Source organism: Nicotiana tabacum, chromosome 7 (genome assembly GCF_000715075.1).
Source record: "Nicotiana tabacum cultivar K326 chromosome 7, ASM71507v2, whole genome shotgun sequence".
NCBI lineage: Eukaryota > Viridiplantae > Streptophyta > Magnoliopsida > Solanales > Solanaceae > Nicotiana > Nicotiana tabacum.
In genome coordinates this window covers 56395917-56540095 of record NC_134086.1, presented here as the reverse complement: position 1 = coordinate 56540095, position 144179 = coordinate 56395917, and the positions used below count along the sequence as shown (strand labels likewise).

The 144179-nt window shown below is 39.1% G+C and overlaps 3 protein-coding genes across 3 annotated transcripts; 1 reads left to right on the top strand and 2 right to left on the bottom strand.

Moving 5' to 3' along the window:
* The first annotated feature begins 68012 nt into the window (after positions 1 to 68012).
* LOC107810753 (UPF0613 protein PB24D3.06c-like) lies at positions 68013 to 81373 on the top strand. The gene is made up of 9 exons (XM_075257238.1): positions 68013 to 68366; positions 75667 to 75743; positions 76785 to 76890; positions 78658 to 78750; positions 78877 to 78942; positions 79607 to 79752; positions 80415 to 80523; positions 80738 to 80802; positions 80934 to 81373. The coding sequence occupies exons 1-9, from the start codon at positions 68154 to 68156 to the stop codon at positions 81079 to 81081; spliced, it is 1023 nt and encodes a 340-aa protein (XP_075113339.1). The 5' UTR covers positions 68013 to 68153; the 3' UTR covers positions 81082 to 81373.
* Positions 81374 to 83823: 2450 nt separating this feature from the next.
* Positions 83824 to 86969, bottom strand: LOC107810752 (uncharacterized). Its single transcript, XM_016635572.2, has one exon. It carries the CDS (start codon positions 85980 to 85982, stop codon positions 84111 to 84113), a length of 1872 nt encoding a protein of 623 aa, XP_016491058.2. The 5' UTR covers positions 85983 to 86969; the 3' UTR covers positions 83824 to 84110.
* An 18182-nt stretch (positions 86970 to 105151) lies between these two features.
* LOC107810134 (uncharacterized) lies at positions 105152 to 127936 on the bottom strand. The gene is given in 13 exon segments (XM_075257237.1): positions 105152 to 105827; positions 105981 to 106029; positions 115061 to 115123; positions 115210 to 115272; positions 115386 to 115474; positions 115571 to 117070; positions 117182 to 117456; positions 123792 to 124157; positions 124924 to 124980; positions 125104 to 125188; positions 125809 to 125877; positions 125879 to 126152; positions 126251 to 127936. Coding segments are annotated over 13 exon segments (4074 nt in total). The 5' UTR covers positions 127137 to 127936; the 3' UTR covers positions 105152 to 105529.
* Between the last annotated feature and the right edge of the window lie 16243 nt (positions 127937 to 144179).

Here is a 144179-nt window from a genome sequence, read left to right as displayed (position 1 = left end):
TTCAGATTCAACAACAACAATCAAAAAAGTATATTTAGATTTCCAAATTCAATAATATTGAACTTAAAATCAACTCTAACAACATTACAACAAACAATTCTTATATTAAACTTTAAATAAGATCATGAGACAAATTCAAGAAATAATCATAAGTGATAAACAAGAAATCAAACTATACAAATTTCGGATTCAAGATTAACCCAACAAAGTATGAACATGAATGAATCTATTTTTAAAACAACAAACATGACGGATTCACATGATTTAAACAATGTTAACAATTTCTGAAAATATAAAACACATGAAACAAATCGAAGAAATAATTAATTTAAACTTCAATTTGAATCTAACAAACATTAAACTAACAATCCCTTTTTTACAAAAATGAATAAAATTAACATGAAAAAACAACTAATTAATTTCCCATTTGAATCTGAAAATTAAATTAACAAAACACATGAACAAACTAAAAAATTAATTCAAACGATAGACATGATCAAAACAAACATTTGCCGATTTTAGATTCGAGAAATATCAAAACAAAATACGGACAAAATAAAACTCAAAAACTACTAACCGTATTGAAACGAAATATGTACGGACTGTTTCGACATACCTCGACCAAAGCTCGACCAAACGACGACGAACACGAACCTAAGAAACAAATGAAGCCGCGCCGAAGCAGCAGCAGTAGTTGACGCGGCAGAAGCGCTGCTCGAGCAGCAACAACCTTCATGGACGACGACGGGGAAGGGTCAGCCATGAAGTCAGCAGTGACGAGCTGCTGTGTCAACGAAACACGAAGAAGAAAGTAGTGTTTGGACTGTTGTTCATTGGACGAAGAAGATGAAGCAGAAATGACATACCAAACATGGCATCCATGGGGTTTCAGAAACAGGAGTAGCAGCGAGAAACAAGAGCAGTAGCGCGAGCTGAAGAAGATGAAGTGACGACGCAGAACCGCTGCGTGAACAGTAGCAACAACGGTTGGATGCGAGGAGGAGGAAGGCAGCCATGTTGGCTCAGGTTCGAGCTCGACAAAACAGCGGCAGCTATGGTTCTTGGGGTCGTTTGGATGTGAAGAATTGGAACAGCAATGGTGGACTGCTTGTGGTCGTTCGGGCTGTGTGTGGATCTGATGAGCTGTTTGTTAATGGCGTTTGGACGTGAGGGAGTGGGGTCAAGGGCATCCATGGTTGTGTGCTTGGAGTTTGGAGGAGAAAAAGCAAAAGGGGGGGGGATGGTTTCTTAGTTTTTTAGGGTTTTTGTTTTTTTTGTTTTTTTTGTTTTGTTTTGTGTTTTGAAAAATGAAGAAGGGTGTTAGGTATTTGAGTTAATGGGGCGGACCGGGTCGACCCGGTTTGAAGTGGACCGGGTCATGGGGAAGATTGGGCAATTATTTGGGCCTGAGGTTGAAATTTGAAGAAGTGGTCCAATCTGATTTTTCTTTGTATTTTTGCTCTCTTTTATTCTTTTATTTTTTCTAAAACTAAATTATAAAAATACTTAAACTATTATTTAAGAACTAAATTAAGTTATAAAAGCACAGATTAACTCTCAATAACAATTAACGCACAATTAAGTAATAATTAAGCATAAAATTGTATATTTGGACATTAAATGCTAAAAATACAAACGATGCCTATTTTTGTAATTTTTATTTTTTGTAAAACAAACTTAATTACTAACAATTGTATAATTAAATTCTACATGCAAAATGCGACATATTTTTTGTATTTTTAATAATTTAACAAATAAACATGTATAGACAAACATATAAATAGTTACACAAAATATCTCAAAATATCACAAAAATTGCACACCAAGAAAAATTATTTTATTTTTGAATTTTTTTGGGAGTAATTCTCATATAGGGCAAAAATCACGTGCTTACAGCTGCCCCTCTTTGCCCGAAGACACGAAGGGTTTTCGTGCAAAGATAAAGCGAGCGATTTTTGCCCATCCGAGTACTCCGTGTGAAGCATTTTTTTTTTTAAAAGATTTGACCGAACCTTTGCTTCAAAGGTTTCCTACATATCCTGGGCTAAACAGGAATCAGGTCAATGTAGTTCGGAAAATTTTGGTAGCTGGGACTACCGTGAGACTGCAATGTTACTGTTGTTGCATGCTATTACCACTGCTTACCGATCTCATTGTTACACCGTGTTTAAAAGAAAACAAGAAGCTAGGCTAGACTGCAATTTTTCTTGTTGCCTTGCTTTCTTGTCTGCTTGCATTTTTTCCGGTGTTTTTCTTCTTTTTGACACATGCACTTGAGTTTGTGTTGGGACCTCTTGTTGCAACCTTCTGCTTCCCGGTGTCGGGGAATTTTATTGTTTCCTGCTGGGGATTCCTATTGTAACCCTCTGTTTTATTGTCCTCTAACTTGATCTTGAAATGTATGCCTCTGTTGTATGGGCGGGCTCCCAACTTCAATACTTTAAAATTAAAGACTAAAATGTATGCCTATGTTATCTGGGCGGGTTCCCAACTTCAACGCTTGAAATGTAAAGACTGAAATGTATGCCTCTGTTATCTGTGCGGGCTCCCAACTTCAATGCTCGAAATATAAAGACTGAAATGTATGCCTCTGTTATCTGGGCGGGCTCCCAACTTCAATGCTTGAAATGTAAAGACTGAAATGTATGCCTCTGTTATCTGGGCGGGCTCCCAACTTCAATGCTTGAAATGTAAAGACTGAAATGTATGCCTCTGTTCTATGGGCGGGCTCCCAACTTCAACACTTGAAATGAAAAGACTGAATGTATGCCTCTGTTCTATGGGCGGGCTCCCAACTTCAACAACTGAAATGTAAAGACTGAAATGTATGCCTCTGTTCTATGGGCGGGCTCCCAACTTCAACAACTGAAATGTAAAGACCGAATGTATGCCTCTGTTCTATGGGCGGGCTCCCAACTTCAACACCTGAAATGAAAAGACTGAAATGTATGCCTCTGTTCTATGGGCGGGCTCCCAACTTCAACACCTGAAATGTAAAGACTGAATGTATGCCTCTGTTCTATGGGCGGGCTCCCAACTTCAACAACTGAAATGTAAAGACTGAAATGTATGCCTCTGTTCTATGGGCGGGCTCCCAACTTCAACAACTGAAATGTAAAGACCGAATGTATGCCTCTGTTCTATGGGCGGGCTCCCAACTTCAACACCTGAAATGAAAAGACTGAAATGTATGCCTCTGTTCTATGGGCGGGCTCCCAACTTCAACAACAACTTTAAAAATAAACGGCATTCCTCTCTTCAGGCGGGCTCCTGATTTCAACAACAACTTTAAAAATGAACGTCATTCCTCTCTTCAGGCGGGCTCCTGACTTCATCAACAACTTTTAAAATAAAACGCCTTTCCTCTCTTCAGGCGGGCTCCTGACTTCAATAAACAACTTTGAAAATAAACGCCATTCTGTTCTTCAGGGGGGCTCCTGACTTCAACAACAACTTTAAAAATTCCATTCCTTTCTTTAGGTTGGCGAGATTTCAATAACTTTTAAAAATAAAACGTCTTTCCTTTCTTCAGGCGGGCTCCTGACTTCAACCAATAAATCGTCATTCTGTTCTTTAGGGGGGCTCCTGACTTCAACCAATACATCGCCATTCTATTCTTCAGGGGGCTCCTGACTTCAACCAATAAATCGCCATTCTGTTCTTCAGGGGGCTCCTGACTTCAACAACAACTTTAAAAATGCCATTCCTTTCTTTAGGTTGGCGACATTTCAACAACTTTTAAAAATAAAATGCCTTTCCTTTCTTCAGGCGGGCTCCTGACTTCAACCAATAAATCGCCATTCTGTTCTTCAGGGGGCTCCTGACTTCAACCAATACATCGTCATTCTGTTCTTCAGGGGGGCTCCTGACTTCAACCAATAAATCGCCATTCTGTTCTTCAGGGGGGCTCCTGACTTCAACAACAACTTTAAAAATGTCATTCCTTTCTTTAGGTTGGCGAGATTTCAACAACTTTTAAAAATAAAACGTCTTTCCTTTCTTCAGGCGGGTTCCTGACTTCTTAAAATTTGAATTGTATTCCCTTATTCTCCAGGTGGGCTCCTGATTGGCGATACTTCAACTGTATTCTTCAGGGGGCTCCTGACTTGAACCAATACATCGCCATTCTGTTCTTCATGGGGGCTCCTGACTTCAACCGATAAATCGCCATTCTGTTCTTCAGGGGGGGCTTCTGACTTCAACAACTTTTCAAAGAAATGCCATTCCTTTCTTTGGATGGCGAGATTTCAACAACCCTTTTTTAAAAACGTCTTTCCTTTCTTCAGGCGGGCTCCTGATTTCAACCAATAAATCGCCATTCTATTCTTCAGGGGGGCTCCTGATTTCAACAACAACTTTAAAAATAAAATGCCATTCCTTTCTTTAGGTTGGCGAACCTTTTTTTTAATTTCAAATTCAAACTTTTTCTTTTTTTCAAATTATCCTAGGAGAAAATTCATCAGACTAGATTTTGATCCTAGGAGAAGATTCATCCAATTAAGATTTTATTATATTATCTTCGGAGAAAGATTCCATCGGACCAAAATTTTGACTTTAGGAGATAAATCGTCAAACTAGGTCCATTTTGTTGTGATCTTAGGAGAATGATTCATCGGACTAAGATTTGATATTTTAGGAGAAAATTTCATCGGACTAAGATTTGGTATCTTAGGAGAAAATTTCATCGGACTAAGATTTGATATCTTATCTTGGGAGAAAAAATTTCCATCTGACCAAGACTGTGACTCTAGGAGATAAATCGTCAAACTAGGTCCATTTTGTTGTGATCTTAGGAGAAAGATTCATCGGACTAAGATTTGATATCTTATCTTGGGAGAAAAAAATTCCATCGGACCAAGATTGTGACTCTAGGAGATAAATCGTCAAACTAGGACTAAGATTTCTATCTTAGGAGAAAGATTCATCGGACTAAGATTTGATATCTTAGGAGAAAAATTCATCGGACTAAGATTTGATATCTTATCTTGGGAGAAAAAATTTCATCGGACCAAGATTTCTATCTTAGGAGAAAGATTCATCGGACTAAGATTTGATATCTTATCTTGGGAGAAAAATTTCATCGGACCAAGATTGTATCGGGAGGGATATTCATCAGATTAGGACTTTTATCCTAGGAGGAAAATATAAAGATCAATGATTTGAGAAACTTACCTTCGTAATTTCTTCTTTTCTTTTCTTTTTCCTTTGCGCTGCTTTGTTCTTGCTTGCTGGGGATAATACCACTGTGGGAGTCTCCTTTCTTCCCCTCCTTTAAAATTTTTTTTTCTTTTTTTTATTTTATTTTCTCTCAACACTGGTGGGGATAAAAGTGTTATCTTCTTGGGATAACGTTGTTGAGGATAACGCTGCTGAGGAATTTTATCCCTTCAAATTGATGCTTCATTCTTCTGGAAGCTGCTGGGGATGATAATGGCTTTTGCTTTTTCTAAACACCATTTTCATCTCTTTGGTTCTGTCTGCTGGGGATACAACCCCTTTTATTAAAACTTGTTGTGCTGGGGGTAAAACTGGTTCAAAGACCACTTCCCTTGAGACTGGTGCTATCTTCATTCTACCCCGAATGGGTATCTGACTTCCAGAAAATTTTCTAAATGAAAGGAAAATTTTCTACCCCAGTTTGACAATCTCCCTTGTGGCATGCATTTCTGTTATAAATGCCATTTCTTTTACCTGTTACAAATCAAACAAAATTTGTTAGTTTAAAATGCGGTAGTTGGTTGTGATACGCCTACTGGGATGGCTTTTCCCTTTCTCATTCCCTGCTCTGCGTTCCAAAACTTGTTGGGGATGATATTATTTGCTGGGGATAATCCTTTTCCGCTGGGGATATCCCTCTTCTTTCGTGACATGGCTCGAAAACTTGCATTTTCCCGACCTTTTAGTCTCACATGAATTTCCCAAATCATGCTCATTGCTCTCCTTGTTTGTCCACTGGCCTTGGCCTTGAGGTTTAATAACCTTTGATTTTGGCAAGGATATCCCTCTTGACACTCGTTGATCCTTTTGTCAATTCCCTTTTGCTGGAGATATCTTTCTTGACACTGGCCTCGCGCTTGTTCCTTGCTGACTATACCACTTGGATGTATTAGTCAGATCTTATCTTGGAAAGCTGATGGCCTATTTTGAAGTCATTTCCCACTGGTTCTGACCAAACAGACTCTACTGGGGAAATTTCTATGAAAGGAAAAGATAAAAGGGAACAGAATAAAAGACAACGGAAAAAGATGACTCTTTAACAAAAGAAACTATAAATAAAAACCTATCAAACGCAAATACCGACTCTAATGGTCATGACAGGCACATGTGGCCTATCCTCTGCCGTCAATCGTCTTTCAAGACCTTCAATTGGCAATTCACCATCTGATTCCCAATTTTATTCGACTTGTAGTGCCCGAAGGGTTTTCACTATCAAGCCTCTCTCATTTTGGTTTTTCTCTCAGCTTTCATCGCCTTATGGTGTCCGTGAAGATTTTCACCGATAAGACTCTCTCATTTGTATCACTTTCCAGCTATGGATTTGGAGTGTTGCCGGTATGACTCTCTCTGCTAGAGATTAGAGTCCTTTCTGTTGTGGAACAGAGTGTTATGTTCACCGGTAAGACTCTCATTTGTCTGACTTGGCATCTTTTGTAGACTGGTCAGAAGGTCTTTCTTTCGACCGTAATTTGGGTTTTTGGATAGGCTAGAAAGAAAGGGTATTAAAGGCTCAAAAACAAAATAAATTTGGGGTTAAAAATTACAACATTCGGAACCAATTTTTTGCTTACCTCAAGCGCAACCCTTGCCCCAGTTTCTTGCTTGGGGATTATTTATTTATAATTTTTTTTTAATTTTTTTTATTATACCATGCGCACTGTGACCATTGTGGCCATTATGCACCCTATGGACGAGCCGTGAATCGCCTACGTATCCTCTTTGAGGAATCAGGTCAAACGTAGTTCCCAATTCCTCTGTTTTCATTTGACTTTCTTTTGTTTTTTTTTTTGTTATCATTTTTCTCTTCTTCTTTTTTTTCGTTTTTTGTTGATTTTTTTTTTCTTTACCTTTCAGGCTCGTATTTCCTAGTCGTTGCTATTGATTCTGAACGAGGGGTATGAATGAAAATAAATAAGGCTCAAAAAGGGGTAATGAAGGATAAAGTGTTTAGGTAGCAGAACAAAATGCCTTCGTCGTTCCAGTCTTCAAAACATGCCAAGTGCAGACAACACAATTGAACATAGATTTATAGTCTCTTCCGATGGTGCTGGACTTGACAATTATGTTAAACATTTGCTTTTTCATTTGTCATTTCTAAAGCACTGTTGGGCGACACTCTCACTCTCATGAACGACCCTTATGCCAATTTGGCGAATCTTGCATTTAACGGTTTTCTTTATGTTTTACTTGCCCCAGTTCCACATGACTCGGGCTCCAAATAATCTCAAACCGTTCTTATTTCCTTTAAATGCTTTGATCACCTTCCCAGGGTTTTATGATTAACTTTTAGGGTTAGGCCCAAACTGTGTGCGCATGTCATGTCACTAGAATCAGCGCTGACCAAAAATGATAAAAGCACTAAACAAAAGATGACTGGAAACAATAAAAGACCGGCTTTTGTATTAGACTACCGGCGAAATGGTTTGAATAATAAAACAAACAAAACAACCAGAATAAAATCCTAACACAGCCTTGACAAAACTTAAACAAACTGATATGACAAACTGGAAAGATAAGAAGGTTTGACACAAGACAATATTCAGATTACAACCCTAAGAATAATCCGGACAACAGAAATGACAACAAAATAAGCCACCAAAAACTTCTCTCCTGCTAACCAAGGAACGGAGCGTCCTCCCATTTTATCAAAACTAGCATCTCAGTCACTGAGCTTCGCATCAATATTGTCGAGACCATTGCCAACTTCAATATCATCAACCTTAGTCAACAAGTCCCAATAGGATTCGAGTGCTTCTGTTATCAAGCCTGATCCCCGCAAAGTGTGCTTATGGGTCTTGTATTTCCGGCTTACCACAAACCAACCACCTAACTTTCTTTGCGATTCAAAACAATACAGGTTAGAATGGACTCAGTCGGTCCTCATTATTAACAACATATTTTTTTTCTTTTTTTTCATTTTCTTTTTTTCATTTTTTTCTTTCTTTTTTTCATTTTTTTTATTGTGGTCGAATCTTGTGGAGATTGCCTACGTATCATGACCCCGCATGAATCAGACCTTGCGTAGTTCGAACCAAATGAAAGGTAACAACAATGAGACATTATTTTTCTTTCTCAATTTTCATAATAAAACAAACTGGTTTCAAAGGTTGAAAGATGACCAACAAACTCAAAAATCAAATAACCCACATATTCTAGCCAAAAGATTTATACTCTCAAAACAAAAAGGCCAGCTTCCTTTCCCCGTTTGACAAATGCAACCAAACGGCTATTTTTGCAAATGTGGCCCCTTCCAAATCTCACATGAATTTTGAGGCCGGGGAGGATTATTTGACACTTTACAAACTTGACCGTTCTTTTACGAAAATAGCCTTTCGACAACTGAAAGATACTCTAAGTCTATTTCGGCAAGAACGGTTTAAGACGCGGCCGAAGCTGGCTCGGCTTATTTTGACCAAAAAATTCAAATGGTATTCACCGGACCGCTGACTCTTTGTTTTTTTTTCAAATTACTATGAAATCGTGGTGTTGCAAACACGGCCCTTCAGTGCCTCGGGGACGAAGATTTTTAAGGCTGTGTGGGTCAACTAGACCAAAAATCCTAAACATGACCCAAAAGATGGCTGTTTATGCAAAGTCAGCCTTCCGGCGTCCCTTTCGGGAACATTCGGCTATGTCTTGATAAAACAACGTCACCCGACTTCTTTATGACTCTTTTTATCATTTTTCAAATTAGAAAACTCAATATTGCAAACACGGCCTTTCAACGCCTCGGGGACAAAGATTTTTAAGGCTGTGTGGGTCAACCGGACCAAATTTTAAAAAATGACCCAAATGTGGCTGTTTATGCAAAGTCAGCCTTCCGGCGTCCCTTTCGGGAACATTAGGCTATGTCTTGATAAAACAGCGTCACCCGACTTCTTTATGACAAAATTAAAATTTGACATATTTTTTTGGCTATTTTTTTAGCAAAAGGGGAGGTTGGACACCGCCTGACTTATTTATGACAATTAAAATTTTGACACGTTTTTTATTTATTTATTTATTGGTTTTTGGCTATTTTAGCAAAAAAGGGGGTTGGACCCGATGAGGGTTGCCTACGTATCTCACATCCGGTGAGAATCAAACCCGCGTAGTTCGGGCAAAATAACCGAACTATTTTAAAACAGAATTTTTTTTTCTTTTTCAGCAACAAATAACAAAAACACTTTCCAAGCATGACTCTTTCATTTTCTTTTTGGCATTTTTGGAAGAAAAAAAAACTATTTGAAAAATAAGACCTTTTTTTTTTCATCGTCATTTTTCAGAGGAAGACAAACTATTTTCCTTTTTTTATTATTTTTTTTTTTTTGAAAAATAAGACATAACAACGACTTTTTTTCTTTCTATTTTTTCTTTGCTTTTAAAAAAACAAACTAATAAGACACATTTTTTCAAAATTTTGGCAGAGTTTTGACAGTATTTGGGCATTGTTTTATTAAAAAAAATAAACAATCAATTCCCTAACTGCTATTTCCTTTTCTTTTTTTTTCGATTTCAAAATATTATTCCTAATATTCAAAAGTCAGTCAACACACAAATCCGGATCAAATAAATGCGCAAGTAGCAGCAAGTAAGATGCATCAAGATGGTCATTTTCATTTATTTATTTTTTGGGTACACCTGTCCTAGACAGACTCAACCCCTGTGTTGAGCCTCCAAAGTCAAATGCACGTGATGCAAACAATCGCTCCTACTAGGGATCCGGTATGAAGCTGAGTTATTCTAAGTGAAAAAACCTGAGGCATATTGTTCTAGCCCTGGCTTACCCAAGTGGACAGCTTGAGCTGAAGTGGGGGCAACGGACCGGGAGTACGAAATTCTGCCCGGCCTAGTTACTTGTTCCAACTTCGTTTTATTTGGTATGACTTCTAACAGAAAGGTGGGCCACGCGCACGTGTACACCATAAATTCAGAAGACTCAAAAAGAGGAAGGGTTTCGTAGCAGTTTTATATACACAATTCAAATAATATTAAAGCGGTAAAAGCATCATTTAGCACGTTAAGCATATATCATGTAAAAATCAGATAATAAATAAGGCCAACTATAACAGTTATTTTAAGCTCGAATTCTTGAACCCTGAACCAGTGGTTCTGGGCTTAATTATCCCCAGCAGAGTCGCCAGAGCTGTCACACCTCCTTTTTCCGCCCCTGCGAGAGGTGAAGGAGTTTTTTCCAATTAAAGGACAATCGAAACGGGATTTATTTATTTATTTCAGAGTCGCCACTTGGGAGATTTAGGGTGTCCCAAGTCACCAATTTTAATCCCGAATCGAGGAAAAGAATGACTCTGTATTACAGTCCGCGAACCAAAAATCCGGATAAGGAATTCTGTTAACCCGGGAGAAGGTGTTAGGCATTCCCGAGTTCCGTGGTTCTAGCACGGTCGCTCAACAGTTATATTTGGCTTGATTATCTGATTTTTATACAAATATGAACTCATGTGCAAGTTTTATCTTTTTACCACTTTCATAATTGTTATTATTATTTTTACAAGAATGTGAACATTGTTTAAAACATGTCTTTGGATTACGTCACAGGAAATGCACCCGCAATCCGGAACACATTTTATTCAATGTTTCGGGATTTGGATTTGGGTCGCAAAAATGCGCACCCGCGTTTAAGAATGTATTATTATTAAAATCGTGCCTAAAGCGATTAGCGTATTATTATTTATGGGTAAGACCGTGGAATTTTGCTAAACGGCTCATCCCAAAGTCTAATTAATTTTAATTAAACATTTTATGAGGGCCCCGCAATCTATACATTTTATTAAGCGAGGCTCGTCTCATTTTATTTTTAAAAGGACAGTCCTAAAATACCTACATATTGCTATTGAAATTTGTCTCTACAAAATAAAAGAAAAAATATCTTAATTTATTTACATGCTTGAGTTGTTATAGATGAATTTTGAATATGATTCATAAAATCTGAAAATGATGCAAACATGACAGTCCGTTGTCACTGCAGGCCCAGGCCCAATGTGTATGACATAAAACTAAACTTGGGTCGTCTTATTCACATGTTATTACCTAGTTACATTATACTAGGCATGCTATCAGTTTGTCAAATTAAAAAAAAAACTTAGCAATCTAATTTTAATCTTAGACCATTTACATGCTGAAATTAACCAATATTATTTAACTAAACAATATTTCTACCAAGTTCCTACTAGATGGCCTATTCGTTTGATTTTTACTTGACGGAGTTACTACGCCATTTATTTATTTTTTGGCAATATATAGATAGTTCAATCGCTAAGCTATCGTCGGATGTTCCACTATATGTATTAAATAGCTACACGATTCTGATTTTTTTGCAAACTAAATAAATTATACATACAAATAAAATTCAGAATATAATTAAAGCAATTCAGAATTTCAACTCTTCATTTTTCGTATTCATGCTTCATATTCGGATTACAATAACCAGCGTGTCAGATGTGTACCTGATATTGAAAGCAAAAGAAAATGAAGATGAGAATCAGCAGCAGTAATAACAGTACAACACAGCAACAACAACCCAGCAACAGTAACAACCCAGTAACAGACCGGTGGAGTAGTAATCCCAAAACAAATGCTTCCAACTTTTATGAAACAACAACAATTAATGCTGATTTCAAACAATGAAAGAAAGCAGAAGATTTTTTTTTTTTTAGTTTTTTTTTTATTTGAAAGTTTGAATATTTTTCGGAATTTTTCTCTCTCTTAAATATTCAGCTCTTTTTTTCTCTGTTTGTGTTTTTCTGTTCTGTCTATCTGTTCTTTTTTTTTCAGATTCGTTCTTTTTTTCTTGTTCTTCTCTCTGTCTGTGTGTGTCAAGACCTCTATATATAACACATTCCCAAACTCAATTAAAATCAATCACTTTCCCCTACCAAACCCATTATCTTCCCACTCACCCCCATTACATTAAATAAATATATCACCCCACCCCATTATATTTTGTCCCCCATGCTTTCACTAAACAAATACAAGATTCCTCCCCACTAAATTTTGTCTTGTCCCCCCTTTATATTAAACAACTATATCACAACCCACCCCATTACATTTTGTCCTCCATGCTTCACATAAAAAATTACAAAAATGTACAATTCCTAAACTACCCCTCCGACCTTATTGCAATTACTATTTTACCCCCAAACGTACTGCGATTTACTAAATTACCCCCATCAGCTATAACAAATCAATTAATCAAACTCAACCAAAATATAGTCAATATGACCAATTTCTACATAAATTCAAACAACAAATCTCATGAACATGATTTCTTCAACATTTCAACAACAAATCACATAAACATGATTTCTTCAACATTTCAACAACAAATCACATGAACACAAATTGAACAACAAAGAACAACTAAAATTTGATTGAACAATATTTTTAGCAACAAACAAACCTATTTTCAGATTCAACAACAACAATCAAACAAGTATATTTAGATTTCCAAATTCAATAATATTGAACTTAAAATCAACTCTAACAACATTACAACAAACAATTCCTATATTAAACTTTAAATAAGATCATGAGACAAATTCAAGAAATGATCATAAGTGATAAACAAGAAATCAAACAATACAAATTTCGGATTCAAGATCAATCCAACAAAGTATGAACATGAATGAATCTATTTTTAAAACAACAAACATGACGGATTCACATGATTTAAACAATGTTAACAATTTCTGAAAATATAAAACACATGAAACAAATTGAAGAAATAATTAATTTAAACTTCAATTTGAATCTAACAAACATTAAACTAACAATCCCTTTTTTACAAAAATGAATAAAATTAACATGAAAAAACAACTAATTAATTTCCCATTTGAATCTGAAAATTAAATTAACAAAACACATGAACAAACTAAAAAATTAATTCAAACGATAGACATGATCAAAACAAACATTTGTCGATTTTAGATTCGAGAAATATCAAAACAAAATACGGACAAAATAAAACTCAAAAACTACTAACCGTATTGAAACGAAATATGTACGAACTGTTTCGACAAACCTCGACCAAAGCTCGACCAAACGACGACAAACACGAACCTAAGAAACAAATGAAGCCGCGCCGAAGCAGCAGCAGTAGTTGATGCGGCAGAAGCGCTGCTCGAGCAGCAACAGCCTTCATGGACGACGACGGGGAAGGGTCAGCCATGGAGTCAGCAGCGACGAGCTGCTGTGTTGACGAAACACGAAGAAGAAAGCAGTGTTTGGACTGTTGCTCATTGGACGAAGAAGATGAAGCAGAAACGACATACGAAACATGGCATCCATGGGGTTTCAGAAACAGGAGTAGTGGCGAGAAACAAGAGCAGTAGCGCGAGCTGAAGAAGATGAAGTGACGACGCAGAACCGCTGCGTGAACAGTAGCAACAACGGTTGGATGCGAGGAGGAGGAAGGCAGCCATGTTGGCTCAGGTTCGAGCTCGATGAAACAGCGGCAGCTATGGTTCTTGGGGTCGTTTGGATGTGAAGAATTGGAGCAGCAATGGTGGACTGCTTGTGGTCGTTCGGGCTGTGTGTGGAGCTGACGAGCTGTTTGTTAATGGCGTTTGGATGTGAGGGAGTGGGGTCGAGGGCAGCCATGGTTGTGTGCTTGGAGTTTGGAGGAGAAGAAGCAAAAGTGGGGCGGGTAGTTTTAGTCTAGGGTTTTTTAGGGTTTTTGTTTTTTTTTGTTATTTTTTGTTTTGTTTTGTGTTTTGAAAAATGAAGAAGGGTGTTAGGTATTTAGGTTAATGGGGCGGACCGGGTCGATCCGGTTTGAAGTGGACCGGGTCATGGGGAAGATTGGGCAATTATTTGGGCCTGAGGTTGAAATTTGAAGAGGTGGCCCAATCTGATTTTTCTTTGTATTTTTGCTCTCTTTTCTTCTTTTATTTTTTCTAAAAATAAATTATAAAAATACTTAAACTATTATTTAAGAACTAAATTAAGTTATAAAAGTGCAAATTAACTCCCAATAACAATTAATGCACAATTAAGTAATAATTAAGCATAAAATTGTATATTTGGACATTAAATGCTAAAAATGCAAACGATGCCTATTTTTGTAATTTTTATTTTTTGTAAAACAAACTTAATTACTAACAATTGTATAATTAAATTCTACATGCAAAATGCGATATATTTTTTGTATTTTTAATAATTTAACAAATAAACATGTATAGACAAACATATAAATAGTTACACAAAATATCTCAAAATATCACAAAAATTGCACACCAAGAAAAATTATTTTATTTTTGAATTTTTTGGGAGTAATTCTCATATAGGGAAAAAATCACGTGCTTACAACCGAGAGATCCTCGGGATACCAAGAGATCCCTGGTATATATTGAGGGTACTAACAGATCCTTGGGATACTGAGAGATCCCTGGTTATCATCCTTGTTATGAGTGGTACTTCCTGGTGTTTGCCATTATTTCTGTTGCAGTTATTGTACTCCTTGTTATCCTGTGTAGATTCTTACTATAGATTTTCAACTGTACTGTTTATGTTATACTGTCATGTCTCATATTCTTTACTTTATCTCAATAGGGCCCTGACCTTCCTCGTTACTACCCAACTGAGGTTAGGCTTGGCACTTACTGAGTACTGTTGTGGTGTACTCATGCCTCTTCTGCGCATGTTTTTCATGTGCAGATCCAGGTACTGCTACTCAGGCCTATCATCCTTGAGGAGGCGACTGATCTAGAGACTTCAAGGTACATCTGCCGCGTTTGCTGACTGAGAAGTCCCTTTCTATTCCTGCTTTTAGTATGTTAGCCCTTTTTTATTTTTCTGCTCTTATTAGACATTCCGGAGTTTGAGCCATGTAGTATTGATCTTAGCTTGTGATTCGTGAGTTTCCGGGTCTTGGATTTATGTTTTGGTATTGAGAGTTGAACATGGTGTATGCCGAGTGGCACATTTAAACACTATTATTATTTTATTTCTGTTTTAAATTGTTTTACTTTCGCAAATTTTGGTTTTCTTCTGCAATTTAGGCTTACCTAGTCGTAGAGACTAGGTTCCGTCACGATGGTTCACGGAGGGCGAACCAGGATCGTGACACTAGATAAATGAGATCACCGATTGGTGTGGCTTGATGAGGGTATACATTTCAGAAAGGGCGATGCGTTTGAGTTATGGATGCTTTATTGGTATTGCAACACTATCTTGTCTTATCGACTGTTGATATTCAAGGTTTGCTTGGTGGCACAGAATAAATTTTAGAAGTACCCTTCGTGGGATGATCGAGTAGTAGGGATGTGTTAGATATTCAGGCGGTGGAGTTGGGATCAGATATGGTGTTTCGTGTGCTTTATGGATTTGGAGACTGGGAGTTCTCATAAATAGGTTATTTCGCGGTTGTGGGCTGTAAAGATGTGGGTAAGCTAGTCAGATGATAGTATGTGCTATGATTCAGTCATTGTGAACCTTTGGAGGGTTATTTATCTGTTGTGGGTGACTAGAGTTGATATGTGGTTCTTTGATAGGCCCAACATAGATGTGTATTCTGCACCGGGTCCGAATTGTTGACTCCAAACTATTATTGTTAAGAGATGTGCCATTCGATTGTTGTTCAGATTATCCATGTTCTGGAGTGATCTAAATAAGTTACTCTTCTGTGTTATGAGGAGTTATGATTTGTTGGTTATATCCGCATATGGTGCGATTCCATTTGAGATTTATAACGGAATTTGAGCGAGATGGTTAATTGGGTGTTGCATGATTTGTTGCACATTGGGTATGTTCTTTCTGACTGATATGGCATTGCGTCATTTGCTTCTCTATGGTTATGGTGATTCACTTTTGGGTGCTAGGCATCAAATTGCGCTTGGTTGATGATTTTGAACATAGTGATTTGAGGTGTCTCATGTGAACTAGTGTTTGGATAGGGTCGCGCATTGCAGTGAAGTTATGTCGAGCTATGATCCTTCGGGCTAGGTTCGTGTGTTCTGGTTCTTCGATGTGTGATGGGTTCTTAGCATTGTGTTGTGGTGGTACTAGTGAACCTGTGGTATAGCTCTCTCATTTGATTCACTTCCCATGATTTGAGTACATTCGGACTGTTGCTTATTGGTGCATGGATTGCACGGGTTGTGGCTTTAGATTGTATTGATGTGTCATGTCACCAGAGTAGTCGTGTTGGATGAGATGAGGTCATTGGACCTAGAATGGATACTAACGGATTCGATTTCAGAATATTGGAAGGATAATATCGATGTTCGTCTTAGAAATTTGCTATGGTCCTCGCCAAAGGAGAAGTGGCTTCATAAATAGTTGATCCGAGGAATGGTTATGACTTTCTGCGTGTTTCATTCATCATTGGGATTTATTTGATAAAAGGTTTATTATTGGTATTCGGTTGTTCTGAGCAACTGCTGTGATCAGAAGTTATCGCTACGAGAGTTTGAGCTATGTGGTATATCATGTAATTGCATCTGAGGCTGCAGGTATGGTTTGTTACAACTTGTTCGGGCTTATTCAGAGTATAGATGTGAGGTTCTGATCTTGTAGATGATTTCAAAAGTGGAAATGTGGTTCTAAGGTTTATGGGCTAGGTTGGATTGTGAAATTTCAGTTACATTGTGTTATCAGACCTAAATGAAATAGGGTGACATGGGATCACCCCCGAGTATATGCATGGTAAGGTTACTCAGCGATTGATGGTTTTCGGAACAACTCTGGGCACGTTCAAGGACGAACGTATGTTTAAGTGGGAGAGGTGTAACAACCCGACCGGTCGTTTTGAGCTTTTGCACTTCGCTCGCTAGTTCTTGGGCATGACTAGCCCCGTGTGATGTATTATGACTTATGCAAATCGTCGATTTTAGTTTTCAGGGTAATCGGAATGAATTTGGGAGAACAGTTCTCAGTTTGGAGCTTAAATTTGAAAGGTTTGACCAAGTTTTGACTTGTTAGTATATGATCTCGGATTGGAATTTTTATGATTTGGTTAGCTCCGTTAGGTGATTTGGGACTTAGATCGTGACCACATTGTATTTTGGAGGTCCATGGAAGGTTTAGGCTTGGATTGGCGAAATTGGAATTTTGGCATTTTTCGGTTAATAGGTGATATTTTGATATAGGGGTCGGAATGGAGTTTCAAATGTTGGAGTAGGTCCGTTGTGTCATTTTTTGATGTGTGTGCAAAATTTCATGTCATTCGGACGAGGTTTGATAGACTTTTTGATCGAAAGCAAAATTTGAAAGTTTTTGGAATTCTTAGGCTTGAATCCGATGTCAATATGGTGTTTTGATGTTGTTTTGAGCATTCCGAAGGTTGGTACAAGTTTTAATGATGTTATGGGATATGTTTGCATGTTTGGTTGAGGTTCCGAGGGCCTCGAGTGAGTTTCGGATGCTCGACGGGTCATTTTTTGGACTTAAGGAGTTGCTAGTTTTGCTGGTATTTTTTAGCAGATAGCTTGTTCTTCGCGTTCGCGGTCAGGGACTCGCGTTCGCGAAAGGTGTTCTCTAAGGCGGTGAATCTGTTCTTCGCATTCGTGCTTTGGGTGTCGCATCCGCGATGTATTAATGTTGTGTTCTTCGCGTTCACGCTTTAGATGTCGCATTCACGTAGTTACGTCTCCAGTAGGTATCGTGTTCGCGAGGCTTGTGCCGCGAACGTGTAGAGCACTTTTGGGAGCCGATATTTTTCTTCATCGTGGAAGCGATGGTTGTCCCGCGTTCGCAAAAGAGGAAGCTTGGGCAGCTTTATAAAGTACTCTATTTCGAGAATTTCAGCCATTTTGGAGTTATGGAGCTCGGGAGAAGACGATTTTGGAGGGGATTTTCAGAGGATTGATTGGGGTAAGTGTTCTTCACCCAAATTTGGTTAAATACCATGATTTTGTCTTAATTTTATCATTTAATTTGGGAATTTGGAATGAAAATTGTGAAGAAAAAATGGAGAGTTGAATTGGGGATTTGAGGGGCCATTTGAGGTCCGATTTTTATGTTCTTGATATGTATAGACTCGTGGGAGGATGAGGATTCTATTGATGTGATTCTTATCGGATTCCGAAACATGGGCCCGTTCGGGATTCTTGGTGAAATATGGTTATTTTCGAGTGGGCTTTGTTCCCTTAACATATCTTGATTGTTTGAATCTGTTTTTTGTTAGATTTGGAGCATTCGGAGGCCGAGTCGAGAGTCAAAGGCATTGTGGGCTAGAGTTTAGACTGGATTGAGATAAGTAATGATTGTAAATGTTATCCTGAAGGTATGAAACCCCGAATTTCACATCGTAGTGCTACTTTGAGGTGACGCACACGCTAAATGACGAGCATGGAGTCGTGCACAATTGGTGATTGTGACTTGGTCCATCCCATACGATAGTCAAGTCGCGTATTTGATTGAAATCTGTTTGGAATCATTGTGTTTCGAAAAGTATTGCTATGTTTTTGGCGGAATGCCATATTTGGGCCTCGTGCCAACTATTTTGGACCCTTATGGGGCTTTTTAACTATTGTTCCTCACTATTTTGACTTAATAATTGTACTCAGTCATGCTGTGTTTTATTGATTTCTTAACTCAACCTTATTTACTAAATTTTGATACTATAAATGATATTTTGAGTTGAACGCCATATTTTACTAATAGTCTGAGTGGCTTGTGAGGTTGATGGTTGAGATAGATCCAGGGTCTGATTGTGAGGTTAATGACTGAGAAAGGATTATATATTTATGGATCGGGCTGCACGCCGCAGCAATATGTTGGATTGGGCTACACGTCGCAGTGATATAGCGCTTGGGTTGTAGGAGCCCCTCCGGAGTCTGCACACCCCAAGTGAGCGCAGCGACTATATATATGGATCGGGTTGCACGCCACCGCAGTATATAAGGATCGGGCTGCACGCCGCAGCGGTAATGATAAGGTACCTATTGAGTGTGAGTGTTGAGTGTGAGCACTGATTGCTGAGAGTTGAGTCATGAGTGACTGAGTGGCTTGCCCGAGGGGCTATCTATATACACATATACGAATGATGCTTATCCTGAAGGGCCTGTTTATGAACTTACTATTTTTCACTCCTCCTTAAAGTGAGTTTCTGTTGAATATGTTGATTAAATTACTGCTTTCACTCATCTTTAGACAGAGCCTCTATTGAAAACGTTGAACAAATGTTTTAAACAACTTTCATTTAAACTGAAGTTTTTAAGTTATGAAATGGTTATGAATTTCTGTTTGCCGAGGGGCTGAATACGAACTATGTTTTGCCCGAGGGGCCGATTATGATTTTCATCACTTTCACTATATATATTTCATTAAACCTCTATTGAGAAGGTTAGAAAGATATTTTCTAAAGGATTTTACTGAAGCTGGAAATTTAACGAAATGATTTGAATGGTATCCTATTTTGGGAACATATTGTAACCGATGTGGTGCTATGACGTGGTTTACGTGATTTCTTACTATTCGGTCTTCATTTACTTTTATTACTTACAGAGTTGGCGTACTCACATTACTCCCTGCACCTTGTGTGCAGATTCAGGTATTTCTGAGCTCGGTGGTAGGTTTATCGGAGTTAGCAAGGTAGCTGCCTAGCGATCGCAACCCTGCTTTTTCTCCCTCCTTATTCTTCCTTAATGTATTCTTGTGATTTTCCCGGCCATGGTGGTCTTTATGTTGTTAGACAGTTGTAGTAGATGCTCATGACTAGTGACACCCCGATGTCGGGCTTGTGTATTTATTCTGCACTATTCATTTAGACTTACATCATGAGATTATTGATTAATAGATGGTATAAAAATGTCTTTTATTGAATAATAATTGATTCGGGAATTGTGTCAGTTGGCCTAGTTTCACTATAGGCGCCATCACGACCGGGTCAGTTTTTGGGTCGTGACATTCATCTGGTATTCTTTCGGACTAGTTGAAAGATAATACTATATCGACTGCCTTTGATAGTAATTCTAATTTCTACCATCTTACACATATTTGTATCGGCGGATGTTACTGTAAACCCATACGTTTTTTAGGTAACATATTTTATAGTCTTTTATTTCTCTTCTGAGTACAGCTCAGTAATAGCTCTTAAGTCTTCTCTCGACACAAGCTCATCCCTTGGAGATATTGTCACTATATCTTTTACTTACAATAGTATAGTTCTGTTCATGTTGGGCCCGAGATTTGCCCACTAGTAGTTTAGATGTTAGACTAGAAAAAAAAACTGGCACCCGACCTAAAATATTGCTGAACTTTCAAATAATTTTTTTTAAAGTTCAACCAAATATTATTTAAATACTTAAGTAATATAATTGATTGCAATTGAAATTTGGAACGAGTCCTTTTGAGTTTTGACCTATATGTGTTGAGTAGTGTAGCTTTTTAAGCTTAAACTCTAGAAGTAATATTATTAGTAAGGATTAATATATTAACCCCAACTTATTTGAGATAATGTGTAATATTTTTGTTGTTAAAAGGTGACATGACCCAAAATACCAACCACGGGGCCATGATGACGCCTAGCATCCACTTGCTAGACAAGCCAACATTAGCTAAACAATTAAGCAGTTTAACAATTTAATAACATAATAATGAGAAATTAAGATTGAAATATCCTGAAATGTATAATAACTCCATAAACAATTGTCTATGACTATTCTTAGAGACTAGTGTCACAAGTACATGAGTTACTAGAATACTACAAATAAAGTCTAAAACAAAATTCAAAATTGTCTGATACAAAGTAAACAACAATAAAGATCGGAAGGGGACATCAGGGTCAGTGAACGCCGTGCAACACTACCTGACCATTGTACGCCGCTTGAACCAACATCGGGATCTGCACAAGAAGTGCAGAAGTATAGTATGAGTACAATCAACCCCATGTACTCCGAAAGTGCCGAGCCTAACATCAACGAAGTAGTGATAAGGCTATGACAAGACACCTACTATAACATGTACGAGTAATAGGCAGAGAAACAATAACGAGATAGAGAAATGACTAACTACATAATTAATAGAACAAGAAAGTAAATGACAGAGGGCCCCATAATGTCTTCACTTCACAATCCTTCAACACAACACGGTAATGGAATCTAACAACTAAGAATAACTACAATACATCCTCTCTGTTGCGGTGCACAACCCGATCTACATATCAATATCAATATCATTGTGGCATGCAACTCGATCCACCTATTTACTCCCCCTATCTCAATTTATGTGAACATATTTGACTGGGCATGAAATTTAAGGGAAAAAAAGAAGACTTTTAAACTTGTGCTGTAAAATAAGGCACATATATTTTGTGTGGCTATAAATCATTGCATAAAGGTAAATTGTTTTCAAATATGAAAAGAGGTAATTCTATTTGGCATAGACTAAAAAGGAAATAAGTTCACACAAGTTGAAACGGAGGGAGTATATAATACTCTTGCAATGTGCAACCCGACCCCCGTCCCCCCCCCCCCCACAGACACACACATATATGTGTGTGTGTGTATATATATGCGTGCAACCCAATCCACATATATATAAAATTACTATTGTGGTGTGTAATCCGATCCAATATATATAACTACGACGCATCTCACAACGTAACATAAAAATGGAGCTAGAACGCATAAATTCGCTAAAAATTCTTATATGACATAGTTGAGTGAAATAGGGAGCGAGTTGATAAGTAGGGATTTTGACTACTTATTTGCACTCTTTTACTTTCGTTTTAGCTTAAAATTGCTTAAAGGTATTCTCAAAAACTAATAAAATGTGCTTACTTGCAGGAGTGTTAGAATACAAGCTAAAGAGATGAAAATCAACTCAAGAAGGAGTAATTTTTGATAAGGACAAAGTCAAGACTAGATGAGCACTGTGCGGACCGCACAATATTGAGTGTGGCCGTAGATCATGAAGAATACCTCTGACAAGAAATGACATGCATAGTGCGGACGGTACAATTCTGGTTCGACCGCAGAAGACAAAAATCGGAGAGGTGGATTTTAAGTTCAAGAAAAAATGCGGACCGCGCCATTTTTTTGTGGTCACATAATCAAGAGCGTGACCGCACTCATTTTTATGTGGTCCGTAGAAGTCTCACACAGCCAAAGCCCAAGATCAAGGAGTATGGACCGCACTATAATTGTGTGGTCGCAGAAGAAAGAGTGCGGCCACACTCATAAATGTGCAGTCCATAGAATTTGAAAGAGTGCGGTCGCAGAACTGGAATTTGTCAAGACAAGTCTCATTGTGCGGACCGCACACATAATTTTGCAGACTGCACACATAATTGTGCGGCCCCACAACCTCCGCAGGGGCAATTTTGTTAGATATTTTCACCTTAGTATAAATATATCTTTTTGTCATTTTTAGGTTAAGTTTTGTTTTGGGAGAGCACCTGAGCCGTTTTTCTTTACTGTATTGGATAACATTGTATTAGTTTAGCATTTTAACATTAGATTTTCTTCCCTTAATCTTCTATTATGGATTTTATCTGAATCTCTTCTTTAATTCCTGCAATTTTCATGAGTACCTAAATTTCTATCAAGGGTTATGACCCAACCCTAGTGTGGATACTTAATAGTTGTTTGATTTAGGGCTTGTTTGTGATTGGGTTAGTGATATTTAGCCTAGTTCTCGCTTGAATTCAAGAATTAATGGTTGCAAACGTTAATTCATACCTAATTGACTTAGTCTCTACTTGAGAATGAGAGATTAAGTCTAGGAAAACTTGGCTAACAAGAAATTGGGATGAACTCAAGAAATTGATAGCCCCAATTAAACGGTTGAATCTAAAGATAGTAAGACCCAACTTGAGCATTTATCACTTATTTTGTGCAATACCTATTTAGACTTGAGAAAGCCAAATTGGCCAAAATCACTCAAACTACCGAGAGGAATATAGTGAGTAATCGAGTGTGATTGCTATATTACAACCCCGACTAATCAAACTTGCCCTAGAGTTTACAACCCATTAGATAGCCATCTAGGTGGGAGTCATGAACCTAGACCTTTTATCAACTTGAGAAACAAAAAAAAAACAAAAAAAATATTGTCTCTTAGCTTTTCATTTGGAAACATTAGCATAATCAATAGAAGTAGAAAGAAACAACCAAATATGTGGAAGAGCAATCTTGGGCACATAATACATCTAGTCTAGACATATACCTAATCCCATTCTAACTCCCTGTGGATTCGACACCGACTTGCGTTGGATTTTTATTATTGCTTCGACCGCCTCACAACCTATATTTGTGGTGTGAGTTTAGGTGACATCAATAATAAAGGCAAATAAGAAAGTAAGAGCATGAGGCAGGTTAGAGAATATATCTAATAACATGTAAGAATATATAACCAGTAAAAGCGAATAATAAATAAATACATGAATAAATGGAAGCATGTAGAAAATAGAGACATGTAACAAGTAAAGGCTTGTATTTAACGAGCAAAGACATGTAGCAAGTAAAGCATGTAACAAGTAAAACGTGAGATAAATAAAGACATGCAATTAAGTAGTACACCCCATATGCTTGAACTCATAACAATGCATATATCATGTAGCTTATAGACTAATCAAGTCCCAATTTCCTCAATCAAGGTTAACCACGACGTGCGCTGTCCCCACACATAAATCACAGACTAATCAAGTCTTAATTCCCATAAATCGAGGTTAACCACAACACTTACCTCTTTTAGAAATACAATCAACAATCCAACACAGATTTTCCTTTGGAACAAGCCTCCAAACCACCCAAATATAGTCAATTATTGTTAAAACAAATCAAAATAATCTTTAGAAACTACCGTCGTACGATAAAGGTTCAATCTTTAATATAATGGAAAAAGTCCATCAGGGCCCAATCGAAATTTGGAATTAAGACCAAATTTTGATTACCCATTCACTCCCAAGCCCGAATATGTAATTTATTTTGAACTCCGACCTCAATTTGATGTCTAAATCTCAATTTACAAAATTCTATCAGAAATCCCTAATTTCTACTTTAAAAATCTTAGTTTTGTTGATGAAACTCATGAGAAAGTAACGAAAATTGAATGAAAATAAGTTAAGATTACTAACTTATGAATTTGGGAAGAAATTGCTCACCACAAATTGCCTCTATAGAGTCTAGGGTTCAATAATTATGTAAAATGAGCTAAGTCCCGAAATCCTCATTATCATAATTGTGAATTCTTGTTACAGTTGCGATGTTCGCAAATGTGATCAGTGTTTGAGCTCTACAGAAGTCACAATTACGAAGGTCCCATGCCTCACAAAAGCGAACCAAGCTTTGCATTTGGGAAGCTGCTCAAATACTGCCTAGTATCGCAGATGTGACACCACTATCGCAAATGCGAGGAACCCCAGTCCACAAATGCAACGCGTACTTTGCAAAAGCAAAGTTCCCAACCCCCAACCCATCTTCGCAAATGCAAGCCTGACATCGCAAATGTGAGGCTCACATTTGCGAATATGTCTTCGCAATTGCAAGACCTGCAGATTCACAATATCGAAATTTTTTTAGCAATTCAAAACATGCGCAACCCATCCGAAACTCACCTGAGCCCCTTGGGATCCAATCTCAACGTTCAAAAAAGTGTATTAACATCATAAAAACTCACTCGCTAGCTCAAATTGTCAAAATAACATCAAAATCAAGAATCAATCATTAAAACTCAAGATTTTTAAGTTTAAAACTCAATTTCTAATTTTTTTACATAATGCGCCGAAAAGGCCTTGGGTCATCCGGGACCCCAACCAAATATTCGTACAAGTCCAAAACTATCATACGAACCTACCAGAATGGTTAAAGTTCTGACCCGAGGTCGTTTACCAAAAATGTTGACCATGGTCAACTCCAATTATTTTTAATGCCAAAATCATATTTTCTTTAAAAGTTCGCTAATAAACTTTCCAAAAATCGATACAGACTACACAAACAAGTCATAAATTATCAAATCGAGCTATGAAAAGTCTCGAAAAATGGAAAAGGAAGTTAGTACTCAAAACGATCTATTGGGACCTTTAAAAGAAATGTTCATCCTCGAACAGCAAGATTGGCAAAAAGGTGCGAATATCTACTCCTCATATCAAACTCGGTCTCCTAAGTAGCCTCCTCAGTCGGCTGACCTCTCCAACGCATGTTTATAGAAGAAATATCTTTAGGTCTCAACTTTCGAACTTGAAGGTCTAGAATAACCACCCGCACTTCCTCATAGGTCAAATTTTCATCACAGTTGCACTGTGATGAAGTCTAAACCATATGGCCCTTATATTCATGGTACTTCTGGAGCATAGAAACGTGAAATACCGGATGCACCCCTGCTAGGTTAAGAGGCAATGCAAGCCTATAAGCAACCTCCCCCAACTTTTTTTCAAGATCTCAAACGGGCCAATAAATCTCAAGTGCAACTTGTCCTTCTTCCCAAATCGTATTATGCCCTTCATAGGCGACACATAGTGAAGAATCTTATCACCCTCTATGTCAGCCACATCTTGAACCTTTCGGTCCGCATAACTCTGCCTGAACTGAGCTGTACGAAGCCGCATCTAAATTACTTTCACCTTTTCCAAAGCATCATAAACCAAATCTGTGCCCATCAATCTAGCCTCACCGGGCTCAAAGCAACCAAATCAAAGAACGATATTTCCTCCTATATAAGGCCTTGTACGGAGCCATCTAGTTGCTCGACCGATGGTTGTTGTAGGCAAACTCCGCTAGAGGTAAAAATGGTCCTATTGTTGTAAGGTTAGTAACAAACTCTATAATTCAGAATTTACTGACATACTTGAGGCTCTAGCCTCAGTATCATTTGCGAGTCCCCTTGTTTCCATTTGTCCCAGTTTGGAGCTCGGGGTTTTCATGTTGATGTGCACCCTCGGAGGTGGGTTTAGTGTTGCAGCCATTACACCATTTGTCAGGACCATCAGTCCTCTAATATTTGGGAATTTGTTTTTGTTGCGTCATGAAATCCTTCATCGTATCCTCCAATACTCGTCGCTCATTACCCCTGCTAGTAGATTTTGCAAGAGAGTTTTTCCTCGAGTGAGATAGCAAGGAACCCAATTGTGATAATTTGGGGTTTGTGTTCCTTTAGTTTGCTACTTTTCTCTGCTAGTCGAAATTGATTCCTGACATAATATTTCCTTTGAATAAACAATCAACAAGAGAGCATAACAAAAATCAAAAAGTAGGAGTGCAACTTTGGATGAAGTGCTCAATTATTAGGGTCTCACGATGAACACCAAACTGTTTAACTCAAAAACTTGTTTTTGAATTAAATTTCAAATAGATTAATACAAAGTGCATGTGGTAAATCTAATAATACAAAATGAAGATTAGAAAATAAAAAGGATCTTATGGATAGTTTGGCCTCTAGTGTTGTAGTGTTGAAACGAAGTACAATCTAAGAACTCAATGAATGATTTGTTACTATCTTTACAAATGAATTGAACCAGATATTTATAGGAGGGATGTGGTTGTTCCGAGTTTCCTAGCTAGCATGTAGTGTATGCAGTTAGCAGGGGTGGCTGCATAATAGACGGCTGTCATGATCTCACAAGGATTCGAGTACAAGTAAAGCCTCATTTGTTTGCACTTAATGGAGGTCTGAATCTTAATCATTCAGATTTTGATACATTAAGGGGTCGTTTGATATGAGGTATAAGAAGAGATAAGGGTGGTATAAAAATTTAATACCACCTTAATACTCTGTTTGGTTAGCAAACCAGGTATAAGTTATCTCGGTGTTAATTTTAATAATGGGATAACTTATACCTTATAAAAGGTAGGGTAATTAGCACCGGTATAACTTATACCTTCTTCTTAGAAATTATGCAATTGTCATTCTTAATACAACATACCGAACAATGAATAAATAACAATTCAAGCATAACTAATCTCAGCATAACTTATCCCAATATAACTTATACCGGCATAACTTATATCGGTATAAATCGTATTCCAACCAAACTACCCTTAAGTGAATTTATTTTTAAAGTTTGGATCTTAATCATTCATATTTAATCATTAAGTGAGTTTGTTTTATTTACTTTACAACCACTTAATGGGTTTGAATAGACCTGTATGATTAAAATCCATAATAGAGACTTAATTTTATTAAGATGCTATCATCCACATCCATTACTCCCACCGTCTACTATTATCAACTACCAACAACAAAAACACTATCATTGACCATAGCCGCCACCACTACCACCACCACCACCATCATCCTCAACACCAATCACATACTTACCCACCTCAACTACCACAACCAATCACCGCATCATCATCAATAACCATAGCCGGCATCGCCCACCATTATAAACTACCATAACTCCCATCATCTTCCTCAATCACAATCAAAACTACTATCACGATCCGTCATTATTAACAATCACCACGCACCACCACTATCCTCAACCATAATCGCTATTTCTATCAATCACCACTAGCTACCACCTATAACCACCACCACCAACCACGTTTTTAGTCGGCATTCACAAGTGCCTCTGTTAGCCATCACCACCACCAACTACCATATATATATAATTAATTTTTAAATAAAGATAAATTTTATATATTCAGATGCTAAAAAACAAACAATCTTAATCATTTAGTATTCAGATCTTAATGCATATCTTAATATTTATATGCGTATTCAGATTCAGATGTCTTAATCTTAATATACATTTTGATATTCAGATATATTTTCATATTCAAATATCTTAATCTTAAAAAATGAAGCCTAAATTTGTCTCTGAAAGTACGTGACCTGCTTTGGGCACACACTTCTTTGATTGCTCTTACCTCGGAATTAAGAGATGAGGGCAATCACAACTATTCTACTCCAAGATCTTGATTTCTAATATACTCTTTGTGTTTTAAAAAAATGAACTTATTTCCTTTTGCCAGCCTAAAAAAGAGTGATTCCTTTTTAAATTTGAAAATAATTTAATCTTTAAAATTCCCTCTTTACCTATGGATTATTTTAGAAGTTTATTTGCAAAATTAATTCAAAGTCGGCTAATATAGTGGGCCCCCAAAATAACAAATCTTTACCAGACACAGTTACAAAAATTAAAATTTTCATTCCCGATAGAGAAAGGAGCTTCTCTTCGTTGAACAGCATGGGAATCGAGGGGTTAATGTCACATTTGAGTCATATGATGCTAGTTATCGGAATCCATACTTTAAAGGGTAGCAAGGTAGATATTGATGCGTATCTGTGGATGTACAAGGTTGCGTATACTTGTCCTCGAGAGCTTTGCAAGGGTTTCGCCACATCCAAGTATGAACTTCCGATTTTTTCTGTACCACATGAGGGATTATGGGTCGGAATTATTAACTACACGCGTCATTGATTTTGTACTTCAATGTGATTAAACTAGATAATATTATTGTTGAAAAATGATGGGAGAGGAAAGAAGTATTTATACTCAAACTGGTCAAAGATGAAAAACTTAAAGGTTTTACAAAGTACTGTTGATATCCAATTTTTTCCTATGTATTTCTATACAAAATACTTTCAAAATAGCATGTACATGCATATATAAGCATGCCCCAAGAGTTTTGGTATTTTTCCTAATTCTTAAAGATTTTTAAAATCAATTTATTGTCTATTTTAGCAGTACAAAATCCATCATTATTTCCAAAATCATTAATTTTAGTGAATAATTTATTTTATTCCCATATTTATACCAAAATATAATTAAGGTGATTTTTGCATATTTTTACAAATTTATTTGGTATTTTTTAAGTTAAATTGCATATAATTGCAATTTTAGCCTACTTTAAGATTTAATAGAATTTTATAATTGTAAAATTTGTCCCAATATTTTAAATTGATATTTATATATTATTAATTAGGTCAGTACTTTTAATTTGCTTTTAAAATTATTTTTATTATTTTTATAAAATAAAAAGGAAAAACTGGCTATTTAACATTTAGCCTCATTTCATTTCAATTACAGCCTATTTACATTTCAATTTTAGCCCTCAAATTAACCCAATCTTAGCACCCAATTGGACCGGCCCAATTTTATTTTAACCCGACCCCCTTAACCCATTCACTAACCCGCCTGGCCTTTCTTTTAATCCAGGTCGTTGATCGTTTTGATCAACGGCCATGATCCTCCCTTACCATTTTAATTCACCTAACCCTACCCTAATCCCCCCATTTCATTCTTATAGCCGCCTTTGGATACTCTCATCTCTCAAACTCTCTCGAACCTTCCCCTAACCCTAGCAGCCTCCCATCATCCTCACCTCAAAACCCATCGGAATCCATGGCTTCTCAGGCCATGGAAACCTTATACTCACCTCCATTTGCTCTTACACGCCTGATACCTGAGGAATCGAGGCCAGACTTCGAAGGTTTGCACCCAGATCTCTGCCGATTCAAGGTTCCAGAGTCATCGTCGGCCTTGCTCCGGCATATCATGGTGTTTTGAGCCTGGTTCTGACCTCTCCGACTCAGATCGGTGACCTTTTCAAAGCTTTTTCTAGGGTTCTTCTGAAACCCTAACCCTCCGAGGTTTTCTCCGATTTTCTTTTAGATCTGTTGTGTATCTATGCTCTACTTGAGTGTTCAAACAATTTTCCCAAATTTTCTTTCAAAAATTACTTTCAAAATCACTTCTTTTAGATTTAGGGTTTTCTGAAAATGTTTAAAATGTTTCTCTGACTTTTCTTTTCCTTTTCTTTGTGTGTAGTTGTCTCTACTATGTTCTTAGGTTTTTTTTTTTACCACGCATGTTCTTTTACTGTGTTCTTATGTTTCCCTTTTATCATGCATGTTTTCCTACTGTGTTCTTATGTTTCCATCCTTTCTTCTACTGTGTTTTCTATACCATGGTCTCACATGCTTTTTCAATATGTTCTGCTATATTCTGATATGCTTCGCCTACTGTACCCTTCTACCATGTTCTTAAGTGCTTACTGTTTTCTCTTCTACTTTACCTTGTTTTAAATTTCTTCTGAAAAGACCTGCTTAAGCATGTTTTTCTCTATTGTTTCTTCTACTCTCATTATACTTCGAATTAGTTTCTTCACTCTGTTTTCTTTGAACTTTCTACTATTTTTTCTTGTTTTCTCATGAGTTTCTGAAAGAAATCTCTGAGCCTGCTTCGACTACTTGCCTCCTCATCTATGTATTTGACTCGAGGTGGAAACCCTAGAATTTGGGGGTTCTACCGAGGTTTGATCGTGCGATTGAACTAGGGTTCTATTTGAGAACTTTTAACTCTTTCAGACTAATTTTTGAGTCTTTGAACTGAGTTAGGACCCCTTTGTTTTCATACAATTCTGGACTTTTAAATTCTTCTACACTAGATTCTTTCTACTGATTTCACAAGAGCATGACAATCTTTCTTTCCCGTGTCTGTATGCTTTTATATGTGACGAATCTTTCTTCAAAAGGGTTTTCAAGCTAGTGATTGATTCATAATTCCTGTTAAAAAGGTTTAATTGATTGTTTGCTAATTTTCCTTAAGTTAAAATCTTTCCCCTCTTTCTGACTTGGTTCATTCATACAAAATCTTCGACTTCTGATTTCTTGGCTGTTAATTGATTTTCTTTCCTTAAATGTTACAACCATGTACTGTCAAGACCATGTCCTTAAATAGACCTTATGTATTTATCCCTTTTGTGCTACCTTGAAAAGTTTTTAACCAAAATTCTTTCCTTAATTACCTTCAACCCGTTTGAAATCAAATCCCTTGACTGAAGGGAAATTCTATGTGATTGATTACAAGTTATTTTCTTACCTTTCTTACTTGTTTCTCTGCACTATAAAAGGGACTACCCTTCCGTATTTTTAAGACACTAACAATTCGATACTTTTTCAACATTTCAAATTGCATACTCTAACACACACTACTACTCTCAAAACCTGCATTCCCTCTTGCTCTTTTCTCTACTGCTGTTCTTTGCTCCAGCTTATTATTAGCCAGCTGAAAGTCAAGGCTAATATACTGCTACTACTTTGTCTTTGCTCTGCTCTTGCTTTTTTACTGGTATGTCTTGATTCAGTTCCTAGCAATCATCCTAATGTGTTTACTTAGAACCTTTACATCTATGCATATTACCTGCAAAGTTTGACATGTTCATATGCTACTGTTTGCTTTAATTTCTTGCGAATGCTTGATCCCTATACCTTTACCCTCTATGTGTTTGTAAATGGGGATTCAGGGCATGAAAACATGAGTTGTTGTCCATGAACTAAATTTTAACCCCAAGTAAAGGGTGTCAGTATGTTTTATTGCTGATCATGTCATTTGCCCACTTTTCCTTTGTCTACTGTTTCTGTTATGAATCCCCTACCCTTACTCCCTATGTATGCTGAGTTAAGGCTCACGGTCTGGTAGCCTCTTAAATGGCCGCCCAGGCCTGAGCCTGGCTTTCAATAAGCCTTAACTCCTCAACTTAAAATGACAAGTTGGTCAGGGGTGTGCCAGTACTTCAAGTTGCTTGGCATGACCACCAGCTTATCACTCCCCCTCCCCCTGCACTTGCACCTACTCTTAGATTTTAAGTTTTTCCCCTCTCTTTTGAGCCTTGCTTTGGGACCTTGAGTTCCCTCTGAACTTGGACATCTGAGAGCTGGCATTTCCACACTACATTATAATCTAATTCCGCAATATATTTGGGGTGCAAGCACTGCCCTGAGTCCCTTTGAGGATCTTGGGAACTTTGACACATCCCAAATCAGAGAAAGGCATTGGAATTTGATCTTTGGAGTTGGTTTACTTCATGCTTCAGACAAAGGTCTGAATCAGGCTCTCCTTGGTTGGGATTTTTAGCTTTCAGATGTAACTTTATTTTACTTTTCTTTATTCATTTTGGGCTGTAATAATTTGTAATAACTTATGGGGTTTTAGTGAAAAAGGGGAGGGTCACTCATGTATGCATAAGGGTAGATATCATGCTCATTAGGTCTTTATTTCTGCAAATCATGGCAAGTTCTGCATTTCGAAAATCCTGTTTTAGGTTCTCTGCATTTCATACATAGATATCATGTCTATATCTTCTGCATCTCATATAGAGACCATGCTTATAGGTTTTCTACATTTTTGCCTATCATATAGAGGACATATCTATAGAGCTTCCTGAATTCTGCATATGCATCTATCATTAGGCAAACGTGCATATAGGTTTAAATAACAATCAGTATTTTAGATACCATGTCTATAGGACTTCTGCACTTCTATAAACGTTTAAAATCAATAACACCTAGAAAGCATGCCTATAGGAGCTATCAACTAAATCAGAATCGTTCAACTCGCTTATAAGTCTAAAATCGGTAAATAGCAATGCTTGAACATCTGCAGAACTCATGTTCCTGCAATTAATAAGTCTCCCTCTGTAAAGTTAGTATATTTCTCTCCTGCATTGTTATATATCATGCCTATAGGTTTCACCTAGGCAAGCTTTAGGGTAAAACCATAATTGCATCAGTCTTTGATAATTCCAACCAACAGGCAGGTCTGATTCGGATTTCTTATCTGAAATATGTAATAAATCAGTCTGCCTCATGCATTTTTTTCTAAATTTAATTCAGACCTAATCAGTACATGCAAGACATTCTAAACAATCTGTCTTTAAGTGAGGAAGTTTGTTTGAGCCTTTAACTGCTATTTGTTTTCCCCTAACTACTTATGTGTTTTTTGTTTGTCGCCTTAGACTTTTACCCTTTTTAACTCTGAAAAGTCCCATTTCCCTCCCCTTTAGGATTAGTAGTCTCAATGCCTCCAAGACTGATAGGATTGGGGCGGGTAATAGCATGCAATAAGTAACGATACCATTCCGCGCTTTAATACCTTAATGGGGTGAGAAGGGTAGAATATGGATATGATGACCGGTGTGTTAATATCACGTACGACCCCTCTTCTGAGGAGTGATTGCTGGATATTGCATTGAAGTTATCCATATTAATCATAAACCTAGGACCCCCTTCCCTTTATTTGCTTTCATCTCTTCTTGTAAAACTATTCAAATCCTTTTTCATAAATTTTTGCCCTCTCTACTTGCCTTCAAAAGTTTTCAACCTAATTGCAATGTTATATGTGAGTCCTTATTTGAGCCTTGATTGTTTACTTGTAAAGTCACAATTGTAACATGGTCGGGACCACACTGGTGGATCTTGAGGGATGCCTAACACCTTCCCCTCGAGATAATTTCTAGCCCTTACCCGAACTCTGGTTTTCCAACTCAAACCTTTCTTAAAAGTGTCCTAATGCACTATAATCATTAGGTGGCGACTCTTCAACTTCTAAACCCAATTGTCGAAAGGGAATAGAGTTGTCCTCCCAAATGTCGTATGCCCGATTTCGACGTATAAAAAAAGGGGGCGTCGACAAGTACATGCTTCTCGAGATGTGCATATTGAGAGGTTGTGAATATATGAAGACAAGGAATGGTTTAAACATTAGAGGAAGGTCAATTCATTCATGAATAATAATTCAAGGGCGTGAAGCGAGTAATTCTAGCTACCCATGAACTTATAAAAGAGCTTAAAAGCTAAGACAAAGTGATTATGCATTAGAAAAGTGTTTCAAATTTTAATAAGGGGATTTATTTTTATTTTATTTTTGCCTATATTGTAGTTATCCTACAAAATATAGTGTCTATAGTATAGTTGTCATATAAATATAATATTAATATTCACGTTGGTAAGAAAATTCTAGTTAGTAAGTGTAATGACCGGCCGGTCGTTTCATGAGTTACCGCTCTATTTGCCCCATTTTTGCTTCTTATTGTCTTTTTAAGTTGTATTATGTGTTATCAGGGTTGGTTGGCTCGGGTTCGGAGAAGTTTTGGTAAGGTTTGAGACACTTAGTCTCTTTTGAGTAAGCTCAAATTGGAAAAGTCAATCGAATGTTGACTTATGTGTTAAAGTGATCGGATGTGAATTCCGATAGTTCGGATAGATTCAGGAGGTGATTTGGGACTTAGAAGCGTGATCGAAATGTGTTTTGGAGATACGGGGTAGGTTTAGGCTTGAATTGACGAAATTGGAATTTTGGCGTTTTCCGATTGGTAGGTGAGATTTTGATATAGGGGTTGGAATGGAATTCCGGGAGTTGAAGTAGGTTCGTTGTGTCATTTGGGATGTGTGTGCAAAATTTCATGTCATTCGGACATGGTTTGATAGACTTTTTGATCGAAAGAGGAATTTGGAAGATTTTGAATTCTTAGGCTTGAATCCGATGCAAATTTGGTGTTTTGATGTTGTTTTGAGCGTTTTGAAGATTGAAACAAGTTCGAATGATGTTATGGGATATGTTGGTGTGTTTGGTTGAGGTCCCAAGGGCCTCGGATGAGTTTTGGGTGGTTGAACGGATCATTTCAAGTTGAAAAAGATTGCAGAAAATATGTTGTGAGTGTTGCAGACCTTTGGCCTTTGCGTTCGCGAGTGGGCCCTCGCGTTCCCGAAGGGTTAGGATGAGAGGCTGGAGGTTTGGCCTTCGCGTTCGTGATGGAGGTCCCGCGTTCACAAAGGGTTGGGGCCAGTGAGCTACGCGTTCGTGAGAGGGAAGCCGCATTCGCGATGGGGTTTGAAGCTGAGTCTTCACATTTGCGTAGAGGGTGTCGCGTTCGCGAAGAAAGAATAAGTGGTCAACGCCATGTTGTGCTTCGCGAACGCGAGGCATTGACCGCGTTCGCGATGAAGGATTTTTAAGTGTTGGGCAGAATGTTTAAAAGACCCATTTCCACGATTTTGGGTTTAAGTTCATCCATTTTTAGGCGATTTTGAAGATTTTTGAAGAGGATTGAAGAGGGAATCAAGGGGAAACACTTGGAGGTAAGATTTGTGGACTTAATACTCAATTCTAATGTGATTTCTACCTAATTAATCATAGAATTTGTAGAATTTAAGCCTAAATATTGAAGAACTAGGGCTTGTAATTGGAGACCTAAAAATTAGGGATTTGAGGGATCATTTGTGGTTAGCTTTTGGTGCTCTTGATATGAATGAACTCGAGGAGTGATAAGGAATCTATTGATGTAATTTTTATCAGATTCCGAGACGTGGGCCCAGAGGTCTAGTTTGGCCAATTTTGGGATTTGTGTTGTAATTTGATTTCTATCGAGTGGGCTTAGTTCCCTTAGCATATTTTCATAATTTTGCACTGATTTTGGTTATATTTGGAGCTTCGGAGGCCGATTCGAGAGGCAATGGCATCGCGGGCTAGAGTTTGGGCTAGATAGAGATGAGTAATGACTGTAAATGTTGTCCTGAGGGTATGAAACTCCGGATTTCACATCGTTGTGCTATGTTGAGGTGACGCACATGCTAGATGACAAGCATCGGGTACTGTTGGGGATTGTGACTTAGTCCATCCCGTATGACTGTTTTACTGCGTATTTGATTGAAAATTGTTTGCTATCATCATGCTTTGGGCTGAATGCCATATTTGGGCCTCGTGCCAATTGTTTTGGAACCTTAGGGGATTTTTACTACTATTCCTCACTATTTTGACTTTATACTTGTACTCAGTCATGCTATATTCTACTGTTTTTATAACTCAGTCATGTTTACTTTGTTTTTGACATCTTAAATGATATTTTGAGCTGAGCATTATATTTTACTATGCCCGAGTGGCTTTTAGAGATTTCTGACTTAGTAGGGTCGAGGGCCTGTGTTGTGAGGTTATTATAGGATCGAGCTACGCGCCGCAGCGGTATTGAACTGATTCATGATTATGAGGCTGAGGGCCTGAGTTGTACGCCACAAGGTGGATTGATATAAGGTCGAGAGCCTGTATGATTATGCCACGAGATGGCTTGTTATTGTGCTTGGGCCATAAAGGGCCCCTCCCAGAGTCTGTACACCCTCAGTGAACACGGGTACCTAGTGTGATATGTGATATAGCCTGAGGGGCTGATGTTGTTCCATGTTATTGCCCGAAGGGCTAATTTCTGTTGATATTGTGCCCGAGGGGCTGACTTTATGTGTTTATATTTTCTCACTGCTTTTCATTCACTTGTTTAATTGTTAAAAGATGTTTTTAAGAGGTTTTTACTGAACTAAGGTGTTTTTACAAGTTTTCCCTATTCTGTTGCATTGCAGTGATTTTATACTGCCTCTTTGTAGCATTTTGGTGTGTTTTACATGTTTTCTTATCGCTCAGCTGCATTTACTTTTATTACTCACTGAGTTGGTGTACTCACATTACTCCTTGCACCTTGTGTGCAGATACAGGAGCCTCGGGTCCTACTAGCGAGGGCTGGTTGCTTCTAGTGCACTAGTCGGAGTTCACTAGGTAGCTGCTCGGCGTTCGCTGCCCAGTGTTTCTCCCTCCCATCTTTATTTTCCCTTGTACTAGATTTTGTAATAGACTGTGTAGTCCTTTTCCATACTCTTAGACTTATGTTAGATGCTCATGACTGGTGACACCGCGATGTCTGGCTGTGTTTATTTCCGCACTAGTTCTATTTCACGCTATTTTGGGATTTATTACTTATTAATGACTTAAATTGAATTATTATATATGTTAAAAATGGATTGGGGGTTTTATGGCGGCTGGCCTTATTTCACGATAGGTGCCATCACGACCGGGTCCGGGTTTAGGGTCGTGACAAGTTGGTATCAGAGCCTAGTTACATAGGTCTCACGAGTCATGAGCAGGTTTAGTAGAGTCTCGCGGATTGGTACGGAGACGTCTGTATTTATCCTCGAGAGGCTGCAGAACCTTTAGGAAAAACTTCATATTCTTGAAATTCTTATCATGTGAATTTGTTGATCCAAGTACTAAACTTCTATTGTTCTATTCTCTCATAGATAGGTGAGGACACGTGCTACTGGTCAGGATGGACGACCACCAGTACCACCAGCTATGGCCACTAGAGGTCGAGGACACGGTAGGGGCAGGGGTGTAGCTCGCACAACAGCTAGGGAAGCACCTGCAGATCCACCAGCCGCCCCAGTTCAGGATCAGGTCCCAGTTATGGACGCTCCAGCAGCACCAGCTGTGCCCATTGTGATTCCGGGTCTTCAGGAGGCCTTGGCTCAGATTCTATTAGTATGCACTGGCCTAGCTCAAGCGGTCTCAGTTACTACAGCCCCAGCTACTTCTTAGGTCGGGGGAGGCACCCAGACTCCCGCTGCTCGCACACCTAAGCAAGTCATGTAGGGACTTCAGACACCGGGGGCACATCCAGCCCAGCCGGTTGCAGCTGCTCAGGACTATGTAGCTCCTTCCATGCCAGAGGATGAGCAGCGCAGGTTAGAGAGGTTTGGTAGACTTTAGCCTCCGACTTTTAGTGGTGCAGAGGGCGAGGATGCCCAGGGCTTCTTGGACAAGTGTTAGAGGATTCTTCATACAGCAGGTATTCTGGAGACCAGCGGGGTCGCTTTCACTATTTTTCAGTTTTCTGGAGTTGCCTTCACTTGTTGGGAGGCTTAGGAGAGGCGTAGGCCTGTTGGTGTAGCACCCCTTACCTGGCAGCAATTCTTCATTCTCTTTTTGGAGAAGTATGTGCTACAGTCTCGCAGAGAGGAGCTATGCAGGCAGTTCGAGTGGTTGCGTTAGGTAGATTTGACTGTGACGCAGTATGAGATGAGGTTCTTAGAGTTAGTTCTTCATGTTGTTTGGTTGGTTCCGACAGATAGAGAGAGGATCAGAAGGTTCATTGATGGCCTCACCTATCAGCTTCGTATTCTCATGACCAGGGAGAGGGTGTTTGGTGTTACTTTTGAGGAGGTTGTAGACATTGCTCGTGAGATTGAGTCAGTTCGTCACCAGGAGTGAGATGACAGGGAGGCCAAGAGGTCTCGGGGATCTGGTAGTTATGGTGGTGCTCCTTTGAGGGGTCAGTTTTAGCACGGCAGAGGCCGTCCATTCAGGCATGCTCAGCCAGCTTGCCTAGGTTATCGTGGGGCGTCATCGGATCATGGTTCTCATAGTTCTCATCAGGGCCAGTCATCACTCAGTGTCCTTCCAGCTCAGAGTTTGTCTCGTGCTCCATCAGTTCAGGGCTCTTCTATGCCAGGTGCATCTGTTAGTCATTCCGGTGCTAGGGGTTCCCTTCAGTCCCCGTCTCCAACACCCGGGAGTTGCTATGAGTGTGGAGAGATGGGTCATATGTGGAGGCAGTGTCCTCATCATCTTGGGGGTTCATCTCAATAGAGGAGTCAGCCATCGGCTTCAGCACTAGTTAATTCACCACCACCCACTCACCCAGCTAGGGGTGGAGGCCAGTCAGCTAGGGGTTGCCCTAGAGGGGGAGGTCGATCAGGTGGCGGTCAGGCCCGTTTCTATGCACTTCCAGCTAGACCTGATGCTATTGCTTCAGACGTCGTGATCACAGGTATTGTCTCAGTCTGCCACAAAGATGCATATGTATTATTTGATCCCGGTTCCACTTATTCTTATGTGTCATCATACCTTGCTCGTTATTTGGGTACGCCCCGTGAGTCTCTTGTTTCATCTGTTCGTGTATCTACTTCAGTGGGGCGATACTATTGTTGTGGACCATGTGTACCGGTCATGTGTGGCGACTATTGGGGGTCTGGAGACCCGAATGGACCTTTTGCTACTGTGTATGGTAAACTTTGATGTGATATTGGGAATGGATTGGCTATCTCTGTGTCGTGCTATTTTGGACTGTCATGCTAAGACAATGACATTGGCTATGCCGGGTGTGCCACGAATTGAGTGGCGAGGTTTGACTGATTATGTTCCCAGTAGGGTAATTTCATTCTTGAAGGCCCAGCGTATGGTTGGGAAGGGTTTTCTGTCATATCTAGCCTTTGTGAGGGATGTAGGTGCAGAGACTCCTAGTATTGATTTTGTTCCTATTGTGAGGGAGTTTCCCGATGTGTTTCCTGCAGACCTTCTGGGCATGCCACCGGACAGGGATATTGATTTTGGTGTTGATCTGGTGCCGGGCACTCAGCCCATTTCTATTCCACTGTATCGTATGGCACCAGCGGAGTTGAAGGAGCAGCTTTAGGAACTCCTTGATAAGGGGTTTATTTGGCCTAGTGTGTCACCTTTGGGTGCACCTGTCCTATTTGTGAAGAAGAAGGATGATGCGATGAGAATGTGCATTGATTACAGGCAGTTGAACAAAGTAACAATCAAGAACAAGTATCATTTGCCTCGTATTGATGATTTGTTTGACCAGCTTCAGGGAGCGAGAGTGTTCTCCAAGATTGATCTCCGTTCAGGTTATCACCAGTTGAAGATTAGGGACTCAGATATTCTTAAGACGGCTTTCAGGACCCGATATGGTCATTATGAGTTATTGGTGATGTCTTTTGGGCTGACCAATGCCCCAACAGCGTTCATGCATTTGATGAACAGCGTGTTTCGACCCTATCTCAACTCGTTTGTCATAGTTTTCATTGGTGATATTCTAGTATACTCGCGTAGTTAGGAGGAGCACACAGAGCATTTGAGAGTTGTGTTGTAGATATTGCGGGAGGAGAAGCTTTATGCAAAGTTCTCCAAGTGTGAGTTTTGGCTCAATTCAATGGCTTTCTTCAGGCACGTGGTGTCCAGTGAAGGTATTCAGGTTGATCCAAGAAGATAGAGGCGGTTCAAAGTTGGCCCAGACCGTCCTCAGCCACCGAGATTCGCAGCTTTCTTGGTTTGGCAGGTTATTACCACCGGTTAGTTCAAGGATTCTCATCTATCACATCGCCCTTGACCAAGTTGACTCAAAAGGGTGCTCTATTTAGGTGGTTAGATGAATGTGAGGAGAGCTTTCAGAAGCTCAAGACTGCCTTGACCACAGCTCTAGTGTTAGTTTTGCCATCAGCTTCAGGTTCATATACCGTGTATTGTGATGCTTCAAGAGTTGGTATTGGGTGTGTATTGATGCAGGAGGGTAGAGTTATTGCTTATGCTTCTCGTCAATTGAAGCCACATGAGAAGAACTACCCTATTCATGATTTGGAGTTGGCTGCCATTATTCACGCATTGAAGATTTGGAGGCATTATTTGTATGGTGTGTCTTGTGAGGTGTTTACTGATCATCGTATCCTCCAGTACTTGTTCAAGTAGAAGGATCTCAATTTGAGGCAGCGGAGATGGTTGGAGTTGCTTAAGGATTATGATATTACTATTTTGTACCATTCGGGGAAGGCCAATGTAGTGGCCGATACCTTGAGTAGAAAGGCGGTGAGTATGGGGAGTTTGGCATATATTCCAGTTGGGGAGAGACCTCTTGCAGTTGATGTTCAAGCCTTGGCTAATCGGTTCGTGAGGTTGGATATTTCAGAGCCCAGTTGGGTATTGGCTTGTGTGATTTCTCGGTCTTCCTTATATAATCATATCAGAGAGCGCTAGTATGATGATCCTCATTTGATTGTCCTTAAGGACAGGTTCAGCACGATGATGCCAAAGATGTGACCATTGGTGATGATGGGGTTTTGAGGATACAGGGCCGGATATATGTGCCCAATGTAGATGGGCTTCGGGATTTGATTCTGGAGGAGGCACATAGCTCGCGGTATTACATTCATCTGGGTGCCGCGAAGATGTATCAAGATCTGAGACATCATTATTGGTGGAGGAGAATGGAGAAGGACATTGTGGGATTTGTAGCTCGGTGTCTCAATTGTCAGCAGGTGAAATATAAGCATCAGAGACTGGGTGGCTTACTTCAGCAGATGGATATTCCAGAGTGGAAGTGGGAGCAGATCACCATGGACTTTGTAGTTGGGCTCCCACGGACTTTGAAGAAGTTCGATGCTATTTGGGTGATTGTGGATCAGCTGAGCAAGTTCGCGCACTTCAATCCTATGTATACTACCTATTTTTCAGAGCGGTTGGCAGAGATCTATATCCAGGATATTGTTCGTTTGCATGGTGTCCTAGTTTCCATCATTTCATATAGGGGCACTCAGTTTACTTTGCAGTTTTGGAGGTCTGTGCAGCGAGAGTTGGGTACTTAGGTTGACTTGAGCACAGGTTTTCACCCTCAGATGGACGGGCAGTCCAAGCGCACTATTTAGATATTGGAGGACATGTTGCGTGCTTGTGTCATTGATTTCGGAGGGTCATGGGATCAGTTTCTACCGCTCGCTGAGTTTGCTTATAAAAACAGCTACAACTCGAGTATTCAGATGGCTCCATATGACGCTTTGTATGGGAGGCGGTGTAGATCTCCAATTGGTTGGTTTGAGCTGGGTGAGGCTAGGCTATTGGGTACAGACTTGGTGCAGGATGCTTTAGACAAAGTGAAGGTGATTCAGGAGAGGCTTCGTACAGCGCAGTCGAGACAAAAGAGTTATGCTAATAGGAAGGTTCGGGATGTGTCCTACATGGTTGGTGAGAAGGTTCTGTTGAAGGTTTCACTCATGAAGGGTGTTATGAGATTTGGGAAGAAGGGTGAATTGAGTCATTGGTTCATTGGGCCTTTTGAGGTGCTTCGGAGGATTAGGGAGGTGGCTTATGAGCTTGCTTTGCCACCCAGCTTGTCGAGTGTGCATCCGGTATTTCATGTTCTATGCTCCGGAAGTATATTAGTGATTTGTCTCATGTTTTGGATTTCAGCACGATTCAGTTAGATGATGATTTGACATATGATGTGGAGCCAGTAGCCATCTTGGAGTGTTAGGTTCGAAAGTTGAGGTCAAAGGATATAGCTTTAGTGAAGGTGCAGTGGAGAGGTCGGCCTGTGGAGGAGGCTACCTGGGAGACCGAGCGGGACATGCGGAGCAGATATCCTCACCTATTTGAGACTTCAGGTATGTTTATGACCTATTCAAGGACAAACGTTTGTTTAAGAGGGGGATGATGTAACGACTCGGTCAGTTATTTCATGAGTTACTGCTCTGTTTGGCCCATTTCTGCTTCTTATTGTCTTGTTCAACTGAGTAAGCTCAAGTTGGAAAAGTCAACCGGATGTTGACTTATGTGTTAAAGGGCTCGGATAGCTTCGGGAGGTGATTTGAGATTTAGGAGCATGATCGGAATGTGTTTTGGAGGTACGGAGTAGATTTAGGCTTGAATTGGCGAAATTGGAATTTTGGCATTTTTTGGTTGGTAGGTGAAATTTTGATATAGGGGTCGGAATGGAATTCCGGGAGTTGCAGTAGGTCCTTGTGTCATTTCGGATGTGTGTGCAAAATTTTAGGTCATTCAGACGTGGTTTGATAGACTTTTTGATTGAAAGCGGAATTTGGAAGATTTTGGAATTCTTAGGCTTGAATCCGATGCAAATATGGTGTTTTGATGTTGTTTTGGGTATTCCGAAGGTTGGAACAAATTTGAATGATGTTATGGAATATGTTGGTGTGTTTGTTTGAGGTCCCAAGGGCCTTGGGTGAGTTTCGAGTGGGTGAACAGATCATTTCAAGTTGAAAAAGATTGCAAAACATTTGCTGTGAGTGTTGCAGACCTTTGGCCTTCGCGTTTGCGAAGGATTAGGATGAGAGGCTGGAGGTTTGGCCTTCGCGTTCGCGATGGAGGTACCGCGTTCACAAAGGGTTGGGGCCAGTGAGCTACGCGTTCGTGAGAGGGAAGCCGCATTCGCGATGGGGTGTGAAGCTGAGTCTTTGCGTTCCCGTAGAGGGTGTCGCATTCGCGAAGAAGGAATAAGTGGTCAACGCCATGTTGTGCTTCGCAAACGCGAGGCGTTGACCGCGTTCGCGATGAAGGATTTTTAAGTGCTGGGCAGAGTGTTTAAAAGACCCATTTCCGCGATTTTGGGTCTAAGTTCCTCCATTTTTGGGAGATTTTGAAGCTTTTTGAAGAGGATTGAAGAGGGAATCAAGGGGAAACACTTGGAGGTAAGATTTATGGACTTAATACTCAATCCTAATGTGATTTCTACCTAATTAATCATGAAATTTGTAGAATTTAAGCCTAAATATTAAAGAATTAGGGCTTGAAATTGGAGACCTAAAACTTAGGGATTTGAGGGATCATTTGTGGTTGGATTTCGATGCTCTTGATATGAATAAACTCAGGGAGTGATAAGGAATCTATTGATGTAATTTTTATCTGATTCCAAGATGTGGGCCCGAGGGTCGAATTTGGCCAATTTCGGGATTTGTGCTGTAATTTGATTTCTTTCGAGTGGGCTTTGTTCCCTTAGCATATTTTAATGGGTTTGCACTGATTTTGGTTAGATTTGGAGCATCCGGAGGCCGATTCGAGAGGCAAAGGCATCGCAGGCTGGAGTTTGGACCGGATAGAGATGAGTGATGATTGTAAATGTTGTCTCGAGAGTATGAAACCCCGGATTTCACATCGTTGTACTATGTGGAGGTGACGCACACGCTAGATGACGAGTGTGGGGCCGTGAACTATTGGGGATTGTGACTTAGTCCATCCCGAATGACTGTTTTACGGTGTATTTGATTGAAAACTATTTGCTATCATCATGTTTTGGGCTGAATGTCATATTTGGGCCTCGTGCCAATTGTTTTGGACCCTTAGGGGATTTTTACTACTATTCCTCACTGTTTTGACTTTATATTTGTACTCAGTCATGCTATATTCTACTATTTTTATAACTCAGTCATGTTTACTCTGTTTTTGACATCACAAATGATATTTTGAGTTGAGCATTGTGTTTTACTGTGCTCGAGTGACTTTTAGAGATCTCTGACTGAGTAAGGCCGAGGGCCTATATTGTGAGGTTATTATCGGATCGAGTTGCGCGCTGCAGCGGTATTGAGCTGATTCATGATTATGAGGCCGAGGGCCAGAGTTGTATGCCCCAAGGTGGCTTGATTTGAGGCCGAGAGCCTGTATGATTATGCCACGAGATGGCTTGTTATTGCGTTTGGGCCGTAAGAGGCCCCTCCCGGAGTTTGTACACCCCAGTGAGCATGGGTAACTAGTGTGATATGTGATATAGCCCGAGGTGTTGATGGTGTTCCATGTTATTGCCTGAGGGGCTGATTTCTGTTGATATTATGGCCGAGGGGCTGACTTTATGTGTTTATCTTTTCTCGCTGCTTTTCATTCACTTGTTTAACTGTTAAAAGATGTTTTAAAGAGGTTTTTACTGAACTGAGGTATTTTTACCAGTTTTCACTGTTCTGTTGCATTATAGTGATTTTATACTGCCTCTTTGTAGCATTTTGTTGTGTTTTACGTATTTTCTTATCGCTCTGTTGCCTTTACTTTTATTACTCACTGAGTTGGCATACTCACATTACTTCCTACACCCTGTATGCAAATACAGGAGCCTTGGGTCCTGCTAGCGAGGGTTGATTGCTTCCAGCGGGCTAGTCGAAGTTTACTAGGTAGCTGCTCGGCTTTCGCAGCCCAGTGTTTCTCCCTCCTATCTTTATTTTCCCTTGTACTGGATTCTGTAATAGACTGTGTAGTCCTTTTCCATACTCTTAGACTTATGTTAGATGCTCATGACTGGTGACACCTCGATGTCGGGCTGTGTTTGTTTTCGCACTTGTTCTATTTCGCGCTATTTTGGGATTTATTACTTATTAATGACTTAAATTGAATTATTATATCTGTTAAAATGAATTGGGGGTTTTTTGTCGGCTGACCTTGTTTCACGATAGGCGCCATCACGACCGGGTCCGGGTTTAGGGTCGTGACAATAAAATGTTAGCATGTATTTACAATGTGATATCTTGGATCTTATGTAAAAGACGTTATTTACCAATATGAATATTTGAGTAGCTTAATTCAAAATTCTAAAATATTTCTATTGTTAAAAAATAGATAGCCTTTCTTTTTACTTTTTTAAGGATTTCGTATTTTTTTTCTTTTTTTCTATAAACTTCAATATTATTTAATGCAAAATCCACAACAAAAATATATTTGGGGCTCAAAATTTACGGGGTCTAAAGCAAAGGCTTTACTAGCCATATATCTTTGTAATAAATGCACTTGTACTATGTTGAGATTTCCCCTGGTATATAAAGGGGACCCTTGTCATTTTGTAGAGAGGAGATACTACTCATAACATTCAAAACAAGAACATTCTTTGCTCTCTAACTTAAACATATTCTCTTGGTTTCATTACTTACATTTATTTGCTTATATTCATTGTGTTCTATTTATTGTTATTTATTCATTGCTCAATATTGACCATAAAGAGCATTCATCAGATCTCTTAATACTATTAGCCCTTTATCGGCCATCCATAACTCAGCATCGAGCTCGACCTCGAGGCCTCGTATAGTCAGGCTCGAGGCTCCGATTCTCAGCCGCTCGGTTTGCTTAAACATATTATTTTCAAGTTCTTATATTATTTTCTAGTCTTACACTTAGCATCTATTGCCTAACAACTAGCATAAAATAAATCACGTATTTTTAGAACTACAAAATCAAATCTAATTGTAATTACCATTTTCAAGGTAAACAGTTTGGCGCCCACCGTGGTGCTAAAAATAATAGTGATTATTTTGTTGTTGGTTTACTACATAACGCAAGTTATCTTTCACGATTTTTCTTGTCCAAGAATATTTGATTTCAGGTCAAAATGTCTAACTCAGTAAATGCATATGAAAACAATGGTCTTAAGGACCATGGAGAGAATGGTGTAGTTGTTCCAGGTATTGGCGCACCACCACTAAACCCTGAGGGCACGCCAGAGCCAATCCCCATAGATGTGGTCTCACGCGATGCCCAACACGTCGATATAAGCTCCCACACTAACAGGAGTGTACACCAAGGAGACCAACAAGAAGCTAAAGAAACTCCAGTTAGGGAAGAACGAGAGGTTAGACTTCACATTATTTTTGATATGTTGCAAGCACAACAGCTGCCAATTGCTCAACTACAAAGCCACCAAAAAACCCCAAGTACAGCGGCCCCGGAAATAGCCCCTCGAACTGAACTGGTACCTGAAAAGTCGAGCAACAACGTGTCAGCAACGAACCCCGCTATCATGAAGATGCTCGAAGACCTCACAAAGAGGATTGAGTTAGGCGAAAAGATGATAGAAGCCAACGACAAAAAGGTAGAGACCTACAGCTCGAGGGTCGACTAGATCCCGAGCGCACCCCCGATTCTGAAAGGTGTTGATTCAAAGAAATTTGTACAAAAACCATTCCCATTAGATGCCATTCCAAAGCCTATCCCGAAGAAATTTAGAATGCCTGATCTACCAAAATACAACGGAACCTCGGATCCTAATGAGCACGTCACAACTTACACTTGTGTCGTAAAGGGAAACGACTTGAAGGACGACGAGATCAAATCCGTCCTGTTGAAGAAGTTTGGAGAAACACTTTCAAAAGGGGCCATGATGTGGTATCACAACCTAGCTCCAAATTCAATAGACTTATTTGTCATACTGGCAGATTCTTTCATAAAGGCACATGCCGGTGCCATCAAGGTGGCTACAAGGAAATCTAACGTCTTCAAAATCAAACAAAGGGAAAACGAGATGTTGCGGGAGTTCATATCTCGCTTTCAAATGGAACGAATGGAATTACCACTAGTTTCCAATGGTTGGGCAGTGCAGGCCTTCACCCAAGGCTTGAATGAGCGAAGCTCGATGGCTTCAAAGCAGCTGAAGTAGAATTTTGTTGAATATCCCATCGTGACCTGGTCGAATGTCCATAACCGATACCAATCAAAGATCAGGGTCAAAGACCACCAACTGGGAGCCCTCTCGGGCTCGGTATATCCAAGCAGACTCTTGGTAAAGGAGACAAAGCCAAACAAGGAAAGGTTCCAACCGTACACCGAAGATAGGAGAAATGCCCCAAGGCATAACATACTCGGAAATGATCAAAGAATAGACCGAGGTCAGAACCCTCGGGGACTCGTAAGCAGAGTCGAATTCAATAGGCACACAGGACCGACGGAGGCACCCCACCTGTCGGAATGCAACTTCAACGTTGATGCTTCAGACATCGTATCTGCCATCAGTAAAATCAGAGACACCATGTGGCCAAGACTTGTACTATCAGATCCGTCGCAGATCCCAAAGTTAGTGTGTGAATTTCATGGCACACACGGTCATTGGACCGAAGATTTCAGACAACTCCAAGAAGAAGTAGCCCGGCTACTCAACAAAGGGCACCTCCGGGAGTTCCTTAGCGACTGGGCCAAAAATCAGTTCCGGGAAAAAGAGGCAAACAGGAAAAATGAAGCAGATGAGCCGTAACATGTCATCCACATGATCATGGGAGGAGTCGACATCCCACAGGAACCCACTATCAGAAGAACAAAAATATCCATCACTAGGGAAAAGCAAATTCGAGGTTACATACTCGAGGATGCTCTCACATTCAACGACGAGGACATCGAGACCTTGTCTCAGCCTCATAACGACGCATTGGTAATTTCTTTTCTTGTAAATACATTGCAAATTAAATGTGTACTTGTGGATCCAGGTAACTCGACCAATATTATTAGGTCAAGGGTCGTGGAGTACCTCGGACTGCTCGACCAGCTCGTGCCCGCCTCTCGAGTCCTCAACGGATTCAACATGGCAAGTGAAACAATGAAAGGGGAAATCACCCTCCCGGTCAACGTGGCCATCACGACCTGAAATGTCAAATTCCATGTCATCGAAGAAGACATGAGGTACAATGCCTTGTTAGGAAGGCCATGGATACACGGCATGAGAGCAGTATTATCAACCCTTTATCAAAGGATGATGTTTGTGACAAAGGACGGAGTAAAAACCGTGTACGGAGAATAGCACGCAGCAAGAGAGATGTTTGTAGTACACAACGTAGCACCGGCATCGACACCTTCGACATCGAAGGAGCCACAGGATAAGCAAACAGTGAAATAGCACTAATGGGAAATGTTCTTGGCTATACCCGAATAAAATAAAAAAAGGACCGTGCCACGTCCCCATAGCAAACATTGAAGGCATATCGAGGCTCGAAGCGCCATCGCCACTAAGGTATGACCATCTCCCTTTATATTTACATCTCACACTAACCTTTGCGCAGACGTCCGATCAAAATAGTCGAAGCGCCCTCTAGCTCGAAGACCTTAAGGTTTCAAAAGCATACGTTGCATGATTTTCCTTCGATTGGGTTTTATCCCAAGAAGGATTTTACCGACAAGGTTTTTAACGAGGCAACATCTACATGATACCTAAGGAGAACCTAACAAGTATTTAAGGTTTCTCTTCAATCAACCTCGAGCACTGGGGGAATCCCCCCGGAAGATCGCCTTCTCGGAGAAGTCAAGATAAGTCAAAAGGGTCTCGATAGGAAAATAATGTACCGGGCCAAACTGTCTAATGAACCATCTCCGTATAGAATAATTGAGCCCTTGATGGCAAAAACATGTATTCTTGTGCCAAGTAATCAAAGAATATTTCCTCCCCCATCAAAACGCTTTACACTTCAAAGAAGTCTGATGCTTTCAAATGGCTCCAAAGCCAACAATTTCCCCAACACTCAGGGACTGGCGTCAGGAACTCGACCTCCGGGTCAGAAAACTTTGAATTCACAAGCCCTCAATGAGGCAACACCAAGTTTATAAAAAATGGCTCCAGAGCCAAAAAGCGCTCAATATCTCGGGGACTGTCGCCGATTGTCACCCCTTCGATTTGAAAATTCGAGGCAATAAGACCCCATGCAGATAACCACGAGCTCATAAGGCCTTCATAAGGTAAAAACAAATATGTAAGACCTCAAGCAAGGCATGAATCATACTTGTACCAAGTAACCAAATCTGTAAGACCTCAAGCAAGGCATGTTAAAATTTATAAGACCTTACAAAAGGCATAAATCCCGATCTTAAAGTTAAGGCTATATATCCAAACTTATAAGACCTCTAAAAAGGCATACCCTCGATATAGACACCGAAACTATTTCACTTAGGGACTGAAAGGCTCCGGCCAAACACAATGACTATGGTCACAAGGCTATACCAACCAAACTAACGCAACTCGGGGATGCCCGACCGTCGCTATAAAATCACAAGCCTTCAATTACTTCGAAAAAAACTTCAAAAAGAACCAGTTAATCAAGCCACCCTCGGCATAAGCAAAAGAGTTTCAATCATATTAGCTCCAAATAACAGGCTTCGAAACGATTCAGCCATTGAGCGAAACCTCCCGAGGTGCTTAATTACCGCTACCTAACTCACAATTGAGGTTTGTATCGAACTGTCGAAGAGTCGGGTGAAAACAAATACTTCAAAAAGGGAAAATAAAGCCTACATAAGAGGTCGTACCGACCTAATGCGTAAGAGCCACTGTCGCCAGCCTATACTAAGAGGTCGTACCAACCCAATGCGTAAGAGCCTAAAGGCCAGCTTAAAAACTTAAGGGCCAATGAGCTCGAGTCGAAATCTGACTCGAAGACTGAGCCCGAAATAGTTAAACTAAAAATGCCTAAGGGCAAATGCGTAAGAGCCTCTTCCGCTAGCCCACACTAAGAGGTCATACCGACCCGATGCTTAAGAGCCACTGTTGCCAGCCTATATTAAGAGGTCGTACCAACCCAACGCGTAAGAGCCTAAAGGCCAGCTTAAAAACTCAAGGGACAATGAGCTCAAGTCAAAATCCGACTCGGAGACTGAGCCCGAAACACTTAAACTAAAAATGCCTTAGGACAAATGCATAAGAGCCACTGCCGTCAGCCCATACTAAGAGGTCGTACCGACCCGATGCGTAAGAGCCACTGTTGCTAACTTATATTAAGAGGTCGTACCAACCCAACACATGAGAGCCTACAAGCCACCTCGACAAGCCTCAGGGCCACGTTACAAACCTAAGCGTTTTTTCGCAAAGGCCAATTCATATGGCTAATCATTGACAAAAAACGTCAAAACTCAAGACAAAGAAAGACATACACGAGCAAATAGAGATCCATGAAAGGAGAAAACAGAAAGATTTTGTTACATATACGCACGTATAAAAAAATGCAAGGCTACTTTTACAAAGTTCTCTAGGAACATTGTACAAAGAATCAAATAGAAAAAAGCCTAGTCTATTTCCCCTCGGGGACTGCGGCACTATCGAACTCTTCTCCACTATCTTTGGCATCATATTCATTTGCCTTGGCCTGCGCTATCTCTTCCGAGAGATCGAACCCACTGGAGTGAATCTCTTCAAGGGTTTCCCTCCGAGATTTGCACCGGGAATACTCATTGCTTCTGCTCTCTCGAGCAGAAGCATCTCTCAACTTTGCTCGAACATCATCAGCGTCTTTTAAGTAAACGGCCACTTTCTTGTTGGCCTTAGCCCAAATCCCTTCATCTTCAGCCCGAGCATCCACAACCTCATCCTTCATCTCCAAAAGGTCGAACTCGAGCCTTGCAATCCTGCTCGTCTGAACTAAGTTGTTCTCACAGGCATTCCGGAGCTGCACCTCGAGTGAAGAAACCTTGGCCAGAGCATTCTTCTTGGCCGCATCATGGGCATCTATCTGAGCTCTTGGCTCGCTACACTCGTGCTTGTCCTGGCCGACCTCGCCCCAAAGGCGTTCCAAATCCTCTATCTTGCTCTGTAACTGAGGGATCAAAACATTAATCCCTGAGGTTAGAAGAAAAAGCATGCATGCCCTCGAAACAAAGGTTACCTGCTTCTCAAGGTGGCTTTCATAGTTCAGGCTCCGGTTCGATTCATACCGCATGTATACCAACTCATCTCCCCTATTATCACAAAGAAGCTTGAGGGATTTCTCCCCATCCAAGGCTTTCCTCAACCTAGCTTCACGGTGGAGCAACTCGGACTTGAGCTTGTCAAAGGACTACAAAAAAGGAGCTCAATAAGAAAGTGGGAGTGCAAAATTGAAAAACTAATACAATCGGCCAAAACCCACCATGGAACAGAGCCGTTGAGCCTCCTCAAAGGTCGAATGTGCATCTACCGGCCTGGTTTCATTGGCACTTCTCCCAATATGAGCGTGATCATTCGAGACATTGCTTGAGCCAGGCGGCCCCTGGCCTCGAACACCCCTCGAAGTAGCTTCGATAGGAAGAGAAGACGGCAGTAGAGAATCCTTCTCCCTCGAAGTACCTTCGACGGGAAAAGAAGACGATGGCAAAGAAGGGGCCTTTTTCCAAGGCCGAACGCCTCAGGTGTTGCAAGCTCAGTCGAGACGTCTTCTCTGGGCCTCCGAGCAGGACTTGTCTCGCTATGAGGACCTTCGCCCTGTGAGGGTTCCTTCCATTTGTTATTATTCCTCAGTCCTGAAGCCGACGACCCCTCCTCCTCTTCGAGGGAGAACGATCTCACCTCAAGAAATTCTCTAATACCTGCGGTGACGAGGTTAGTACATATAGAGTGCCCTCCAAAGAAAGCCAATCATATAGCACGTAACGTGATGTTTTGCCTCCCATTTACACTTGGATAGGTCTCGCCATTTACGCTTGTCATAGGTCGAATGGGCTGCTAGCTTCCAAGCCCAATCCGCCAAGTCGAGAACCTCATATGGCATCTACGGGGCTGCTGCAAAAGGGGAAAAAAGAAAGCGTCTTTACAGAATCTGTCTTCATCATAAGCAAAAAATGACAAAAACACAAGTGTACCACTTACGTGTGACATTCCATTCCTCAGGAAATGGCAGGAACTCCACGGGGATAACATCGACAATCCTTACTCGGATGAATCGATTCATCCATCCTCGATCCCTATTTTCTTCATCATCAACAATGAAAGGTCTGGTAGATCGGCATCGCAAAGCTATCTGGCCCTGGCAATGAAAGGGTCGGTACAATCTGATGAGATGGCTGAGGGTGAATTCGAGCCCGACTTCTTCTGCAAAGAACCTTATCATCAGCACTGTCCTCTAGAACGACGGGTGAACCTGTGCTAGGGTAGCCCGATATCTTTGACAAAATTCAAGCATAACTCTACCAATAGGACCCAATGTGAAGGGGTACGTGTATACGTGTAAAAACCCCTCTATATAAGTCGTAATGTTCTCTTCGGGGGAGGGTACCTGCAGTACCACCTTTTCTCCCCATGTGTAGTCTCTCCTCATTGCCTCGAGGTCTTCCTCTCCTATCAATGAAGTAAACCTTGATGCATGGTCCCAATGGCCCTCAACATAAGGAGGCCTCTCTAGCGAAAGGTCCCTCCTTGGGACAAAGTGTCTTGAGATTGGCTCACCAGACGCTGGTGGTGTACCATCGATTGAGTGGGAAGAAGAAGTGAACCCTTCCTCTTCTTGGTGAACCGATTTAGGCGTGGCAGCCATGGCTATAATAAAACAAGGGAAGGAAAATGAAAACTCAAGCAAAAGCTTTGAATTAAAATGATGGAAAAGCTGACACAAGGAAGAAGAACTCTATGAAAAGGGATAGCATATCAAAATAGCGAAATCCTCAGAAAAGAAGGAAATAAACTCATATATAGGGCAAGCGACGACTGTCCGCCTACCCTGAAAGGCCAATTAATTCCAACTAGGCCATTATCACTTTCAGGGAGATGTACCGACAGGGTCACCTCGATCATTTCATACGATAAACACTGACGTACAGCGTGCGAGGGATCAAAAAACCCCCACATCAACCTGTGAGCACGTGATTTTTGCCCGAATAATATTCCTACAAAAGTCAAAAATGGATTTTTCTTTTGAGTGTTTATTATTTTAGGAATTTATAGTAATTGTTTGGTAATTGTTTGCATTTAGTTACATTTTAGTGCATATTTAATATTTAAAAAAATCATGGAAAATACCTTAAAATGTCAAATTTCATGCATTGCATTTTTTTAGGTTGATACTTGCATTTTTTTAGATTTAAGTAGTTAATTAATTGCATTATTAAATAAAAATTCAAAATATTGGTTATTATTACATTTTCTAGCTTTTAGTTTCAAAATTAGTAATTTCTTTACATTAGCTTTAAGTTAATGATTTATTCTTACGTTTTAAATAAATAATTAATATGATTTTACAAATTAAATTTTAGTCTAGGATTTTTAGTTAAATTTATTAGTTTAAACCCCAAATCCGCCCAGCCCAAAACACCCCTAACCCGCAACCCGCCCATCTGACCTGCCCCATTACCAACACATATAAGCCCAATTATAACATTTCTTGCACAAGACCTAACCCTAACCTATACTCCCAAACGGTACTGCTCCTCAACCTAATCTACGTCGTGCCTCAACCCACTCCAGAAATCGTCAAACTCAGGCGAGTTCACTTACAACACGGGCCCCATCTCACCACATCATCAAGATTCTAACGGTTTCTGACAATTTTACCTCTCCCATGTGCTGGACGCGTTTTGGGATTTCTTGAGGATGAATTCCGAAAAATGGGGGGCGTGGATTGATTTTGAATCAATCTTCTCCTTCCATATGTCCGGATTCGTTCCAAAAGGAATCTTTTTCCGGATTTCTTGAAGATGAGAGGAGAAGCTTCGAGAGGTGAGTATATATAGGGGGTTATCTGAGAGATTCGGGGTTCTGCTTTTTGGGGAGAGAATTTGCAAGAAAATTGAGAAAAAAAGCTAGGGTTTGAAAAGGGTTTTTTCTGATTTTCCTCTTTCTTCTTTATTTTCAGATTCATAGATATACACATAAGAAAAAAGATGTTGAGTGTCCTTTCTTTCATTTGGTTTTGATTAATGTTTAAAAGGTCGAAAATATATAGATGTTCGGTGTCTTCTTTTCGTCTGGGTTTTCTGCCTAAAAATGAAATTTGATTGAAAAGTTGTTGATTTCGTTGTTGTTCGTGGTTCCGAGTCTAATTTGCTATCGTCCTCTCGTTCAGATTTTAGATTTAAGTCTCGCTCGACTAAGTTGTTGTAATTGCTGAAATCCTATTAATTGAAAGCTCTCATTGAGGTCCATTTCTGATTCCCTCTTAATCTTTTTGATGTAATTTTAATATGATAGGTGTTTGGGGTAATTGATTAGTATATATTTAAATGTGGTTTGCCTAGTGCTGAGTTGATTTTGTTTTCCTCAAATTATATTGAGATGCACTGTTCTCTTCCTTGCGCTGGAACTCTATTTTAATTTCGAATCTGATTGTTTTTTCGAATGTGTTTGATCAAAGTCAGATCTGATTTTTGGTCTATTGAATTAGTGAAACACGCCATATTGTTGTTAGAATCACTTTTGATTGACTCTTTGATAAAGAAAAGTTATTACTGTTCAAATGATCCACATAATGGCTAACTGAAAACTTGAACAGTGGTGTTTTGAACTAAATGGTTAGTTTTGTCGTTCTTTATTCTTTACTTTCATCCAGGTTCACCTCTGAGATTATTTTAATTAGCTCAAATGAAATACGCAAAGTTTTCGTGTAATGGCAGTGTCCAGGAGAATGGTACAATGATTTTTTAAAGGTGGCTACGTCTTTAATGACTCATATATGTTTTAGTCTCCTTTAGTTCTATCTTACCTTAAATGGTTTGGATGTTTACTGGTTTGTGATTTTATTGATAGATTGGTTGAATGTGAAATTGTTTGATGGGTTTGGCCGTGGGGTGTGGGTTAAAATGGGTCTAAGGAATTAAACTGGTTTAAGCTTTTTATAAAAAGTGAAGTTGGATTGAGCGAGTCATGAAAATCTCAAGCGGCTTTCTTCTGGTTTTGAGCCATGTTAGTTATGGGTTTTAGGCTTCTTTGTTTATATGATTTATTTGTCTTGGATGTTTTGTGGTGGTAGTAGTACTATGCAAAGGTAATAGTTTTTCTGTTGGTTCTAACTTGTAAAAGCCAATTGTGGATTACAGGAGAAATTGTTCATAGCACTTAAATTATTCCACCTACTCTAGCTTGTGAAGGGTTGTATTTAGATGCTGACTTTGAAAGTGGATTAAAGAATTAGATTAAAAGGAACAATAGTTTGAGCTTGGATTATCGTCTTAGTTCTTTATTTTACTTTGTTGCTTTTAATCTGTCAAATGCTTACATTCTCATAGGTTGATATTACATTCTCAATTTACCAAATTTAGTCAAGTTAGTAAAAATTGACTAGTAAATATTATTGGGAAAATCATGAAAAACTAACCTACATCTGAAACATTCTGTCACGACCCTAATTCACCCTCCGTGAACTATCGTGACGGCACCTAGTCTCTACGATTAGGTAAGCCTAACAAATGTGGAAAAGAAACAATTGCGGAAAGAAAATAATTAAAAACCGAGATAACAAAATGAAACAGTGTTTAAGTTGCCATCTGACATATAGCAGTACAAGAATCTCAACCTAACATTTGCAAAATCCGGAACCCCATGAATCACAAGCTAAGAGTTTACATAAAAAACTCTAACTCCAGAAATATCTATCAACAAGGAAAATATAGAAGGGCTATACTAGTACTGAGAATAAAAAAGGACTCTTCGGTCTGCGGACGCGGCAGATATACCCCAAAGTCTCTACGAAAGTGCCTCGCCTCAAGTGTGATAAGACTGAGTGGAAGTACGTGGATCTGCACATGAAAAACATGCGCACAAAGGGCATGAGTACACCACAACGGTACTCAGTAAGTGCCAAGCATAACCTCGATCGGGTAGTGATGAGGAAGGTCAGGGCCCTAATGAGATTAAATGAAATATAAGGTTTAACAATATAGAATGAGACAATACAACTAAGTACGACAGTAAGAAATAACACAAAATAGTAAGAACAACATCAACTATAACAGAGACAAAATAATCACAGAAAGGAGTACGACTCAACATAGAGATAACAATCGGGGATCTCCTAGGATACCGTCATGTAGTTCCCAACATAAATATCTAGTAGATCTCCCGGGTGTAGTTTCGTAGTCCAACTCATAATGTACGGGGATCTACCGCAAATCCGATTCGTAGTCCCAAATGTAAATATCCAGTACTGGGGGAATCTACCAGGTGCAGTCCCGTAGTTCCAATGTAAATGTCCAGGCGGATCTACCGGAATACCAATCCGTAGTCTCAAAGTAAACACGCAGGGGGATCTCCCAGGATACCGTCCCGTAGTCCCAAAGTAAACACACAGCAACAACATGAAGAATAGACAATTCAATTCAAATTCCATACCAAGGTAAAACATGTATTTCTAGCCTAGCATGCTGCACATAATCCAGATAAGGCAGTTTGAGCAAGTAAGCAATTAAGTCAATTAGACATGCTTCCCCAAGCTAACAACAAGCTTAAATTGCAAGTAATATAAACAGGAAAAGAAACACAATTATAATTACTTAATGAAAACCGGATTTTTCCAACAATTAGCACAAGTATGCACTCGTCACCTCACGTACAAGGCATTTCAAATATCAGTAATACCAAATCCTAAGGGGAGTTCCCCCACACAAGGTTAGACAATCCACTTACCTCGAACCGGCTCAAAAATCAACCCGAAACCACGTTCTTACCACGAGTACTCAACTCCAAATGGACCAAATCTATTCAATTTAATTGCATAATATATATATAACTTCAAGTAACTCATTCCACAAATAAATTCTAAGCTAATACGCGAAATTAGGTAAAATGACCAAAACGCCCTCCGGTCCCAAGTCTCGGAATCGGGTAAAATTTACATTTTCAGAATCCTCATACCCTCAAGAGTCTAACCATACCAAAATTATCCAAATCCAATGTCAAATCCCCAATCAAAACTCGAAATTTAGGTCTAAGAATTCCCCCCAATTTTCATCTCAATTACGGAATTAAATGATGAATTCATGTTTAGATTAATGGGTTATACGCAAAAAGGAGTTAAGAATCATTACCCAATCGATATCTCTAAAAATCCCTCAAAACCTCACTCAAATCCGAGCTCCTAAGCTCTAGTTTTCACAAAAATGGTTAAACCCTCGACTTTGAAATTTTATACTCTGCACAACTCTGCTTGGTCCAGCTTTCCTCTTTCATGATGCCCAAGTCGCGAACGCATTGACCAACCTCCCTCCTCCTACGCGAATGCGGAACTACCTTCGTAAACACGTAGGTATAAGATCCCATAGCCTCGCGAATGCGGGAGTACCTTCGCGAACGCGAAGCATTAACCCTTCATCAGCCCCAGCTCCTCTTAACGAACGCGAGACCCCACTCGCGAACGCGAAGAAGGAAACCAAAACTGACTGCTGCAACTTTTTCTGCAATTTTCTAAGTTCCAAAAATGACCCGTTGAGCATCCGAAAAACACCCGAGGCCCCTGGGACCTCAACCAAACATGCCAAACAATCCTAAAACATCATTCAAACTTATTCCAATCTCCGGAACGCTCAAAACAACATCAAAACACCAATTTAACATCGGATTCCAGCCTAAGAACTCCAAAAACTCTCAAATTACGCTTTCGATCAAAAAGTCTATCAAACCTCGTCCGAATGACCTGAAATTTTTCAAGCACGTTAAATTCAACACTACGGAGCTACCCCAACTTCCGGAATTTCATTCCAAACCAGATATCAAAATCTCACTATCGAACCAGAAACTTCAAAAATTCAACTTTTGGTATTTCAAGCCTAAATAAGCTACAGACCTCCAAAATAAAATCCAAACACGCCCCTAAGCCCGAAATCACCTAACGGAGCTAACGGAACCGTCGGAATTTCATTCTGAGGTCGTCTTCACACTGCTCCGACTATTCTACAACTTAAACTCTCATTAGGGACTAAGTGTCCCAAGACACTTAGAAACTCAAAACCAAACATCCCGGCGAATCAAAATAGCATAAACAAATACGGGAAAAGTAAATAATAGGGGATTTGGGTGTTAATTCTTAAAATGGATGGCCGGGTCGTTACATCGTCCTACACTTAAACATTCGTTCGTCCTCGAATGAGTATGGAGACATACCTGAGGTAGTGAAAAGATGAGGATAACGGCTCCGCATATCCTGCTCGGTCTCCCAGGTCGCATCCTCGACCGGCTGACCCCGCCACTGAACCTTCACTGATGCAATGTTCTTTGACCTCAGCTTTCGAACCTGCCTGTCCAATATTGTCACTGGCTCCTTAACATAAGATAGATCCTTGTCCAACTGAACTGAACTGAAATCCAACATGTGCAATGGATCACCGTGATACCTACGGAGCATCTAAACATGAAATACCGGATGGACTCCTGCCAAGTTGGGAGGTAAGGCAAGCTCATAAGCAACCTCCCCAACACGTTGCAATATCTCAAAAGGACCAATAAAGCTCGGACTAAACTTCCTTTTCTTCCCAAATCTCATAACGCCCTTCATAGGCGAAACCCGAAGTAGAACCTGCTCTCCAACCATATAGGAAACATTACGAACCTTCCGGTCCGCGTCACTCTTCTGTCTGGACTAGACTATACGGAGTCTATCCTAATCACCTTAATCTTCTCCAAAGCATCCTGAACCAAGTTTATGCCCAATAATCTAGCCTCACCTGGCTCAAACCAACCCATCGGGGATCTACATCGCCTACCATATAAGCCTCATACGGTGCCATCTGAATGCTAGACTGATAGCTGTTGTTGTAGGCAAACTCCGCCAATGGCACGAACTGATCCCAAGACCCTCCAAACTCAATCACACACGCACGAAGCATATCCTGAAGAATCTATTCCGTCTGAGGGTGAAATGTTGTACTCAACTCCACCCGAGTACCCAACTCGTGTTGTACGGCCCTCCGGAACTGTGATGTGAACTGAGTACCTCTATCTAAAATGATGGAAACTGGAATACCATGCAGACGAACAATCTCCTGGATATAAATCTCTGCGAGACGCTCTGAAGAATAGGTAGTACATACCAGAATGAAGTGTGCGAACTTGGTCAGCCGATCTACAATCACCCAAATGGCATCGAACTTCCTCAAAGTCCGTGAGAGTCCAACTACGAAGCCCATGGTGATCCGCTCCCACTTCCACTCCGGAATCTCTATCTGTTAAAGCAACCCACCCGGTATTTGGTGCTCATACTTCACCTATTGATAATTGAGGCACCGAGCTACAAACCCAACTATATCTTTCTTCATCCGCCTCCACCAATAGTGTTGTCTCAAATCCTAGTACATCTTCGCGGCACCCGGATGAATGGAATACTGCGAACTATGGGCCTCCTCTAGAATCAACTCCCAAATCTCATCAACATTGGGTACACAAATCCAACCCTGCATCCTCAATACCTCATCATCACCAATACTCACATCTTTGGCATCACCGTGTTGAACCTTATCCTTGAGGACAAGCAAATAAGGGTCATCAAACTGACGCTCCCTAATACAATAAAATAAGGAAGACCGAGAAACCACGCAAGCTAGAACCCGACTAGGCTTCGAAAGATCCAATCTCACAAACTGGCTGACTAAGGCCTGAACATCCATCACCATAGGCCTCTCCGCTACTGGTAAATAAGCCAAACTCCCCAAACTCTCTGCCCGGCAACTCAAAGCATCGGCCACCACATTGGCCTTGCCTGGGTGACACAAAATAGTGATATCATAGTCCTTCAGCAGCTCTAGCCATCTCCTCTGTCAGAAATTAAGGTCCTTCTGCTTGAACAGATGTTGTAAACTCCGGTGATCAGTATAAATCTCACAAGGCACACCGTACAAATAATGACGCCAGATCTTTAAGGCGTGAACAATAATAGCTAGCTCGAGATCATGGACATGATAATTCTTCAATTGTCTGGACGTGTAGGCAATCACCCTACCGTCCTGCATCAGTACCACTCCAAGGCCAATCCTCGAGGCATCACAATAGACAGTATAAGACCCTGAACCTGTAGACAATATCAAAACTAGGGCTATAGTCAAAGCTGTCTTGAGCTTCTGAAAGCTCACCTCACACTCTTCCGTCCACTAGAACGGAGCACCCTTTTGGGTCAGCCTGGTCATAGGGGCTGCAATCAATGAAAACCCCTCAACAAAACGACGGTAGTAACCCGCCAAGCCAAGAAAACTACGGATCTCTGTAGCTAAGGATGGTCTGGGCCAACTCTGCACTGCTTCCACTTTCTTTGGGTCCACCTGAATACCCTCACTAGATATCACATGGCCTAAGAATGCCACGGAATCCAACCAAAACTCATATTTCGAGAACTTTGCATATAACTTCTTTTCCCTCAAAGTCTAAAGCACAGTCCTCAGGTGCTGCTCATAATCTTCCCGACTCTGGGAATACACCAGAATATCATCAATAAAGACAATGATGAACGAGTCAATATATGGCTGGAACACACTGTGCATCAAATGCATAAAGGCTACTGGGGTATTGGTCAGCCCAAATGACATAACAAGGAACTCGTAATGACCATACCGAGTCCTGAAAGCAGTCTTCGAGATATCTGGCTCCTGAATCTTCAACTGATGGTAACCTAAGCGCAAATCAATCTTAGAAAACACTCGCTCGCCCTAAAGCTGGTCAAACAAATCATCAATACGGGGCAAAGGATAACGGTTCTTTACTGTAACTTTGTTCAACTGGCGATAATCAATGCACATACGCATAGAACCATCCTTCTTCTTCACAAACAAGACAAGAGCACCCCAAGGTGATACATTGGGCCGAATAAAACCCTTATCAAGCAATTCCTGTAACTGATCCTTCAACTCAAGAGGGGCCATACGATACGGAGGAATAGAAATGGGTTGAGTGCCCGACAACAGATCAATGCCAAAATCAATATCTCTATCGAGCGGCATGCCCGGAAGATCAGCTGGAAACATATCAAAATATCCCGTACTACTGGGACTGAATCAACTGTAGGGGTATCAATACTGACATCTCTCACATAAGCTAGATACGCGTCACACCCCTTCTCAACCATTCGATGAGCCTTAAGGAAAGAAATAACTCTACTAGGAGTGTGACCTAAAGCACCCCTCCACTCATCACGCGGTACACCTAGCATAGCCAGCGTCACGATTTTGGTGTGACAATCAAGGATAGCATAATGGGGCGACAACCAGTACATGCCCAAGATAATATCAAAATCTACCATGCTAAGCAACAATAAATTGGCTCTGGTCTCAAAACCACTAAGAGCAACCAAAGACGACCGATAAACGCGATCTACAATAAGAGAATATCCCACATGATTAGAAACATAAATAGGGGGACTCAAAGAATCCCGAGATACACCCAAATACAAAGCAAAATAAGAAGACACATAAGAATAGGTGGAGCCTAGATCAAATAAAACAGATGCATCCCTATGACAAACCAGGACAATACCTGTGATGATAGAATCGGAGGCGACAGCCTCGGTATGGGTAGGAAGGGCATAATATCTAGCCTAGCCTCCCCCTCTAGGGCAACCTCTACCTCCCAGACCTCCACCTCTAGCTGGCTAAGCAGGTGGGGTAGTAACTGAAGCTGTAACTATAGCCTGAGAACTCTACGGGGCACGCTGCGGCTGAGAAGTTGTGGAGGTGCACCCCTCCTAAGTCTGGGGAAATCCCTCACCATATAGTGTGTGTCACCACACTCAAAACAAGCTCTGCGAGGACGTGGCAGCTGTGACTGGCTCGAGCCAGGTCCGCTGAACTGACCACTGAAAGCACCTCACACAGGAGGCGCTATAGATACTGGAGGTGCATAATAAGGCTCCTGAGGCCTAAGAGGAGCTGGAATACCACTGGCTACTGGAAGAGCTGAATGAATAGGGTGACTCATATAAACCCTACCATGACGACCTACAGCTGGGGCACGGGCACCAGAATAATGGCCCGACTATCGAAACCTCTTGGCCTCCCTCTCCTCTTTATCCCTAGCATGCATACCCTCAATCCTCCTAGCAATGCTCACCACCTGCTGATAAGAAATATCCATCTCCAACTTATGATCCATGCTAGACCTGATGCTGGGAATAAGCCCCTCAATAAACCGGTAAACCCTCTCGCGAACAGTAGAAACCAAGGCTGGGCATGTCTAGCCAAGCTAGTGTAACGGACAGCATACTCCGAGACAGTCATAGTACCCTAGAGCAAATAATCAAACTCTGCGCGCCATGCGTCCCTGAGGCTTTGAGGAACATATTCTCTCGGGAACATATCTGAAAACTGAGTCCAAGTCAAGGAAGCAGCCTCAGCCGGACTGTCTAACTCATACGTGCGCCATCACTCATAGGCGGCTCTTCGAAGTTGGAAGGCAGTGAAGGAAACCCCGCTCGATCCTGTTATAGCCATGGTATAGAAAATACGGTAGTACTCATCTAGAAATCCTAGATCATCATCCGATGCTAAACCATTGAATACATGAGGCTTGTACTTCTTGAACATCTCAAGCCTCAGCTGCTCATCCTCGGAAACTGCTGCCCTGTCCTCCGGTTGATTCAGACTGCAGGTTGTACAAGAATAATCTCTGGAACATGATCAACATGCACTCGCTGCTCAGGAGTACGGGCGATGGGAGTCTGTGCTCCTCCCCCGGACTGAGATGTAGCTGCAGCAAGGGGAAGCAACTCTGCCTGAGCCAGAGTGGTGTACATGCTCATGAACTATGCAAGAGTCTCCTGGAGTGTTGGAGTAGTAGTAGCAGTAGGCATATCAGATGCTTGGACTCCGGCTGAAACTGTTGGTGGTACCTCAGTGGTAGCTCGCGCAGGTGCTCTGGCTGCACTACGTGCGCGTCCTCGGCCTCTACCCCAGCCCCAGCCTCTGACGGTTGTAGTAGGGGGTGCGGGTGCCTGATCATCTCGGGTAGCATGTGTCCTCACCATCTGTGAGAGAATAGAAGACAGAAGTTTAGAGTTGTGATATCAAAAATCTTGCACGACAAGGAAATCAAATAAAGTGGAATTTTCCTAATAGTTTCATAGCCTCTCGTAGATAAGTACAGATGTCTCTGTACCGATCCGCGAGACTCTAATAAACCAGCTTATGATTCATGAATCCTATGAACCTAGAGCTCTAATACCAACTTGTCACGGCCCTAGTTCGCCTTCCGTGAACTATCATGACGGCACTTAGTCTCTGCGACTAGGTAAGCCTAACAAATGCGAAAAGAAAATAATTAAAAACCGAGATAACAAAATGAAACAGTGTTTAAGTTGCCGCCTGGCATATAGCAGTACAAGAATCTCAACCTAACACTCCCAAAATTCGGAACCCCATGAATCACAAGCTAAGAGTTTACATAAAAAGCTCTAACTCCAGAAATATCTATCAACAAGGAAAATACAAAAGGGATATACTAGTACTGAGAATAGAAAGGGACTCTTCGGTCTGCGGATGCGGCAGATATACCTCGAAGTCTCTACAAAAGCCGCCTCGCCTCAAGTTTGATAAGACTGAGTGGAAGTACCTGGATCTGCACATGAAAAATATACGCAGAAAGGGCATGAGTACATCACAACGGTACTCAGTAAGTGTCAAGCCTAACCTCGGTCGGATAGTGACAAGGAAGGTCAGGGCCCTACTTAGATTAAATGAAATATAAGGTATAACAATATAGAATGAGACAGTACAACTAAGTGCGACAGTAAGAAATAACAGAATAGAAAGAACAACAACAACTATAACAGAGACAAAATAATCACGGAAAGGAGTACGGCTCAACAAAGAGATAACAACCGGGGATTTCCTAGGATACCGTCCTGTAGTCCTCAAACATAAATATCCAGTGGATCTCCCAGGTGCAATCCCATAGTCCAACTCATAATGCGCGGGGATCTACTGGAAATCCAATCCGTAGTCCCAAATGTAAATATCCAGTACAGGGAGAATCTACCGGGTGTAGTCTCATAGTTCAAATGTAAATGTGCATGGGGATCTACCGGAATACCAATCTATAGTCCCAAAGTAAACACGCAGGGGGATCTCCCGAGATACCCTCCCGTAGTCCCAAAGTAAACACACAGCAACAACACGAAGAATACACAATTCAATTCAAATTCCATACCAAGGTAAAACATGTATTTCTAGCCTAGCATGCTGCACATAATCCAAATAAGGCAGTTTGAGCAAGTAAGCAATTAAGTCAATTAGACATGTTTCCCCAAGCTAACAACAAGCTTAAATTGCAAGTAATATAAACAGGAAAAGAAACACAATTATAATTACTTAATGAAAACCGGATTTTTCCAACAATTAGCACAAGTATGCACTCGTCACCTCACGTACAAGGCATTACAAATATCAGTAATACCAAATCCTAAGGGGAGTTCCCTCACACAAGGTTAGACAATCCACTTACCTCGAACCGGCTCAAAAATCAACCCGAAACCACGTTCTTACCACGAGTACTCAACTCCAAATGGCCCAAATCTATTCAATTTAATTGCATAATATATATATATATATATAACTTCAAGTAACTCATTCCACAAATAAATTCTAAGCTAATACGCGAAATTAGGTAAAATGACCAAAACACCCTCCGGTCCCAAGTCTCGGAATCGGGTAAAATTTACATTTTCAGAATCCTCATACCCTCAAGAGTCTAACCATACCAAAATTATCCAAATCCAATGTCAAATCCCCAATCAAAACTCGAAATTTAGGTCTAAGAATTTCCCCCAATTTTCATCTCAATTACGGAATTAGATGATGAATTCATGTTTAGATTAATGGGTTATAAGCAAAAAGGAGTTAAGAATCATTACCCAATCGATATCTCTAAAAATCCCTCAAAACCTCACTCAAATCCGAGCTCCCAAGCTCTAGTTTTCACAAAAATGGTTAAACCCTCGACTTTGAAATTTTATACTCTGCCCAACTATTTCCTTCTTCGCGAACGCGGAAGGACCCTCGCGTTCATGAAGCACAACTCCGCTTGGTCCAACTTTCCTCTTTCGCGATCGCGATGCCCAAGTCACGAACGCGCCTCCTCCTACGCGAACGCGGAACTACCTTCACGAACGCGTAGGTATAGATCCGACAACCTTGTGAACGCGGGAGTACCTTCGTGAACGCGAAGCGTTAACCCTTCACCAGCCCCAGCTCCTCTTTGTGAATGCGAGACCCCACTCATGAACGTAAAGAAGGAAACCAGAACTGACTGCTGCAACTTTTTCTGCAATTTTCTGAGTTCCAAAAAAAACTCGTTGAGCATCCGAAACACACCCGAGACCCCCGGGACCTCAACCAAACATGCCAACCAATCCTAAAACATCATTCAAACTTGTTCCAATCTCCGGAATGGTCAAAACAACATTAAAACACCAATTTAACATCGGATTCAAGCCTAAGAACTCCAAAAACTCTCAAATTATGCTTTCGATAAAAAAGTCTATCAAACCTTGTCCGAATGACCTAAAATTTTGCAAGCACGTCACATTCAACACTATGGAGCTACCCCAACTTCCGAAATTCCATTCCGACCCCGATATCAAAATCTCACTATCGAACTGGAAACTTCAAAAATTCAACTTTCGGCATTTCAAGCCTAAATAAGCTACGGACCTCCAAAACAAAATCCGAACACGCCCCTAAGCCCGAAATCACCCAAAGGAGCTAACGGAACCATCGGAATTTTGAGGTCGTCTTCACACTGCTCCGACTACGGCCCAGATTCTACAACTTAAACTCTCATTTAGGGACTAAGTGTCCCAAAACACTCCGAAACTCAAAACCAAACATCCCAGCGAATCAAAATAGCAGAAACAAACTCGGGAAAAGCAGTTAATAGGGGATCGGGTGTTAATTCTTAAAACGACCGTCCGGGTCGTTACACATTCACTTGATGTTAGGCAGGGGAATAGCTGCCAATTGATTATATGAATCAATGACTTTACAACTACTTGTTACCACAATAATTTCCATAACCTATGGTCTTCACAATAACCTCAAAGTTTAGGAAGAATAATAAATATGCGTAGAATGCTTTAGGCGTGCGTTATTAATCTATCATCGTGGTTGTGGACACGTTCGCGCAACTTCGACTAAAATTTCTTAATAATAACAAAGCGTTATTAATTGTGGACACGTTCGCATGACATGATTTTTGACGCGCCAAACGAATGGGTACACGTGCGCGTGACCTGTCTAAAGATAATTTCTTAATTAAAAGAAGTAAATGCACAAAGGTTCTAAAATAAGTAATTAGACAATTTGATTAAGCCAAGTATGATCAAAGCGACCGTGCTAAAATTATGGAACCCGGAAATGCCTAACACCTTCCCCCGGGTTAACAAAATTCCTTACCCAGATTTCTGTGTTCGCAGACCATAAATAAGAGTAAACTTCCTCAATTCGGGATTCCAAATCGATGACTTGGGATACCATAAATTATCCTAAGTGGAGACTCTGATTTTAATATAAATAATCTCGTTTCGATTGTCACTTAAATTGGAGAAAACTCCCTGATACCCCTCACGGGGTAGAAAAAGGAGGTGTGACACAACCAAGCCTCGAGAGGGTACCCGATCTCGAGGATTTCTGTCAAAATGAAAATAGGCTCTAAGGAGCCATCAATATCATTCTAAACCTTGAGATGGTGCCCGATCTCGAGGATTTTTGTCAAAATGAAAATAGGCTCTAAGGAGCCATCAATGTAATTTTAAACCTCGAGATGGTGCCCGATCTCGAGGATCTGTGTCAAAATAAAAGTAGACTCTAAGGAGCCATCAAAATCATTCTAAGCCTCGAGATGGTGCCCGATCTCGAGGATCTCTGTCAAAACGAAAAATAAGCTCTAAGTAGCTATCCGTATAAGCCTAACCCCGAGGTGGTACCTTATTTCGAGGGTTTCTACTATTACGAGCGTGGATCATTCACCCGATTCTTTGGCCCTCGAGCTACCTGAGCCCGAGCTAGTTCTCACTCGAAAATTACTAGTAAAGCCTTAGAACTGTTTTTGCCTTCAGATCAAGTCAAACGCCCTCTCGATTACTTTAGTCCAGGGGCCACCCGAGTCCAGGCATATCCTCGTCTGGGGTCTGTCAATAACGCCTTAGGGCTTTGGGAAACGTATCAATAGGTGCAATCAATATTTTTTTTGGGAGACGGATCGACGACGATATTATCGCTTTGAGAAAATAAATCGGCGCTACATTGAATGCTTCTGGAAAGATGTACCGATGGGATGTATCGGTTATCACAAAGTCTTACATCATAAACATGATGTCATCACAAGAGGCTCGAGGGGGCTGGTGTCAAAACCGTTTCTTGTCATTTTCATTCTAAGAAACATGGGGACTGTATGTATACGACTAAAATGAGAGAGCCCGATTTTATGATTAGTATAATATCCCGCAGCCCGTTTTCGAAAGGCTCGAGTCCAGTTCGAGGTTCGAACTCGAGGATCCTATATGCTCGACCTCAGAGCAGAGTAAATCAACGGCTATGATGAACGGGTGAGAGATTCCTAAGGCGCATGATTAAAGCTGACCAAGTTTATTAGGCTAGTTCAAGCCCGTACCGTGGCATTAAATGGTTGTACCAGCCATATATCTTTGTAATAAATGCACTTGTACTATGTTAATAAATGCACTTGTACTATGTAGGGACTCCCCCTATATAAAGGGGATCTTTACTGTTTTTTTGCACACACGATATACTACTCATAACATTCAATACAAGAACATTCTCTGCTCTCTAACTTAAACATATTCTCTTGGTTTCATTACTTACATTTAGTTGCTTATATTGTTCTTCATTCATTGCTCATTATTGACCATAAAGAGCCTTCGTCAGAGCTCTTAATATTGTTAGCCCTTCATCGGCCATCCATAGCTCAGCATCGAGCTCGACCTCGACCTCGAGGCCCCGTATAGTCAAGCTCGAGGCTCCGATTCTTAGCCACTCAGTTTGCTTAAACATATTATTTTCAAGTTCTTATCTTATTTTCTAGTCTCACACTTAGCATCTATTGCCTAACAAAACTAGCATAAAATTATATCACGTATTTTTAGAACCACAAAATCAGATGTAATTATAATTACCACTTTCAAGGTAAACAATAACATAGTTTTTACCCTCGGTTAAAAACTAGACAACATTTATATATGTAAATTATTTGTAAATTCTCGACGAATTTTTCGGTATTACAATTATCAATAGATTACATAAATGAAATCTAATCTTTTTTTGGTGGTAAAGAAATAATTCTTGGAGTTTTGGTACTATTCCTATGCTTAATAAAGCATGTACTAGTAATTAAACAGTTTTCCATTTTTAATTAATAATTTCAAAAATCAGTAGTGTCAGTTGTCTCTGTTCCTATATCATTGTAAAACCTTCGATCAATGAAGACTTTTTTACCAAATCCAAACATCTAAAAATGAAATTATTTTTGTTGAAATCTGACCCTTTTGCTTAATCAATGGATCTGTCAACTTCTGCTTCTTTTTCATCTTCTTCATCGTCTTCTTGGTTTTCCGGCATAGTTCGTGGCCGTTCCGCTAGTGTCAAGATGCCTAATAAAAATCCGGCCGCCGCAGCCGGCGGTGCTGACAGTGTCTCCGGTGCTGGACCTATTACTGGGAAAAGGCAGTTCCGTGGTGTAATGTTTAAGTATGGTCCTAAGGCAATTCAGGTCTGTTTTTGAGTTTTCAAAGTTCTCTATTTTCTTGTGAAATTTGGACTTTGCTTATTGGCTGCTATTAATTCACATAAACAATGATTTTTGTTTTTTGAGTTTGTTAAGCATTATGGTATATCATGTATGGGAAAGATTTTTCTTTAGCTTACTGTATATAATGGAAAATTACTCATGAAGTATGGTTCTAAGCAAATTTAGGTATACTGAGTTTCTAGGTGCTGTAATTTGTTGGGGATGTTCAACTAAGCAAATCAATTTTCTTTTTGGAGTTCTTGACCAAAGGTTATTAACATATCAAGAAGGTAGATTGGTAATTGTCCCTAAGTTGATTAGTGTTAATTAACTGACCATTAGTTCTTTTAGTTGGATTAATGATTCTGACAACTATATGGGCATGGCGGACCTTGTATTAGGCGAAACATTTCTTGGGGAATGGGTGGAGAGTTGGACTTGGCATTCAAAGATTAATGGGACAACATGTATTCTTATTTGCAGGGAAGTTACTTATAGTGAGTTGGTCAACAACATCATTGCACTTGTGAGTTAAGAATCTGAGCTTTGTGTGTGCTAAGGATTGTGGTGTGTGGGAAATTGTGCTTTAGCTACTGTTCATTGCAACAACAAACTATACCTCAATTCCAAACTAGTTGGGGTCGGTTGTATGAATCATCAGTTCTGTTTAGTTCCGTTTGGACGAGTGCATACCAGTACTTAAGAATTCGTGATTCTCTGACTCTAGAAGTTCGCAACATTTTGAATTATGTTGGGAAAAAATTTCAGATAGTAGTTAACTGCATTGGATCTGGGAGTTTCCAGTTCCATGGAGAAGATTCAGCTTTTGAGTTTTGGGGAGGTTAGGGAGGATTATGGGGAAGTAGTTAGACTATTGTAATTCCTAATGCAGTACTTCATAGTTCATACCATACCTTTCAGATTCGGTGAAATGTGCCATCTTTCGATTCTATTGACCAAACGTTAAACTTGGTGGCGGGTCAATGCTACGAGCATATGATGTTGGGAGAATCCACAAAATTTGCTGCTTTATTTTGCAGATTCATCTATCATTTTGTTGATTAAACGAGATACAATCCATTGGTAAATCTGAGGGTGTTGACCACAAGTGCGAGCCCCTTTTGAGGGTAGACGTAGCATGTCATATATTAGATTGTACGATGAGTTCATCATTAAGTCTATAAGAAATTAAAAATCCTTATATACCGAGGTGCCTTTTAGTGGGAAAACATCGGATACCCATTTGGCCGAAAGATATAATGGCTAGAACCATAAAGGGCAAGATGGAAGTTATACATTAACACCCAGTGTTCTTTAAAGGCGAAAAGCACAAAAAAGCGACAAGGTTCACAAAGCTTGAAGTGAAAAGTAAGAAGTGAAGAGCACATTTCTTTGTAACGAACCGCACAATTTACCGAAAATAAAAAATTATCTAACATATAAGAATTTTGTACCACAATATGCAAATTGTAATTACAATAACTAATTTCACTGTCCAACATACAGTAATGCCGATATAAATCCAACTCCTCGGATTTGCAACTTAAAGAACCAAACTCTTCTTGTTAGGATCATTTTGCGAATCATTGTTTGAAGAGCACACTTCTCTAGAGCGCATTGCTCCATCCGTGAAGCGGTAACTCCTAGCTTCGCATTGCTTCATCGCTTAAGTGACAGAGCGATGTTTTTTTGTAATACTAAACACAAGATGATACAATATGCATTCTCAATATCCATTTTGCTCCATTTGAACCCATTTCATCCCCACACCCAATAAAGCCTTAGGTTCCTACCGCCAAAGGCTTGACCTAATGGTCAATAAAGCTAGAATGGATTATGAGAGACTAGAGTTTAAATTCTAATAGAGCAAAAACATTTAGGTGATTTCTTCTCATATATCTAAACTTTGATGGACAGAGCTACCAGATACATTTTCGGTGTGAAGTAGCAGGTATGGAGTACGCGAGCTGGCCTGAACACCTGTTATTTAATGTAATGACAAAGTAGGTTCTCTTATGCTAGGAATTCTCGATATTTTATACTGGTATGTAAATCTCTAAATAAACTAGAAGAATCTTGGAAAACATCAGACCGAATGGAAGTATACTAATTGATTAAGCCTTAATTCCAACTTGTTGGTAGTGACTGCAAATTTATCTTGTGCAGTAGTTGTGTTTTATTCATCGAACTCCATAGATTTCGAGACAACTTCTCTCCACACGATTTTAGGTCTACATCGACCCCTTTTAACACAATAATCATCATGGTTTTACAATCATGGTCATGGACCGGTGTATTTGGAGTTCTACCTATGACATGGCCTAACTATCTCAGACAACCTTCTCTCATTTTATCCTTTACATGTGCTACTTGTATTTGTTATGTGATTATTTATTCTTTTGGTTAATGTTTTATGGCTGCACATCCATCTTCACATTCATATTTCTACAACATCTTGTAGATATGTTAATGGTAGTTGTCGTTTAGAAACTAAAACTTCAAGTCAACTAGTGGTAGAGTTGCAATGACATACAACAAAAAAGAGAATTGTGTTGTAGAGAGAGAGAGGGGAGTGTTGTCAGGGGGAGTTTGATGATCTCCAAGTGAGGCGTATTATTAGGAGAAAAGTATAACTCCAGTTTGAAGAAGAGTATATGGACTACTATCATAAGCTTCCTTGGAGGATAGTTAGAGACTCGGACACCCAGTGCAAATCAAAAAAAAAAAAAATCAAGCGGAAGACTTAATCTGATAGAATAACCAAAGCCAGTACGACAATGCTAACATACGTCTCTACCCGGAATCCGGTGTCACAATATCACGGACTGTCGATGAATTCTACAAGCAAATGTCTGAAAAGGAAGTACAATCTGTTTCGGAAACAACTGAAAACAGAATACATAATAAGATAGAAGAGAACGTCGGGCATGCGAACGCCTGCAGGACTACCTCGGGATCTCTAGCCGAACTGAAGGCAGCCACCCCAAATGCTACTGTTCAAAAGCTGCTCCGGGATCTGCACATATTGCAGAGTGTAGCATCAGCATAACCGACCCTATGTGCTAGTAAGTGCCTAGCCTAACCTCGGCGAAGTAGTGACGAGGTTAGGACCAGACTACCAGATAAACCTGTGCAGTTATATAATATGCAACAGAAAATAAAACAAGAACAACAAGTAAAGATGGGAGGGGGGTACATGCTACTAGGTATATCAATATCAACAGTAAATCAAGAAAAAGGCATAATGACAACTTAGAATTTACAACAAAACAATAAGGAACTTGTAACAAATCCATAAACACTTTATATCATCAATTGTTGCAGCGCGCAACTCGATCCCAACACATAACAACACTGTTGCGGCGTGCAACCTGATCCATATCATTTATCACTGTTGCGGCGTGCAACCCGATCCAATTATATCATTTATCACTGTTGCGGCGTGCAACCCGATCTAATTATATCATTGTTGCGGCGTGCAACCCGATCCACATATAATATTGTTGTGGTGTGCAACCCGATCCAAATATATCATTGTTGCGGCGTGCAACCCGATCCACATATACAATCAACAACAATCATAACAAGAGTCCCGGCAAGGGATCAATAAAGAACTACACTATCCCGGCAAGGGAATCGACAGTATAAGTAACTACGTCCCGGCAAGGGAGAAACAACTATAACCAGACTTGTTCCAACATCTAACTACCTCAGCTAACACCAATACTCAGTCATAAGTAATTTCCACGAGAATAATCATAGTCCTTGCTCAATACCGAGAATCATCAACTTAAGCATCCGTAGTATTTTAAGAACACAATAAATTACGATTTAAGACTCACGGTCATGCTCGACACTAACGTATAGATACTCGTCACCATGCCTATACGTCGTACTCAACAAGAAACAAGTAGCAAATAGGACACAACTCTTAATCCCTCAAGCTAAGGTTAGGCCAAACACTTACCTCGAACTTCCACAGCTAACTCAAGCCTCAAACACCGCTTTTCCTTTTGAATTTGGCTCCAAATCAATTGTATCTAGACATAATCGACTTAATATCATCAATAAACGCTAAACAATCCAATTCCAATGCTTAATTATAGCTTTCCCATCATTCTTTCCAAAAAGTCAAAAATTGGTTCGGGTCCGCTTGGTCAAAACACGAGGTTCAGACCAAAATCCGATCACCCATTCACCCACGAGCCCGAATATACAATTAGTTCCAAAATATTACCCCAAAACGAGGTCTAAATCCCAAATATACAAAAAAAACTAACTCTACCCAAATCCCTAATTTTCTACCCTTAAAAACATGATTTAGGCCTAAAAATCTAATGGGTGTTAATGGAAATTAAAGAAAATGAGTCTAAGATTACATACCTATGAATTGGTGGTGAAATCCTCTTTCAAAAATCGCCCAATTTGGAGTTTGGAAGAAGAAGCTATGAAATTTTGATTATGTCCCTTTTTGCTTCTGTTTTAAAATCACTGGACAGGCCTTCATAGCGTTCGCAATAGGCCTGTCGCGTTCGCGAAGAGTTGGGCCTAAGTGACCTTTGCGTTCGCGACATTGGGCTCGCGTTCGCGGAGCTTTGACCCCTCGAGCCTTCGCGTTCGCGGGCTAATGGCCGCGTTCGTGTAGAACAAAATGTGAACCCCTCCCCAGGCCTTTAACCTTACGCGTTCGCGTGTGCCTCGACGCGTTCGCGAAGGGTACTCCCCCCTCAGCCTTGCGTTCGCGAAGAAGAAAACTAGCACCTGGGAAGTTTGCCTTACGCGTTCGCGAGTTGGACCACGCGAACGCGAAGAACAAAATCCCTGTGCACTGAACAACCAAAAACCTGCAACTTTCAATAGTTCGAAAACTTTTCGAAACCCATCCGAAACTCACCCGAGCCCTCGGGGCTCCAAACCAAACATACGTACTAACTCAAAAACATCATATGAACTTATCCGTGCGATCAAATCGCCAAAATAACCTCTTAAACAACGAATTTAGCATAGAAATCTAAGAAAAATTTCAAAACTTTCAAAGTAGGAATTTTCACAACTACGGATCCGAATCACCTCAAACGACTTCCGTTTCTTACCAAATTTCACAGACTCATCTTATTTCACATATAAGACTTGTACCGGGCTCCGGATCCAGAATACGGACCCGATACCATCAAATTCTAAATACATTTCATTTCCAAAACTCATAGAAATTTCCAGAAAATAATTTTCTTTAAAAATTTATTTCTCGGGCCTGGGACCTTGGAATTCGATTTCGGGCATACGCCCAAGTCCCATATTTTTCTACGGACCCTCCGGGACCGTCAAATCACGGGTCCGGGTCCGTTTACCCAAAATGTTGACCGAAGTCAACTGAAATGCATTTTAAGTCGAAATTTCAACATTTTTCACAGATTTTCACATAATAGCTTTTCGGCTACGCGCCCGGACTGCGCACGCAAATCGAGGTGATGCTGAAAGAGGTTTTTAAGACCTCGGAACACAGAATTCTTTTTAAAAACAAGTGATGATCTTTTGGGTCATCACAATAACTTTATGTTCCTCCACAATTTTATTTGTCTCCTCCACTTCCTTATTTAGATAGGACCTCTGATTTCATGATAAGTGGGGGGCTTCATTCCAGGTCCATATTGACCAACGACCTCAATAAAGTCTTCAAAAATGTCAGTATAGTTGGCGCAAATGAATGGGAGCTTGCATAATAGACCCATCGTGCAAAAGCTTTAAGTGCACGATCTCTTAAAATGTCCTTGGCAATTTTTTGCAAATCTTTTCCACCGCTCTTTGCTTCTGTCTTCTTTGGGAAATAACAATCTATAGGACCTTTAGTCCTACTCGTACCCGTTGATCCGAGATTGCATCTCTTCCCCATTTTGTTGGAACTTGGTAGTAACCAATTAGCAGCTTCACTTTCTTCCATATGATCATCAAGATTGGTCATAAATGGTTGATGACTCATTTGATGTTTTAGCTCCTTCTTCTCATCAAAATTCTTTATTTCCTCCCTCACATTCGGCGGCCATTTCCGACAACTTGTGACGTTTCTATCGTCGCCAATAAGATGGAATTTAAAGCAATAAACTTTTCCTGTGATAATCTTGTTACAAAGCTTGCATATAACATTTGTTATTCTTCTCATTAACTTTATCGCCATATTGTCAAGCCGGATCTTTCTCTTTCGAACTTTGAGACATTTTTAATCCCTATTAAGATATAAAAAAACAAATATAAAGATATAAGCTGAAAATATAACATATATATTTTAGCTGAAATTAGCAACACCTTAATTAAATTAAATTTAATTACTTAAATCGGTAACATTTCAAATGAAAAAAATATAATAATTAAGTTTATAAACTGAGATATACACAAAAATTAATAAACAAAGGCTGAATAAGAAGGAAAAAAAAGACTGATGCCTGCCCTAGCAGTGTGCAGCAGTTGACGCCTCGACGAGAAGAAAGAATAGAGAAAAAAAAAAGGGAAGAAAAATTACCTGGAGGCTGGAGCGGCGGACCCTAGCAGCAGCAGTCTGCTCGATGGAAGAAGAAATGTCTTTGCTTTGGGTTGGGGTCTATGTTTTGTATAATTAAAAAAAAAGACCCAATCTTTTTTTTTAAATTGACCTATTTAAATGAAGCGATCGCTTTTTTCGCTTCGTTTCTCGATTCAAGTATTGAAGCGCTCGCTTTCGTAAATCGATTCGCTTCCGGATCAGAAAAGTGATGGGTCGTCGCCTCGCGTCGCTCGCTTTTTCGAACACTGTCTCTAAAGCAGTCTGGATTTGCTCACGTTAATCCTTCAACATTTGTTTGTGCTCATAACTGGTCCTTCTAGCTAGTGGAATGTTATTTCCATCAAACATTATCTTGACTGGAACATGTTTTTTATATGGGGACACAGATCATAACTCGAGGGAAGAGTATGACCAATCAAGAATTAAACCTAAAATAATCAAACACAAAATACCGAACCAAACTGCCTTACGTTGCTATTTTTCTCCTCCAATCCTTTTCCTCAATAAGTTAGAGGTCTCTGTCCTTCTATTGCCTGTCAAATTGAAGAATGCACAGTGGAGAAACATTCTGCTTATTCCCCTTCTCCCCTAAAGCTTGGCAGCTTGCTAAAAGACAATGTGTAGGGAACAGGGGGAAAAAGTTTCAATTTAAGGAAGTAATTATAGAATCAAAAGCTTCAAGGACTTCCAATGCCATTTACTCTTATGTACACAATTCTCTAACGTGATGCCTTCAATTTCTTGCAGGTTGCTTTTAAAACGGGTGATTATAAACAACAGGTCATTTTCATAGGTGGACTAACGGATGGATTTTTAGCTACTGAGTATGTATCTTATTACATTGGTTTAAACATCCCTCTCACCCATCTGCCCTCTCTTCCTCTTTTCTCATTCCCTTCTCCATGTTTTTGTTTTCTTTTTTCACTTTTTTGTTCATGGTCTGGATTAAGGGTGTTCAAAATATATTGAAGATAAGGTCTTTCTTTTCAAACTGGCTTATCAAAGAAAGAAAAAATGATTTTCTTTTCGAACTGTTCCTTATTTGACTTGGCTCAATTCAAATGACTTATCAAAGATTTTGCATTTTCCATAATCACGAAAATTTTGGACTAAGGTCCTCAGTGATAACATTTTAAATTTAAAGAAAATTACCTTGAAATTCTTTTTCTGCAACCTATTCCCCAAAACTGTATTTAAATCTGCTGCTACTTGCCCTTGGTCCTTTTGACTTTTCCTTTTCTAATGTGGTTCTGCCTTTGTCAACTGTTGAAAATTGTTAAAAGAAGCAAAGAAAAATTTATTTACTTTAGCTCTTTATTGCTCACCGAAAGATAAGAAGAATTGAGCAAGTTCTGTTAAAGGCAGTGGCGGAGTCAGGATCTCCACGAAGGGGGTTAATTTTTTTTTTTTTGTAGCTAGTGGGAATTGAACCTATGACCTTATGAAGATTTTGAGTCCCCCTTGACCACTAAACTACACTTTTGGATTGTGTTAAGGGGGTTCAAAACTTAATATATAGAGGTAAAAAACAGATTTTGCCTTATATATACAGTGTAATTTTTCGGCGAAGGGGGTTCGGGTGAACCCCCTTCCACCCCCCTAAATCCGCCCCTGCACATAACACATTATTTTATCTGTATGCTTATATTGGTTCGAACAAGAGTTGAAGTCTTTTCTACAAGGCTGAACGCACACACAAAAAAGAAGATAAAGGAACCAAAAATAAAGAGAATGAAAGTTAATGACGTTAAATCCACAAAGCTCTCCCACGTCGAGCAGCAAAATCATCAAATATACTCTTGATAGCCCTTCCTACTTCTTTTGTCTTTTGTGGTTATTAAACTTGATGATCTCCGTTATTGCAGTTACTTAGAGCCTCTGGCTATTGCTTTGGATAAAGAAAAATGGTCATTGGTTCAGCTTCTACTTTCATCATCTTATAGTGGATATGGAACGTCAAGCTTGAGACAAGTAAAAATTTCTTCCTCCTCTTTCCACGTATATTCAAACTGTTCTCATTGATATGTAGATTCTTGTACTAGATCTGAGGTATCAGCAAGAGGGTGTATTTTACTCAATATTTCCATGTCAATATATTTTGTTCAAGTTCTCGACATGCTTATTAGGTTATTCCATCATTGATCATGTACTTTGAAAGGTAAAAGTTACAATCTCTCTCAACTCATTTAGTCCATAGAAAGAAGAAAAATAAAGGGCAGCCCGGTGAACAAAGCATCATGCATTCACGCAGGTCCATAGAAACATGTTCTTATATATGCCTTCTCCTGAAAACAATAAAGACTTTTAAAGAAGGAAAAGCTTAATTTTTGCAATCCTGTTCCGGAAAAACTTAAATTGTGCAATTTCAAGGATGTCTTGGACAGCCGGAAGACATCATAATTCAGTGCAAATTTGCTCGTGGTTTGTTTTTCAGAAGGTTTGATACCGAAACTTGTTAGAAGTTCCTTAATCATAAAGGATTTATGATGGGTAAGGGCTTGACACAGTTTTAAGGTCAGAAGGATATAAAAGGAGCTGGACTAGAGACAATTTACTCTGTTTGCAAGGCTGGAAATCAAAGAGGAATTGTGTTGAGAAAAAGGAATAGATCACATAATAACTCCTAGATCTCTCGGACATGGAACTTAAGCTAAGATTTGCTTCACATGATTTTAAGGCAGTTGCTTTGGGATCTTTACTCGCTGAAGTTTTTAATGAATTGAAAATGTTGGAATGGTGTTTGTAGTTGTTAAGATTTGAGGAACACGAATTAGAAATTCCTGTTGGATTGTTTAAACCCCCATACAGCTCCATCTTCATCTAAATTAGTGCTTGAACATGGCTATCACCCTCACTTTCCTATACTTGTCATATAACTGGAAAGGTTGCTGCCAGTTCTTCTATATACTCTCATTCAGAAGTGCATGGAACTTGACCAAAAGATGTTATTCTCAAATTCAGCATGTTGGTCAGTGGCAATTTTTTGAACAATAGATCATAAACTATAAATTAGGCCCTCTTGGAAGAGTGGGAACACAAGTTTGGGATAAATGGTATGAGAACAAACCTCTATCCCATTCCCCACCACAAAAAAAAAAAAGGAAAGAAAGAAGAATGATCTACAACAGCACAAGGCTTACATATGATTCTATACCAAGCACCCAAGGGTTGGTCAATGAAGTGGGAAGAGGACCACAAGGTGTCAGGTTCAAATTCCATCGGAGGCAAAAAACACTTGGTGATTTCTTTCTATCTGCCTAACCTTGGTAAGCAGAGTTACCTGGTACCTGTGCTGGTGGGAGGTAGCAGGTACCCAGTGGAATAGCTGAGGTGTACAAGCCGGCCCGGACACCATCGTCATAAAGAATAACGATTTTGTACCAATTTATGGTGTCATATATATACCTATAAAACGTTAAACCTTGCATTCCCCAATATGTTTTACTCAAATGTCAAGCCTCATTTTCTTGTGAAATCGTCATGTCCCAGATCTGCTTTTGTATTAATGATTATTTTCCTATTTTAGTCTTCATTTGGTTTTCAAAAAAGCATGTTATTATGTCTATGTTTGACGTCCTAACACCTGTGCATTCAAAATATTGCGTTTATATATTTACCACACTCAATAATGTTTCCTGTTTTGGGAGCATAAACCTTTGGATCTGCTTGTTAGAGCTATTCCTCTTTTTGCTTGTGTTTGTGAGCTTAACTTCCTTCGACCTCCGTGAATTTCTAAAGGACGCAACGGAGCTTGATCAGTTGATAAGTTACTTGATAAACAAGGAAGATTCTGAAGGGGTGGTACTACTCGGGCACAGCACTGGCTGTCAGGTAGGTATTTGTTTCTTTGTATGGACGAATCGAACATTTGATACTACTACATTAAAAAAAGCATGTAATATCATTATGCACGAAACGTGAGGATAGAGGAAGCTGACTTTCTCTATTTGTATACAGGATATTGTGTATTACATGCGCACAAATGCTGCATGCTCCAGAGCAGTACGTGCAGCCATATTGCAGGTAATACCTGCTTAAAAATTGTAGTTTAAGTTGCCTCTTTTGGTACAAATAAATTCAGTACATGCTTCCTACCATTTTAGCTGAATGTGCTAATTTACTGTACCTCAATGCTCATGATAGCACATGCAATGGATATGGTCCTTTGAGCTCTAATGGTTTATCCAAATCTCTGTCTTTCTTTAGTGAGGAGAAATTTGTAAAATGGACAAGATTTTGCCTCTTGATATCTTTATTACTTCATACCTGATATGTGACTCTTGCAGTTACTGGTAAATGACCTACATTTAGTTCGAATGGAGCTAAGGCAGTCTTCAAAGTCATATGCTGTTTGAGTTTTGCAGTTTCTGTGTGTGTGTGTGTGTGGGGGGGGGGGGGGTTGATGAAAATAATGGTGAGATGGGAAGGAGGAAAATATAATTGTTGCGGTCAGTGACTGGCGTTTACAGACATTCAATTATGAGAGTTCAGGTGCTTTTCCTCTGAGAGAGAATCAAGCTGGCAGTGTAATCTTATCTCAAGAGATCAGTCTTAAGCGTGGTGAATATGGAGACAGCATTTAGAATAGTATCTGTGTTCTCATAGCCACTTTTATGCGGCCAACTTTATGTAATCTGGGTAATGTGCTGCTTTCAGCATCAACCATAATGTTCTTTTGGCTTTTCAGGCTCCAGTTAGCGATCGAGAATACAAAGCCACTCTTCCTGATACTGCTTCTATGATTGACTTGGCCTCAAACATGATAAGTGAAGGCCGTGAATCAGAGTTAATGCCAAGGGAGGCAAATCCAGATGCCCCAATTACTGCCTTTAGGTAAGGACGATGATGTAGTCCAGTTACTTTCCCATATACTGCACTCTACCACTTCATGATCATGGTTTCTACTGAATCTTAATTCAAAGGAGGTCAACTACAACAACTACGAAAAATCCAGTGTAATCCCACGGGGGAGGGTAGTATGTACGGGTAGTATGTACACAGACCTTATCCCTACCTTGTGGAGGTAGAGAGGCGGTTTCCGATAGACCTTAGGCTCAGGAAAAACATAGTTACAGCATAGTTGAAAAGAAAAAAAGAAAAAAGGAGGTCTATATGTATTAAAAAGCATGCTCCAAGTTAGTTTATTACAATTACGAAGTTTTGATAATGGACAATAATTATCAAATAAAAACCGTGAATTAATTGCAATAAGACACCTTTTCCTGCTATTTGTTCAACTGGAATTTATAATAAGGCAAGATATTGAGGATGACGTGGAAAATGCCTCACAATGAAGAGGTCCTTCAGAAACTTTTAGCGGAGTTCTTCCACTGAGGCATAAGTGGGTTCTCTGGCATATATGATACCAGAAAAGAAGGCCATCATAGATATGATAGAGGTCTGAACAAGAAGTTGGATTTCTTGTTTGGAATCTCAAGTCTTTGCTTACTCTTTTCTACACATGGTTGCCTTCCTAATAATGATGTTTTTGACAGATATCACTCACTTTGCGCATACAATGGCGAGGACGACTTGTTCAGTTCTGACTTTAGTGATGACCAGCTGAAGCAAAGACTTGGGCACATGTCTAACACTCCTTGTCAGGTTGAGACCTTTTAGTTTACTATGTAGAAAGACTTTAGTTTAGGTCCGAGCAATTTATGTTACTTTTTAAGTGTTACATGGCAAAAGAAAGAAACAGACATGGTGAATTTCCTGGATAAAATGTCACTTTTGACATTTTCCACTTAGCCCTAGAAATTTCAATCTGTTTACAAGGACAAAATGGCAGGTTCTGATTCTCACCTATTCTCTGCAGGTTATATTTTCCATGGGTGACGAGTACGTTCCAGATTATGTTGACAAGAAAGCGTTGGTTGATAGGCAAGCACAAAACCTTATGCAGTCTGTGATGATCTCAGTGCACTAATACTTTTTTATGTGTTTTCTCGTACATTTGTCCTCATGATTACTTGACCATAGTTCTTGTCTACGCATTTTTTAACTTGGTGCAGATTGTGTAGAGCAATGGGTGGTGCTGAAAAAGTTGAAATTGAACATGGGAACCATTCTCTATCTAACAGAGTTGCTGAAGCTGTTGAAGCCATAATGAGCTTCGTCAAGCGAGAAGGTCCGAGCGGGTGGGATGATCCATGGAACTAAACGGGTTGATCCTGCAACTTGAATGAATTATTTTGCCTTTACATTCTTTGTTTCTATGTATCTTATCAGTTACATGTACACTGCAGATTGAGGAAAGTACAATATTATTTGTCTTTACCTAGCGAATGGTAGTCTAGAAGAGCATATCATTTCTTTCCATTCTTTGTCATGAATATTTGGAATTGATTCTTCGCAAGATTGGGAATTGAATATTTATCCTTCTTTTATTGGAGTAATTTTGTGGATTCTTGGATCTGAATATTTTCATTGTAAAAGGTTGTGTTGTCTTGTATATTTATTGTGGAAAGAAAGCACAATCGTGCTTTTCTTTAATTTATTTGACATGTACATTTGATTTGTTAGTTTACTACATTTGTTTGTGTCTAGTTTCTAGCTTGGATATTTTCTCGGTGTAAAAGAAAAATAAAAACTTGTATATATTCTTAAATTAAAAATTTAAGGGGTCGTTTGGTTTAGAAACAAGTTTTACTGGGATTATGATGTGTGGATTATACTACGAGGATTTTTTTTTTTTATAGAATTTCCCAGATTTCCTGGGGTGTTGTATTTATTTCCAAAATATAGGAGGAGGATGTGAGCATTTACCTCCAAGGATTACAACATAATGATATACATCTGACAGAGGTTGTTACATAAGTTTGCGCCTCTGTTAAAGTACAAGACATTTACTACTTAGCTAACAAAAAAATTTGCTTTGTCATATTTAAGCCTAACAATAGGCATCTGGTGTTTGTCAAGCACAAAAGAACTTTTAGTTCCTTTTGGGAGTTGTTGGAAAGAAAGGTATAATTTGGCTTCAGAGTTAGTAGTTGCCAATTTTGCGAGAGAATCTGCTACTTCATTTGCCTCCCTGAAGCAATGCACAAGGCTAATATTGGCCTGGTTCATTATTTGCGAAGTGTCTTTTATGATCTTCTTCAACCTATAGTTGTTGGTATCACCCTCCTTAAGTATATTCATTACCAGCATTGAGTCCAATTCAATTGTGAAGTCTGAGAACCCATTTTGTACACACCAATTAATGTCAAACATAGCAGCTTGAGCCTCTGCCATGTTATTGCTGCTGCATTTTGAAGGAATTGAGAAGGCCATAATGAGATCTCCTAGGTCGTTTCTCACTACTCCTCCCAATCCCGCTTTTCCATTACCATGAATAAAGCTTCCATCAGTGTTTACTTTAATTGATCCCTGTTTAGGTTTGTTCCAGCATATTGAGATAGCCTTAGGAATAGGTTGAAGTTTCATCATGTTGTCACAAAAGTTGGTCCAAGGCAATGTTAGCTTGCATTTTGGGAAAGCTCTATTGATTGCAGCTTGAGTATTCCAGTAAATCTGTTGTTTCATCTTGTAGTAGTTGAACCTCTTTTTATCACCTATTTGCAAGAACATCTACTCTTCCACATCTCCCAGCATATTATAATAGGGATGATTTGGAGAGCAAGTTTGTGAAGAGCATTATTGGATTTTTGTAGCCACCAATGATTTATTAATCCTTTAATTGGCAATTGCATAGGAATGATTCCTAGGGGGGATCCTATAGCTTTCCAGATATACCTAGCTGCATCACTCTCAACAAAAACATGTTGCATAGTTTCTTTTTTTGGGTTAGTGCAGCAGTTACAATTAGAAGTAATATTCTTACCAAGATTAAGGATAATATCATCAAAAGGAAGTTTAGATAAGCACAATCTCCATGTTAGAAAAGAAATTTTAAAAGGAATGCTAGAGTGCCATACCTTTGTAAGGAATTGATCTTTCTCCTTTGTGTCTCTGAACAGATGTAAAGCCGTCTTGTTAGAATACTTACCATTTTCAGTAAGATCCCAAAAGGTTTGGTCAGGCAAATCATGCCTACCAATGTTGATATTTTCTATATGGTTGAACTCATCTGGAAACAAATCTTTGAGCCTTTGGATATTCCATTTGCCATCTTGAATAAAATCTTTAACGAGGATTAAATAATGATTATTATCATTATCATTATTATTATTATTTAATGGATATACTTTTTATGTAGATGTTTGTTTGTAGGATTAAAGCTGGAATATATGGTGTACAAATAGAGACGGAATCAGGATTTGAAATTTATGGATTCTAAATTTGTCACGGGATTGATAACTTATCTTAGTTATTGGGTTCATAATTAAATATTATATATATTTAATGAATTTTCTAGTACAAATACAATGCAGTCAATGCTTAAGCAAAAGTGATGTGTTAGGTTTTTTTACCGTAGATAAGTTTGAAATAATATTTTAAATTTAACTTTGACCATCTTAAGTACTTTTGAGAGAAAGAGCTTTAGAGAAAATAATTTTGGAGATTAACATTCTGGAAAGAAGATTTTGGAGATTGATATCATGGTCATCTGGTTGATTTATCCTCAAATTAGCTAATCTCGTTATTGTTGTTTCATATTAAATGTGATATAAAAATAATATTAGTGGTGTGGTACAATAAATCCCAAGATTACTTAAACCGAAATCACAAGTTTCAATCAAGGAGAGGACAATAGAATTGGGATTTTGATTTATTTATTTCTCAAAGTGAATGTCACTCTCATAGAAGGTTCACTTGCTATGTTCATACAATATATTTTTCTTCTAGCTTTTGACTTAATAAAATGTGATCCACTTGCAAAAAACGACTGTAGCAAGTTGGCTTGCAAATGAAATAATTGGAAATAGTAATTCTCAGATCTACAATAGTCCAAGCAAATGGGACTAGAAGAAGCTCAAAAATGAATAGTATAATATACAACACTATTCCCCTATACAACCTTTAGTATTGGCACTAGACCTGGAGATGACTACAACGTGGAAGTAGTTTCAGAAAACATAATGACAGTAAAATACAGATAGATAGATCAAAAATATCACCAAACTTCTTTCACCCTACTCTCACCCCCTTTTCCTCTCGCAAAAATCTATCAGCCCAGCTTGAAATGCACCATCCAAACGCTTGAAACCAGAGACAATGCGCCGTTTACCATCACCGCTAGCCACCTTCTATCGTGCACATAATGCATTGAGCAGTACATGACCAAGCATGAGGTCCACAAAGTATTGGTGCCCAATCTGGCCATCCCTCCACTTCAGCTTGGCAGGAGCACGGCCATAATGCACCCCGTCATTGCATCGGTTGTCATAGTGCCATGGATAAGTCATGTCAAAATCATCAATTACGCGATCAACTAAACCGTATGCCCTCAACTTATCCAGGACTACCCCATTGAAGGCCTCCATTTTATTTGGATTGAATGCCAATCTTCTAGCGTATCCGCCTGTGGCGACTGTGGTCCTATATATGACTTCTGGTAGTGTCAACCCTCTCTGCCTTACCTCATTCAATACTTCAGCCCAGAATGATGCAGCATAGTCGGCGCCTTTAATGAAATGCCTAAGACTAGACCAATACACTCCATCGTGTAAGCCCGAATTCATGATTATGGCGTCTGGAATAACATTTCCAGAGAAGTACCCTTTCAGAAGTTCTCTATAGTCAGCATCTGCCAACGAATTCAAGCCTCGATACTTGCCTGTCTCATTAGGATGCCCGTTGTAAATGTTAGTAAATCGAACTGCTTGTGATGGATTCCTTGCGTTGCTAATGTTCATATCAACTCTTCTTGGGACATCCTTCATATCATTCACGTCTAAAATGAAATTAAGGATGTTTCTCACTGTATCACAGTGATTCGAATCGCCCCACCAGAAAATCCAGCGATCCTTCAAACAGTTCCAGGCTTCTTCACTTGAGAACATCTTGAATGAACAATGTGTTGAATATACCCAACCATTGCTCTCCAACAACCCCAAGGGTCCATCACACCATGGTTTTTGGCATGGGAAATTTGGTTCTTCACATCTATATCGCCCGTCATTGCTAATTGGGCAGCTATTATTCTTAGCATGACGAGTCCATCGACCAGACCACACATCTCTAACAAGATCTGACTTCTTGCATTGAGATATTTCAGGTAATTCAACAGAGGATTTGGAGAACTTGACTGGGATCACGCGGAGAACCTTGTCAAATGCAAATCTTTCAGGCGAAAACTTCAAGCCTTCATAATGTCGAAATAGTAGAATAACCGTAAGATTGTAATCCCCAGCAAAATCAGGATGGACTTGCAGGGAAAACTGGTAAGTACCATTGCCTAAATCTTTAAGGGTAGGCCTAGACTTCCATGTTTCACCAGCAAGATCAGTCTCAAAATAATCACCACCCAAACAATGGGGTTTCCCAGAATCATCCAATGCATGGAAAACAAACTCATGAATATCCCCTGTTGACAATTCAACGTTTTCGCGACCATCCAAAGCTGGAATATTTACATCCACAGTTCTTGATTCCCTACATGGCTCACCTCCAGGAGCCAACCAATTAGTAAGAAGATTTGATGAATAGTTTGCCTCTAATTCAGCTGAAATCCACCTATGAACTCTCGGCCTTGAAACCTCTACCAATTCTGGTTCCTTATGTGACACATTTGTCACCATTTCAAGACTGAAATCAGGGGCGTTACCTTGATTCTCAGTCAAATTAATCTGTTGAGGTGCAACTTTAGGAGCCAAAGTTTCTCGGACAAAATCTTGGTTCAGATTCTGGTTAGTATTTACAGAATGGGGTCTGAGAGAAATATTGGTAAAGCTGAAATTTTTAAAGGTAGGACTAAACTTTCCTGAACTATTCACCTTCAACAGAACAAAATCTCTCTGAAAATCACCCACGTTCACCCCATAAAATGACCATACAATCAAGAATCTAAGTAAAAGAGCCATTGTCAGTATCTTAAACCACCATTGAACCTTGGGGTTATTTGACCTCATAACCCACCCAATAGTTGCACCTTTCTCTGGCATCTCAGCAGAAAACATATTGACGATGCTTACACAGAACTAACTGTACATGCACATTTCAAACTTGTCCAAGTTCGTAGAGATGATACAAGGTTAACAAAGAATGCAACGTGAAAGTTATTAGTATTACCACATTACAAGTAAAAGTATATTAATTGCAGAAAATATCATAGTCTAGATCACGTGATAGTGCATAGTGATATTCATTAGTTTTGACCACATTACAAGTAACTATATTATTTTGCACAAAATGTCATTGTCCAGATCAAGTGATTGAAACATAAGATCTTCATTATATTTATTTCATTCATCGTACTATGCACAAATAAATTGATGAATGAAAAGGTAAATCAATTAGTACGTTAATGATATTATACAAATAGCATCGTTCGGTCATTGTGTATATATAATAAAGGCATGTAATCAATCATAACTAAAAATAATAGACTCATTTTTAGAAAAGAGAGATTTTAACCTAACTAATACTACAAGAATTTACTAAAATGACATAACTGGAGTATAATGGTCGGTAGCAGTAACCATTTATCGAATTGTTTAATCAAATAGTGTAAACGCAAAGAGTTGATGGAGTGGCGTGTAAGGCAAAATTTGTCTGTGACTGGCAGGCGGCAGCAGCAGATTCTTCTTATGAGAAATTAACTTGAAAATCAATGATAGCTTCAGCGCAACGATACCATTTTTGTCGGTGCAGTACTACTTGAATGATCTTCTGCCCATGGCTGAGGGCTTATATTCTATACAGAGAACTTTCGTCCTCCTCTGCTCTGTACATGGGAGGAGGGTGCGGAGAGGTAAACTACTCGTAGGGGTTTGGGTCGGTTTTTTCCTAAAAATAAACCAAATCAAGTAAATCGATTTGTTTTTCAAATATTGGAATCAAACCAAACCAATTAAGTCCTACCTCTTCAGTTTTATTGTTTTTACTTTATTATTTATACTTCATTGTTCTTAGCTGACCTCGAGGTCCCCAAGAAAGTCAATGTCACAACCCAAACCGATGGGCCGCGACGGGTGTCTGAGTCCTACCTGTCAAACACCCCTAAGCATGCGTATAAGATATAAACCTAAATAATATCTGCTGAATTACGAGAATGATGTACATGAAGGAAATCTGCCCAAAAAGGCATACATACATATACGTGCAACGTACGTAGAGCGAGCCGACAAGGCTGCTATAGACAACTATATACCTCAAAACTGGAAGCCGCCAAGGCCACATACTATCCGACTAGACATACTGTCTACAGACATCTAATAGAAATATAACTGTACAAAGACGGGACTGAGCCACGTCAAGCCCATATATATATCGTACCAAACATATCGTACCAAAATCCAAAGCAGCTTTGGATCAAGTGGAGCATGCCAACTTTCGCCGATCAAGGATCCTAAGAAGGGGGACCGTCAGCTTGCCTACCTGCACCTGCGGGCATGAAACGCAGGCCCCGTGAAATAGGGCGTCAGTACGAAAAATGTACTGAGTATGTAAGGCATGAAAATTAGCACGTAAAAGACATAGATGAAACATGGAATAAAGAAACACATCTTTAAATCTGAATAACTTTGTAAATTCTGAAACATTTATAATGTCATGCATGTGCGTATAAATGTCGTGTCATGCATAGGTATGGGTGTACATAATATCATCAAGCCACCGAGGGCATCCCATCATATCGTCTCGGCCAATGTGGGTAACATCAACAACATATACCAGTTGATCAGGTGGTGGTGCGTATATAACGCCGTAACCTTTTTCCATATCCTATATACATATATTTACATATATACGCGTATATAACGTCATCCGGTCATGGGTCAATGCACATGTATAAAAGGGTGAAATGCATGAAAAATACGTAATAATCTCAATATTCCTTCCGGATAAATTTTTTCAACTGCGTATTGTTCTGAAACCCATGAACAGAAGATAAAAATAATAATTTACATGGGGAATCAAGAATATAGACACCCTTAATATTTCTATGAATAGAGTAATTTATGAAAATTGTGCGTTTGCTCGTTTCTTCGGTATAATTTGGACCATGCCAAAAGAAAGAAATGATGCTCTTAACATACCTAGAGTAGAGAAAACTCCGTATAATATTCCTGGCGAAGATTGCACCATACTCTTTTAGAAGCTTGAAATTAGCTTTTGTTGAAAGAAATTAGCTTTCAACAGAAATTAGCTTTTGTTGAAAGGAATTTGAAGATGGTTACTGTTTCCATGGAGGCCATCATCTCTTTTGATTCCAAAATGACAATTTCTTTAGTCTTTGTAAGTTTCTTAAGAATGATAGTGTTTATTATATCAAATGTAAAGTATAAAAAGTGAGGTCTTTCTATCTCAAATGAACTAAGTGGCTAACGTTTTTGTGCAGGTAATATTTTCCTATACAAAATATAAAGGTGAGGTGTCTTATACTTAATGAATTAAGTGGCCACCTACTCATAAATGAATACGAGCTATTTTCCTAATTGATGGCATTCTGCCACGTTTTGGGAGTTAATTTATTAATTTTTGCCCACTTATTAGTTAATTGGGTAATGTTCTGTTACCTGGTAATTAATCAATTACCCGCATAATTTAAATATTATCTCAAATTACTTAAAATACTATTTATTTTTAATATACTTTATACATCGTACTATCGTGGTCATATAATACCTTGCATGATACTAGTCCATAATTATCGGGTATTATCGCTTGACCCGTATTTTATCCCAAATTGGCCACTTTCAACGAAACTCGTTTTTTTTTAATTCGTGTACCCTTTATCCTTCATAACACTTATTTATCGCTTGTTATAAATAGCGTAAATATGTTAACCTCAAGATAATCTCATCCCCGAGTCTATGTCAATTAACTGAAAACGAAACTTTTAACGTACGAAAATGCAAGATGTAACATCCAAGCTCGAGGTCCTCATTATTATAGCAACACTAGTTTGGTTCATCAATTCTTCTTATCTAAACTTAATATTACTTGTATATTCGTTAGTATTAGAATAAATCACATATCTTTAAAACCACAAATTACATTTAATTGTTATCTCTATTTTTCGAGGTAAACAGTTTGGCGCCCACCGTGGGGATAAAGATAATAGTGATTGTTTTAGTGCTAGTTTTCTGATAACACACGTTATTCTTTACACTTTTTCTTGTCAAAGATTCTTTAATTTCAGGCTTAAACATGTCTAGCACACAGAATGCGACTATTCACGAGGACGAAAGTCTTGGAGAAAACAGCAGTATAGGGGTCGGTGTACCACCCATAAACCCTAAGGGAGTGCCAAACATGGAGCCAGTTGATATCAGTTCGCACAACGCTCTAAACACGGACACAAGCATATACCCCACAAGGAACACACATAGGGAAGCCCGAGCAGGAGGCTAGGAAATACGAGGGATGGAAGAAGGAGGAGTCATCCTCCAAGTGATATTCGAGATACTCCAAGCTCAGCAAGTCGCCATCGCTCAGCTTTAGAGTCAGAACAGAACTTCTAACACCGCCGAACCAGTAAATACCCGGCATGAGCCAGCGCTAGAAAGCCTGATGAAAGCGGCTCGGGGACTGACCCTACAATCATGAAAATGCTCGAAGAACTAACTAAAAGAATCGAGTCAGGAGAAAAGAAGATAGAAGACAACGATAAAAAGGTGGAAACTTATAACTCTCGGGTAGACCTAATACCGGGAGCACCTCCAGTTTTGAAAGGTCTAGATACCAAGAAATTCATACAAAAACCTTTCCCCCCAAGTGCGGCTCCAATGCCCATTCCTAAGAAATTTCGCATGCCCGATATACGAAAATACAACGGAACAACTGACCCTAATGAACATATTACTTCATACACTTGTGGAATCAAAGGAAATGACTTGAATGACGATGAAATCGAGTCAGTATTATTGAAAACGTTTGGGGAAACACTATCAAAATGAGCTATGATATGGTATCACAACTTAGCTCCTAACCCAATAGATTCATTTGCTTTATTAGCAGACGCCTTCATGAAAGTACATGTCGGGGCTATAAAGGTGGCCACAAGAAAATCGGACATCTTCAAAATAAAACAAAGGGATGACGAGATGCTAAGGGAGTTCGTGTCCCGATTTCAGATGGAAAGGATGGAATTACCACCGGTCTCTGATGACTAGGCAGTTCAGGCCTTTATGCATGGTTGAATGAAAGAAGCTCGATTGATCTCAATAGCTAAAGCAAAACTTGATTGAATATCCCGTTGTGACATGGTCGGATGTGCACAATCATTATCAGTCAAAAATTAGGGTCGAGGACGACCAGTTAGGAGCCCCTTCGGGCTCAGTTCATCCTAACAGATTTGCAGCCAAGCCCCTGAGGGACTCAGAACGGGGATCAAGATTCAACAAGGAAAGATATCAATCGTACGTCGAATATAGAAGGAACATTTCAAGGCATGATACACCTTGGAATGATCATAGAGTAGATCGAGGACAAAATACTCGAGGGCTCATGAATAAAATCGGGTTCGACAAGCGCTCGGGACTGATGGAGGCGCCCAAATTGTCAGAATACAACTTCAGTGTCGATGCCTCGGGTATCGTCTCAGCCATTGACAAATTTAAAGATACTAGATGGCCCACGACCATACAGATCGGACCTTCTCAGAGAAATACCAACTTAATATGTAAGTATCATGGTACTCATGGGCATAGGACCGAGGATTGCAGGCAGCTTAGGGAGGAGGTATGTTGTGCCCCCTTTTTCTCGCAAAATCGGGTTTATGACATTTAGGAGGACAACTCATTCCTTTTGGGAATTGGGTTTGATTTGAAGAGTCGCCACCTAATGATTAAAGTGCATTAGGACACTAGGAGGGGTTTGTTTTGAGTAACCAGAGATTGGGTAAGGGCTTGAAATTATCCCAAGGGGAAGGTGTTAGGCACCCCTCAGGATCCACTAGTGTGGTTCCCGACCAAACTATTGTTGTGACTTAAGTGCAAATAACACACAGGAAAGTAAAGGCTTCAAATAAGAGGGAATTTTCACGTAATGGTTACAAATAAACAAAAGTAAGAAGAAGGAACTAAAAGAGTTGATTTCCTTAAAAGAAATATTTTTTAAAAAAAAAAATTAAAAGAAACAAAGAAAACAAAGGAAAGAGGGGAGGGGGTCCTAGGTTTATTGATAATATGGATCACTCCACATAACATTCGGTAATCACTCCTCAGTGATGGACTACACGTGATGTTATCGCGTGGTCATCATATCCATATCTACCCTTTTCCCACCCCATTAAGGTATTAAAGCGCAAAATGGTCTCGTTTAGTTATTGCATGCTATTACTCGCCCCAATCCTATCAGCCTCGGAGGCACTTGGGACTACTAATCCTAAAGGGAGGAGGTATTGGGCTCATTTGTGGTTTCAAAAGGTAAAATACTAAGGCGACAAACAAGACACATATAGCAAGTTTGGGGAAGCATATAAACAAATAAAAGGCTCAGACAGACCTTCTTTAAACCAAAGAAAGCACATAATGTAGCATGACTTGCATGTACTGTTTAGGGTCTGATTAAAACTTAAAAGGTTGAGGCAGACTGATTTATTACATAGTTTAGATAAGAAGCCCGAATCAGGCCCGCCTGCTGGTTGTAGCACATAAAATCTAATTCAGCTTATAAGCTTTCACCTTATGGCTTGCCTAAGTGTTAGACGAAGACCCTATAGGCATGATATCTACTGATTTCAGAAACAAGGATATGAGCTGATTACATACTGATTTAAGAAAAGATGTCAATTATTAAAGGAGGGCGAGTTTTAGCAAAAGATCATAAGCTTTGCAACTGGTAATGCATTATTATTGCTGGTTTTAGACTCATAAGCGAGTGAGGTGATTCAGATTTGATTAAAGCTCCTATAGGCATGCTTTCTATGCGTTTGTCGACTTTAGAACACTTTTATAGACATAGAGAAATGCAGAAATCCTACAAACATGATATCTAGGTGTTGTATTTTTTATGGACATGATATCTAATGCAGTTGGTTATTTAAGACCCATAAACATGTTTGCCTAATGAAAAGTGGATATGCAAGATTCAGAAAGACCTATAGGCATATTTTCTATATATGCACATGCAGAATTCAGATTTCGAGTAATTATAGACATGATATCTATATGAGAGGATGCAGGATTCCTATAGACATGATATCTATATGAGAGTGCAGAAATTCAGGAAATTCTATATATGAGAATGTAGGATTCCTATAGACATTGTATCTATATGGAGTGTAGAAATCAGAGATTCCTATAGACATGGTTATCTACATGGAAATGCAGAAATTCAGAAACTCCTATAGGCAGGTTATCTACATGGAAATGTAGAAATTCAGAAACTCCTATAGGCAAGTTATCTACCCCTTTTCGCATACATTAGTTGATTTAGAACCTAAGGGTTTATTATGTTCCGGATGCAGTATTCGGACTAATCGTTATAGTTATACACTCAAATTTTTCACAAACGAAGGCAGAATGGAATTCAATATGAATTGAAGATGAAATAGAGAAATTCTTTATATTGACAAAAGATATTTACAAAGCCCACGAGGGGCCCTTACACAGAAACAAAGAAGCAAAAGCAAAAAGCCAAGAACCTAATCTACTTTTGGGGGCATATCCTCGAGAGCTACATCTTCGAGAACCTCCTCCTCGGGGACTCCACCTTGATCTTTAGAGAAAATTGTAGCCTGGTGAAAAACTTGGAGAGTATTCTTATCAGCACAACTATTTTGAAGCCACTTCTTGAGACGTTGCACCGGTGTGGGATGCAAAAGTTAGTAGATGATAGTGTCACCTCATTCCATGGAAAGCAAAAGGAATGAAGCGCCACACCAGGCTGAAGTTAAGAGAGATGAGCAGTAGTGTAAAGTTGGCATATCTTCTGATACGGGAAGAACTCAGTGCCCTTCTCTCATTTTTTCGAGCCAACAACAACAACAACAACTCAGTATAATCCCACTTAGTGGGGTAAAGCTTTGAAAAAGGGAGCCATGGCATAACTGGTAAAGTTGTTGCCATGTGACCTTGTGGTCACAGGTTTGAACCATAAAAATAGATGATTAGAGGAGGATATAGAGAAGGGAAAGGGCTAAAAGTTGATGGAGAAGGAATGCGTGTAGTTTTTGTTCAGCCAAATAACCCCTTATTTATAGAAAACTGACGATGAAACCGGCGGCGCATGCAATGCTTTTGGGGGAAATGGACCAGCGGTACGTTCAATGCTTTTGGGTAAATGGACCGACGGGACATTTCGATCACTTCAAATGCCTACGTCACGAGCATGACGTCATCGCGAGAGGCTCGAAAAAATTGAGGTTCAAATCGTTTCATATCATTTCATTCTAAGAAACGTGGGGACTATCTGTATACGGTCAAAATCAAGGAGCCCGATTTTGAAGTCTCGGATTGGGCTATGAGTTCGAGTTCGGGCGACTTGAAGTAGAGTTCAGACTTGGCTGAAAGACACACACCTCGAGGAAGCAGATCAAAGTCTTGGCACGACCTACATCGAGGGCAGTACATTCTCGAGGGCAATCAAGAAAGAGCGGGAATTTCTCAAGGACACGTGGATCAGGGCATAAATTAAAGGATAAGATTTGTACGAAATGGTACATGTCTGTACTAGGTTGTTATACACCTGTACCAATAGAATTCTTCACCTCAATTAGGAATGTACTATATTGGAATTTTCTCCTCCTATATAAAGGAGACCCCAATTATTTGTATAAGGACACATTATTATTCACTACAATAGAATATTTTACTCTGCTTTTCTTGTTTAACGTGTTCAACAAGTGTTCTTCAGCTTTATTGCTTTTACTTTATTATTCAGACTTCATTGTTCTTAGCTTACCTCGAGGTCCCCAAGAAAGCCAAGCTCGAGGTCCTCATTATTATAGCAACACTGATTTGGTTCATCAATTCTTCTTATCTAAACTTAATATTACTTGTATATTCGCTAGTATTAGAATAAATCGCATATCTTTAAAACCACAAATTACATTTAATTGTTAGCCCCATTTTTCGAGGTAAACAAGTCTAAAACATATTCTCAACTAATATGTATTATTGTATCTATATGTATTTTTTTCTTCTATTATGCTCAGTCTTTAACTGTATTGATTAAATGAATTTATAAAACTTTCAAGATAACTTCTTTCCGCGTAATTTTGTGTCTATACCGTCTACTTCTGTCTTGGTACACCACGCTTAGGTCATGTAAAGCTTAACTCAACCACCGCGCTTCATTATAGAGGAAGTGAACAATCATATGGCAACTTTTGCTTCTCACTTGTAATACACATTAAATTAACTTTTAGTATAAGTTGACTTTTGGAGAACAAAATCCTAACTTAGAGGAGCGATTGGTTAGAAAATTTTATATTATGTTAACAATGTCGTGTGTGGCCCTCTCAAATTTTGCAAAATGATAGAAATAGAACCACCATAAGAGTTGGTCTTTAGCTTTTGGCATTCGAGGAAGTCCCCTAATCAATGGGCAAATTTTCAGTGTCAAAAACTAAAATTTTTGCCCATATTCAAGTTTTGCTCATTGGTCAGATAACCCGCCCAAAAGGTCAAAATTTCAAGACCAACTATTTAATAAGGGGCTAGTCCTGGCCTGGATAGGGGCTCTTAATTAAGGGGACCAGTCCGGCTCACAACTCCTTAATAAGGGGCCAGTTAGGGGCCTAAGCCCGTGTATTTTCTTGGAAATTTTTGCTAACAATCACTTTCAACATTTGCTATCAAATATTAGTCACTATTTTAAAGGAATTTTTACACCCTATAGCAAACTTTAGTACCCTATTTATTTTAAATAAATAATATTTTAAAATATTACATCCTATAGATACCTTTTATACTTTATAGCCAAATATCTAATTATAGTTACATCCTACATTTAAGGCACCATATATGCTAAATAATATTTTTCTCTCTCTTTTTCAGTCTTTTCTCTCACATAATCACAGTAAAATTGACTAACCACGTTCTCTCTCTTTTTGCATATACTTTACTCTTTCTCCCTCAACCCACGATTCATACCTCTCCTCCCACCCAAATTCTCTAGTTCTCCTCCATTATCACTCCATTACAATCGCCTAGGGTAAGTTTAATTCGTTGATTTTGATAGACGAAGAGCAATTGGTTCAACTGTAGCGGCTCGATTCTGCTTAGCAGTGGTCGTTGAAGTAGGGTTCACAGCTTTTGCGTAATTCATGGCTTCGTTTGTGGGGTTTGAGGGCTGGGGATTGTTTGTAGTTGCTGTAGGAGGTTGGGCAGATGTGTTAAGGGGCTGACCAGCCGGAATTAATGGCTGGCTGCCGGCCGGCGAAGCCATCAGGCTGCTTCTCTCTCTAGATCGCCCAAATCGCCTATTTGTATTCAGTTGTATTCGAATGTATATTTCAGTTGTATTCACATGTATTCAGTAACATTAATTTATATATTTTAGATGTATTAAAAAGTTATGCGTATTCTCTTGTATTCAGTTTTAATCAGTTGTATTTCACTATTTTATTCAGCAGAAGTTAGTTGTATTTTGTTGCATTAAAGAGTTTTATTCAGCTGTATTCAGTTGTATTTTGTTGTATTCAAGTGTTTTATTCAGATGAATTAAGTTGTATTTTGTTGTATTCAACTGTATAAAGTTCTACTCAACTGTATTATTCATATGTATTTCTCTTTATTCAACTATAATCGCCTATTTGTATTCAGTTGTATTCGAATGTATATTTCAGTTGTATTCACATGTATTCAGTAGCATTAATTTATATATTTTAGATGTATTAAAAAGTTATGCGTATTCTCTTGTATTCAGTTTTAATCAGTTGTATTTCACTATTTTATTCAGCAGAAGTTAGTTGTATTTTGTTGCATTAAAGAGTTTTATTCAGCTGTATTCAGTTGTATTTTGTTGTATTCAAGTGTTTTATTCAGATGAATTAAGTTGTATTTTGTTGTATTCAACTGTATACAGTTCTACTCAACTGTATTATTCATATGTATTTCTCTTTATTCAGTTATAATCTTTATTATGTATCTTTCAAATACAGACTAATGAGGGATCGTTTTAGTTCGTTGAGTTAAATTAGGAGAATATCATGTGATTTGATTTCCTTAGTTCGTGGAGTTAAATTAGGAGAATATCATGTGATTTGATTTCCTTCCGTTTTTAACCAGTTTAACCTTCTGTATTTAACGTTAATGCCGCTTGAATACAGCTAAATACATGTCAAACTTAGCTGGAATTCCAGTTTTTACGCCTATTTTTTTGGTTGTATTAATGAATACAACAGCTTAAATACATAAAATACATTGTATAAAAACATAAAAGGTATCTATAACACGTAATATAGCAAAGGGTATCTATAAATGACTAATTAGACTTAAAAGATGGTGCTTTATGAAAAATTCTCTATTTTAAAAGCTATTAACATTTGCCCATTTTTTAATATAAAAAAAAATTTTGAACCAAAATATTCCCAACTCCAATAAATAGTGTTGGAGTTAGAATCTTTAACAAGTAAAATTCCGGTACTTCAAAATTTTGCTTGAAATTACCCACGTTCAAACTATCAATTGCCCATACATAGAGATGGTAGTGGGGCGGGGCAGGGCAGGTTTGGAAAAACCCACGAAAATCAACCCGCCCCACACCACTTAAGTTATTTTTCTTTTTTCTTTTATTTTTTTCTAAAACAAACTAGTTTGACATTTTAGTAATTTTAAAACTAGAGAGAATAATATTATTCAAGCAATTATATCTTTTCTCTTCGTCGTAGTGTGAAATTACATGCTCCGCCAATTAATCTCATTAGTAGTAACATAATGTTCCAAATGTATAAAGTTAATCATGCGCTGTTCATGAAATAAAAGAGACTAGATTTTATCACCCAATCAGTCAGTTGGTATATGCATAATACATTCTTTTTTAGTTTGCCATTCTTCCTTAATAATGAATATATAATTACTATTAGCAAAATAAAGCTGAAACAAAACAAATCTTAGAAGCTTTATAAACCATCCTTTTTAATATTTCATAATGTATTTTACTGTCACGATTCCGAATATGAACATTCCAATATAGTAACCATTATCGTTTTTAAATACCAAAAGATTAATGAAAACAAAATAATTATAAGATACAAAACAAGAATGCTTTTCTTGGATAGAAACGGACAGTTAAATTGATAGTCAATAAAATTAAAGTTGAAACGATCACTTTGTTACAGAAAAGATCATAATTCAAAGCCGACCCACCTTGAACCCGCATTAAACCCGCAACCCGCCCTGCCCCGCTTTAAATTTTTTAAAAACTATTTAAACCCGCCCCGCCCCTCATCAAACAAAACCCGCCTCGCCTCGCACGCGCTCTACCTCATTGCCATCCCTACCTGATCACGCCCAACTATGCCTTAAAAAAAGGACTAAGCGGTCATTGCAAATATAATCTAGTTTACAAGTTCGGAGTCGAATCTCACAGAGAACTAAGGCCTAGCTACAGTTGTTCACTATCACCAAGAAGAGAAGCTTGAACAGTTCCTAACTTATAGATATTAAGATTCTTATGTTTAACTAATTAACTAACAAATTCAAATAGTAAATTAACAACTACAGATACTAAGGGTTAGAGACAAAATTAAGGAGGTCTAGAGTTATGATTTCCCCAATTGTAAGAATCCTTCCCGCTATGTCTTCTATAATTTTGCCTAAACCAATCATGAACGCTCTGCGTGTTGTAATTTTCTCCCGAGTAATTACGACAATTTACTAGACATACTCTCCCGAGTTACGCTAGCTGGCTTTAATTACAGCTCACTTAGATCGCACCCAAGGTTTCGTTATCCCTAATCCCACCTTTAAACCCTTGGTTATTGATTCCTCACATACGTCGGGAGTGATGTTGTTCAACAACTACCTAAATATGCACTCTCTCCCGAGTAATACATACTAAATAGGCACAGCTAATTGAGGGCCCTTCAATCAAACACAAGAATAATATAGTTGAACAAATAAAGAAAATACTACGGCTCAATTATATAAAAACATAATAAGAATTTATCCTATAAAAGGTTCCATCAAAACCCTAGATAACAAATTAGCTATTCATAATAGTATGTAAAACTACAATACTAAAAGTCATAACCAACAATGAAAAATAGGAAGAGGAAGGAAAAACTCGTAGAAGAATTTCCCTCCTTGCTCCTATTGTGTCTCTGCCTCCTTAGGTCGAATCTGTGTCAAAAATTGGTCTCCTCCCCTCCTTAGGTCTAAATTATGTTAAAAGTGTGTCCAACCTCCTAAAATACCATTTTTCCATGTATATATACCAAGTAGGGTCGGGCCCAAATAATTATACACGAAAAAGGACAATATTTCACGTATGGACTGTCGCGGTCAAACCGCGGTACGAACGCGGTATATGGCAGGTATACTGCCTCAGCCCGCCTCAGGTCCGCGATCACGATTTCGACCACGTTTTTCACCCTGTTCCATTTGGAATTTGGCAAAACATAAAACATATAGCCTTTGAGTTAGCTTTCCAACCATATATTGTGGAGCCCAAATGAAGTTCTGAGCAAAAAGTTATGTACATTTTACTAGACAGTGCGCAATATGCTTACTCGATTCTTCGTTTTGTTGCTCTATCATCCGTTGATCCCCGAACACGATCCCGGATTAATTCCTTGGGCTTTTACTCAGACTTCAAAGCTCTAAATCACTTGAATTCAATCCATAACATTCATATAGTTCGGAATCACTCCTACAAGGCATAAAACACACTGTTAGTGCAAAACACTAGCGATTAAAGCGCAAACTCAACTAAAGTGCAGTAAATTAGAATGTAATAATCGACTAAAATACGTAATTACAGCCTATCATCAACACCCCACACTTAAATCATTGGTCGTCCTCGAGCAATCAAACTACACTTTTTTTATAGACACGACCTTTTTAAACAATTCTCCTAACTCATCACACCAAGAGTATTTGAAATAGACTAAGCACAAAAGCATAACATCTTCACCTCAAGATTTAACTCACAAGTACCACGCATTATTCACAACTCACCCACTTACTCGTACATAGAAGTCGCTAACATTACCTTTCCTTCATGAATCAAGTGCCCTCACACAACAAAAGAGAGTAATCTCACACAATAAAATTTAAGAACATTTAGGAACTCAAGATAGAAATAATTCACTCACTCTCAGAAATAACATTCATATGCCACAAAAGATGCACCATAAGCTTGCCCGTAGTGTATTACTCTACTAATCGAGCTCATTCAGTCTAGGATCAAGTAGGACTTTATTGGTTGTAATGTAGGCTGCGGGACAGGTAGGATACATTTAGATATAAGAGTGACTACATCTCCCTAAGCACTTTAATACATATACTTTAACATTCACGCCATACTTATGTCAAACCAAACTCCACCTTCACATCAATAAATATTATCCCATACTTCTTTAAGCACAATTACATCAAGAACCACCACTTATCAAGGAATATTTTTCGCAACAATCCAACTATTTTTTTTCTTTTTTTCTTTTTTTTTCCAATTCAAGTGGCTCTTACTTTTTTCAAAACAGTGCACCTTTCTCCTTATTCCATTAGTTTCATTCAAAAGCCAAACCAACCACCCCACACTTTAACTTTTACACAGTTCATAATAGTTAAAGTGTTCATGGGAGGTTAAAAGGTTCAAATAGATGATTAATTCAAACAAATGAGTAAGGCTTGTAATGTGGTTGCCAAAGAAACAAGATTACAGGCTCAAAGGGGTTAACTACGATACATAACAATTAGGTGGGTAAAATATACATATCTGGCTCAACAAAGAAACGCCTATATCACTTCCAAGACCAAACAAAACTACTATTTCGCTTTGCAAACACACTGGACAAGTTCTAGGCATCAAATGCAATGCACAGAATATAACAAATCCTTAGACACACATGGAACATAACTCACTCAGGGTTGGTTTCATAGACACTCTAGTCAAAGAAGTTAAGCAAAGTTAAGATCATACAATTTAAGGTACTTCTACAAGAGTCAAAAACTGAGCCTAAGCGTCACAACCAAAGTACTCACTATTCTCAAGGCATAACAAAGTCAAGAGATATTGCTTCATTTCAAAATATAATACAATGGATCATATTTCTGGAAAAAAAAAACTAACTACACCCGGTTCAAATAAAACCCTTGGAAAAGAACCGCGGTTTAAAGAAAAATCAAGGGATAATTGCTACACTACCTAACAAAAGAAAACTTTTTTTTTTCTTTAGACTTAAATCCCTCAAAAAATTGTCTAATAGATCCATCGTCGGGAAAAGTCCAATCCTTTTTTTTCGTTTTTCTAAAAAAATAAAAAAAAATATTCAATTAAACTAACACAACTAAAATAGAATAGAAAGTCACCCAGGCAATCTCCTCACCCCACACTTAAAATTGTACATTGTCCCCAGTGCACACCATACTAATAAGAGGGTAAAAGAAACTCCATGGTAGGCCAAAGGCCGAAGCACTAGCATCTCATGGGGTACTCAGACTTCTCCCAGGCATGGTCCTTCGTGTGGGTACCTCACACTTAGTTCCAACCATCTGGTTTGTTGTTGCATCCTTCCAATGGTTTTGCATTCCATTCTCCTAAAAATCAAAAATCGACACTACAAGAATAATACAATAAAAAAATAAACAAAATTAAAAATAAAAAAATAAAATAAAGTTGGGTTGCCTCCAAACAAGCACTTGATTTAACGTCGCGGCACGACGTGAATCACTCTTTGCCTCCACCTCGAGCTTATGAATTGAACCCCAAGTTTTGATTCTGCTCTATGATCATGCTCCGGGGGTGGTGGAATAAATCTACTAGCCCAATAAAATAATGTAGTGTTCTGCACTTCTTGGCCTTTAGATGAGGTGTGTAATCCCGACTTTCTGGCAAGAAGAATTCCAGAATGTAAGCACTTTGTTCCTCATTCCTTGACTCCTCAAATGGCTCGGACGACTCTATCTCCATATCATCATCTAAACACAATGTGGACAAATGCTTGGAGTGAGGACCAATGCGCTCAACTACATGAACATTGGGACTGTCTACATTCTCAACACTAATGAAAATAGAGTCAACTAAATATGTATCCTCAATATCCTTGGTTGACTCTAGTATCTCTCTACAACATTGACATCCTCAAAATCTAGTGCGATTGATTGTTGGTGTTCTACTCTAGCCTCCTCCTCTAGCTCATCCTCGTATTTTTTAAATCCTCCAGTAAAATGGCAATTTCTATAGCCAAATCATGCTCATATTGGCTACTATCCACAATGTCAACTTGTTGCGCTTTACAAGGTTCAATTAATTTATTCGCTTGAGCCTCCAAGTTGTGAATAGTTGCCCCTTGGCTTTGTACCCGCGGTTGTATCTCGTCATATTGTTCTGTAAGGCACTTTAGCATATCCTTGATCTTTTTCAGGTCCTCATACCTGGGTTCTTTGTTCCTATTAACTCCACAAGAAAAAGAAGAACCATCAAAGTAAGGGGTTGGGGGAAGATAAGAAATATAAGCACAACCATGAAAGTGACCATCTTGACCACCACACATATCGCACACATTCCACACATAAGATTGAGTTGGTGCACATAACTCGCTCTCGGGAATGTTTTGATAATTTTGCCCTGGGTGGTTTCCTCCACTAAACGCATAAGAAGGATCAAAAGTAGAATTACCAATATCAAAACTCTCATAATTCCAAGATGTCATGTTTCTCAAATTAATAAGTAAAACAAAAATAAATAAAAAACACAAATAAAAATCAAATACAAAAAAATAAAAGTTCAAACTTGAAACCTAGCAATATGTATACCTACAACTACACCGTTAGTTCCCCGGCAACGGCGCCAAAATTTAATCTTGCCCAACTATGCCTTATAAAAAGGACTAAGCGTTCATTGCAAATATAATCTGGTTTATAAGTCCAGAGTCGAATCCCACAGAGAACTAAGGCCTAGCTACAACTGTTCATTATCACCAAAAAGAGATGCTTGAATAGTTCCTAACTTATAGATATTAAGATTCTTGTGTTTAACTAATTAACTAACAAATTAAAATAGTAAATTAACAACTACAAATACTAAGGGTTAGAGACAAGATTAAGGAGATCTAGAGTTATGATTTCCCCAATTGTCAGAATCCTTCCCACTATATCTTCTATAATTTTGCCTAAGCCGATCATGAGCGCTCTGCGTGTTGTAATTCTCTCCCGAGTAACTACGACAATTTACTAGACATACTTTCCCGAGTTACGCTAGCTGGCTATAATTACAGCTCACTTAGATCGCACCCAAGGTTTCGTTATCCCTAATCCCACCTTTAAACCCTTGGTTATTGATTCCTCACATACGTCGGGAGTGATGTTGTTCAACAACTACCTAAATATGCACTCTCTCCCGAGTAATACATACTAAATAGGCACAGCTAATTGAGGGTCCTTCAATCAAACACAAGAATAATATAGTTGAACAAATAGAGAAAATACTACGGCTCAATTATATAAAAACATAAAAAGAATTTATCCTACAAAAGGTTCCATCAAAACCCTAGATAACAAATTAGCTATTCATAATAGTATGTAAAACTACAATACTAAAAGTCTTAACCAACAATGAAAAATAGGAAGAGGAAGGAAAAACTCGTAGAAGAATTCCCCGCCTTGCTCCTATTGTGTCTCTGCCTCCTTAGGTCGAATCTGTGTCAAAAATTGGTCTCCTCCCCTCCTTAGGTCTAAATTATGTCAAAAGTGTGTCTAACCTCCTACAATACCGTTTTTCCATGTATATATACCAAGTAAGGTCGGGCCCAAATAATTATACCTTCTTCTACGCGAAAAAGGACAATATTTCACGTATGGAATGTCGCGGCCGCGGTCAAACCGCGATACGAACGCGATATATGGCAGGTATACTGCCTCAGCCCGCCTCAGGTCCGTGATCGTGGTTTCGACCGCGTTTTTCACCCTGTTCCATTTGGAATTTGGAAAAACATAAAACATATAGCCTTTGAGTTAGCTTTCCAACCATATATTGTGGAGCCCAGATGGAGTTCTGAGCGAAAAGTTATGTGCATTTTACTAGACAGTGCGCAATATGCCTACTCGATTCTTCGTTTTATTGCTCTATCATCCGTTGATCCCCGAACACGATCCTGGCTTAATTCCTTGGGCTTTTACTCAGACTTCAAAGCTCTAAATCACTTGAATTCATTCCATAACATCTATATAGCTCGGAATCACTCGTACAAGACATAAAACACACCGTTAGTGCAAAACACTAGCGATTAAAGCGCAAACTCAACTAAAGTGCAATAAATTAAAATGTAATAATCGACTAAAATATGTAATTATAGCCTATCATCACTATCCATACAATCAAGATTCTAAAGAAAACAGCCATTGTTAATATTTTTTATCCATCATTAGCCTTGGGGTTACTGGACCTCATAACCCGCCCAAATTTTGCATGTTTCTAAATTCTAAGGTATCGTCTAGGTCGAGTGATAGTTTTTTTTACCAAATTACAAGTAGTATTATTTTGCACAAAATGTCATCATCTAGGTCAAATGATGGATAAGGACTTTCATTATTTCATTCATCGTACTATACACAAATAAATTGATGAATGAAAAGGTAAATCAATTAGTACGTTAAATAATATTATACAATAATATCATTTGTTCATCTTGCATTATTGTGAATAAAGGCATGTAATCAATCATAACTAAAAATAATACTCACTTTTAGAAAAGAAATATTCCCTATAAGGATCGCTGGAAAGTAATTTTGTAAAAGAACAGAAGCTTTCATGAATGTGCAGATGTCACAATCAAATTCACATATTGTTTGCTTAAAAGCACCAAAACAAAGAAAAAAATTATCCTCTTCTTTTTTACTATGATTGATGCATTTGTAAATTGCAATCATTACTTGGAAACCGCGTTTCTATTACACAAAGTTGCTAAATTTGGATTTAGCACTTATAAACCATGGTGCCATTACCAAATGGTAATTGACATTCAATTTCGTCTTTATTAATTTGTTTATTCAACTTTCATTTTGTTGGTTGTGAGGGTGCTTGTCGAAAAAAGGCCTTTACAAAATTTATCTCACGTTCAAATCAAATACCCCTTCTAAGTTAACACAAGGCATTTTAAAGATAGAAATTCTATATATGAAAGTGTTAAATCTTTTTAATCAATTTAGCATCCTCAAAATTATCATTGCCACTACATCACAACTTAGTATTATTAATATCAATTGAAAATCCATGATACGCAGAAGGAATATGGTAAAAATAACTATCTCCATATACAGAAAAATAAATCAACCAAAATTACTAACTCTGGAAAGAAAACCATGCCATAGCCTCCAGCTGAGTCCCATTTTCGAATTTCAATTGTGGGGCACATATTTTTGTGATTTGTGGTGACGTTTTCACTTATATATATTACAGTAAGTAAAGTCAAGCTTTAGGTTAGGGTAGGGGGTTAAATTATTTGAGTTTTGAATTGTTGAAAGCGCACTAATACTATCCTTCATAGTTTTCTTCCTTTGCAATAAACGTGCCATTATGCCTGTTCCTTTTTTTCTTTTGTTTCAGTCTGTACAAGAGCGAATGTATGTTCCTAATGCGTACCATTTTTTATATATTAGCTAGTTAACGTGAATGCATTATAAAAAAAAAAATTGTCTTTCCTCATGTGGCGTCCCCTTTCGTGACTTCGGGCGCAATGACCTACAAAATATTTACACAAACATTGTCGATTTATTGTCATAATTCAACTTGTAAGTATGTTTTAGTTTGGACTGCGCTAGTTTTAATTTTTAAGACTTTGGACTCCTATCTATTGGTGTTTTCATTACGGATTGGTCAACCTGTCACAAACTCACGATTACTTACTCACACATAATTAAAGGCAGACCTGGTCATAGTTTTTTTTTTTTCCAAATTTGTAACACAAACTCAAATTTTGGACTATATTTTCAGATATCTTTAGCAATTCGTTTCAACTTCATGTCAAGACGAGACCAATACCCATCCCAACATAAATACATAATAATGCTTAATCTGGTGCAAACACAATAATACTAAGGCATTCCAGTTGAAATTTCCTCATGTAAGAAATTCACCGCACTTGTCAATTTCTTAGTGCAGCAGATGAAGGTATCATAATAGAGTCAAAACACACGATTAGGTCAAACCGTCTAAAAGGCAGCTACTCTTGGGATCTAAGCTCCATCTCAGCCGATTAATGCTATCGACCATTGACTGGGAAAGACTTCAAAACAGAAGCTGTTTCGTGTACAAGTTATTAAGTGTTGACGGCAATACGATCTACATGTATCAACAAGCCAAAGGTACGTGGAAGAATCCACAGAAACAGGTTGCTGGATCGTTCCATTTTAACATATTCGCTGCTTTGGGACTAAGAAATCCCCAAGTCTACTCAGACACTTGCCCATCTCTTATCATAATAGTAACTGTATTGACTATTTTCTGCAAAACTTGCAGTCTCCAAATAGGCACCTAAGCCAGGAGCGCAGGAGCATACTACAAGCAAGGACCAAATAAAAAAAATAAAATAGGCATTACAGCAGCACCAGCACCTGGTGCTCGCGTGCTCCTTCACATAGCTCCTACACCTCCTCTGTTTGAAGCAGCTCCGCTTGTGACTGATCCACTGTGAGATGGTTCTGGCTCCATGTAAAACCGAGCACGGAAAGCTGCCAAATGTGCATAATAGGCTGGTGGAATTGCAAACAGCATCAATTAACTTAAGTTAGTAACATGATACGATGAACAGGCTATACGTGGAGAAATTCCAAACAAAAAAAGGATAAGGGGGGAGGGGGTTGACACTGGGAAATAAAAATAGATGCTGAAGAAAAGCCACTAACAAGTGCAGTGAACATAGCAATGGAGACAGAACGAGTACACCTAGCATATCTGAAATAATGAGTAACAATTAAGCCACCAGAATTAGAATGCTGGAAAATTTCAACTACGGCAGTCAAAAGTAAACATATGTATAGCAGAGATTGTTAGTCAAAGACTGCAGGGCGTCAGCAGTAAAATCGTTCTCATCCCACAGAACATGATAATGAGCTGGGCGGCTAGCACCCTGCAGTATCACAAACTCCAGTAACTTACAACAGAATCCTTAGTACACGACTTGGAGTGGCAAAATGGTTAAAAGAAAACAGTTAACCACCCATATTATCCACTAAAAAATGGGTTGGATAATGAACATTTTAAAAACGGGTCAAATATGGATAAGAACCATATTATCCATTTAGAAAATGGATAACCAATGGATAACCAATGGGTTTAACTTTTACATTTGTAAAGCCTCAAATTGGGAGTTCCTCAAGTTAGGGAGACTAAGAATTCTCCCAAAAGTTATCATATGCAAGAAGTCATGGATAATATGGGCTCCGCCGGTTAACCTGTTTTTTATCCGTATTAAATATGGGTCGGGTCGGATAATTTACCCGTTTTTCAGTATCCGTTTTCGACCCAAATCATATCCAACTTGCAACAGAGTCCTTAGTACATGACTATCATATGTTTGTAGAATACCAATCTTATTACCTGTATGCCGGCATGGCTACAGAGATAGAAATCAAATTCAGTAGGGTGGCATATCTTTGAATCTACAACGGTACCTTCACAATTACATTATAAAAAGGTTTTAGAATTCAATTTGCAGCTAAGCTAGTATAGAATCACTATTTGATAGATTCTTACGAGTAACATCAACCCTGTCAATCAACATACTAGATAAATCAACTAGTCAGTTTAAGCCAAGAACGCAACAAGATTGTTAGCTAAGCTATGACCCTAGAATATCTTCTCCTACTGAATTTTATCCGAAATTGCCTACGTGTGTTAGTTGATCTCTAGTTTAGTTAACGGCTCGATAGTCTCTTTGATTGTCGATTAATTACCTACACATTTTGGAAAAAATCTCTTGAATAGATAAGTTGTTTGAGTTTGAATCACTCAAAAGTTAATCATAAGTCTCTGTAGGAACGATATTCTACTCACTACTTTATTACTTGACGACCACGTATACTTGCGTATGTGTTTGGTCGCAACAAGTTTTTGGCGCCGTTGCCGGGGACTTAGAAATTATCTACCTGTCTGAGTTAAGCTTTTATTATTTATTGTTCAAGTTCTAATTTTAACTTTGCCTTATTTATGTTAACGCAGGCTCTTCTCTTGAATGCGGAGGAGTAGAAGGGCAAACAACCTCCTTCCTCTTGATCCTCTTGATCCTGAAATTGAACGAACACTTCACAGGGTGAGGAGGAAAGTCTAAGCTAGAACTAGAATAGAAAGAGAGTTGGACATCGTAGTTCAACCACAGCCACTAGAGATGGCAGGTAAAGAAGAGCGTCCGGTGATAGAAACCGCAAGGCCCAATCTTGCTAATATGACTCAGGCTATTTGTGAAGCATGATATCACAAGTCACTTTGAACTCAAACAGTACATGGTACAGCTGATTCAGCCCATAGGGCAATATGTGGGTCTATCTCGTGAAGACCCGCAACGGCACATTCAGAACTTCCTGGAAATTACGGACACTTATAATTATCCGAACGTTTCCAAGGACTACGTCATGCTGACACTATTTCCCTTTTCACTGCTAAGGGGAGCTAAAGAATCGTTGCAAAAGGAGCCTGCGAACTCGATCCACGCTATGATCTAGCAAGAAAATTCTTCATCAAGTTTTTTCCCACTAAGAAGACAGTCGCTGAGGAGCCAGATTCTTGGGCTCCAACAATGGGATGGTGAGACTCTTCGTCAAGCTTGGGAAAGATACAAGAAGCTACTCAGAGACTGCCCACATCACTGTCAGACTGATAGGTGTTGGGTCATTCTTTCGTTGATGAGTTAGACAAGACATCAAAGATGAATCTTGACTCAGCTTGTGGGGAAATTGCATGGCAAGGCCGTATAGTGAAATCCAACTCCTGCTAAACAATTCCACCGCTAATGATAATAATTGGCAAGGAGATGGGGAATAACGAAGAGCACTTAAAAAGAAAGCAGCCGGTGTAATTGAGCTTGATGACTTCTTAGTCATGAGAGCAGATATAGCAAAATTGGCAAATCAGAAGAATAGAATGACAATGCACCAAACACAACAGATGCAACACGTACAACAAATGTCTACTTACTGCGAATTATGTGGTGACGGTCACACGAGTGACATGTGCCCCACGAATCCTGAATCTATCTACTATGTAGGGCAACAAAGCAGAAGTCCGATAAATCAACATGCACTATATGGGAACACAAATTGGAAGAATCATCCTAACTTCTCCTGGGGTGGAAATATCAGACGACTCAGAATCATTATAGGCCCCAAGGAAATTTTAATCAACCTCAGAAGCCACCCAGCAAGTAGAAGAGAGTACGAATGACTTGTTGAAGAAGTTGTTGCTTGACAATCAACAACTCATGACCGATTTCAGAAATCTTGAGAGACAAATGGGGCAGTTAGCGTCAAATCAAAATACTAGGCATGCAGGCGCTCTTCCCAGTGATACAGAGAAGAACTCTCAAGTTAATGCAGTCGCGCTCAAAAACGGGAGAGAATTAGAAGAAGTGCCAAAGAATAGAAGGGATAAGCCTATACCTGAGGGGGAGTTGATTCCTAAGGCAACGCACGAGTCAAAGAAAGATGATACATACTTTAAGCCAAATATCAATACCCCACACTTAGACTCTTGCTCGTCCTCGAGCAACAGAACTATATCAACACCCCAAAACGTACATCTCACTAGGAAAGAGCAATTCAAATTTAATTCAATCACACTCAACCTTTTGACTATGGTCGATACTAGCGATCAAGCATGAACACACGAATTTTACATTCTTCCCGTTTTAAACAAGCCCAAGTATACACAATGCGATTCAACCCAACTCAAACAACCTATCCACAACCACCCTACCTCAAGAGTCGACTTGTTACCACTAAGCACCGTTAACTTGCGCACTCGCCAACAAGAGAAGTTTACAACATTACCAATTTGTCATGAGACCAAGTGCCCTCACCACCTATGTTACTCGGACTCTTCAAAAATGTTGTTGGGTGCGTGTCGGATCCTCCAAATTTAGTGCATTTTTGGAGGATTCGACACGGGTGCAGCAACACTTTTGGAGAGTCCAAGCAACATAGCAGTCACCACAAGCAAAAGAGTGAATATAGAAGTAGCTCATAAGTTCAAATATGCCATTGAACATAAATTAAGGACATTAGACACAGAGTTCAGAAAAGCGCCCGCTTCCTCGCTTTAAGCGAGAAGCGAAGCGGAGCGGGAGGTTGGGCGCTACTCAAATTAAAAGCGGCTCAGGTAAAGAAAAGCGCCCGCTTCTCTCTAAAAAGCGAGAAGCGGTGAAGCGGATCGAAGCGGTCGATTTTTGAATTAAAAAACCCAAAGTCTTTTTTTCAATTAAAAGACCAAATCGCTGACTTCTGTTCCATACCTAATAGTTTCTTCGACTTCTTCAGCAGCAAACTAAAGTTCTAAACTAGCGATTTCTTCCTCACTAAAACGGTAAAACCAGCAATTTCTTCAACAAACTAGGGTTCTTCGTTTCTTCTTCAACACTACAACAACAGGCTTCATTCCTGGGCCATATTGGCCTACGACATCAATAAAAGCAGCAAAAGTGTCAGTATAATTAACACAATTAAAAGGAAGACCTGCATCATACATCCACCGCGCAAAAAAGGTAACTGCACGGTCCCTCAAAATCGCTTTGGCATCAACTTGAGGATTACCACTTTTTCCTCCCTTATCTCCAGATTTTTGCGGGAAGTAACAATCCATAGGACCTTTGGTCTTGCCAGTAGATCCACAACTAGAAGACATTGGTGGAAGCATCCTTCCCCGCTTTTGTGATGTTGGTGAAAGCGACGAAGCATCGTCACCTTCTTCTGTTTCATCATCATCATCAAGATTATAAAGTTCTTGTTCATGAATCATGAATTATACTGACACTTTTGCTGCTTTTATTGATGTCGTAGGCCAATATGGCCCAGGAATGAAGCCTCCAACTTATTATGAAGTTAGTGGGCCATATCTAAAACATGAGGTGGCAGAGGTGAACAAAATCGTGGAGGAGCACAAAGTAGAATGGAACAAGTTTGAGGGGCACAAAGTCGAATGATCAAGCAGATGAAGAAGTATTTGAGGATACTTCTGATTTCACTTGGGGTGATGTTGCGGAGGCGCGTGGAATTGGGGAGAGGATTTATGGTTTGAGGGGGAGTACCTCAACTTCAAGTTCACAGAGGAAGGGAAAACAGGTAGCTACTTTGTCCCTAGTTGATGAAGTTGAAGAAGATGACGAGCAATATAATAATGATAGTGGAATACAAGAATTTGACAATCTTGTAGAAGAATAGGATGCTCATTTTGTGCTTTAATTAATGCTACTCTTTAGTTTTTTATTTGAAGTATTGAACATTTGCTTACAATTACATGTGTTGTCTATGACGTATTTATTTTAATTTTTTTTAAAATTCCGCTTTAGTTAAAAAAAGCGGGCGTTTCGCTTCTCGCTTTTCGTGAAATGTGGGTTGTCGCTTTTCCTCGCTTCACGCTTTTTTTAACACTGATTAAACAATTGAATAAAATTCGGTTAATCTCACAAAGAATTTCATGTGCATCCCGTGGTCGTACCATAAACTTGCCCGTAATGTACATCTCTACTAATCTAAGCTAGCCAAATCTAGAATCAATTAGGACTTTATGGTTGTAATGTAGGCTAAGGGAGGGGTCGGGTACATTTAGGAGTAGTGACTAACCCTCCTAAGCACTTTAATACACTACACTCACAAATCGAGCACATATTCTTCTCAACCAATTCACTCGTCATAAACCATATCTAACATAGCCCTATTTTCAATTAAACACTTCTATATCTCCACTAGCACGAATTAGAAAGACTAGGAGGTGTATTTTTTTTCTACATTATTTGAACTGTTCTTTTTTTCTTTCTTGCACTTTTGTTTTTTGTTTTTTTTCTCTTTTTTTTTTCTTCACACACTCTATACATTAAGGTTCATCGGCTCGTGACCTTTTTTTCACAACTTTAGTGCACCTTAAGAACTCTTCCATGGTTCCACTCGAAAGCTACTCCCCAATCTCTCACCTTACTTCTTTTAACGACTAAGTGCCTTAGGAGGTAAAGGTTCAACAATCTCAAATTAAGAACAAATAGGGATACGGCTTGTAGTGTGGGTGCCAAAGAAAAGGTCTATAGGTTCAAAGGGGCTAGCAACGGAAAAATTTTATTTGTGAGTGCCAAGCACCTCTATTATCAAGCAAGAAATGCCTACGTCATCTCCTAGACTAGCACAACTTAACGATTCCGCTTCGATTAACACACGGGGCAAGTTTTAGACTACACACGATAGCACAGAATATCATGAACCTTACACACACATTGCACATGACTCAATCGAGACGGTTCTATTCGACTCTCAAGTCAAGCAAGCATAGCGAGTTGAGAATTTTTAAGCAATAATGCACTAGGTGGCATACAAGTCAAACAACTGAGAAAAAGGCGTCACAGAGTAGGCTACTTAATTTACTTGGGCATTACAATTCAAATCAAATATTCAGGAAGACAGAGTGCATGCCATAGCTTAATGTGCCAACACCAAACATGTCAACAGGTACCTCAGAGCACCTCAGTTTTCACCCTATCCTACTCCTAAAAAAACACCCGGTTCGAGCTTACACCCTTGGAAAAGAACCGGCGTCCAAAGAAAAATCTAGGGATACTACCTAACTATCCTAACAAGAACAAAAGAAAATCTTTTTGGTATTTCTAATCGGACTTTAATCCCTCAAGAAAATTGTCCAACAGATCCATCGTAGGGAAAAGTCCTAGCTTTTTCTGATTTTTTTTCTTTTTTTACTAGCTAATTAGACTATGTAAGTTCTAAACTAAGCTAAAAAAATTAACAATAAATAAAAAAATTATACAATTACAAGTCAGGAAGTATTTCCCCCACCCCACACTTAAATAATGCATAGTCCCCGATGCATAACAAATTTAAAACAAAGTAAGGTGGAAAGAAAGAACTCCCTGCTAGTCGAATTCCTCCTCCTCAGAATGCCCACCAGCCGCAGCTCCGGGCTCATCATCCGCTCCTAGGGGCACCAAAGCCATGGGACCCGTGACTTCATCACCAATCTTATCCCCATCATCGGATCCTTTGCGAGTGTTCTCATCCTCAGATGGGTGAATATGACTGCCCAGTGCAATTCCCAACATCTACTTGGAAGAACTGGAGAGATCATTGCATATATGCATACGCTCCTTCTCCGACCTGTTTAAGTTTTCGTCCCTCTCATTCCTCGCGCCTGGCTTAGCTTTGATGTGGATTCCAGCAAGGATGTAATGTCTAGCAACACCTTTGGTGCCTCCACTACCTCATCATAGCCAGGGCACTCCGGTAGCCCATGGGAGAGCATGTACTGCGTCAAGAGGTTTTCAAAGAAGAACCTTTTGATTCTTTGGCCAAAGCGGGTGCGGGCCATCTCCCCTAGCATGATCTCACCCACGTTTATGGGTCGCCCAGTCATCAGAAAGAATATCACACACACTCGAGCTCAAGTGCATTCACTGTTATGCTCAACGAGCATCAATCTAGCCTGCACGAAGTTTTGCCATACCTTGGCCGTCTTGTTGAAGTCGAAACGGAGCATCTCAAGGTGGACATCTCCCTTGGTCCGTGTCCACTTCGCATTAGAATCAACGCCACAAAGCGACGTATTGTCCGATAGCGTGGGCTTTTGACGACCTTTTGTAGCCTCCACAGATTCGGGTTATCAACTCCCAAAAATTCAAACAAGGATCGCCTATCCAGTGGTTTCTCCTTTCCTTGGCCCTAGGGGTGTTCATAAAAATCCGAAAAACCGAACCAAACCGAAAACCAAACCAAACCGACCAAAAAAACCGTTACTTTTTGGTTTGGTTTGGTTTTGAATTTTAAAAACCGATCAAATTTGGTTTGGTTTTGGTTTTAATCAGAAAAAAACCGAACCAAACCGACTATATGAGTAGTTATTTCAAATTTATATTACACTTATATTTATGTATATTGTTATACAAAATTTCAAAAAATTTATGGTAAATGTATAATTTGCACTTTTAATATAGTTCTTTACCTTTACATTATAGTTTGATTGGTAGTTTTCTTTTGTTTAGTGTAAGAACCCATTTCGTGTTAAAAATAACATATTTTAATTGAGTCCTTAAATTATTCATCACTATTTGATTCAATTATCATCAATATATTTTGGTAAATAATAAATTTCTCAAAGGGTAATTGATTTGATAGTGTTACATTGAAAATGTGGTCGCCGGAATATGTGTTTGGTAGTGTATGTCTTATATTTAAGAAAAAATCGACAAATAACCGAAAAACCGACATAAACCGAATCGAGAAAAACCGACTTAATTGGTTTGGTTCTAATATTTGAAAAACCGACTTACTTGGTTTGGTTTCTTTTTAGGAAAAAACCGATCCATGAACACCCCCACTTGGACCCATGACCGGAACAGGTCCGCATTCCAATTGGCATACATCTCTCGCATTATGCTCAGATTTGCAGGGCCCGGGCATTCTATGAGCTTATTCATCTTCATCTCTACCAACCGGGCAAGCACATCCGGGAAGTTTTTTTCTAGAGCCTTCACATTAATTTCGGAGACATATCTCCCATATGGCACAAAGTTATTATGCCATTTGATTGCATCTTCTCGAACTAGATCCAACCGAGGTCGTGGGACCGATGGTGTCCTCACGACCCGCTAGCAACCTGCTTTCCCTAAGCTTGCCGGGAAGAACCTTCACCCTGCTTACGTTTTTTGGGAGGGGGAGCAGTAGTGGAGGACTTTCCCACCCCTTTTCCTTTGGGAGGGGGAGCAGTAGCGGAGAATTATCCGAACGTTTCCATGGAAAAGGGGTGAGAAAGTCCTCCACTACTGCTCCCCTCCCAAAAAATGCAAGCAGGGTGAAGGTTCTTCCCGGCAAGCTTAGGGAAAGCATGTTGCTAGCGGGTCGATGAGGACACCATCGGTCCCACGGCATCGGTTGGATCTAGATCGAGAAGATGCAATCAAATGGCATATTAACTTTGTGCCATATGGGAGATATGTCTCCGAAATGGGGATTAATGTGAAGGCTCTAGAAAAAAACTTCCCGGATGTGCTTGCCCGGTTGGTAGAGATGAAGATGGATAAGCTCATAATGCCCTGGCCCTGCAAATCTGAACATGGTGCAAGAGATGTATGCCAATTGGAACACCTTGTTCCAGTCATGGGTCCAAGGAAAGGAGATACCACTGGATAGGCGATCTTTGTTTGAATTTTTGGGAGTTGATAGCCCTAATCTACGGAGGCTACAAAAGGTCGTCAAAAGCCCACGCTATCGGACAATACGTCTCTTTGTGGCGTTGATTCTAATGCGAAGTGGACACGGACCAAGGGAGATGGCCACCTTGAGATGCTCCGTTTCGACTTCAACAAGACGGCCAAGGTATGGCAAAACTTCATGCAGGCTAGATTGATGCCCGTTGAGCATAACAGTGAATGTACTCGAGCTCGAGTGTGTGTGATATTCTTTCTGATAACTGGGCGGCCCATAAACGTGGGTGAGATCATGCTAGGGGAGATGGCCCGCACCCGCTTTGGCCAAAGAATCAAAGGGTTCTTCTTTGGAAACCTCCTGACGCAGTACATGCTCTCCCGTGGGGTAACTGGGGGCTGATAGTTGGGTTCTAAAGATGCACATGCCTGAATTGGGTTCAAGTCAATTCATACCTTCTAACAAATAAAAAGGGCAAACTTGTTTTCTACCCATCTTCATGGTCCAAAAAATAGAGAGAAATCCGGAGCTTATAATAAACAGGCATAGTAAGGTATAACAGGCAGACGGGAAATTACCTTGCGATTGCATCAAGTTCAAAAAGAAGAACTTGATAAAATTGTCCTTCACTAACACCATCTCTGAAGGGGAAAAGGATAATTCACTTCAGACAAAAAAGGAACAGAAATTTCTATAATGCAGGTATAGAAGCATTATTCAACAATACCTGTACAATATAATTCTCTGAGGCTTCTGTGCAGTTGCTCGACGGAAGGAAATAAGCAATTCCCTGAATTATAAATGAGATAGACCATCAGTCAGAAGCAAATTTAAGTCCATTAGCTTGAACCTTGAAAATCAAGACATGTTCTTTGAAAATGAGGAAAGAAAAAGGCGGTGTACAGATCTTGTATAAGCTCTTGCCTATGCGCTTGAGCAGAAACCAAACCAGCATACTTTGTAATCTCAGGCCAATCTTGAGAAGCAACCACCTGAAAGATATGAAAAGTTAGCACTTCTTTGCTTCAGATATATAGATGAAGGGAGTGGATTAATGAAACCAAAAGAATGAAGTCTACAGCAATTACCGCAGCAATTGACGGGCTAGAATCCTCCCCAGGGGGGGATGGGTGACATCTGCACCAAAAATGATAGTTGGGCGGTCGCTGACAAGGGAAATTCGTCTAGAGAGCACATCAACCAGCACAGTATTTCTTCCTTCAACCTTCACATTTATCTTCAGGGATACATTGGCCAAAAACTGCTTAGTCATCTTAAATACATGTTTTGTCAAGCAGCATTGCGAGATTTCACCATTCTGGGCTTGTACCATAAAGAGAAGAAAGGTGCAAATGTCTCCTCTCCTTCTGAGTCCTAGAAATCCCCTAAGCAGTTTAAGAGAGTTATTTTTAAGAGATACCTCATTTTTATCATTAATTATCTCCTCGGATTCAAATATCTCCTCTCCTTCTGAGTCCTCCATCTCTTCGCACTCAAACTCTACACCTTCTCCTATTTCTTCCTCTGAGTCACTTAACTCTCCCTGCTCCATCGCAATTTCTGCAAGGGACTGGTCTGCCATATAATCAAGGTCATTTCCATTTTCTTGGTCGCTGGATAAAATCATTGCGGTAGCACCTGAATCATGGTGTTGCGTGGTTCTATTTGGAGTTCTATTGATTTGATGATTTTGATCTCCAGAATCTGAAGCACTAGTAGGTGATCTTCCCATATAATGGTCAGCCACTCCTCTGCTTCCCATGGCTTTCTGCTTTCTGGACGTGAAACTCAAGTGCATCTCCAAGTCAACCTCATTGCTTTTTCCCACAGGGCTAGAGGGCATAGAACAAGTAACATTTGAACTACTATCGACAACATTCTGAACTTGAGTGCACCTTCCTTTTGATGACTCTAAGATATATAAAGTTGGTGCAGCAAAGGATGCAGCTTCCAAGTCACAATTTGCATCATCAGTTCTTTGCAGAAGTGGATGAAAGTCAAAACCAGATGATATTGAAGTTTTATCCCTGAGCTTAGAAGACTTGTCAAGAAAGTTAACAGTATGGGCTAATTGGCGTGAATGATGAAAGAAGCTAAGATTTAGTTGAGGTTGACAACCCGAAAAGAAACTGAACAAACTGGATGTACTAAAACTAGAGTTAGACTGATAATATGGCAAAGGGCCATCTTCAGGGGCCCGGAAGAGCAAAGGATGCATCTGTAGATCTGACTCATCTTTTCCTTCAGTAACATTCTTATTATCCTTTGACACACTGCTTTCCTGTAGATTCTGATTACTTATAGTGTTCCTCCCAGCACTAATGCTAAACAGTCCATCTTTCACATAATAATTCTTTGCAGCACTTGCAATTGTTGGGACTGTGTTGTCTGTATCACCCGTACAAGCATCCCCACCAAAAGTCCTTGGATACGTTCCACCATGATAGCTTTTAAAAGCTGACTGAGATATAACTCGAACAGATGGTGGAAGATTAACAGGAGGCAGGCCCGGAGCTAATTTGACTAATTGTCCACTGTTAAATTTACGGGCTCGGTATGGCCGCGAAAAGGACTCGGTTTTTGAGGCCCTTCAAGTCAGATGAGAAGCATAGCGAGTCATCATAATGCAGAAAGTCTGCCATCTTGAGAACACAAATACAAAAACAAAGGAGATGAAAAGAGTAAGATGCAATGTGTACCTCAGAGAAACAGGGAACTCGTTAGAGATGTGCGATTGCCCATTTCCAGAACGACTGCTATTCATCTCTTCAGCAACTGGAGAACTCTCATCTCCCAATAGCTGAGCAGGAGCAATTTTCTCTGCCAGGTCTGACATAGAATGATTCACTTGGATGCTGGATACAGCAGGCCTCCAATCTGCCAAAAAGGCCTCATGAACATAAGCCTCCTCATCTCTTTCTGTACAATTATCTGCACCACTATTTTCTGTTACAGCATAGTCAGCAGCATTATCCTGCAATATTTTTCATGAGCAAGGGCATTATAGTTTATATACAACTGCATCCAGTGGATGAATGTAGAAAAGGAACATTAAAGTTAAAGACCCTTCTCAAAAGTGTAGGGAGCCAACAAAAATCCATTCATCATTCAATGAATCAACTATGTCTCAATCACAAGCTAGTTGGGGTTGTATTATCCATTTCGCTTTATTCGGGACATTTTATTTTAATACTAATGAATAATTTGACTTTTAAGAAAATTAGAAGTTTTCTAAACTAGAGATCCTCTAAATCTCACATAAAACATCTATGTCATCTGTAGAAATAAAATTACGTCAGATATCCAACAGATGTAAACAAGAAAATTTCAAATTGTACTAATGTATGTTTTCATTCAAATGTTTGTGGTCTGCTCCCACCAGGTAACCCATAGATCAAAAGAAGTCTCATGTTCCAAACACTGCACTAACAATTATTAGCCACAGCACAAAATAAAAAGAAATGATTTATATTTGAGTCTCCTCCTAACACATGTAACAGTTGCCGCATATAGTATAAAGCCTCTTCGGCTTCTTTTTTTATTAGCCTCTTCTGCTTAAATTGTCCTAAGTTAGACATGCCTCATAAACTACTATCCAACAAAAACATGAAACATCGGGAAGACCTCTAGTTTTGCAACAGTTTCCATCGCCAATGGCTTCTACCGTCTGCATAACTGGATAGGGCGTCATAAGTACCTTACACGGAGAACAGATGTTTACTGCCAAATTTCGACCACAGAGAATATTTCCCCCTAGAAACTGTTCCTTTATCTTCAATCTAGATTTAGCCTAGCTAAACTATATAGCGAGTGCCTCCTGATCCTGGCAACAACAACAACAACAATAACAACAACAAACTCAACTTAATTTCATACGTGGGTCTGGGGAGGGTAATATGTACGCAGCCTTAACCCTACCCTATAAAGGCAGAGAGACAGTTTCCGATAGACTCTCGGCTTAAGGAACGGTAAAAATAAAGCAACAAGCAATAACAGCAGTAATACAATAAGTAATGGAAGCGAGTGACATAACAAGTAATAAAGAACTAAGAATAAAAGAATACAAGAATGATACTAGTACTATTGGTAAACCTAGGAGAAACTCACAACTACGTGTCAACCCACCACCTTAATTCTCGACCTCCACACCTTCCTATCGCTAGTCATGTCCTCTGTTAGGTGAAGCAATGTCATGTCCTGCCTCATCACCTCTCCCCAATACTTCTTTGACCTACCCCTGCCCTTCCTCAAGCACGCCATGGTCAGCCTCTCACACCTCCTGACCGGGGCATCTATGTCTCTCCTCTTCACATGCCCAAACCATCGCAACCTCGATTCCCGCAACTTGTCTTCCACAGATGTCAGTCCCACCTTGTCCCTAATAACTTCATTCCTAATCTTGTCTTTCGTGGTATGTCCACACATCCATCTCAACATCCTCATTTCAACTACTTTCATCTTTTGGACATGAGGCTTCTTGACGGGCCAACACTCAGCTCCATACAACATGGTCGGTCTAACCACCACCCCTGTAGAATTTGCCCTTAAGTCTAGACGGCACATTCTTATCGCATAAACCCCCGAAGCTAGCCTCTATCTCATCCACCCCGCTCCAATGCAATGAGTAACATCCTCGTCAATCTCCCTGTTGCCTTGGATTATAGACCCAAGATACTTGAAACTATCTCTCTTGGGAATGACTTGAGTATCAATCTCCACTTCCACTTCTTCTTCATGCCTCTCATCACTGAACTTGCACTTTAAGTATTCAGATTTCGACCTACTCAACTTGAAACCTTTGAACTCTAGCGTCTGTCTCCAAACTTCCAACCTAGCGTTAACACCCCGTCGCGTCTCGTCAATCGGTACTATGTCATCAGCAAATAACATACACCATGGCACCCTCCCTTGTATGTGTCGTGTCAGCACATCCAACGCTAGGGCAAACAAAAACGGACTAAGGGCCGATCCCTGATGCAACCCCATCTCCACAGAAAAATGTTCTGAGTCTCCTCCCGCAGTCCACACACTAGTCTTAGCACCTTCGTACATGTCCTTAATCACCCTAATATCCGCTACCGGGACTCCGCTAACCTCCAAACATCTCCATAGCACCTCCCTCGGAACTTTATCATAAGCCTTCTCAAGGTCAATGAACACCATGTGAATGGCTTCTAGAGTTAGCCTAGTTAAACTATATAGCGAGAGCCTCCTGATCTTGGCAATTTCTTCAAAATTTAGTGTCCTATACTCTACTGTTCATGTTTTGAGCAATCGTTGACTCAGGACAACCTATAAAACTAAAAAGATCTGGAAATTCCAGTCTTAAGTGACGTGTTAAGTTAAACTATATAGCGAGAGCCTCCTGATCTTGGCAATTTCTTCAAAATTTAGTGTCCTATACTCTACTGTTCATGTTTTGAGCAATCGTTGACTCAGGACAACCTATAAAACTAAAAAGATGTGGATATTCCAGTCTTAAGTGATGTGTTAAATTACTAAATTTCTGGCCAGATTCTTGTTTTTCTACTGTAACTGACCTTAAAATGTGTATCTTATGAATTCCTCCCTTTGACCTCCCATATATTTCCACCTTAAACGAGCAGATATGAAAGAGCTCATTAGCCAACTCGAAAAGATAAGGATTCCTAGGGCTTTGAACCGGAAAAAGGTAAAACAGTAGAATTTCATCTCCTTTTTTTGGTTTGACAATAGAATGAAGGTAATTGGATAGAGGAAAATAATTGCCATTTTTTTGGGCCTGCCAACTTTTCAAGTGTTTGCAGGACTTATACTTCCCGGTCTTCCCTCCAACTTTGATGATTAGATATCTGAACACCTCTTTTCTACTCCCAAATTAACTGTTCCACCAAAATCAAGGAGTGGAGTACCTTTTCGTAGGCCCAACCTCCTTCGCTTCATGCCAAAATAGCAAAGGCCCCTACATCCCGACTTCTCCTTTTCCCTCATATATGAAGAGGCTCTAACCTTGCATTTAAGAATGTGGCCTAGTGGTCAATGAAGTTGGAATGACGAATATGCGAAACCAGGATCCAAATCTCAACAAAGACAAAAAAATGCTAAGTGAATTTTTTCCAATGCCTAAATCTGGTGGACAGAGTATCCGATAATTGGTGGGAGAATGGAGGTACTCAATGCAATAATCAAGGTGTGCGCCAATCGGCCTGAACACAACCGTCATCAAAAATAAAAATTTAAAATTTAAAGAATCTCTAACCTTAAGGGGGGAGTTGTTGTGACATGGTCCATATACATAACCAGGTAAATGGATATGAATGATATCTAGTCAGCAAGACTTAGGTCCACTCTTTGCTCTTGTTTGCATTCCAATATGTTGAACGTGGACTTAACAAACAAAAAAGTCTACAACATGATAGACAACTCTTCAACACCAACATATAAAGCAGCTATATGTGTAGCCTTGCAAGGTACATGCATTATCAGCTTAGCTAGAATATTTTGCGAAGTACAACAAAATCACTAACAGACCAGATCATGTTGATGGCATAATATAATTAAGTCAATAAAAATGTGCTCTCTCTTTATGTTTTCTATAAATAAAGTGTACTCTCTCTAATATCTTAAACTTTTAGATGAGATGGTCACACACTTTAATATTATCAGACTCGAATCTCACAGCTACCCTTTATCAAAACGAATTTCCACTTGGGCTATGAAAGGAAGGAATTTTCACTTGGCCAGCATGTGAGGAGGCATGTTAAAGACATAATATAATTAAGTAAATAAAAGTGTGACCTCCCTAACAAGCTTTAAATGAGATGGTCACACACTTCTACAGGTTCAACTTAGAGGAGGCATAATGTTTAAGCGATCTATAAATCAATCAACAACCAGATGCGCCTCAAGCAAAAACTAGTACTGGGCTATATGAATCCTCCGTATCCACTCCAATGTATTCTAACCCATTTCATTCCAAAACTGGAAAATATTTTTTTTTGAAGTGTAAACTAATGGTCTTTACAACAAGAGGTTTTCGAAATTTCACCATCATCCCTACATTGACATGCAAGTTTCCAATTAAGCTAAAAAGAATCCTATTCCTGGCAAACATCGGATCTAATGCAAGTGTAAAACTAACAACTGAGCTTTAATCACAAAAGTTGATGCCGAAAATGGATCTTTTCCATCCATTGTGTCTGTTCTTAGCTAATTCACATTGGTCTCAAGAGATTATGTCTTTTGAGACTTCCCTTCATGTGATTACAAGCCTACCTTGTCCATTTTTAGGAGATTCAATCGCCATGATATAGTTTAAAGTCTATGTAGAACATGATCAACCTTGCACACTCAGCCTGGTGCTACCGAAAATGCATAGATGATGAATGCATAACGATTAGGAGATAAATGGTTACGTCATATTAAAATATAACGCAAAACGGCTTCTAGATAGAAGCATGAAATCCTTCCCATTTATTACTGATTACCCCTACCTATATAGAATCCATTATGTACAAACTCTATTTATTATATATCCTTTTTTCCATCTCTATTTGACTACGTTCAACTTTAACATTTGATTGAGAACATGTTTTATCCAACCAATTAGCGCTAATTAAGCATAGTTGGGCCACATGTAAGTGGCTCTGTTGGGGAAACTGTAATTGAACCATAATACAATAGAAGACTTTGATAACTTTCTCTTCAATTTTTCTGAGAATCGTAATTTAGTTTTCTTCCACCTTATCCAACCACCGGCGAAACCCACTTATTATTTTTCTTTCTCCTCCTGTCAGCCACTGTTCACACAATTGCATCCTCAGCTCCATGCCCACACCCCAAATCCATCATGCTCTCTCCTCCTCCGCCAGTTCAACGTAAAGACATTCAATTAGAGGATACCTTCATCCTTTCTTATAGAAATTTGCTTTTCTCTTGTGTAATCTCTTTTGCAAAAAGATTTTCAAATAGGATACAATACAATCCTAGCTTTAGTCAAACAAGCATTAAACAATATCTTAGTAATAACATATTTGATTATTTATACATAGTATTAGATAAGTTAGATCACTCTTAGTCCAATCTAATTCTTCCGGTTCCTAGCCCATAGCCACAAGAATGATGAATTTCAACATGACTAATAGCCCGTTTGGCCAAGCTGCAAAAATCAACTTATTTTGAGAAGTGCTTTTCTCAAAAGTACTTTTGGTAAAAAGCAGTTTGTGTTTGGCTAATTAATTTGAAAAGCACTTCTGAGCAGCAATTAGTGTTTGGCCAAGCTTTAAAAAACTGCTTCTAAGTGTATTTTTCTCATAAGTGTTTTTCAAAAAAGTACTTTTGGAGAGAAGCTACCTTTTTTTGCTTCTCCAAAACTGCTTCTGCTTCTCCCAAAAGCACTTTTTTTCCTTTCAAAAGCCTGGCCAAACACCTTAATTTTAGAAGAAAAAAAAAAGCACTTTTGACAAAAAAAAAGTGCTTTTGCCTCAAAAGAAGCTTGGCCAAACAGGCTATAATCCAGCCGAGCAACCAATAATCACATCCAATGCAAGTCTAAGCCAGTCTAAGCCAGCTGCAGCAACTGGCCTAATCTATAGTAACTGCAAGCAAGCCTAATCTACTTGATAATCGTAGCTTACTAAAGAGAAAATCCAGATTTACAAATGGTAAACTAAATCCCTTTCAGGAGAAGTTGAGATTAGGCTCAACTAGGGATTGTAAAACAAAGATTTGGTGCAATTAATCACATTATATGATCAGGCTTAAACAGTAAACAGTAACAAGGAAGGATCTATACTTCAGCAAACAGTAATTAACCAAGATTCAGGTAATAAATATCAATCCAACTTATAATTTCTAAACATAACTAAGATTCTTAGCAGATTTGGCATCATGACTATGAGCCCGTTTGGATTGGCTTAAAAAAAGTGACTTTTCAGCAGAAATAGCTTTTAAGTCAAAAAGCAGTAAGTTGGGGTTGCCCAGCTTATTGCTTTTGGCTTGTTTTAAGCAATTTTTAACTTATTTTAAGTACTTTTTAACTTTGCCAAACACTGAAAAAAGCTAAAAAGAGCTTAAAAGTTTATTTGGCCAGCTTAAAAGCCAATCCAAACACCCTCTACATTGCAAAACAAACCTACTTCCCTATTTTACCAGTTCCATGCTCCAATTTTGTGGTACTAACTAGCAATTGGCAAGATGACATTTAAATATATGGTAATAAGAGAAAGAACATACTGCATGGGCGAGTTAGGTACTTCTTTGACAAAGTACACCTTTCTAACATGGAAAATGGATGCGGAATAATAGTTTGATTGAAAGACACAGCCTTACCTCCTTTTCGGAAGAAACATACCAAGTTTCCAAAGCAGCAGCTTTTGATTTTCTTCTCTCTTCATATAACCGGTGTTTTGCCTTCTTACTAGCATCGGATTTATATGATTTCTGAGTTCCAATAGCAATGCGCCACTGCCGGGGTAACAAGGAAGGATCTCTATGAGGAACAATAAACTTCCACACTGACATCCAGTCAAGCTTGAACACCTTCAGACCCTGCGTGATCATGACTATGTAAATAGTGAAGCAGCGACAAATGGAGATGGTGGTGCTATGGAAATTTAAGTTGCAGTGTAAACTTATCTCTTCAATACGTGCAACCTCTTCTGCTGTCAAGGGAGAGTTTTTTATCCTCCGAACCGCCTACAAGGTTCATTACCACATTATTTACCACAATCAATGACCACAACAATCATAAAACACATTGTGACATTCAAAACAAAAAAATGGCGTCTCTAGCAACATATATATTTTTTGATAAGGTAAATAATTTTATTAATAATTGGGGGAAACCCCGTATACAAGTCGTATGCCAAAAAGAAAGAACCTACACAAATATATGGTTCTCAACAACATAGGCCCAATCCTCTATACAAATAGGGACCTCATGAGTGCACCAAAAAGAAATTAGAAACAAAAGGCAGCTTTGCAATTTTACAAACTCAAGTTCCGCCCCTTCAAAAGCCTCTTATTTCTCTCTTTCCAAATAACCCACATGATTGCTACGGGAGCAACCTCCAAGCCTTTGGACTTCTCTTCCCCCTCATGTGAGACCAACTATGCAACGCCTCCTTCACTATGCTCAGCATCACCCATCACACCCCAAACAAATTAAGGACCAGATATTTTGGAAAATACTGCAAAAAAGGTCATGATTCATGGATGAATTGCGATTGTGGGTTGTACTTTTATTAGGTGAATCGAGAAAGTCATTTTCGAGTTAAAAAAATCTTTGAACTGTTGAAGGAGTGGTAGGAGATGGCTTAAACATTCAGCATGTTCCAACTGATAGAATGAATAGATTGCTAAAGTGGTTTTGCAGGCACTTTTCGGAAGAGGCAGTTCAAATGGGGCCAGAGTGTTAATAGTATGATTGTTTATAAATGTTTTATGCACACCAGTAACAAACCTTTATTGGATTATCAGGTGCTTTAGATGATGAGCGATTCTTCTGCCTGACGAAAATCTGCAAAAAGGGTCAAGCACTTCTTCACGTTAAGCACAACTAAACATTAAGAAGACGATGAAATCGAGAGGATAAATGACTGACAACACTGTTGCTGCAACTGGAAGTGCACATAAGAATCACCTGATGCTTAGATTTGCAAGGAAGATAGCGCTGCTGAATTCCCCTCCAGTCTGTATTATACTCCATCAAACCCAATGCTAATAATCTGCACCAGATGCCAAGGTAATATTACAAAACTTATTAGTAATGGTAAAAGTGAATATGGGTAAAAATGAAAATCATCCATGATATTAAAACCTTAAGAACCTAGTAGGGAATTGATGAAATTGCCTAAGGAAGTGGAGGATGAATGATACATGGTATTTAACCAAATCACAATGACTAAAACTGCTTAGGCTCTCATAGATATAGGTAATTAGCTTCATTCAATTGTTTTCGTACAATAGACGTAAATAAATTCTTTTCGCTTTATGATAACACCCAATTTTGTATCATGCTGAGAAATAAATTGTATTAAAAGATCGTTTATTTAGGGGAAATTTCAGAATCCATATGTGAATTCCAACTTTGCAACTCTAAACCCTAACTAAATTCACTACTTTCTCTGTTCTTCCTATAGCAAGGTTTTAGTTCACAACCTATCACCATAGGACTGTGGAGAATATGAGAATACCAACTAATAAAAGCGAGAAGGCATCAAATGCCCCGAAGCAAGGTCAATGTTGCCTCAATTTTACAATCATGACCTAATCAGTAAAGCGACTCATTTCATAAGAAACCTGATACTGCTACTGCAAGAAAGGTAAAAGAAGACATAAAACTCACTCATCCTCTGCATCAGTAAAAAGCACCCGGTTTGTTACCGCTGCAGGGGGTGGCTTATGGGGATACAGGATTAAACAAAGGAAAGAAGCGCTGGGCTAACTTAGCAATCTCCTTTGGAACAGGAGCAGCTGCCTGTTTTTTAGCTTTTTCTACTAATACAGCAGCCATAGTCTTCTTTGATGTTCGAAAACTTGATGAAGGAGGAGGCACACCGTTTGAATACAAGGAAGCCTGACCATCAGGTTCAGCAGTAAAATGAATGTTTTGCACAGGAAACAAGGGTTCCTTCTCGGAGCAGATATCATCCATACCTCCTACTTGCCGATGTCGGTAATCTTGCATAGCTGTCAATATATATCACCCGTGATGAAGTAAATAAAGTATCATAAACTGAGCAACCATAAGAAAACTAAGTGAAATTTAGTGTTCTAACATGATATACCATGAGAAACATCATCCATGAAGTCCTTGACTAATTTGATCAGAGCCACATCAAGAACAGATAGTATTGGACCACTAATATAAGGTACCCAGGAGCCTATGTTAAGTCCAGATGAGCAATCTCCCTGCAAAACATGTGCTGAAGATATTTTGTTGGTGATTTGGGCAGGCGAAGTCTTCGAAGGTTCATCAGACACTGAGGGATGAACATATGGGAAGAAGAAGCAAAAACTGGGATATGCTACACTCCTACTAGCTAATACTTCATCACGTTTATGAAGCATTTGTGATATCAATTGCCGAACATCAGAAGCAATGTGCCGTATGGCCGGCTCAAGAACACAAACCGCAAAAACCTGAATAAGAAGTTGAACATGCTCATGTATCAAACAATGTAATTGTCCTATCTGATGGGCTGCAAATCCATTCATAAAGCCATCATTCGCAGGCGACAGACTGAGTGAAGCTAGAGAACATCTTGGCATCGTCATGCTTTTTGCACCATGTCCAGAGTAAGGAGAAATGGGCAGATATGGTAACAAAGGGCGTAGTGGCCTATTTGACAGCCCTAAAACCTTCTTCTTGTTCTCAAGAGAAGCTCTTTGGCGCCTAGTTTGCCTAGTCTTAGGTCTTCGAGTAACAGCCTCGTACTCCTCTTCAACATCAGCCTTCACGTGTTCATCAATGTCACTCTCCAATGCCTCCTCAATTTCAAGCTCAAAATCTGCATCGTTGTCTTCATCTTCATCATCAACATTTTCATTCTCTTGTACATTTCCAGAATTTCCATCTTCAACCAGTAAAACAGCTGCAAGTAACTTCCTGTGCGCTTCATCGAGTGAGTACCTCGCTCTAGTGCGCTTACATTTAGCATCTTCATTATCCATATCTATGATGGATCTCCTTGAATTTGCAACTGAAAGATATTCAATGCCCTCTTCCCCTCCACTGAATACAGTCCTCTTGTTATTTGAAATTCCACTTTCAGGTTATTTGAAATTCCACTTTCAGGTTCAGAAGAAGAGATTTTCTTCACGTCTTCTGGACAAGCTCCAGAAGAAGCTCTATTTTGCATCATTTCCTCACCAAGAGGGCGGCTCTAGGGCTCTTGCCTTAGGCCCCCAAATATTTAAGGCCCCAAAAATATAAAGCAGGCGATATTGGGGCGAGTCTTAGGGCGCGCATCAGGGCGGGGCGGTCAAAAATCGCCTCGGGGCGGAAATGGAAAGGGCAGGCCTACGTCTCAAATGATTAGGCGTTCGCCCAGCCGCGCCTTGCGCCTTTAGAGAGAGAGAGACGCAAGCAATTCTGATGATAAATCTAAAGAAGAAGAAGAAGAAGAAGAATACCGCAACAGGGATCTATTTCTTCACCATAAACATACAAATCAAAACTTGGAGGCTGCCTGTTGTTGCTGTTTAACAAATAATATAACTTGCTTTCTGTATGGACAGCAGATCGCAGATAAATAAGGGGAAAATAGGTACACCATTGCTTCTTCTGTCTCGATTTCAGCAACTTGGATCTAGGTTTGGAGCACAATTTAGAATTGAAAATTAATTCTCAAAGCCATTACAGTCAAATTTTGGTTAAAATGGCAGGGGAGAGTAGCGAAGACGATAGTGGATAATTCTTGAACAATACCTTTTCTCTTCTTTGGAGAATTCTATTAAACACTGTTTGCTTCTCCTAATATTGCTTGCGTATAAGTCAATGAATAAGTTCTTTTTTCTTAATTGGCTTTAACAGTTTTTTCATTAATATTCCCAAAAGAGATTTTTACTTTTTACTTTTAGTTTTTTAATTGGTATTATTCTAAACTTGGCCAGGTTATCTCCTTACAAAATCATAACGCAAGATATTGATATATAAAATTTTATTAAAAGATAAGAACAAAAAATATTGGCAACCCATTACAAATATGGAAGTTGACGTAGATGAGGATGAACATCGACATTGGTTAACTTTATACATTTGCAATTTTGTATTGTCTAAACTTGTGTTAGAATGTTTATTTATAATAATTATTCCTATAATACTGGATGCAATTTTTTTAAAATAATTTCTATTATATTTTACACATTTTGAATATTTTATGATATTTTTAATAATTTATAAGTAAAATCCATGGGGCTTACACCCTGTGTTTCAGGACTTCCGCCTCGCTCGATCTTAAGTGAAACGCCTCATGTTACGCCCCCGTCTTTTAAAATACTGATATAAAGTACTACTATATCATTATATTATCTATGTAATTTATATTTATACAATTTGTCTAAAGATCTAGTAAATTCTAATCAATCCCTTAATTTTTTAAAAGTTAGAAAATAATTATTTATTAACCTTTCAAATGAAGCGAATAAAAACTAGGAACGAAAACGGGGCGGAATCAAGCAGCTAAAAATAATTAATTTATACACAAATCAGAGTCTCCAAAAATTAGTTTTCTCTAATAAATAAGTAGGTAAATAATAAATAACAGTAGTATCATTTGAGGCATCCCACATCAATCTCCATTGCTTGCAAAAACAAATTCTGCTCCAATTCATTCACATGAAAGGCTTGCTGACAAGACTGAAAATGTGTTAGATCTCTCAATTTCATGATATATATACATACGTTTTATCAATAATTCAACAATGTCTTGATTCACGTGGTTTTTGAACAGCTTCCTTCTTTTCCTTTTAAATCAAATAGCTAGCAGTAAACTAAAAAACGTCTTAATTTACAACGACGTAATTGGAGAGTTTAAACAAGGATGAGTCCACCTATCAACAAACGACTCCAATCTATTGGTGTTTTCATTATGTATCGGTCGACTTGTCACAATTACTTATTCACACATAATTAAGGCAGACCTGGTCACAGTTTTTTTTCTTCAAATTTGTGAAAATTAGTAACACATAACTCCTCGAAGGGAAAACTACAAAGTATAGCCACTTCCAAAAATAATAGTTGAAAAAATATATATATTCCAACTAAGCCTAAAAGCAATTCACTAGTGAAAAAAATATATATTTTTCGTATATTCATATAATATATATATATATATATATATATATATATATATATATATATATATATATATATATATTGTATATTTGATTAGCACATGATATTACTTCAATTATTCTTGCCTTTGAAACAATCGTAGGAAAGAATTCCACCCACTTGTTCGAAGGAAAACAACGATTAATGTGAGATTGGTTTAAGTTGGTATAAATTTAAAATCCAAAAAAGGAGAAGTAGAGAGAAGATAAACCTACGGCATCCATAAACATGTTGACAAACCATTCATGATCACAACAAAGTAGATTTTTCTTTTATTAATAAGATACTTTTATATATATAACCATTCATGATCACAACAAAGTATTATTTTTTTTGATTAACAAGATACTTTTATATATATAACCATGCATGATCAATAAAACATAATTTTTTTTTTATTAACAAGATACTTATATATATATATATATATATATATATATATATATATAGGGGAGGTCTTAGCCTCCACAAAAAGATAGTAATCTATTGCTATATTATAAATATTACAACTCCTTGTGTTTCTTTCCAAAATAGTACCTAGGATGTCTGCTCATATTGCTTCATTGCCAAACACCGGAGGAACTATCAAAAAGTTTGTTCTTGCTTCATTCATCATGCTTGCTTCCTTGGCCAGCTTATCCGCCACCCTATTGGTTTTCCTGTAGCTATGGTTTACTGGTGGATGCCCCAGTGTTGTTAGGAGTGACATGCATTCACATGCAATAGTCTCATAAAATAGATTGTGTTTATTGGTATTGTGTATTACCTCTACTGAGTCTATGTTAACCTCCAAGGGCGTAAAGTTGTTCGATACTGCCATTTTTTGTCACTGCACTAGAGCTGTTAGTTCAGAGTGAAGAGTATTGGTATAATTTATTTTCCCCATGAATCCGAACAACCAATCCCTACTGTTGTTTCGGATTACTCCTCATATTCCCCCCTATAAGGCCATTTTGAAGGGTTGCCCTTTCACGTTCCAAACTACCCCTAGACGTGACTGGCCCCCAACTAACATCACACGCCAAGCGAACCAATTCATGTACACTTAACCTTTTATATAAGCACTGAGAAAAATACGTACAAGTCCAAACGCATTTGTTACGACCCGGATTTCCCATCATCGGGATCGTGATGGCGCCTACTCTTGAAAGCTAGGCAAGCCAACAGATACATTTCTAACGCATTTAATCATTAACCCAAATAGTAATAAATAATAACTAAAACTAAGCAGATATAAAGTGCGGAAGTTTCATAACAGCTCAAAGTTCTAAAACACGATTACCCCGATGATCTGGTGTCACAATTTTACAGACATCTAAGGATTTCTACAAATATTGGTTTAAAAGAAATACAGTTGTTCTCGAAATGAAAAGAGACGTGTAATCTAGAGCATAAGGAAGGGGACTCCAGGGTCTGCGAACGCCAGCAGATCTATCTCGGGTCTCCTGTGGACTGAAGGCAGCCACCCAACACGAGGTCCATCACCGAAATCTGCATAGAAAGTGCAGAGTGCAGTATTAGTACAACCGACCCCATATACTGATAAGTGTCGAGCCTAACCTCGGCGAAGTAGTGACGAGGCTAGGATACGACAAACAACATAAACCTGTACAGTTAAACAATATACTAACAGAATAACAATAATAGAAGCTAAATAGAGATTAAGGGAAGGGGCAACATTCTATGGGGGTACCAGGATAAGGAATCACAGTAGTAACGAAAATTAAACAATTAGGGCACTTGAACCGATAACAGTAATTAATCACAGCAAACAGAAAATGCACGGCATCATACTTCGTGCTTTACTCTCAATCTTCACCATGCAATCAATAATAGGAATGTGCACGGCATCACACTTCATGCTTTATCACTCTTCCTCACCATATGAATAATAAAAATGTGCACGGCATCACCCTTCGTGTTGTAACACTCTTTCTCACCATATGAATAATATGAATGTGCACGGCATCACCCTTCGTGCTTTAACACTCTTCCTCACCATATGAATAATATAAATGTGCACGGCATCATCCTTCGCGCTTTGTCACTCTTCCTCACCATAACAATAATAGAAACAACAATAACCCGGCAAGGGCATCACAATCAAACAACTTTGTTTCATCATTTTATTTCGCAATAGAAATCTCAACTTGAGCCAATACTCACACAATATCCAAACCAGGAACAACATAGTAAGACTTGTTAATATGAACAATAACTAGCTTAAGCAGGAATAATACGTATAAAGAAACATAATTATCACAATGTATAGAACTCACTCGCATGCTATGACCCGACAACGATGTATAGATACTCGTCACCACACTTATACGTCGTACTAAACAACTAACAAGTAGTAAATAGGGCAAACAATACCTAATCCCTCAAACTAAGGTTAACTACAACACTTACCTCGATTCCATGGCCACAGTCAAACCTCAATTACTGTTTTACCTCTCGATTCCACATCCAATCTGCTTGTATCTAATCATAATTAACTTAATAACATCAATAAATACTAAAGAACTCAATTTCAATGCTTAATTATAGATTTTCCAATATTTTTCCAAAAAGTCAAAACCCGACCCCGTGCCCGTTTGGTCAAAACTTGAAGTTCGGACCAAAACCCGATTACCCATTCACCCCCGAGATATGCAATTGTTTTGGAATCTCGCCTCAATTTGAGGTCTAAATCCTCAAATTTCAAAATTCCTAAATTCTACCCAAAAATACCCAATTCCCCCGTGAAAATCCCTTGATTTTGTGATGAAATCTTGTAAAAAGATAGAATAGATTGAAGGAAATGAGTTAGAAATTGTTTACCTATGATTTGGAGAAGAACTCTCCTTTAGAAAATCGCCTATGGGAGCTTAGGGTTTGAAATTTTGAAAAATGAAGTGAAAATCCCGTCAAAACTTGTTTTTGAACAATTGCAGGTATCACATTTGTGATTACAGGTTTGCAAATGCGAACTCGCAAATGCGACCAATGCTTCGCAAATGCGAAGCTTGGCCTAACCTGCTGCCTTCGCAAATGCGAACAGATGTTCATATAAGAGATAACCATGCTGGTAGAATGACCAGGAGTCCCTCTCCACACCAATCGAGGCAACCCCCACAATTCTAAGGTCACTGTCTTGGCGTGACAATCCAATATGGAATGATAAGGTGACAACCAATCCATCCCTAAAATGACATTGAAATCCACCATATCGAGAAGTAGGAGATCTACGCTAGTCTCAAGACCTCCAATAACAACCACGCACGAATGATCGACACGATCTACAATAATAGAATCACCTACCGGTGTGGACACATATATAGGAGCACTCAAAGAATCACGAGGCACAACAAAATACGAAGCAAAATAAGATGACACATAGGAGTATATAGACCCTGGATCAAACAAAACTGAAGCATCTCTACTACAAACTAGAATAGTACCCTTGATAACTGAATCAGAGGACTCAGCCTTAGGCCTGGCTGGGAAAGCATAACATAGGGGCTAGGCCCCATCACTCTATACTACATCCCTCGGACGGCCTCCTGTTGGCTGGTCTCCACCTCTAGCAGCCTGAACTCCACCTCTAATACCTCGACCTCCACCTCTAGCTGCCTGACCCCTACCTCTAGCTGGCTGAGCGGGTGGTGGAACACCCGGTGCTAGAACCATGGCACGAGAACCTTGATGTTGAGAACTTCTCGAGGTTTGAGGGAAAAATCTAGCAATATGCCTCGTATCGCCACAAGTATAATAAGACTTCGGCTATTGAGACTGCTGACCCTGAAACTGACCCTAACGGCCTAAGTAACCACCCTGAAAACTCTAGAGAGGAGATGCACTGATAGGAGCTGGTGGTGCACTATAGGGCAGCTGATCAAAATACTGCATATGAGGGCCACGACCACCTGGAGCACCGTGAGAAGCCTGAAGCGCTGAATGAAACGGCCTAGGAGGATGGCCTCTACCAAAAGAATCCCTGCCTCCAGATGAGGCACCACTGAACCTGCCAGAATGACGAGGCCTCTTGTCAGACCCCTGACTGCTCCCCTGAGCTAAAACCATCTCAACTTGCTTGGCCACATTGGCCGCATCCTGAAAAGAAATCTCGCTCCTGGTCTCCTTAGCCATCTGCATCTAATAGGCTGAGCAAATCCCTCAATAAACCTCCTCACCCTCTATCTCTCTCTCGGTGGGGAGTATAATAATAGCATGACGGGCCAAATCAATAAACCTCATCTCATATTGGGTGACAGTCATAGAACCCTACTGAAGACGCTCGAACCGCCTATGGTACTCCTCCCTATGAGTGACGGGAAGGAACTTCTCGAGAAATAGCGGTGAGAACTGGTCCTAAGTGAGAGCTGGTCTGGCCAAACAATAATCTCTCCACCATTTCTTAGCGGAACTTGACAGACGAAAAATAGCAATGTCGACCCCATTAGTCTCCACTATCCCATGTTCCGTAGAACCTCATAACAGTTATCCAAATAGTCTTGGGGATCATTTGAAGATGTACCGCCATATGTAGTAGTGAAAAGCTTGGTGAACCTATCCAATCTCCACAAGAAAAAATCTGAAGACATAACTGATCCATCACCGATCTGAGCTACAACACCCGGTGGAACTACCCCAACTGGCTGAGTTGTTGGAGTCTAAAACTGGGGAGACATCTGCTCCGGAGTGCGAGTAGCGGGAGTCTATGCTCTTCCCCTAGCCTGAGAGACGGTTGGTGCTACAAGAAGTATGCCTGCCTGAGTGACACTCTCCATAAGGCCCACTAGACGGACCAAAGCATCCTGGAATATCGGGGTAGCGATAAACCCCTCTGGAACTTGAGCTGGGCCTGCTGGAACGGTCTGGGCCGAAACCTCATCATCAAACTCTACCTGAGGCCCCGCCGCTGGTGCTGCTGCTCTAGGCTGAGCCCTGCCTCTGCCTTGGCCACTAGCATGCCCTCTGCCTCGTCCTCTGACCCTCATAGGAGCTGCCGCTGGGCGGTCGAGCTGCTGATCCGCTGATGAAGTGGTACGTGTTCTCACCATCTACGAAAGAACAGAGTAGAGGTTCAATTAGCATTGAGAAAGCAAATCGCACGATAAAGAAGAATAGATGTGAAGTTATTCCTAAACACTGTAGCCTCTAGGGGATAAGCACAGACGTCTCCGTACCGATCCCTCAGACTCTACACAGCTTGTTCGTGAATTGTGAGACCTAGGCAACCTAGTGCTCTGATACCAACTAGTCACGACCCGGATTTCCCACCATCGGGATCGTGATAACACCTACTCTTGAAAGCTAGGCAAGCCAACAAATATATTTCTAACGCATTTATCATTAACCCAAACAGTAATAAATAATAACTAAAACTAAGCAGATATAAAGTGCAGAAGTTTTATAACAGCTCAAAGTTCTAAAACACGACTACCCCAATGATCTGGTGTCATAATTTCACGAACATCTAAGGATTTCTACAAACATTGGTTTAAAAGAAATATAGTTGTTCTTGAAATGAAAAGAGACAGGTAATCTAGAACATAAGGAATGGACTCCACGGTCTGCGGACTGAAGGCAGCCACCCAACCGAAATCTGCTGAGAAAGTGCAGAGTGCAGTATCAGTACAACCAATCCCATGTACTAGTAAGTGCCGAGCCTAACATCGGCGAAGTAGTGACGAGGCTAGGACACGACAAATAACATAAACATGTGCAGTTAAACAATATACTAACAGAATAACAATAATAGAAGCTAAACAGAGATTAACGGGAAGGGGAAATATGCTATGGGGGGTACCAGCATAAAAAACATAGTAGTAACGAAAATTAAACAATTAGTGCATTTGAACCGATAACAACAATTAATCACAGCAAACAGAAAATGCACGGCATCACCCTTCGTGCTTTTACTCTCAATCCTTACCATGCAATCAATAATAGTAATGTGCATAGAATCACCCTTCGTGCTTTATCACTCTTCCTCACCATATGAATAATTGAAATGTACGTGGGATCACCCTTCATGCTTTAACACTCTTCCTCACCATATGAATAATATGAATGTGCACGATATCACCTTTCGTGCTTTAACACTCTTCCTCACTATATGAACAATATGAATGTGCATGGAATACCCTTCGTGCTTTAACACTCTTCCTCACCATATGAATAATATGAATGTGTACGACATCACCTTTCGTGCTTTATCACTCTTCCTCACAATAACAACAACAGAAACAACAACAACCCGGTAAGGGCATCACAATCAAACAACTTTGTTTCATCATTTTATTTCACAATAGAAATCTCAACTTGAGCCAATACTCACCCAATATCCAAACCAGGAACAACATAGTAAGACTTGTTAACATGAACAATAACTAGCTTAAGCAGGAATAATACGTATAAAGAAACATAATTGTCACAATGTATAGAACTCACTCGCATGCTATGACCCTACAACGACGTATAGATACTCGTCACCACACCTATACGTCGTACTAAACAACTAACAAGTAGCAAATAGGGCAAACAATACCTAATCCTCTCAAGGTAAGGTTAGCCACAACACTTACCTCGATTCCACGGCCACAGTCAAACCTCAATTACTGCTTTACCCTCGATTCCACCTCCAATCCGCTTGTATCTAATCATAATTAACTTAATAACATCAATAAATGCTAAAGAACTCAATTCCAATGCTTAATTATAGATTTTTCAACATTTTCCCCAAAAAGTCAAAACCCAACCCCGACACCACTTGTAAAAACTCGAAGTTCGGACCAAAACCTGATTACTCATTCACCCTCGAGTCCGGATATGCAATTGTTTTAGAATCTGACCTCAATTTGAGGTCTAAATCCCCAAATTTCAAAATTCCTAAATTCTACCCAAAAATACCCAATTCCCCCATGAAAATCCCTAGATTTTGTGATGAAATCTTGTAAAAAGATGAAATAGATTGAAGGAAATGAGTTAGAAATTGTTTACCTATGATTTGGGGAAGAACTCTCCTGTAGAAAATCGCCTATAGGAGCTTAGGTTTGAAAATTTGAGAAATAAAGTAAAAATCCCGTCAAAACTTGTTTTTGAACAGTTACAGGTATTGCATTTGCCATCATAGGTTAGCAAATGCGAAATCGCAAATGCGACCAATGCTTCGCAAATGCGAAGCTTGGCCTGACCTGCTGCCTTCGCAAATGCGAACAGATGTTTACAATTGCGGCCACCGTTCAAGTCGCATTTTTGACGTGAACTTCGCAAATGCGAAGGTCCCTTGCCCAACCCAATCATCGCAAATGCGATGATTCTTCACAATTGCGATGCTCACATTTGCGAGCCAGACTTCGCAAATGCGAAGTTTGCAAACCTGCAATACCAGAAATTTTTCTTAAGGTTCAAAACACTCCGTGGCCTATCTAAAACTCAACCCCAGCCCTCGGGGCTCCAAACCAAACATGCACACAAGTCTAAAAACGTCATACGGACTTGTTCGTACGATCAAATTGCAAAAATAACATCTTAAACATCGAGTTTAACACCAAAACTCATGAAATTTTCAAGATAGTTCAAACTTCCTATTTTCTCAACCAAAGGTCCGAATCACGTCAAATTGCTTTTGTTTCTTACCAAATTTTACAGATAAGGTTTAAGTATTATAACGGACCTATATCAGGCTCTAGAACCAAAATACAGTCCCGATAACATCAAGTTCCAACACTATTCAATTTCCATAAACTATTATAGTTTTCAATTAATATTTTTTTTCAAAAATTCATTTCTCGGGCTAGGGACCTCGGAATTCGATTTCGGGCATACGTCCAAGTCCCATATTTTACTACGCACCCTCCGGGACCGTAGGAATATGGGTCCAGATCGTTTACCCAAAACGTTGACCGAAGTAAACAAAAATCATCTTTTAACCCAAAATTCATTATTTCTTAGAGTTTTCACATAAGGGCTTTTCGGATATATGCTCGGTCTACGCACGCAAATCAAGGAGAATAAAAATGAGGTTTTTAAGGCCTCAGGATACGGATCCGACTTCTAAAATAAGAGATGACCTTTTGGTCATCACAACATTAGAAATTATTAAATACAAAATAATTATCCAACTAAAACCATAACTAATTTAATGACAACTCAAGTAATAATTCTCTAATCCAAATTTCATACTAAGACCATGGAGCATCTAAGATAATTACAAAAGACATTATATGAATTAATGATAAAGACTCTTTTGGCAACCTCCACGAACAATGAGGTGGCTCACTTCAATAATTGAAGCAACTCTAGCGAACCCGCCAGCTACTAGCTCCGACTTTACCAATAGTATCTGCATATACATGCAGGTAATGAGTGAGTTATACATACATATAACCCAGTAAAATTCTCGACTCGCCACTCTGAATACCTCTGGAACAAGTGTTAGAAAATACAAATACACAATAAGCACAGAAATATTATGCGCAGAAATTCTTTTACCATATAATTACTCTATAAGGTCCAAATAATTATTCAGCAATAACGCTATGTATCTCAGCACAATCTACACTAAGGACTTGTCATAAACGGCAGTGCAAAAAATTAACCAAACACCCCAACGAGTCCACGGCAGCATACAAAATGGCCAATATCTACCACGGTGGTATACACAATGCCCAAATGTATTACGGAAGTGAAGAAATAATTTCTAACACCCCAACTACATAATACGAGGCTACGCCATATCACATCACATCACGAATCACTTATTAAATAATTTTAGCTTTTTACAAAATAATATAAATTTGTGGCTGGTCAAAGACCACCGATTCTGCCCAGCGCATGCTCGTCCCAACACATGGACCAGACAGACAAAACATACTTTCAAAACGGATTTTGGAAAGGCAAGCATCAAAGCTTAAAGTCTCACTTACCTCAAATTCACAATCCAAACACTCTTTCCAATAACTCAAAACTATACTCTCGGGACTCCAAATCACCTGAAACTACACAAAAATGAGTTTAGAATGATCAAAAACCCTTAAATAAACACCCCTTTAAATATTTAGAGCAAGTCCAACTGGTGGTCAAAGGTTGACCCAAAAAGTCAACTCTAGTTAATGGGTCAGAATTTTCGTACCATGACCACCAACGGATTCTCCTCGACGAGAGGATTTTAGAACACTAATCAAAATCAAATTTTGATAACGTTTGCCCTTTCAAATTGATGAATTAGGTTGAAGAACCTTAGGGCTAGACTTTTGCAATTTCTAAAAATTTCTCTATGTTTCTACCATAAAAATATTCTTATAATCAAGTAATAAACTCAAATAAAAGTTAAGAATCATTACCTTGATGATTTGAATTGAGAATCCCTATTTTTTTATCTTTTCTCTTTTCCTCTCTTTTCCCCTTTTCTTTTCTTTTCTCCTACTGCATTTTTTTTCTTCTGTTTTTGCGTTCTGCTATAATTCTTTTAATAAGCTTCTGCTGTGTTTCCCTTGGTTTATTACTCTTTAACCTTAATTATTTTTTTTCTTTTTCTTATTATTATATTTTGTTTCTATAAAATTATAAATTAACCCCTAATTAAATTAGAGTTATTACATTCTCCCCCACTTAAAATATCGTTCGTTCCTGAACGAGTCAGAAAGGTCATATTCGGGGACAGAATGTACTTTACAACTTCGCACTCATTTCATAGGCTAATTTACACAAATCAAATCTTCTTCCTTGGCACAATATATGTCTCAAGCATAATACTCATAACCTTCTCTTTAACTTTAGCTCAATATAAACGCTCGTAGTCTTTTCAACTGAGAGTTCTATTGATCGCATATAAAGACCGTACTCATCTTAGAAAGTCTACCAAATCTATCAAAATTTCGGCAGCATCTCCCCTATAACTAAGACTAATTCCATTTTACACCTGTCCCAAATCGAGCAACAACAATAATCTACAACACAATATATACTCCATTATATACTAGGGAGTTCCGATCGGCTCCATAGTATCAGTCACATGTAAATGGAGCACCGAACGATCCTGTATTATCATGCAATAATTACTAACGAAGAACATGTGATTACCATACTTTGGGTGAATTTATCCAATCGGTATAAAAAGAAAGGCATGAGTATATATATATAATAACATTTCAATCTTTGAAAACCTACTCTATATCCAAAGCTAGCCCATGCTTAATTTGTTATTGATCTTATATTTACACTTAGTTTCTAGATTTACCAATATCTAAATGTAATTATAATCGTTGATATTATCCTCTAAATTATTACCTGGTGTTGATCACCACTAGTTAACTTGTCTAAGCGAGAAGAATTAAAATTTGATTCTTGCAATTGTCACAAAATATTTCTAATTATTTCTTTTGCTAATTCTCCTCTATTAAGTAAAGGGTGTACCATTTCTATGTCCATTTAAATAAAACAAAGCACTTGATTAATTCCATCATTTTCTTCTCTTGCAGGTATCCTTCTTAGATACTCAATCCATATCGATCTCAAATGAACATACTTCTCTAACTTTTGTAATTCACTTATCCATCTCTTAGCATTTACTCGTTAGCTCGAAGGCGTTAAATACATAAAACCTCCCATACAAGGAATAGTCTTACCCTTAGACAACCGTGAATCCCTTTTCATGCAATGTTAAGCGCATTAGGAATACTAAATATGATAAAAGCAGTCAATCTATGTCCAAGTTCCCTTAAATATCAATATTACAAACCATAACAAATTCGTAACTATCCCTCTGTCCTAACTATGATTCCATATGCCCATTAGACATAATCAATAATAGTAGACTCCCCTACTTAGGTAAAAATATACCTTTTCAATTATCACATTATTTCGTCAGTATTCAAACTTTCTTAACTCATGCAGTACAAGATACAATACATATCACGAAAATTGTCATAAAGGAACACTGAATTCAATAACATCTGTGTTAATTCTTTTTAAGTATTCGAACTCTTCGAATTGTATATCTCTTTTTAAAACGGCCCATGACAGTCTCAATCTTGTACGTCTTACCCTTACTTAGCTAACCATGCCACTATTATACTCAATCTTTTACTATATTGGTACATTAAATGTTATACTTAAGTCTTACTTTCTCTCATATATTGGAATTCATTAACGGGCCCCAAGTAGAATATGTTGCACCTTTTACATCACGCAGTGCCACTATCAAAGTCATACTTAATACACTTAAATTAGAATATTCATGCCATAATTATACATATAACATTACCATCACGATATCACTAGTAATATCAAGTCACTTCAAAAGGCATTAAGCTTATAACCATATAACCACCTTTCTCAAAATGTCTTTCACACCAAGCCTAACCATCTAGATGTGTTTAAGTTATTATTACCTAACACTTCTTACTTCTGTGTTCAATTCTTTTCTTCTCCAAATCAAACTCATAACATGGAGTTGTATCCACAACTTTGAATATAGAATAAGTCGATATCAGGCAAAAGTCAAATCTTTAGACCACTTTACAATTCACAGATTTTCAACATTCAAAAATTTAACTAACTCTCATAACTCTTTTTTTAAAAACATTGGCACACGTTCGTTTGAAAATAAAGTTATCCCAAAATTTAATAAAGTAAAATCTCAACTATCGCCAATGCACATAGCATTTCATGTACTCAAGGTCACTCTCATTCGTCAATATATTGTTAGAAACTTCCAAATTAATTGTGTCGTCCAACAAGGAGGATACACACGGCCTAGCGATTTGCGAAAGGGACATCCTAAGAATAAACTCGATTCAGCTTAATACATGAATGAGGAATAAAAGAAGGAAAAACATCCTAAGTGCTTAGTAGCCTCAATATCATAAGTATGGACGCCTACATATCTATGAATCAGAATCTACTAAACACTGCTCCATGACCCGGGACTTAAAGCCTACGTTCTAATACCAACTTTGTCACGTCCCAAACTACCCCCTAGACATGACTATCACCCAGCTAACATCACACGCCAGGTGAACCAATTCCTGTACTCTTAACCTTTTATGTAAGCACTGAGAAAAAATACGTACAAGTCCAAACGTATTAGAAATCATTAAATACAAAATAATTATCCAACTAAAACCATAACTAATGCAATGACCACTCAAGTAATAATTCTCTAACCCAAATTTCATACTAAGACCATGGAGCATCTAAGAGAATGACAAAAGACATTATATAAATAAATGATAAAGATTGTTTTGGCAGACTCCACGAACAATGCGGCAACTCACCTCAATAACTGAACCAACTCTAGCGAACTCCCCAGCTACTAGCTCCGTCTTTACCAATAGTGTCTTTATAGACATGCATGTAAGGAGTCAGTTATACGTACATATAACCTAGTAAGATCCTCGACTCGCCACTCTAAATACCTCTGGAATAAGTGTTAGAAAATACAAACACACAACGAGCACAGAAATAATATGCACAGAAATTCTTTCACCATATAATTACTCTATAAGGTCCAAATAATTGTTCAACAATAATGCTATGTATTTCAGCACAATCTACACTAAGGACTTGTCATAAACAGCAGTATAAAAATTAACCAAACATCCCAACGAGTCCATAACAACATACACAATGCCCCAAATATATTATGGTAGTGAAGAAATAATTTCTAATGCTCCAACGCCATAGCACGAGGCTACACCACATCACATCACACCACAAATCACTTATTAAATAATTTTAGCTTTTTATAAAATAATATAAATTTGTAGCTGGTCAAAAACCACCGATTCTACCAAGCACACGCTCGTCCCAACACATGGACCAGGCAGGCAAAATAAATTTTCAAAACAGATTTTGGAAAAACAAGTATCAAAGCTTAAAGTCTCACTTACCTTGAATTCACAATCCAAACACTCTTTTCAATAACTCAAAACTATACTCTCGAGTCTCCGAATCACCTCAAACTACACAAAAATGAGTTTAGAATGATCAAATACCCTAAGGTGAACGCCCTTTAAATTTTTAGAATAAGTCCAACTCGTGGTTAAAGGCTGATCCAAAAAGTCAACTCTAGTTAACAGTCAAAATTCCATACCATGACCACCAATGTATTCTCCCTGACAAGAGGATTTTAGAACACTAATCAAAAATCAAATTTTGATAATGTTTTTCCTTTCAAATTGATGAATTAGGTTGAAGAATCTTAGGACTAGACTTTCGCAGTTTTCAAATATTTCTCCATGTTTCTACCACAAAAATCTTATCAGGATCAAGTGATAAACTCAAATAAAAGTTAAGAATCATTATCTTGATAATTTGGATTGAGAATTTCTATTTTGCTTTTCTCTTTTCCCCCTTTTCTTTTCTTTTCTGCTACTACTGTATTTTTTTCCTTATGTTTTTGCGCTTTGCCGTCGTTTCTTTAATATGCTTCTACTATATTTGCTTTGGCTTATTACTCTTTATCCTTATTTTTTTTTTCTTATTATTATCTTTTGTTTTTATAAAATTACTAATTAACCCCTAATTAAATTACAGTTATTACATTCCCTGTCTATGTTGCGTTTGTAGTGGCCTCTCCTTGGAGGATGCCACTTGACACATAGGACATTGGTAGTGATGTCAGTGCTTTCCCAGCCATATGGATGAACTCAACAACTTTAGCTATGACATTTTTACAGGAGACAAGCTCTCTCTTTCGTTGAAGCAATTGTTGTTTCTGGTTAGCAAATCTCCTATAGGCAGAAAGGGATCAACTCTCCCCATTTAAGGAGTGAGTTGAATTTTTTTGTTGTGGATTGTATTATTGGTGCATCCCCAGTTGTTCTGCTTATTCTGTATGGTGTTAATTCTAAGGTTACTTAAGCTCATGCGGGATAGGTTATCCCAAAATAGCTTGGGATTCTCACAGCAAACTATGGCATGCTTAATTGATTCATCCTCTTTGTCACAGAAGAAGCACCTGAGATTCAGATTGGTCCCCCTATTTTGCAGGTGCTTTATTATGGGGAATCTGTCATGAGTCAGCAGCCACATGAAGTATTTTATCTTGTTAGGCACCTTGTTTTTTCAAATCCAAGTGAAATTCCGGTCTGGACTTTGGTGCAGATTCTCAGATTGGTCAAAGACCATAGCATAGGCATATTTGGTGGAGAATATACCATTATGGGTCCTGTTCTACACCATTTTATCTATGCTAAGTGGGTTAGCATTACAAATGGTGGAGTTTATACTTGAAAGGACACTGCTAGGGAGGTTGAAGGAAAGCTTGCTAGGGAAGAACTGGCCATTTAGAAGATAGGTGGCCAGAGTTCTGTTCTCCTCTCCCCTATTAAGGAGGCCACTGATTAATGCTCTAAGGGTTCTAAGTTTTGGACCTATCTGTCATTATAGAGATTGATTCTATCACCTTAATACACTATCCACCTATTAGCATTTCTGTACGCTTTCCACCCATTTCTGATGCTAGTGTAGGTTCTGGAGGCAATGTGCCTGCCATGGTGATTTCTATTGCAGTGTTTGTGGAACAAAACTCTGGCCCACAGGGCCTGATGGTTGTTATACATCCTCAAAGCCAAACTAGCATGGCTGACAGTATTCCTAAGGTCAGCTTTATGCATACCAAGACCCCTTGTTTCTCGAGGCTTAGTAATGGTACCCCACTTAATCAGATGCATTTTCTTCTTCTCAGCAGTGGTTCTCCATATGAAATTCCTCTGAATCCTATCTATTTAGTTACACAGTTGGGCAGGTAACCTAATGTACTGCATGACATGGCTAGGAATGCATCCTAGTGATGACTTAGCTAATGTAGTTCTCCCAGCCATGTTCATGAATTTGGTTTTCCAACTAGCTAGCTTAGTTTTCATGGTATCTATGATGAACGGAAA

What these genes read in the sequence shown, in the direction of transcription:
- LOC107810753 (XM_075257238.1), top strand. Translation starts at nt 68,154, where the DNA reads ATGGATCTGTCAACTTCTGCTTCTTTTTCATCTTCTTCATCGTCTTCT. An exon ending in TACGTGCAGCCATATTGCAG is followed by an intron (nt 78,943 to 79,606) that starts GTAATACCTGCT and finishes TTGGCTTTTCAG; the next exon opens with GCTCCAGTTAGCGATCGAGA. An exon ending in TGTCTAACACTCCTTGTCAG is followed by an intron (nt 80,524 to 80,737) that starts GTTGAGACCTTT and finishes TATTCTCTGCAG; the next exon opens with GTTATATTTTCCATGGGTGA.
- LOC107810752 (XM_016635572.2), bottom strand. Translation starts at nt 85,982, where the DNA reads ATGTTTTCTGCTGAGATGCCAGAGAAAGGTGCAACTATTGGGTGGGTT.